This window comes from Ictidomys tridecemlineatus, unplaced genomic scaffold (genome assembly GCF_052094955.1).
Source record: "Ictidomys tridecemlineatus isolate mIctTri1 unplaced genomic scaffold, mIctTri1.hap1 Scaffold_974, whole genome shotgun sequence".
NCBI lineage: Eukaryota > Metazoa > Chordata > Mammalia > Rodentia > Sciuridae > Ictidomys > Ictidomys tridecemlineatus.
In genome coordinates, this window is record NW_027526184.1 from 1 (window position 1) to 144,179 (window position 144,179).

The 144,179-nt window shown below is 36.0% G+C and overlaps 1 protein-coding gene, 2 long non-coding RNA genes and 1 pseudogene across 3 annotated transcripts; all 4 read left to right on the forward strand.

Moving 5' to 3' along the window:
* The first annotated feature begins 5,648 nt into the window (after window positions 1–5,648).
* On the forward strand, window positions 5,649–19,250 carry LOC144374963 (contactin-1-like). Its single transcript, XM_078037682.1, has 4 exons — window positions 5,649–5,786; window positions 15,042–15,112; window positions 16,543–16,776; window positions 19,150–19,250. Exons 1-3 carry the CDS (start codon window positions 5,660–5,662, stop codon window positions 16,678–16,680), a joined length of 336 nt encoding a protein of 111 aa, XP_077893808.1. The 5' UTR covers window positions 5,649–5,659; the 3' UTR covers window positions 16,681–16,776; window positions 19,150–19,250.
* An 8,514-nt stretch (window positions 19,251–27,764) lies between these two features.
* Window positions 27,765–65,301, forward strand: LOC144374966 (uncharacterized). The gene is made up of 3 exons (XR_013434189.1): window positions 27,765–27,869; window positions 28,658–28,814; window positions 64,606–65,301. It is a non-coding gene; the product is annotated as an uncharacterized LOC144374966 (long non-coding RNA).
* A 460-nt stretch (window positions 65,302–65,761) lies between these two features.
* LOC144374965 (chondroitin sulfate synthase 1 pseudogene) lies at window positions 65,762–68,375 on the forward strand (annotated as a pseudogene).
* A 25,376-nt stretch (window positions 68,376–93,751) lies between these two features.
* LOC144374964 (uncharacterized) lies at window positions 93,752–97,030 on the forward strand. Its single transcript, XR_013434188.1, has 2 exons — window positions 93,752–93,933; window positions 95,979–97,030. It is a non-coding gene; the product is annotated as an uncharacterized LOC144374964 (long non-coding RNA).
* Window positions 97,031–144,179: the final 47,149 nt, after the last annotated feature.

Sequence of the window (144,179 nt, forward strand, 5' to 3'; positions counted from 1 at the left end):
TGAAGGAATTGGTGACATTTTGCTAATAAAACCCACTCACATCACAAGTACTTTTCCCTGTGTCAATTTCTTCTACCTCACTAAAGGACGCGCTGTGCATCCCTGTGTGGTCTCCAGGAGTGTGCTCTCTCGTATCATTGGGTGAGACCTGATTTTTAATGTGTCAGGAAGGCAGGGAGCTGGCTGACATTGAGGTGGTGTTTGACATGAGCCCTAGTGTCGATAGTTACATAACAGAGAAATTGACAGATGCAGCAAATCAGGACTGTCCCTCACATTCAACACTTAACACAAGACCTCTGCCCTCCTTCAAGAACCCAGGTGTAGGGGGGTAGAACTCTATTCTAAAACAGTCATGGGCCACCTGACATTTCAGTCAACGAGGGGTCACACTGAGAATGGTGGTCCATAAGATCATACCACACGGTGACATCACAACCGTCTTAGGTTGTGTAAGCACACACCAGGATGACTGCACAACAAAATCACCTACAAGACATTTGTCAGAATGTGTCTCTGGCATTCAGTGATGCATGACTGTACCCAAATAAAATTTTAAAAATCTACTTAAAAACTCAGTCGACACCCCCCAATATCCACCTAGATTTTTTCCCCTAGAGAAACTTGTATTTTCCTTCCAACCATCACAATGTATCTGTAATTTCAATGTTTTTCAAATCATATCACTACACAGCTTTTTCTATGTCCCTACAAGGCTTTCATTACCATTTTAATACCAGTTCTCTTCCTTGCTCATTTTTCATTCCCGTGAATATTTCAGTGCTGATAGAATTTTTCTTTTCTTTTTTTTTTTATTTTATAAGTGATACATCATCTGATTCTTGTAGCAAGATTCAAGCAATCCAGAGTGTACAGACTCTGCTACACTCCCTCCCCCCAGTCCTGCCCCCTACTGTCCCTACTCAGGGGACATCCCCACACATTCTTTGTGCTTCTGTCCATGCACATTACGTACATACTCAACCAAAGACATTTGGGGAAACAGTTACATGATTGGAACCATTCTACACAAATAATAGTGTATGATATTTTATGTAGATATTTTATATAATACAGGTCAATGAACTCTGATTTTGCTTATAATTGATTATTTTAAGTCAAGACGTTGTATTCCAAAATTTATTTCATCTTATGCTGAAATAAATTCAAGGACAGTATATTTTACCTTATGTTGCCAAAATAATTTAGAAAAAAACAAACAACCTATGGATGCCTTGTTCCCCAAATATATATTGAATATAATCTAAAAATTAAATGAAGAAATACTGGTAGGTTTTGGTTTTAGCTGCAAATTAAAGGGCAACTTTTCATGTTTGTCCTTGACATTTTCTTCTGTTGATATAGTTCTCTTATCCTTCACTTATTTTTTTTTCAATTGAACTGTTTTACCTTTCATTATTTATTTATAGCAGCACTTTCTGTTTACCAGCATTTCATGTTTTCAATAAATTGCAAATAGTTCCTACCAATCAGTCGTTTGTCTTTGAACTTTACTTATCATCTATTTTTACTATACATACTTTTAAATTCTCTTGTGGCTAAGTCTGACCATCTTTCCCTTATGATATCTATGATTAGTGCTGACGGTGGGTTTATATGCAAGCTTCCATCTCACACACACATAGTCTTTTTCATTTCTGGGGCAGATGTCACTCCTTCATCACTCTGTTTGGCTGTTCTCTCCCGGCAGTGATGCGGGGTCTGAAGTCCCTCCATTAGCATCTCTGTTGTCCCACAAGCCTTCACTTCAGAAGGAGAATGGGAAACCAAATGGTTGGTTCTGCTCAGAAGTCAGCAGAAACCAGACTATAAATGGCCACATCATTACTTTCCACCAACCAGAACTCACCCACATCTTCCCATCCAGATAAAGGGAGGAGCAAGCGTGCCTAGGAGAAACAGAATAATTTGGTGACCCCTTGCCTGTCTCTGTCAGAGCATCCAGCTTTATTTCTTGCTTGGGAAGTTCTTCCTCATCTTCAAAGGGCAAAAATGTGGCTCTTATCTTCCCGGCAACTATGTTTACAGATGGTTTCCCCGTCTTTAAACTGTTTGGTGTTTATTCCTGAGAATATAGTAGGGGTCTCAGTGGAAAACCACTTATCCCAAAACCGTGTCCTGCTATTTTTACATACCTTTAAATTAACAGAATTTATATATAAATAATATATAAGTTATATATTATATATATATATATATATATATATATATATATATTATATATATATATATATATATATATATAAATTATTCTGTTTATAGACTCTCTTTTGTTGGGCTGTGCAAGTTCATTTTATTTATTTTTTTAATTAAGTTTGTATTTGTTTTAATTATTTATACATGACAGTAGAATGCACTTATATTTGTTGAGATATCATACATAGATGGGATAGAATTTCTCATTTTTCTGAGTATACATATTGTAGAATCATATTGGTCATATAATATTCTTGGTTCATATTTTTTTTCTTTTCAATGCTCAGAACATGCTATCTTAGATGTTTTCTATCAGGCTGAGAAAGCACTTTCCTATTAGTTTTCTGAAAGATGTTTTAAAAATCCCTTTATGTTTATATATATATTTATTTCTGAATTTTCATTCCTTTTTGTAAAACTGGATTTTTTTTTTCTGGTACAATTCCATAAATATAGAACTTCTTAGAACACATATTTCAGGTTACTGGAGTCAAAGACCTTCAGCATTTTTTCCATTAGAAACAGTCTTTTTTGTTGTTGTTTTATATTTAAGTGGTGTTTTTGTTCAATATAAATTCTGAGTTATTTTATTTTCTTTGAGAACTTTAAGAATATTGTTCCATTGTCTTTGACCTGCACTGTTTTTTAATGAAATTAGCTGTTGATTAGCTTCTTTCTCTATACTTAATATGTCCATTTTCTGTGAATTCTGTCCATATTTCTCTACAAATTTTCTTTTTAGCTTGGCAAGATGTATCCTGAATGGGGTTTGCTGGCTTCTTGTGTCCTTGGATTGACATTTCAACTTTGGAAAATTATCAGCCACTACCTCTTGAAGAGAAGAAAGGACAGGGGCTGGGGTGGTAGCTTGAAATGTTTCCTTTCTTTCACTTGGTTCATGGTTGTCCCTCTGGAGCTTTAGGCTGGATTGCTGGTCATTGCTCTGACATCTGTGATGATGACCTCCTTTCCTCCGTGCTCTACCAAAGATGAGATTTATTCCATTGTATTTCTTCACAAACTCAACTCTAAGTGCCTTTGTAGACTATCTGTTTTACTTACTTTAGTGTACAAATGAAGATTTCTAGTGACTATACCCTCAGTAGAAATAAAAAATATACTTTTGGCAAACATCTGTAAATAAAAATCATGGATTTTTAAAGTTATGCTAGTGTTCAATAAAAATTAAAGTATAGGATGAAATAAGTTTATAAAGGTAATTATTTTGAATATCCAATAAACATTTTTCAAGTTATCAGCTCTTACCAGTTCAAAGATTAAATTTTAATTTAGAATAATGATATTAGGAAAAAAGAGAAGGAAAATGTGGATTTTGAAAACAATCTACTATAACTATTACTCTCAGTTTTTTTTTTTAAGAGAATGAACACTTTGGTATCATTTCCAGATTTCTACAAGATGCTCAGGTCATACTTGGAATACTATGTTACAGTCTATGCTGAGTGGGAAGTTGTTTCCAGGTAGTTTCAAATATTTGGGTTTTAGATTGAGATGAAGGATCCTAACATTTCCAATTGAATCCTTAAGGAAATATCAGGACTCACTCAGGCAACTTTCAAAAGTCTAGAATATAGGGGATTATGTTGGCTGGAGTTTTGGCTGGGCTGCGCCCCCTCCAAAGGCCCCAGGGAACAATTTATTCCCTGTCTCTTTGGTTTCTGATGGCTCCAAGTGTTTCTTGCCATATGACTGCATCACTTCAATACTTATGGTCATACTGCCTTCAGCTCTTTAAGAGTTTTTCCTCTGTGTCTCTTATAAGGACACTCATCATTAAATTGGGACCCATTCAAATAACCCAGAATGATCTCATCCAATACCTTTTACTTAATTACAGCCTTAACTTAAACTGAAAAGGGTTTGCCAAGACCTTCTTTCCAGTAAGGTAGCATGCACAGGTTCAGGTAATTGAGATTTAGACAGGGACTTATCTTTTTTTTTTTTTTTTTGTCAGGGATATGATGTAAACCACTGTAGCCTCATAGTGTCTTTTTCCATAGGGGGCTCAAGACGACTGAAATGCATCCAGTGAGGATGAAGGACTGCCCAACCCAGGGTCATAACAACTCATTCTATTTCCCCTTTACTCCATGAAGGGCCCTTTGCAATCCAGAATTTCACTTTTCCTCTTCTAATTACCTAAAAAGAAAGTACCTAAGTATATCAAATAAAACAAACAGATTCTGATGTTATGCAAGGGAAGAGTGGAATAGATAGGAAATAAAGAAGCAGAACAAAAACAAGAGGGACAGCCACATTTTTAATCAGAATATCAAAAATTTATGTCAAGTCTATGGGCTGGGGTTGTGGCTCAGTGGTAGAGCACTCGCCTAGCACGTGTGAGGCACTGGCAATCCTCAGCACCACATTAAAAATAAATAAATAAAAGAAAGTTATTAAAAAATTCTTTAAAAAATCATGTCAAGTCTATAGAACAAATGTATAATGAAATAAGAGAATAAATAGCAAAACTTGCAGCAGAGTGAGAAATGAAACAGTCTGAGCTATAGAAGAATTTTTCTAAAAGTAAAACTGAACACCAAGATGCTTTGCATTTATTATGGTAATGGGTACAACATCTTAAGAAGCTGCATATTCATAGTTTGCATTGCAGGCTGAAAATTCCCTAAATATTAACATAATGAGTCACAAGACAAGCCAAAAGAAAAAAATTTCCAAAGAGGTAGTGTATATGCATTTGTATGCATATGTATGTGTAAGTTAATTATAAAAATCCTGTAGAAATATTTTCAGAGAGCTTAAAGTAAGGCATGAACCTATCTTGATTGTATATCTTATCATATTTCAATTAAATAAGCAAGCTAAGGTCTTATCCTACTCATAATTTATAATTGCCTATTAGTATTTAGTAACATGAATTCTGAGTACTTTACTAGTATAATATTTATTATCACTGCCCCAGATGATCTAAGTACACAACTGTAACACCAACAAAAAAAAGGTCATAATCATTATCCTTTTTTACCCTATTAATAAATCTTTTGCTATGTGTAGACTACACCTGTGGCAGCGCATAAACTTTTTGTGCTAGTTTTACCTTTGCCTCTGGAAATCTTTCTAGGTTTCACCTCAAGAACACTGCTTCTTGTTCCTCAAGCTATAGTTCCTGGACCAGCAGCATCAGCATGACCTGAGCCTTCCTGAGAAATACAGAATTCGGTGCCCTACCTCAAACTTCTTATGTTGCATGTCTTTTTCTAGTGCATTATTTATAATAACTTCTTCTCTTACTTGAACTTCACATTCCTAGTTATCATTTTTATTTTAATTCCACATAATATGTACATTCTCTTCAAGAAAATGAAATGAAAATGAAGAGTGATACAAATAACAATTTAGGCAACTAATAATCTCCATTCAATATTTATTTTATTTAGATCCCCCAATTATTGAAGGAAATATGGAGGCAGCAAGAGCAGTGGACCTAATCCCATGGATGGAGTATGAATTTCGAGTGATAGCTACTAACACGTTGGGTATAGGAGAGCCCAGTTTACCATCGAACAGGATTAAAACAGATGGCGCAGGTATGTACAAGAAACTAAATTCCAAAATGTTTATAAATGTGATCTCAGTCTAATAAGTAGAGGAAAGTATTTGGAAATAAATAATGCTCTAAGGTAAGAGATTCATCAAAACATGTATGTGTGTATGTATTTCACACATGTGTGTATTCTATATCAAGGTGGCCGGCCAAAACTCAAAAACAGGAAATATTAAGTTTTGAATATTGTTGCATAATTAATTTAGGAAAGAAGTAAATGGAAACCACTGCACAGTCTACCAGACACTATGTAAATGAAGTTGGCATTTAGAAGATAGACTGTAATGTACATTCTGAATTTTAACCAGGCAGATTCTGGATTAAACAGGTTCCAGGATTTAATTTAGAATTTAATATAGAAGGTTAGTGATTTTTTTTTCACTTCTGAGGCATTTATAATTGAATGTCCTTGCAGATGGAGGGTGTGGGCAGAGAGAGAGCAGGGCATGGAGAGAATTTACTGAGGACTTCTCAGATCAGTGCCACATGGGGAGTCATAGCATCCCCAAGACATAGCCAGGATGTGTTCTTTTAACATTAGGTATAACTCAAGTTCTCTTTTATCATAGTTCAACTTTGGCTGTTCTTCAAATTCAGGTTGGCATTTTTATGCTAATTACCAACTCCATTTAAGTAGCTTTTACTGAAAGAAGCACTCTTTTCCCCTTTCCCCCTGAATTAATTAATTAAATAACTTATTTCTTTCTTCAAATTTGTTATACATGACAGCAGAATGCATTTCAATTCATAGTACACATATTGAGCACAATTTTTCATTGTCTCTGGTTGTACACAAAGCAGAGTAACACCATTCTTGTTTTCATACATGTATTTAGGGTAATGATGTTCATCCCATTCCACCATCTTTCTTACCTGCATGCCCCCTCCCTTCTCCCCACACCCTGAATTTCTAAGCAAACTGTAATTTTGATTCTAATGATAGCTCTTCATTTATCATTCCTGTATATCAAAAGGATTTTGTTTTTGTAAGCTCTCTGAGTTCCTTTATTTTTATTTTGACTATACTCTGCTAAACTTCAGCACTTTATTTTGGGAAAAAGTTGGGGTTTTTGAGGGGGAGTGGGTACCACGGATCAACTAGAAGACACTTGACCACTGAGCCACATCCCCAGTCCAATTTTGTATTTTATTTAGAGACAGGATCTCACTGAGTTGCTTAGCGCCTTGCTTTTGCTGAGGCTGGTTTTGAACTCAAGAGCCTCCTGCCTCAGTTTCCCGAGTCTCTGGGATTACAGGCGTGCTGTTGGGGAAAAGATTTTAAGCAGATAACAGACTAGAATATAATCATATAATCCTGCTGTGTTCTCTTAATACCACTTATCCATGTTTCTGGCTATCTCAGTTACATGGTATAATTTCTGAACTTCTATTTCTAATGTCTTTAGTTTTTAAAACAAACTGATTCCCAGAGATAACCATCAATAAGCTGTCTTTCACAGTTTTATATAATTTCATCAAATTTATCTGATGAAAACGATGACCCTTAAGTGAAGAAAATAGGATTAAGATATATGGTCTGTGGGGAGTATTTTCACCTAAATTTCATTTAACCTCATGATAATATTTCCATATAGGAGAACAGTCCTTATGATTGTTAATAAGCAGTAGACTCGGGGACACTGGGTAGTTTGCCTAAGTTAATACACCTACTTCAAATTCAGATCTGTCTGATTCCACTGATATATTGAGCTTTTCTGATAAAAGCAATATCTCAAGCAGGATCCTAAAAATTTATTTGCTTATGTGAAGCTGTATTAGAATTGCATTAGAAGTTTGAATTTATTTAATCCTTAACTAAGATGTTAGAGATGTCCTAAGTATTATTTTTATTTGTTTTAGTGTGTTCACCTAGGAAACAAAAAGTGTTCCCTCTTCTCTACCTCATAGAAATCTCTTAGGATATAGAAGTCATCTAAGCCAAAGCTGTCTGAAGCACAGTTGTACAGAGCCAGCACCCCTGTGTTTATTTTTATTATTATTATTCCCTAGAGTCACCTATGTTTGCAATGGAGGCTACTGTTTGGCAGGCTGAACACAGTTGTTCTTTCTTGAAAAATACAAAGAAAGGAAAATGGGGCATGACTGAACCAGTGGTTTTGACCACATAATTTTACACTGAGAGATCATGCACTTGATCTGATTTAACAAGCATTTTCATTTTCAAAATAAAGTTGGAGAAAAATACAGAATGATTAAATTGGTCTAAGCAAGCATTTCAGTTACAACACTGTAACATACCTACCTCAAATACAAACCTTTTTAAACAAAAATCTCATTGAATTTTATTAATTTTCTGCAATCTCTTGATTAATGTCATATAAACCAAGTCTTATCTGCACACTGTTTCTTGAAGTAAAAATGGTTCACAGACAGGAGGATGCTTTCCTTTGGCACTGAGAATAGAAGTAGACCTCCCTCTTTTTACAAATTTTATTAAAAACAATAACTTTAATATTTTTATCAGAGAAGGATTTGTTACATAAGTTCATCATCTGGACATGATTGCCATAGGATTTGTCTTAGGCTTATTTTTAAATTCCCAAGTAGAAGTAATGAAATTAAATATTTTTAAGAGCAACAATAAAAATACCAATGTCTCAGATTCAATTTAATTGTTTCATATCTGGGTCTATGAATATAGTTTGTATTTAATATAATGCCTAGAAGTCCCTTGCTTAATACTAGTGGTATGTACCTCTGAAGAATTTTCTACTTCAATGTTTTCTTCTTCTTAAATTCTAGGGGAAAAAATGTTTCAAAGTAATATCAAACCCCAAATTGTGGCAACCAACTTATTTTTGGCATCATCTCTTACTTTATTTTTACTCAAATGGTATTTTATTAAGGATTTAACTTTCTGTCTAGTGTGCTTAGAAAATAAATTATTTTAAATGACATCATAGGCAGAAGAGCAAACACAACTATGAAATGATAAAGGTCTTAATCTCAGAACAAGGTGAAGCCCTGTAGTCACAGGGGATGATTCATTTACATTGTGAAAAACTAAATCCTGTAACCTATAACACATTTATTAATCTATCATCAGAAAATGCTTTAGGAATTTTGATTAGTCAACTTTTAGGTTGCCACCATTCACATATGGGACATAGGTTATCAGATATAATGCTTCACTCTCTGCTTAAATATATATATATTTTTTTGTTCTTTTGTTTTTTTAATATGCTGATTGAACTCAGGGGCACTCAACCACTGAGCCACATCCCCAGCCTTATTTTGTATTTTATTTAGAGACAGGGTCTCACTAAGTTGCTTAGTGCCTCACTTTTTTGCTGAGGCTGGCTTTGAACTCAGGATCTTCCTGCCTCAGCCTTCTCAGCTGCTGGGATTACAGACTTACACCATCCTACCCAGTCTCTGCTTATATTGCTTCTCTTAATTTTCATGACAGCTTTACAAAATTATGATTATTCCTGGTCTGACATGAGGAAGATTGTACCCAGCTAATGGGAGGCAGAGTTGGAATTCGAATCCAATTCTTCCAAATTCTAAATGTTTTGCTCCTAAATTCTATCTGAAGACAGTGCACAGTACTGAAGTTCCAAGCCATTGATCCTCTATGGAATCATAGCATCATCATTTGGAAGCTCTAGGATCTGGAACACATTACTTAATCTCTTGGAGCCACACAGTCTCATCTTTATATGGGAATCAATTGTCTTATGGGATTACTTTTATGATTTAAAAACACAGGATAGCAGCATTGTGGTACATAATATTTGCTCAATACATATTTACTATGCTATTAATGTTAATTTTAAAATTTAATATGCTTATAAAAATATGGTCTCCTGTCTACTTTGTAATTGATCATCTCACTTGGTAACATATTTCCATTTTTAAAAGCATAACAGATCATATTATTTCATAGAATTTTTTATCATCTTAAAAGAATGATTTTATGTATTCACAAAATAAAATTCAACAGAATTTCTCTTTTTTGTTTTTCCTTTCATCTACTTTATTAAAAATGAATATACATAAAATTGGACATTTACATTTTTCATTCTTACAGAAAAGTAAAAAGACTTTCTAAATGAGAGATATTTGTCTTGTCATGTGCAATTATAACGACTCTAAGAGATGCCAGCATATGTTATGTGGGATAAAGGCTAGTTTCCATTTGATGGAAAAGTTGATCTGTGCCTCATTATGCTAACTGAAGAGAGGTGACATTATCCAATGCTGCACATGCCCTGTTCTGTCCAATTACTTAATGTCAAGATCTCAGAGAACAGTTGAGTGTATTCTTTGGATTCAGACAAGTGTATTATAAAATGGATGCTCCCAAATGAAGAATTAGAAGGCATGTTTGTAATTCATTTTAGCCCTTTTAATTTTGACTGTAAGAAAGAGATAATAAAAACATCCTTTGAAATAATGAGTCATTGTAAGATATATTCCCACAGCTAATAGCTCTGCAGGTGCAGTTGGTGAATTGATAGCCTCAAATGGTGCAATCAGGTTTATTTTGACAGCTTTGTGTTTATTTGCCAGTTCAAGCCAGTTTGAAGAGGAAAAGAGGAAAAATAACAAAACCAGAATAAACACTTTCATGTTATGTATTAAGTCTGAATTTCATGTCCAACAAAGCTAGTATTTCTTTCATTTAGATTTTTCCATTTCTTTTTTTCTTTCTGTTGTTTTTTTCTTCTTTTCCTTATTTAATAAAAGACAGGAATGCCACTAAGAACATATTTTATAGCTAGTAAGAAACTACTATGTGAGAGTAAGTTGTCATTAATAATTAAGTAGATAAATCATTTTAAAAGAATCAAAGAATATAGATTGATTTTTAAGCCATCAGGAGACCCAAATTAAAGTTGGCAGCTTCTCTACTTGTGAGTAGTATAACCTGGACAATTAGCTTCTTTGGGATTCATTTGCCTTTTTTGTACTTTAAAGTGTTGTGTGAGTGTCCAATTAGGTGAGATAAGTAAAAATAATTCAAAAGTTGTAGATAAGTCTGTTGTTAAACACGGATCATTTTATTCATTCAGCACTTTTATAAATTTTGGACAATTAACACAATGAATTAAAACTAGTAGTGTGCACTTAACCTCTACCATCATAAAGAACATCTTCGGGACTTGAAGCAAATTGTATTTATATTGTTATCTTTAGTGCTTAACACAGCATATTGTCCATAGTTACTCAAAATTATTTGTATAAGAAAAAATGGAGAAATAAGGAGGATAAGCTGGCAGTACTAACTACCAGTCATTAATAGCAGATGGTGAAAGGAAGGTGTGATCAAAGCAACAGTGGGATTTACATATTATGATTTAGAAGTATCTACTACCAAATATATTTTGTTTTGTTTGAAAACAAGCTTAACATCTGTATTAGATGATTTTGGTTTTCATACACACAGAAAGGTAAACTAGAAAGTAACAAATATTTTACTTTATTTAAAGAAATAATCCATTACTGGTTTGGATTTTACTTATGAATTTTATTCTGCATATAATTATTTCAATTTATAGCATTCTTTTTTGCCTATCTAACCACTATCTACAACTGACTTTTCTTATAGGATCATTGCATTGAGCAATTAATATACTTACTCTACTCTCCTGTTATAATTTCCTATTTGAAAACAAAGCCTATAATAACAAACAAACCTCCGATCTCTGCCTGATAAGATGCTGAAACATTAATATTTTTGAGAGCTGTCTTGAAATTTCTTTATTTTTATCTATAATGAAAGAATATCAATTTAATATAGTAGGTGCATTAGAACTGCTAGCAATCTGCTCCACCATCAATGTAGGATCTCACGAGTTACAAAGAACTACTTCTATTTGAATATCCAAATATTCTACAATTTGTTTCATTTTATTTTTCACTAGATATGGAAGAGGGGTGGGAGGAAAAAAGAGGGGGCAGGGGATTAGCAAAGATGGTGGAATGTGAAGGACATCATTATACAAAGTACATGTATGAAGACTTGAATTGGATGTCAACATACTTTATATACAGAGATATGAAAAATTGTGGTGTATATGTGTATTAAGAATTGTAATGCAAAAAAACAAACAAAGTACATGTATAAAGGCATAAATTGGTGTGAACATACCTTATATAGAGAGATACAAAAAATTGTGCTCTATATAGGTAATAAGAATTGTAATGCATTCCACTGCTGTTGTGTATTAAAAAAATAAAGTCAATAAAAGATTTAAAAATGTAAAAAACATAGAAAAAAGAGTTTTTCAGAATTATATATTTAAGTGCTTAAACATAAAGACATAAAAATAGAATAAAACTAGGTGTTAAATTGTAATCTCTTAGAATAATACTTATGGAACCATTTAAAATCTCTTACTAAGATATTTGTTTTAAATCATATTGGACTTTTGATGCAACTTAAGCTGAAAATTTACATTCATGTTTAAATTTTTTGTCTAAAAGTGACTTTTCAAGTCAAGGAAATAATTAGCAACAAATAAGTAGTTAATATATTCTGAGTCAAGATCCAATCTTTATATATTCTATTTTCATAATTTTGGTTTTGTTACAAGCCAGTTTCAACACTGTTACATAAAACATCAAAGCCCAAAATGATATTTATATACAAATTGTTTAAGTGATGTTTATATACAAATTGTTTTATATTGAAATATAAAAGGGAGATTGGCAGTATTAGCTTCTTTTCATAGGAAAGATAATCATGGCAATAACTTGATTTTCTTTTTTAAGTTTTCTAAACCTGTGACTGTAATACAGAGGCACTCTTATAAAAAACCTCAAGGGAATCGCAGTTAGACTGAAATGATGGCAAAAGAATGTGTTAAAATATCCCACTGTTTTTACCTTTCATAGTAAAATTATAAATATTGCTTATTCATTATTAATATTTTAGCATTTTTAAAAATATTAGCTTAAATTCGTTTTAATGATTTATTATTTAAAGAATGTCAATTTGTTTTCTGTTCAGTGTGCTGAAGCCTGGAGCTAAACAGACTTCCTTGTGCTTATGGTGATTTACTTGCCTAAAAAAGTCACCATGTGGCCAGGTCCTCCTGTGTTACCAGGGCCAACAGGAGGAAAACAAAACCAAACAGCATCTAACTGCTCTGTTCTCAGATTCAAGTTAGATGAGTAGGCTATGTGCTAACTGCATCTGTGAAAAATTCCCCAAATCTGCTAAGGCTACTGGTGAATATTTAAGGCAACATGGGGGAAATTAAGTCAATAATCTAAGTAAGATATCAAAACAAAGCTACTTTTTATTACTTTTACTTCTGTGCTTTTCTTCATTGTCTTGTTTTCAGCAACATGAGCCCAACAGGCAATATTTGAGGAGCAAATCAATTCTGAATTATTTGTTTGAAGCATGTTAAAAAGCACTTAAACATAAAGTGGCAATGTAAACACACTCTATCTTTCGCTCTGTTCTTATCATAAGGTTAAAAATGATTATAATGAAATGCATTAATTACATTATAAATTATAATGTAACATCCTAACTAATATACTTGTCCCAAGGAAGGCAGTGTTTGATTCAACGAATTGTGGTATAGTTTATTATTTTAGAGGTATTTTTGCAATTATTTGCAAAAAAAACCTTTACTCATTGATTATTAGACAATAACCTTTTTTGTTTTTCTATAGCATGTGGAATTTTAACTTCAGAACATGAGTTATGGAGTTAGAAGTGTTTCCAGAGTTATTTTAATATCCTAGTCTTCAATATGTGTTTTAAAGAGCTACAAACAACTTCACTTTTAACAACCCTGTGCACTGAATTTTACCTTCTGACATTCACTGTGGTAACAGTTGAATAATGAATTGAAATCACTCAGGTTTTTTTCATGAGAAAAGGAAATCATCATATAGTTTTATAAATATAAGGGAAAGCATGCATTTTGTTTCTGTGCAATAAATCTACATATTTCTTCTAAGAACTTACATAGCTAACATGATGTTTTGAGGCTTGTCTTTTTTAATCATAATTATTTGTTAGGTTCTGTACTTCAGTAAATGTTACCTTGCTAAGACGATTCTGAGGAAGATATGACCATGTCACCTTGGGAAGGGAATTGAGAAGAAATGACAGTTCATCTCTTGGAAGGGTTAACCAATTTGGGAATAATATCTCCCACTGAGCCAACACATTTGCATGGGGAATGTACACAGCTTATGGAAACCCAGACCTCTTCCTAGGCAGCCAGTAGCTGGGGCATGCTCAAAACAGACAAAGCATCATTCATCTGCACATCTCCAGTTAGAGGCCATGTCTACACTTCTAACAAGATACAGTGTCTACCCTGAAGGGATTTCAAGGAATGAGAAAATCAAAAAAAAAAAAAAAAAAAAAAAAGGAACCCATTGGACTTGGCAGTTAAGATCAATTTTGTGAAATAGGGATTTTAGGAATATGAAGAAGTGGAAACAGATTGAGGGTTGTTAAAAAGTGATTATGTAATGAATACAAAAGACAGTCATGTGTTCGTTCTTTCACACACTTCAGTGACAGGAAAGGGTGTGATGGGTTGGGGATTAAGAGGGAAGCAGCATTACAAGAAAGTTCTTAAGAGAGGAGAGACTGCACAGTGAGAAAACTCTCCAGCAGAGATTGAGACTGAAAGATGATGTAAGAGGTTCCAGAACAGAAGGATTGGAGTCACTGATGGGGCAAGCTTCCAAAAGAGACTTAGGAATTGGAAATGAGAGCATAAGAGATAATATTAGATTTATTGCATTTTTCTTATATCCACATATTTGGGGAAACATTATCCAATGTTAATATAAATGTATGGAATCTTAATATTTATTTTGTAGAATGAAGTATAAAACTGGCAAAACAGTAAGTTGTGGGAAATTTGTAGGGTTTCAAGTGAGAGCTCTAAAATATTTTCCAATAGAATATATATATTCTTAAAAAGTCATTTTAAATGGAAGGACACATCACACAAAAGATGGATGAGGCCAGTTTGCTTCATTCTCCTTTGCTGAAGGAAACCAGCACATTTCCTATGGCACAGAGTCAATTTTTATCTTGGCAGTAAAACAGATTATTACAGCTACTGTGAGCCATTGTTATTATAATTGAGTGGGATCATGCAGGCAGCTTGTTTTTCCTAGTGAAAGAAAAAAATCATGTTTTCTGAGGTAAATAAGAACACTATCATCAGAAAAAAAAATTACATAGTCTCTGTTTTTGTTGTTTCATATGTTTGTTTGTTTGTTTCAGCACCAAATGTGGCTCCTTCAGATGTGGGAGGTGGAGGTGGAAGCAACAGAGAGCTGACAATAACATGGGCAGTAAGTATTGATTGAATTGAACATATTATAGGGTACTTCTATACTGAACTGCAAACACATTTTATTTTCTGAAATAAATTCAAAACAAAGCAGAATTCTCAATCCACAAACAAGAGTGAATTACTTCTTTTTCTTTCTCTGGCTTGCAAAGGCTAAGGTGGGCAGATCCTATGCAAAAAAAAGGGTCCTGAACACCAAGGGATGCAGTAGCCTAGATTATTAAATATTCAACTCTCTGATTCCAGAAATATTTTAAATTCATTGTGGTCTGGTAACCCAGTTATAATTTATAACTTTTTCTCTGGACAATCTGAACTCCAAAGATTCAATTTGCAGACGTTCTATCCAAACCCATTTTTTAAATTGGAGATTGTTTCTTACTAGTGTAATCCATCATGATAGATGAGTCTTAGAAGTCATCCAGGGGACTGTTACTGAGTAATCCAAACAGTTTATTACATTTTCTTTATCCAAAGGAGAACTTCTATATCAGATATAGTATTTGTTGATTTTTGAGGTGGGAGGGAAATTGGGAGGGTGTGGGGAAAACTGTGATAGCACAGAATTACCTGAAGTAGGCATCTGGCACTTATCCAGGTAACACTCCATAAATTCATTTATACGGTCCAGATTTTTAATGTTTAAGTACTGCAGATATTTGAGGAACACAATTTAGGCTCCAAAGGATTTGAGGACCACAAGAAAAAAGACAGGTTTTAGTCTTTACATGAATTAGACTGATTTATTAAGTAAGAGCATATTCAGGTGACTTTATTCTGTCCTCTGTAGTCACATATTATGTTTGGCACTTAAATAGATTTTTAAGCAAGATTTTAAAAAAAGAAACAATGAAAGAAAGGAAAAGAAAAAAAGAAAGAAAAAGAAAAAACCCTGCCTTTTGCTTGTCTGAGTCTCCAATTATTTATTCCCGAGTTTTACTGTCAATGTAATGTCTCAAAATAAAAATATAAAAATCAGGACATTGTACTCTTTTCCATATGGCATGGTTTTTGTAAACCCTGTGGATATCTGCTTCCCAATAAAATGAGCTTTGTGAAAAAATTTCGAATTAGAAATTCTCCTAAAATTCAAAATCAAGTTTCTAAGGATAGGGCCTGAGAATCAGTGTTCTTGAAGGCTCAAGAAAGCTTGGGAGGAATTTATTTGCATCTCAGGCAGAGAAATTGAAAATGGGAAGGTCCAAGGCAGGAGCCCCTGGGATGTTTGAGAAATAGCAAGGATGCCTCTTGGTCAATGAGGTCATCACATGTTGAGCATGATTTTTCTCTGGCATGTTCCCCCAGTACTAACTTATGAGCAAATACATTTTAAGGGAAAGCATGCTTCTATGTGAATATTTATTCTCACAGGATTTTTCTCACTGCTAACTTTATCACTAAAACCTATTTAATATTTTAACCTCTATTTAGCCTTTATCAAGAGAATACCACTATGGTAACAATTTTGGTTACATAGTGGCATTTAAACCATTTGACGGAGAAGAATGGAAAAAATCACAGTTACTAATCCAGACACTGGCCGATATGTCCATAAAGATGAAACCATGAGCCCTTCCACTGCGTTTCAAGTCAAAGTGAAAGCCTTCAACAACAAAGGAGATGGACCCTACAGCCTCATAGCAGTCATTAATTCAGCACAAGACGGTAAGACAGAGGCCTTGCCAATGTGGTGAGGCAGATGGAATCTAATTCTTTAGCATTCAGTTTGTTTTCTGTCAGGTCTTACTTATGAAGATCCTTCTATAGTACTACACCTTTCACAAATTTTGAGCCAAAATAAAATGCCAGTCTCTCCACGTAAATGACAAGAGTGTTACTCATGCTTTTGTTCATCCTTTAGATCAAGTCCAATGTAGTTGACTAGACTTCTGTTCCTTGCCTCTTAATTATAACGTGGTTGTCAAAATTCTCCAAAACTGGATTGGAACTTATCTTTGTGCATACTACTACATAAGACTCTAGAACATATGTATTGCTTATAAAATTGCTCAAAATTATATCACAAAATTTGTGTGACTGCAGCATTCAAGTAAGTTTTCTTTTTAATTATAATAGCATGCTGAAATTTTATTAGTGGGTATCTAAACATGATTATATAAAAGAGGAATCAGAAAATCAGTTGAAATTTTTTTCTTTTAAAGGAAAATTTTTGTCCTATAGGCCATTTAGGGAAAAAATATTGATACTGGCTCTCTGTTTTTCTAGAAACTAAATTAATCGTGCTTATAGAGGACTTTTATGGTAAATGACATACAGTTTTTAACATAGTTACCTTATTTCCTATGATTTCCTATTTAAGCTGCTAAGATTTTTAAATTTATATTCCTGTTAAAAAGTGATAAAATGTCCACATTATGTCTTCTTACTCATATGCACTGTGTAAATAATTAATGACTAATGAAGCAAATAGAGATTTTATTGACTTCTGATCTAACACATTTACCCTTAGACAATTTCCCCTTGCAAACACTCAAGTGGAAGATTTTGAAAACTAGAACTGTGTGAGGTATTCTTCTACTCTCTTAGAGGAAAAAAGGCTCCATCTAATGGTTTATCCAATTTGCATTATTGTTACTTCAAAATAAACAGAAATGTCCCTTAGAATTCAACTGAACTTCTCTAATATGATCCTCAGTCATAGACTCATTAGCTTTCATATTTGTTAAAAAATGTAATATATATTCAAATAATCTTACCAATTCTGTTATTCCATTGTATATGTAGTATCTCATAACATCATGTTGCATACTCTAAATATATATAATATGTATTCAAGAATGCACATGTGAAAGGCAGCCATATGAGTCATTTAGCTCAGCTAAATACCTTGAAAGAATAAAAAGCAGAAATAATTTGTTTATAATCAAGCCATGGAAAAGTCCTGATGACAAATCTTACATTCTCTATTCCTGTACTTATTCAGTAGAAATGTGATAACTTGACTCAGTTTTAATAACTTGAAAAACATGACTACATCTCCTGGAGAAAATGAAAGTTAAAAGTATTTTACAAGTTATCTTCTCATCCAATATCATTTTTTACTGCTGTATTTGATGCTAAAGTAAGCTTCTAGGCAAAAGGCCATGCTTGTCATCTATGGAGTCATGGCCATTTGTGTTTAATTATATTTCTTTCCTAAATATTTCATGAGTCTCATAAAACTTGCATGTGCTGAAACTTGCATAAGTTGTTAATCTTCTACTTCTAGGAAATCAATCACAGTGCTACGTGTTTACCTTGATTTGGAAAGGCAACAGTGTTCATATGCAGAACATTTTTTAACATTAAATAGGATTATGCCTTTTTAATGAAAGACAATAAAAATTGATCACCCCTGCTTAAATGTTTCCCTGGTTTCTTTGTGTAAATTTCATAATGGATGTAAATTACTTTTTGTCCCTGAACAGAGGCTTTTTGATACATATTTGACTTGATGCCCAGTTGTAAGATTAGACATATAAAAGCTTTCCTGAGCCCAAGAAACAGTGGATGTCACAACTTGTTTCAAAGGATCATACATTCTTTTTTTTTTAACTCTTAGCTTGAACATAAAAGAAGAAAGTTTTATTAATTATATTGCTATGTATTGTTAATTATGAATAACAAGTAGGAGAAAACTCATTATAATGAATAATTTGTATAGTAAATACTGAAGTTCTTTTGGTAAGGTAGAATAGATAAATATAGTTTTAATTTACATAAGGAGGCCTTCTTAAAAATATCAGTTGGGTGAAATAAAAACAAATTAATGTATTTCTTGTTCAAAGGTATCCTGGAAATCCACAAAGCTTTCTATAATTTGTAAAAGTACATGAATAATTGTATGTCTACATTATCATTCATGTGTAAGAAAATGTGTGTACATAGTAATAATAAACATAATAAAAATAAAGGAAGATATAGTAAAACTAATTTATTTTTCAAATGTGATAGTTCTAATTCATTCATATAGCAAACAGTTTTATTCAAATCTCTTTATGTAAGTATCTAAAATGTAATGTTCTCATCAAATTTCAGCTCCCAGTGAAGCCCCCACAGAAGTAGGTGTAAAAGTCTTATCATCTTCTGAGATCTCAGTACATTGGAAGCATGTATTAGAAAAAATAGTGGAAAGTTATCAGGTGAGCTCAATTTTTGTCAAACATTGCATTTATTCATAAACATATGAGCATACATTTAAATAATTGCATGTTATAATGTCCTGGGTCCCACTAATTGGTAGAGCAACTAACATTATATTTTGGGTATTTAGTGTTTTGGGCGCTTATAAGCTAATTGTCAAGAGTAAACTAGTTAATATCCTGAGATGATTATTACACATTATCTATATGTATTAAATTACCACACTGTACCACATAAAGATGTACAAATATTAAAATATTATGTATCAATAAAAAGTAAAAGAAAAGAATAAGACAGTGTTCCTAACTGGCTAATACAGAAGGGATATAGAGACCTATGTGCTAGCAAACCACTGGCTGAAACAAAACCTAAAGTAATAACACTCATGGTTAGCCAAGGTATTTTAAAACAAACATTCTCATAAAATGCTGGTGAATATCAAGTTTTTTTGGAAAGCATTTTAGTAATTTATATCAGCCTCCTCAACATGGTCATCTTATTTCACTTAAGCAGTTCCACGTCTAAAAGTTTCTTTAAAAGATACCATTATAAATTTACCAGATATGTGTCTTACAATGTTATCTATGATGGCAGGGAATTGCCAACAATCAAAATGTCCCAAAGAAATTAATGAAGCCAGGCTTAGAGAACTGGTAGGAATTAGCCAGGTAGGAAGGGGAAGGTTTGTCTTCATAAGGGAGTGAAAACTGGAAATGGGAAACTAGAAAGGTAGTTGGGGTCTTCAACACAAAGCTAAAACAATTCAGGCTCGGTTACGTAGGATAAGTGAACAAAAGGATTGGCATCAACTGCCTTCACAGATGAGTGAATAAATACTAGATTCCAAAAAGATTCGACATGTTTCCTCTGTTGTTCTTAACAAGCAGTGGCAGGGCAGTGTCTAGAACTCAGATTTTCTGACTTAAGGTTAGGGCTTGATGCCATACCACAGATCTCCTTTTGTTTTGCCCAGTGAGTAGAAAGGACTGCTATTCTGGAGGTGCTCACCAGCTAGCTTATCCTCTCAATTCTTGTGCTTTGCTTTTCCATCTGTGAATAGACTATCAGATCCATAAGGGCAGGCTTTTATATATTCTATTCTCAGTACTGAGAATAATGCTGTGCACATATCAGACACTAAATAGATGTTCATTGAGTACTGATAGGAATAATGAGGTATGATTGAATACAATGTTAACCTTTGGCTCTCTGAAGATCATGTTTCTGTAATGCAGACACATAAGCAACCCAAGCCTTTAAGCAGAAACACCCAGACTAATAGGAATTGCTTTTCTGTTGTTGTTGTTGTTTTATTTTGACACCGTGGTTCATGATTTGGCTAGATTTCAAAGCACCTTCAGGTAATTTTTGCAAGGGTTCAACTGAAATTATAATAAAGATAGCAGATAAGAGGGGACTAGGAATGAAAGGAGCAGACAGACTGGGAATACACAGTTCTCATGATTTACTAACTCGACAATTATACATAGTACAAAAGGAGAGAGAGAGTGAGGTAGAGGGAAAAAGAAAGAGAGAGAGGTTGAGAGGGAAAGAGAGAGAGAGAGAAATTTTGTAGATGTCACAAATCCTCATAATAAGTAAATCCAAGATATCACTGGGAGAAGGCATCAATGATTGGTGCTTAAAACATCCGATTTTATACCGCAGGATTTTTTCATTCTTTATATTATTCATTTTTAACAAATGAAAAATTTAATGAGAATGAAATTTAATATATAATCCATCTCATTGAGATAAAGTGTTAAATATATATTTTACTTTATTAAAGGATACCCTATAGAATTATATACTATCGTTCCCTATTCCAGTAATTCTATATTGACTATGTTATTATTTTCAACATAGAGAATACAAAAGAAATATAAAGTAAGTAACCATATATTGATACCAATAATTCAGACAATAATCAGAATATAAGCTTTGATTGGGAAGTAACCCTGGATTAAAGATTCTCAAATAATAGAAAATCAGATTTTATGAAATGGGAATTTCAAAAAAAAAAAAAAGTGTGTGCCGTGGGGAATTTGGTTTCATAGACTTCTGACATTTTGCAGAACCACATCAAGTAGAAAGTTATGAGCTTTGTTGCTGACCAGTGATAAACCCAACCTGATCTTTTATTAAATTGGGAGCCCTCTCACCACAAAGCCATGAAAAGCTAATTTTGGCTTTACTATAAATTACTGCAAATTCTGAACCTGCTTGGAATGCCTGCCCGTGCCTTGAACTCACCCATGCCTGGCTCTCTGACCAGATAGCATCCCTCTCTGAAACTTTAGTGACACCTCATAAATATTGGCCTTCCCTGGCCAGACAACGACCCTCTCTGAGGCTCTAATGGGCTTCATAAATTCTGATGTTGGGGCCAGCAAAAAATGTAAACTACCATTAGTGTGATGCTTGTCAGAGTCCTGTTATCTGTAACCCCCCTTTTGTGTAACTTTCTGGGCTATAAAGCTGGGCTGCAGGAAAGGTGGGGCTGCTGTCTTGTTCCTGCTGTTTTGGGAGGAAAAGGCAGTCCGGCCGGTCGAAATAATAAGCTTGCTTTAATTTGATTTTAATTGGAGTCAGTGGTCTTTTCTTGCGTCCTGGTCTAACACCAGACACAGGCTTACATTACAGCTCTGTTACTTAGGAATTTAGTGGGAGATTTATTTGAACTTCCTTAGTTTCCTCACCTATAAATTTGAGAGAGTCACCACTGCCTCATAAGATTGTTGCTTGGAGGAAATGAATAATCCACATTTAAGAGTTTTCCTGTTCTTTGCCATTGGGTATTCTGAAAATGACTATGGCAATGATGAGATGATTGGGATGATATTGAAAAAGACAGCACCTGTTAAGTCCTTGTATACTGAACCTCAGCTCATTGTATTGAATCTACACAACCTTAGGGGACAGCCGCTTTTGTTTTCTCCATTTTAAAGATGAGGGTCTCGAGTCTTCCAAACATTTATAATAATTGTTTTGAATCTCCAGAGAATAGAAGATTTAAAAAGCTAGAAGTAAATTGTTCAATTATTGTTTCTATTCAGTCTTTCTTGAAATCCTTTTAAGCCTTTCACACAGAACCTCAAATATCAAAGATAAGCACAGATCTTAAAAGAGAAAAATCAGTATCATTTATTTCTCCCATGAGAAATGTCCCATGAATATATGGGGGGAAATTTTTACTGACTATAATATGGCTATTATTTCTATTTTAAAAATAGGAAAGAAGCCAGTAGTTTAGAAAGGTAGATGATCAGGAAAATCAATACCCCCACTGCACTTTCTATGAAAACCTATGATGGATCTAAGTTACAAATATGCATATGCAAAAAGCAACATGTTAAAATACCAAATAAATCATAATGTTGAGAAAGTTGAGTCCTGGTGATCAACCGCATCTCAAGGCTGAGATTTCAATGAGCACTGCAGGCAATTGGATCCAAAATTAGTCTTTTCTTTGTAGTTTTAAAGTTTGTCTCAGTAGAAATTGAAAGGTCACACATGTTTTTTTGGGGGAGGGGCAGTCAGGTTAAAAAGTTCCCCATTTCCAATTTAATTACCCAGTGAGTTTTTCTATAGAATAGGTGAGCTAGAAAACCACAAAAATTCCTTCTCAAAGTCATTTCAGTAACTTTGGTCTCCTTCCCAGAAATCCACAAAAGCCTTAATTTACTCACTCAGCAGGTAAAATATTCACTTAATTAATTTAATGAAAATAAGCAAAAATAGGCTATCAGAAATAATGAATGCAAAAACTCTTGGTTGCTGAATTGGAGATTAATGCAGATAATTGATTGTGCAATCATCATAAAAGATTAACGGTCCCAAATATTCTTCTAAAGTGTTCTTACTGGTTAAGTTGTTATGAGTGAACAAAAAATGATGTTTAGGAAGTGCTTCATGTTCTTATTTTGGAGAAGGCGTCTGTCTTAGTCTGTATCTCCCCTGAGCAAAACTTCACAAAGGTGTAGAAGAAGGGGACTTTTTATTATTGTTATTTATTTATTTTACATAAGATGCAACCGGAGCAGACAGGAGGGAAAGGAAAAGAAAACAGGACAGGAGAGAACTTAAAAACAAAGGAGCTTTATCTTGTTGGCAGCCACTGTGGACAGCATTGAGATCTTTAAGAAACTTCACAAATGTGGCTCAGGACTGCCCTGCCTGAGATGAAAGGGGAAGCACTGAGGCACCCTTTTCCCCTGGGTTAAGGTGGAGCCATAGGCATTGTCTCCTCTTTCTTTGGGGCCTACTGAGCTTCACCCTGAGGTGCAGGTTGACCCTAGGCAGGGAGTGTGATGTTGGGAGCTCTGAGGAGATGAAGTGTTGTCCTGTGTTTGTGGAAAGCTGCTTGAAACCTGCTCAGCTCTGTTTTATCTCTGTACCAGTGGCTGAAATGAAAGGGAACTTTGAGTAGTTCCCAAGTGGTATGCAAATAGATTTTGAAAGATTTATATCATTGCCATTCATAGTCATAAACTGTGCTAATACTTGATCTGGGACCTGGATAATTTAAAGTCATCATATCTCTTTAGAGATTTAGTCCTTTTTTGTTACTCTTATTTTTCCACTTAAATACCATCTGTAGATTGTTTTTTTTAGTAAAAAGATACCAATTCTTATATTAAGTAGAGGAATATTCACATGTCAGCGATTACTTTTGGATAGATAAAATTTTCAATTTAAAGGAGGGTACTTGGAAATTGATATGAAAGTTTACAGAATTAGCAAATAATAAAATGATACAAAGCTAGTTTTTGGAAATGCTAAATATCTTCAAGCACTCCATAACTGGTAGCATGTATTATTTTATTCTGATCCTCTTTGAAGTAAATGAGGTTAAAGGGCTGCTTTTCTTACAAATTTCTCATTTTTTTCTGGGAAGGGATATAATTGTTGCTTTTTTGAGTGAGCACAAAATGATGTTTAGGAAGTGCTTCATGTTCTTATTTTGGAGAAGGCATCTGTCTTAGTCTGTATCTCCCCTAAGTAAAGCTTCACAAAGGTGTAGGAGAACTTCACAAAGGTGTAGAAGGGATATAATTGTTGCTTTTGTAACATGATTGTCACTATTTTGTGACACTATTGTAGCTCATAAATGTATTATAATTATTCATTATTAAAAATGGGAGTTAGTTTTTTTCTGAGGCATTTTTTTTTCGCTTCTTAATACTTTTATGAAGAGTACATTTTCTTGAAACAAAATTAAACACTGATCTATCAATGATTTTAATAATTATATATGAACTTAAGCACTTTTATTCCTTGCTTAACATTTAAATAAGAAATATGAAGGAGAACACATTTCTTTGGTTCTCTACTGCATGATCAGCATTTAGTACATTATCTGGTACAAACTGGGAATCTAATGAATATTTGTTCAATGAATGAGTAAGTACCACAGGTAAAACAAAGTATTACATACACTTTTTAGATCTCAATTTTAGCATATAATGTGTTCAAAAATAATACACCTCCCATCACTAAGCTTATAATCTATACGAGCAGAGAGACAAGTAATGAGGCAATTCTATAATGGTTTAATATGCTATTATGAGTGAGCACTAGACACTGAGTATGGTGGGGCTTTTAACAACATGTAGATAAGTGTTAAATGCCATGCATTAAATAGAAATAAATATACAACTCAGAAAGAATCACATGTTTTCTCTCATATGTGAAATCTAGAAAAAAATAGACAAGAATATAGAAGGGAGGCTTAATGATGAGGGGGGAATTGGGGGAGATGAGAGGGGTGGTGGAGGGTGGGGAGGGGTGGTGGAGGGTGGGTAGTGGTGGGATAGCAATAATCAAAATATGTTTTATGCATGTATGAATATAACACCCAATGTATGTAATACATTAAAATGTATTAATAAATATTTAAAAAATTAAATACAACTTTTGTTACTCCAGCAAATGAAAATGAAATTTAAGGTCAACTATCAAAAAAGTGTAGACCTGCTTTGTTTATTTACTTCCTTGCTTTTCTAATAATGATAATGTAACCTCCCATTAATTCATATAGAGTCTCTTTTGGTCTCCCTACTGATTAGCCAAGAGCATTACATTTGTTCTATTTTATGGTTCAGGTTGTAGACCCCTCCCACTCCCTGCCAAACAAATTTTCACACAAATTATTGTTGTTTCTTCACCACAATGAAAAACTCAGCATGAAGATCAAGATGCAAGAGACCAAACTTATCATCTACTTGGAAATTCATTCCAATTTCATAGTCAGCATCTAGTTCAGACAGAAATCATAATGCCATGTTTTACACATATCCATCCACTTCTATTTATTTTAGAATTATTTGAAAACATAAGTCATAAGTATGTTCATATATACTTAAGAGGCTGATTATGCAAACAAATCATTCTGTGTCAGGTCTTTCATTTGTAAAGGTTGAGTGTACATGTGAAAATGCTATGTAACTCTCATATTTGGAAACTAGGAAATAAGGAAGTACTACTTGGCACACAAAGTGATTCTTTCTGCTCCCAAGTTACAAGGGAATAGCTAAGTCACTGCTTCAATTGGCCATGAGTTTCAGTGGAGACTGTTATTACACAGCTTCTTGCCAGAGTCAGAGGAATAAAGGAATTGGTCATTCAGGATAAGTTACAAAGAATACATTAAGAAAGGTTTTTATTTTTCCTTTTGTTGTGCCAAATGTATCATGAAATTTGAATAAGATGACTCATTTTAGTATAAAACATGGAAACTGCCTTCATTATAGTCATCTGGTTCAAAAGCTTCTCCTCTTTAAACTGGGTTCTTCTAAAGGAAAGATGTTTTAAAATGTGGTATGCATCTCAGTCAATAAGCACATTTATAAAAATCCAGGAATCACGGAGGCCTCCATTGTAGTTGCTGTAAGATGGGGTAAATTCGACCATCAGATGTTTGTTGATAAGACAGTGTGTGTGGATGATGCTAATGCAGTGCCTGACATTTCCTTAGAACCTAAATGTTCATTTTATTTCTTTTCTGCTTAGTAAGGAATAGGCCTTATGTATTGTCTGTCTTAACCACTCACTTAGATCAAGGCCTTTTGCTTCTGATCAGATGAGTGTTCTTAGAGCCTGAGAAACCCAGGCCTCCACCAGAAGACTCTTGTCCTATCTAGAAGACCAGGAAGTTTCTGCCAGCTAACAGCTGCTTTCCAAACCTCTGTGTACCTTTCTCAATCTGAGAATTTCCTTCTGGTCTGATGATGAAAATGTCAAGGAGTGTCTGTTACAGTCATTAGAAAAATATACTATTGTATCAGAAAAGTTTAGCATTAGTAAACAAAATAAAAACATTGCAGAGGAATAAATAAACAGTAATCTTATTCAGAAATGTGCTTGTTCTACTTATCAAACTATGGAGGATCTTACAGACCACAGGAAGAAGTTTGGGTTCTATGTGTTGTATGAATACATTGCAAGATTTTAAGGCAGAGAGTAATTAAAAAATATCATTCTGGTTTTGGGGTATAAAATGATTAGTGTTAAGAGAAAACAGAAAAGCCAATCAGAAGGCCATATCAATAGTTGAGGAGGATTGTGGTTGGCTAGCATGGAGTGGTAACGAGGACAGAAGTGGTACGTTCTCTGTAGGTAGAGTTGACTTCTTCCTGTAAATTTGCGTTGCCGTGGGTGAGATAGCTGGTCTGAATAAATTTTTGCCTTACAAATTGGGAATTTGGTTGTGTCATTCAAAAAAAAAAAAAAGAATAGGAATGACTTACAAGAGTCAGGTTTGGAGGTACACAACAAGTGTTCCATCTTGGTTACATTACACTCAAGAAGTCTTCCAGATGTTCAAGTAGAGATAGGCATTTGGGCACATCTGTCTAGAAGTCCAAGAGAGAAAAGAGGGCTATAATTAGAATTGTATTTAAAACCATTGACTTGATTTTGGTACTTTGGAAAGATTTAGACACAGAGGAGAGAAGGATGTGCAGGATCAAGTTGTAAGTAATGACATCATTTAGAAGTTGAACAGAAGACCTCGATCTAGGTCATGAAAATTAATGAGAAAGAATTCTGACCAAGGTAGAAAGAATATCAAGGTAAGATACCATGCATTTAAGAAAAAAACAAGAGATTCAAGAAAAAGAAAAGTGGTACAGCTCTGTGAACTATTCCAAGGATGTTAAGTTTGAAAAGAATAGGACAGCGACATTAGATTTGGCCTACTTGAGGTGATTGGTGACCTTGAAAATTGCAGTTGCAAAAAAGTGGTGGAGAAAGAAACTCAAGTGGAGTGTGAGAGAAAAGAATACAACATAGTTATATTCTCTACCTTACACTAAAAGAAATCATGGCTATCAAGTGCTTAGCCTAGTGTCTTTCCGGCACTATAGGAAGCACTTTTCCAAATTGGGTGGTGGTGGTGTTGTCATCATTGCTATCATCAGTAGTATACTTCCTGATGCAATGAGATTGCAGACCTGAGTTTGGATATGGTGACCACTGATTACCTATTGCTGCTTTCCACAGCTCCTAGCCAGCCACCAAGAATCATCAGTTCAGTAAGGTCCGGTTCACGCTACATAATTACCTGGGATCATGTTGTTGCTCTATCAAATGAATCTACAGTGACGGGATATAAGGTATACAAGAGTACTAAAATGTTCCTCATACAGGTTTCATTCTTACAGATGTTTATTGATGTGTGTAATTTTTTCCATTTCAGTGAATTCCATTCAGCTTTCTTATTTTACCTGTATAGCAACATTAGATGGCATAGTCTGAAATTTTTTGAAATGAGAAAACATCTTCAAGGAATTTTAGGGAAATGCTATGTTAAGTGATCAAGATACATAAAATAACTGTTTTTTAAAGAATATAATTGTTAGAGTAATTATAGCTTAATGAGGAAAGACATAATGAATTCAGTTTTGTTTGACAATGTTTATCTTAGTGTTGCTAAACACACAGCAAAGTAAAAGAGAAAAGATTTTTACTATGTATTCTCTATATCACATGCTATCATATATTTCACATTCATCAGATACTAAATTTTAGGAATAGTATGAAAAAAGGTTAAAGTAAGAGAGAGTATGTTTAGACTATTTCAATATATTGAAAGAACTTTCATTTTATGTTTTTTCCCTTAAAAAGACATATAATTCCGATCTCTTTGTTTTCTATTATATCAAAAAATAAAATTCAGATTCTGATGGCAAACCTATTGTATAATCTTCCCCCAGAAGCAGAAATCAAGTTCTGTGAATGAAAATAACATTAAATTTTTCCAGGTGTGAAAGTGCTAATGTATTTTGTTTGTTCGTTTGTTTTTAATAAATGCAAGGGTAAGTACTTTCATTCTGATTTTAGTATTAGGGCATTTGCTAATTAGTTTGAATTTATTAATAGGAATGTCTTTGGACTTTATCAGGTACTCTATAGACCTGATGGACAGCATGATGGCAAGCTGTATTCAACTCATAAACACTCCATAGAGGTTCCCATCCCCAGAGATGGAGAGTATGTTGTAGAGGTTCGAGCACACAGTGATGGGGGAGATGGAGTGGTGTCTCAAGTCAAAATTTCAGGTAAGCCAGTCATTTCAGTTAAATACTTATAAGTTTCTATGCCATATGGCTTCCCAAGAGTAAAGGTAGAACTGATATTCATACCACTATCAACATTTCCCTAAGTAGTTTTGAATTATCAAAGAAACCTGAAACTTGATATTTTTTCCTTATGTGTCACAAAAGTAAAGTTACAACATACCATGAGTTTGTTGATTATTATCTAGGTGTCAAAGCATAGTTAAAAACTTTCAGTTATAGAATGAACAAATTCTGGGGATCTAACGTATACCACAGATGGTTATAGATGTGTTAATTTGATTGTGATAATTACTATATACTAGGTATGTGAATGCAATCATGTTTTCCTTTTTCTTTTTCTTTTTAGTTGTAGATGGACACAATACTTTTTTTTTTACTTATTTTTTTTATGTGGTGCTGAGGATGGAACCCAGTGCCTCACTCATGCTCCGTGAACACTCTACCACTGTGCCACAACCCCAGCCACTACAATTATATTTCGTACCTTACATAGATTCTATTCGTGATTTCAAACCAAATATTTTAAAATATAAAAGTATTTTTAAAATATAAGATATTAAAATGGTTAATTCTAGACCATAATTTAATAAGATCCAAACTTCTCTCATATCAAAAGGAAATCTAAAGAATGATTTTTAATTCTCTGCACAACTCCTTTTTCTTGTCTGCCCGTGTTGATATAATAAAACAGATCCTGTACCTTGATCTCTGTTTCCTTTTGTGTTAGCCTATTTTTTTTCTGCAAACTCTTTTTCTCACATCATTGATTAATTTTGAATATATATTTGAGACAGAGGGTTTTTTCTCTTTTTTGATTGCACTCTTATGATTTGTTTAATAGTTGAGACTTTTTTTTATCTTCATGGTTTCATTGAGCTGAATTAAAACTAATGTTAATTTGAGAATTTTATGAGAGAATATAAAATACTACATAATGCTAAATCAGGCAGGAATAACTGGGTTATAAGAGTAGTGATGAATAGCTAAATTAATGATATGTTACATATTAAACCAATAACACATCCTTAATACAATATCAGACAATTTAATAATTTAAGTACTATCTTCCTATTAGCTACATTTTCATGCAATTTACCATAACACATGCATACTTTTTTCAAATCAAAAATTTATTGAATAGTGAATTTAAATTTTTCATTTTAATTTTAAACATTAGTATTTTGCCTTTTTCGAATATTTAGAAATTCGAAAAATCTAAAAGTAACAGAAAATATTCATTTATATTCAAAGTACCCTGTAATAATTATAGTTAATGTTTAATTGAATTTATTTCTAGTTACTCTATGTACATATATAATTTTATGTTTTAACTTTATTAAATGCCATATCCACCTTTCATTGATTGTTACACAAATATTCTGTTTCTCATTCAAGATTTTGAAAATTTTATTTAAAATTACACATAATATTCTTTTAAGCACTTCTACTCCGTTCAGTTTTTCCAATCATAAGTGATCAGTTTTTGAGAGTATGTTTGTAAACTGATTTTTCCACAGGTTAAATTTAAATAATGAAACTAAAATTTTACTTCATTTTGCAGTTCTTTGAAAACATTTATCTGTTTATCTTCCTATGTCATTTAATGTGTTTGTTCTCACTTAATACTCTAACATTATTGTCTTTCTCTTCAGTCATTACAAATTTGATAAAAGAAAATGGTATCATTTTGTTTTTAAAGCTTTTTCTATATTATGAACTATGATAACCAACACCTTCATTTGTTTTTTAATCTGGCATTCATTCCTCAGTTTAAACTGAATGTAGTTTCTGGGATTTGGACTCACAGTCTGTAACTGGTAATGCTATAGTCAAGCCAGCAATGTCAACATGCTTATAAAAGTGATATGTTGGTAATTGCTCAATAACAGACTTTCTGGGGATGGTGGAAATCCCTTTGTTTACATCTGTGGTGTAAATATTCTCACCATGTCCGATTGCAAGCTTCCCACATGATTTTACTTAGTACCCACTAAGTGTAAAGTACTACCCTCTGCAGATGTGAGGGGCATAACTTCAAGAGCACTGGTGACATTGAAGAGTAGTAAAATAATCAGGAGGTGATGGATTTTGAATATTTGCTACCTTTGTTTTAAGTTTTTTAATAAGTTTATTTAATTTGACTTTTAATAATGGTGTTTTTAACAAATGCTCATAAAGTTCCTGAAAACAGTTGGCTCTCAAAAGGTGGTATGGGCCAATTTCAGTAAGCCATAGAAGTAATTGGACATTCCAGTGTAAATAGCCTATGTATAGAAGATACATTGTATGCTTGTTTAGAAACATAATTGGTGTCTTCCTCTCCCTCCCTACCTTCTTCCCTTCCTTCCGCTCCCCTCCCTTCTCTCCTCTCCCCTTGACATCCCTCTCTCTGTTTCCTAACTAATGGACAATTCTTACTTGCAAAACTTCTATTATTTATCTTAGTCCAACCATAAGTGCACAAAGAAACTGTAGAATTAACATTATGAAATGTCAGATATTTAGGGAATAGTAACATTTTAGTATTTTGTTGTTTGAGTTTGGATTTATTTGCAAATTGCTTAATTTATTTGTAATGAAAAAAAAGCATGTAGCTGGAAATGTTAAACCTTCCTGCAAATTTGAAGAATTTTAATACTTTAATATTTTATTGCAGTTTTGTGTACAAAATATGTAGCCAAGAATTTTAATATACTGCTAGATTTAATGTTTGTAACCATTTTGCTATTAATTCATTCATTCAACAAATATACAATTAGATACAGTACAGTGGGCTCAGTTCACATACTTAAAACCTGCTAAGGTCTTTACATTTCTACATTCCTCTCCGGTCATACTGCATTTCCAATCTTAGTCTCCTGCAGTTGACTGTATGCACACTCAGAGAGGTCTTTTCAAACATACTCAAATCATGTGAGTCTCCTCTTAGAAAGAGGTCCCATAGAGTAATGTCTAAGTTCCTTCTCATGGCCCTTAGGCCCTGTGTGACCTGGCCAAACTCATCTCCATTAAGTGATTTCTCCCTTCTCCACTGACCTCCATATCTACGGGACACAGAGGTGTCACTCCTGGTTGAGGCATTGTACTTGCTCCACCTACTGCCTGAAGATCTTTGCATTTTGGCAACCCAGGCTCTTTCTTACCATTTGTTTCTGCTCTGAGATTATCACCACCAGTTTATGCTGTGCCCCCTCACTCTGAGTAACTGTTAGTTACATATCACAACACTGTCTTATTTTCTTCATAATATTTATAACCATTTAAAAGTGTTCAGTGCGTAGTAAAATCAAACAGTTGTTCATTGTCTGTCTCCAGTCTTTCCTGAATCTAAGCCCTATGAGAGCAAGCTCTTATCTGCTTTGTTCGACTTGGGGATCTCTAGCACCTAGGGAACTATTTGGCATGTAACAGCATTTAGTAAATGAATGCTGAATCATTTATGAATTCCACATAGAGAAAAATATAGTTACAAGAATAATTTGGGCAACTTAAGGTTATGATTAGATCTTCAGAAAAATTGATATATTTCCCCATTAGGTACAGGCATTATATGTCAGGTGCTGATCTACAAATTTGAGTCTTTGAATAGCCTTTGATCTACAAATTTGAATCTTGGAAATTTTACTAGGCATAGTAATCTGTAATTCTACTTCTTTCTGCCCTTAATACTACTTGCTGTCTTACATGATTCCTTATGGAATATTTACAGTGCACATCAAGACAAATGTAACACCTCAAATGTTTCAGCACAAAAAAAAATCTCTAAGAAATTATGAATTGTCTTCTTATAACCTTTAGTTGTTTCTAATCATTAGGAGCTAAATTAAGAGAATGTACAGATAGCTATAGTGTTTTGAGTATTAATTTAGGTAAGCTAATTTGGTTTAATTCATATTTGCTATAAAACTTAGGCTATTAGATAACAAGGATCTTTGTTCATAAATATCCACAGAGAATCATACATTTGTCATATATGTGTAAGCGTGCCTATTCTAAGCCCTTATTTTTTTTTTATTTAGTTTCAAACAGGCAATAGATACCTCAGCCAAACCAAGGAGGACTTTTAAGGACATTTCAGAGGCTGGACTTCTTCCTAAGGACAGAAATAGTTAGTCATATGATACCTTTGACATAGGATTAAAATGATCCGATTTTCTCACTTGCAAAAATCATATTGGTGATTGTGGAAAATATATACAGCCAGGCAGTTAGAAGTAAGGAGAGGAATTGCAGGGCTTATTGCCATAAGATGATTAAAAGATATTGATGTTTTACACCAGAAAGATGGGGTGATTGAAGTCTAGGGTGGATACTAAAAGAACAGGCCCTCTTTTCCATTTGACTTAAAGTTACTGTGTATTTATTTTGTGGACCTTATGTCTTCTAATAAATCTGTAATTTATCCTGATGTTACCACAGATGATGTAATGTAAACATTTAATCTACTATTTTTTTAACTCCAAGCTATTAAGTTAAACTCTATAACAATAGCCACTGACTTAATCACTGTGATTAAAAACATGTTTTGTCTTTCGTTTGTCCTTTACTCTCCAGTCGAAGAAAGAGGGGTAAAAAAATCATTTTATGATTAGAACTTTTGGACATTTAACTCCTTAATTCCCATGTGCCCTTCTCTGGTGCCTTAATAGTGCACTATAAAAGTGACAAGGTGACAGATTGAATGTTCATAGTTAATTCACATGTTATTAAATGAAAGTGCAATATTGACATCATCATCCTTGCGATGTCTTTTATAGGCATTTTCAAACCTAAAGTTCTGAGCTTCTAGTCTTACACTATAAGCTCTAAATGGAAGGAAAGGGAAGGTAATACATATGGTGGTTTTAAGCTTACTTTATCCTGCTTTCCTTATGACAGGATACTATATATGATTCAGTGATCCCTACATCAGCAACTTTGTAAAAGTCTTCTATCTTTCAGGAGAAGTAGATTTCTATGAATAAAGTGACCATGTGAATATTGTGAATGCATATTATTTGACAGTAATACTGCAGTTGAATGCCATTTTTATAAATCCATCATCATAATTTAATAAATTTACATTTTCAATAAAGGAAATTAGATATTATTAAGGAATGCTACCTCTGCAACCATTTTGATATAGCCAAATATTTGGTTTTCTTTTATATTTTGTGCATGCTCATGTTGAGATTTCAAGTGGATAAATCTAGTCTACATAGATCTAGGTTCACAAATAGCTTAATTTATGTCACTTCTAAATATGAATCACCTTTATTTTCAGTGAATTGTGACATCTCAAAGCCTTTCCCCAACACCTGTACAGAATTCCTAGTTTTGTGGCAAGAAAGAAAAATGAAGGAAAGTTTTTATATAATGTAATATCTTGTGAATTAGACTTCAAGAAGAAATGCACAGCCCTGATGATTAGTAACCTCACCCTGTGAATGACCCAGCCTTGCTCCAGTAGTGGATGGTTAGCTCACAGCTCAGGGAGCACCCAGAGTCTCACTTGTCTTTCAGAAGCTTTGAGCACTAGTTTGAGAAGCATATGCTAGGAAGCAGACATATTGTGAATGGTGGGAAAAATTTCTGTGCATCTCTGGAAACAGAGTTGTGAGGAGCCTAGTGATGATAGTCCAAGCAAAACATGAAATCAGCTTCGACTAGTGTGCTAATAGTAGAAGATGGAAGAAGCAGTATTATTCAAGACTATTTGAAAGAAGACCCAGAAGTATTTTTTGATGATTTGATGAGAGAAGTTTGGGGATTTGGTATGACTAAACATTTAGATTGACCAGAAGAATCATATACCAACATGACCAACAGATTCATGAAACAGAACCATTTACTGACAATAGGAAAATTAAAGAGAACTTCAGAATAATAGGATATAATAGAAGATCAAGGAAAACCAAGATTCATAACTTCTAGTTAAAAAATAAAGAGCAAAACAGAGTCTGCATACAATCACAACAATTTTGGTGGTCAGTCATAAATTCTCAATTCAAAATTATTTGAGAAAATAGATACAATTAGTCCTGATATGATCAGGGTCTCAAAAATATAATCATGAAACAGGTTTTCTTCTCTCTCCACTTGAGAGGCCCCAGTATTGGCCTTATTCAAAAGCTTCCATTTATGCAAAATGCTGAAGAAGCATTAGGGATTATCCCTCACATATAGATATTATAATTAATACCATGAACAAGAGGCTCCATCTCTTTTGGAAGTCAATATTTAAATTATGGATCTTTTCCAAAAGCCACTCCAAAAGCACTCTCCCATGATATTCAGAACCAAGTCATAAGTCTATCCCTAAATTAATAGAATGAAATTTCTATGATTGCCCCAAATGATCAATATTTATTGTTGATCTGAGGATGACAAAACCTTTCTGGAGAAAGAATATCTCAACAACAACAAAAAAATGAACAGTGGATAAACAAGAGAGCAGAAAGGAAAAAGATTTCTGCTTAATATTAAAAGTGAGGAAAAAGAGGGAATTAGGTCAGAGATAAACTTTGTAAAAACTCAGAGGAAGAGGGTTGGAAAGTTATGGATATGCTAGGACATTATCTTCAAAAGGCAGGGTTATTTTTAGTTGAAGCAATAAGGTATGGCCAAGAAGTGTAGGTGCTGAGATTAAAATAAGAATTTATAATACTGAGCAAGTTATCCAAGATTATGTCAACACTTAAGTTGAAAGAACTCTAATCCAAACAAAGTAAGTAAACACAAGTTTATCATTTACAAATATACATTTGGATCTATTCAAATATTCACATAGGCAAGGGGAGAGACATATTTAAGGAACAGTTTCAGTCATTACTACTATAAGAAAATTATGAAAGTTTTTTTGTTGTTTTCTATTTTGGATTAGATATTTTACAATGCTGAAATCTTTGAGACAATACTTTCCCTCTAAAAGCTGCATTTTGGGGTGTGCACTGAAATCAGAAAGATACACTGTGAATGTGTAGTCTGGAAGAAATATTACTAAAGAAACTAAAATTGCTCCCTAGCATGAGCAGTGACTCATATGATCACTGCTTTAGAAAACCAGATTGGAAATTAGAAGAATGTACCATTTTAAAACAGTATAATTGCATCAAAAAAGTTACAGGAAATGAGCCTAAAGGAGATATCTTGATTCATAAATAAGTTTTGTTTCTGTAAATCTTGAGTATCAGAAAAATTCCAGGTTCACTAAATAGTAATTTGGTTGTCTCACTTTGTATAATACCAAACTATGAGAAATTTGGCCATAAAGTTTTCAAAATGATTATGGATAATAATTTGCTTCAAATATTGGTAATGAGAAAATGGATAATCTTATATAATGATATATCTTAGGTATCTAATTATAATTATTAACAAGCTCACATTTGTATTTGTAAAAGTTAATATGTTAATGGCACAAAATAATATTAATATATCTCTTTTTTATACTTAGAAGGATTAGAAACAGCCTATATTCCTAAAGATGTAATATCAGGATAGTTATTTCTCCCCTCAAATCATCATTTTATTACTTTGTATTCTGTATTGATACAGCATCAATAAATATGTGAGGTAAAGCAATTAAATGGTCTGTAATCAATGTATGCAAAAACTATAAAAATACTATTTCAAAATTCATTTTCCTCGGAAACTTTATAGCCATCTTAGGAAAATATAAGGATAATTGCCTATGTTGAGAAGGGGAGTTGGGTTTTAAATTTTCTCTCCTGAGATTTGACATGAATTGATTATAACATAATGTGAAAAATGTTTATAAAAGAAAATGAATTTATCATTGTTAAAAAATAAGAGCCTGGAAATTTCTCACAAATGTAACTAAAAACTTTAATGCTATCATAAGAGGAGCATAAAACACTTAAACTGAAAAGTAATATGCCAACAAATCTAAATGGTCCATTCGATATTACATTAGGGACCAGCTTTGATGATTTATGAAGGAATTTTCAGGGCTCAAAGTACTTCCCATATTCTGGTAAGGAGAGAAGGTGGGCCTCTAGGTGGGCCATGCACAGTATGGAAGCAGTTCAGTGAAGCAGATGGCATTCCAGAGTTAGATTTTATAGAGCCAGACCAAAAGTAAATAAATAATTTGGAGCATATTTCAAGAGTATGAATTTTCCAGCCAGTTGTCTTGCTTCTACCATCAGACCCTGCACACTTGACTCTTACCAAAAGCCAAGCACCACAGAGAAGCAAGACCATTCCCAGGTGTATAGATTACAGAGGAGTGGCTCCACAAGACACTAAGCCCAGAGATACTTCAGAATCCAGCTATGCCTGCTCGTGGCAAATTCTTAGAATACTGTTATAGATGTAGGTGATTCCTCCAATAATGCCCTGGCCTCCCAATTCATTGACCTTCTCTTTCCTGAGGATCTTATCCTCTCCCCTTTCTCAACGACCCACTTATAATCACAATCTCAACAGGACCACATCCAGAATGTGAATTAGAGTTTGAGTAGTCCCTGAAATTGGAATGAGGAAAACAATTACATTGTAAAGTTCAATAATTTCTAGTAGAACTTTAACATTCCTTCAAATATAAAATCACTTTCACCAAGAGTAACTGAAGATAGTCTCATAACTTATTTCAACTGTTGATGTAGCAATTCAAAATATTATTAGACCTAGTTCTAGGTCTCATTATTTAAATATGCCAATAAACATGTTATTATAATGTGCTAGAAAACATATATTTGGCTTTCTAATCTTTGTATAAGTGCATTTCAATATAATTGGTTTTCTTTTAGCTCTATATTGTATTTTATTCATATAAAAGCAATATTTCCAATATTCTCAGTTTCACAAACTACTAAATAGGTTAAGTAGTTTGACACACCAAATAGGTTAAGAACGCCTACAAATCTTAATATTATTTTTTTTTTTTTTTTTTTTTTTTTTTTTTTTTTTTTTTTTTTTTTTTTTTAGAAAGTGAGAGAGGAGGACAGAGAGAGAGAGAGAGAGAGAGAGAGAGAATTTTAACATTTATTTATTTTTTTTCTTAGTTCTCGGCGGACACAACATCTTTGTTGGTATGTGGTGCTGCTGAGGATCGAACCCGGGCCGCACGCATGCTAGGCGAGCGCGCTACCGCTTGAGCCACATCCCAGCCCCAAATCTTAATATTATTACTAACTCCAAATTAAAAAAAAAAAAAAAAACTTACTTAAGCATTTTATTTTATGATGTTTAACTCTTCCCAGCTTGTTCCTCATATTTTATCTCAACTATAACCATTTTTCTACGTTTCCCCCAATCAGACTTTCTGTTGTTCCTCTTGCTTATGCTTCTGTCCTTCAGCCCTCTCATCACCTAAGTGGTCTCAGCTCAGACACCACATTTGCCTTGCCCAGTTTTCTTGATGCTCCTTCCATAGCCAAGTCCTCCCTGCTTCCTTCAGGACATTCTCCTCTCCAGCCGCAGAAGGCCTGTTTGGCATCTCAAAGCCTCAATTTACCTGCCCATTTCCTCTTGTTGAGGTTTTCTGTGAACCTTCTACAAGCTCTTGGGCCCTCCTATTCATTCATTGAAGACTTTAGTACCCATTCATGGTTATACTCTCCAGACTACTTCTTGAAACATTTTGATGATTTCAATATAGATGTATATGATCTTTCCATTTTTTATGTCTTCACAGGTTCTTGAAATATTCCTCTTATTTTACTGTCCTGCTCTTGTTTCTACCCCTCCCCCTTATCATTACTGTCTTCATCATCTCACACATTCTAGCGTTGACTTCCTCTTCCTATCTTTCTTCTCATTCCTAATACTAGAACTTCTAAAATTTTTGACCCAGCAGTCACCACAGCCATGACTTTACTTTTCTCTATCCTCTATCTTCTTCATGTCCACATCTGTCCACATCTAGCATATATCCAGACACATCCACCTCTGCTCTATCATGCCCAGCCCTCACATTTTGCCTCCAGCACTGTTGTACCAGCCATCTAACGGTTCTCTTCCCTTTCTTCCTAACACCCTACCATTCATTCTCAACAGAATGACCACAGTTAGCATTTATCCAGCTAATGATTGCTCTCTCCACTCAAACATTTAAATTTAGCCACCCGCCCAAACACCAAACACCATTCTCTTGACACTTGGTATTGGTTTAGATTGAGAACATCAATACAAAAATTACAGTTAAATAATCCTCCTCTGCGGGCAGTTCAGATGTTACTGACTGTTACTGACTTTGATATTTGGTATTGCTTTAACATGAGGAAACACTAAAAAAAGAGAATAAACAAAACCAAAAAGTAGTCACACAAAATCTACTGTCATGTTACAGTGTTCTAAAATTGTTGAAGATTTATTTTGCTGTACCACACAATATGCTTTTAAAGAGCCATGATTGAAATGTCTCTCTAGTAGGGCTAAACCCAGAGAAAGGAGCACCATGATTCAGGATAATAAATAGCTAATATTAGAATAATATATTATTTATTATTATATGAGGAGACATGAAATCCCTTTACATCCTCTATTTAATCCCTTTAAACAGAGGATGAGTTCTTCAAGAAAGGATTGCAGAAGACCTCTTATATCCAGACTCTAAAACAGGTCATCTCTTCCACATGTATCCCATGTAAGCACCCACAATACGAAAGTACTGTGAATAGTCCATTTTCCTCTACAGGCATCTGAGATATTACTTACTGGAGTGTTTTGAATAGGAGGCTTTTTCATCATACACATTCTTTTAGTTAGCTTTTTGTCACTATGACCAAAAGACCTGACAAAAACTTAGAGTAGAAAAAGCTTATTTTGACTCACAGTTTCAGAGGGTCAGTACATAGTTCTGGACTCCATAGTTCTTGGCCTAAAGTGATGCAGAACATCATGGTGGAAGGGCATGGAGCAGGAAAGCAGCTCAGGACATGGCAAACAGGAAGCAGAGAGAGAAATAAGGGTAGAGGTGGGGAGGAGAGCTGTGCTCATCATGGACAAATATAAACCTCAAAGGCACATGCACAGTGACCTACTTCCCCGGCCACACCCTACCTGCCTAAAATACCACCTTGTTAGTCGATGTCAATGGATTAATCTACTGATTTGGTCATACATCATCATCTGATCTTTTGCCTCTGAAAATTTTTGCATTGTTCCACACATGAGCTTTTATGGAATACCTCATGTCTAAACCCTAACACATATAATCTCTAAATAGGTTACCAATATTAATCTTCAATTCAGTACCGTTATCTAAAAGAACTCTGGGGAAAGCACACTCTGATAACTTCCTAATTTATTGCATTTTAAATAGATTGTTGGCAAACATTATAGATTGTTATTCTGGATACCTTCCCTACTTGATTATCCCTCAAACAGTGTCTGTTCTCTGGCATTATTTGAAATATTTCCTCTTATTATACTGTCCTGCTCTTGGTTCTGCCCCACCCCTTATCTTTACTGTCTTCATCATCTCAAACATTCTGTCTGAGGCATTATTTGTTTTTACATTTTGGATGATGACCTTGATTACTGATCTCTTTCTATGTATGCATAATCTGGCCAAAGCTGAACCAAATCTGCAATATGCCTTTATCTAAATATATGCAGCATTGTGTATTTTAATTAAAAATCAATAAATATATATAGAACGCTTTTTAAAGTTACCTGGGATGCCTGAGGCACTTAATAAATATTAGCAATATTAGTAGTAACATTTGCTGATATTATTGCTCTTTTGGTTTTATTTTTTCTTTTGTGTTACTTTTCCTAACTTTATTTTTCACTCTCTCAATATTTATTTTTTTCTTTTTTCAAGCTCTCTTAGTTTCTGTAAACTCTTGCAAAGCCTTTTTAAAATGAGCCAGCATATATCTTAAGTAAATATTTATTTTATTCTCCAAAGAACCTCACATAGCATTTTGATTCAGTATTTGTTTTTTTCCATTTCATTACCAAAAACAAAAACAACAACAAAAATAAACCTCTTCACATAAATACTATTGCCTTACAATGTATGAAAAACTTAGATCATAAATGTTTTAGGAGCATATATTGATCCTCAAGAGCTATAAGACATGTGGATCCGATTTCTAGTATATGCTTTATGATTAACTGTAAGCTAAAAAGAATTCTTAAACTATTAAAATTCTAAGAAATGAGGACCTAAGCTACTTAGCAAGACCTTGTCTCACAATAAAAAAATAAAAATGGATATGGGTTGTGGCTCAGTGTTAAAGTGCCCCTGGGTTCAATCCCCAGTAAAATATTTTTTTTAAAAAAAGAATATATTCCAAAATATGAGAACAAGTAAAATATAAAAATGAAATGCCTAAAATAAAGGGAAACAAGAAGAAAATTGGGCACAATTAAAAACCACTTATGTATTTAGTGAAACAACTTTCATAGCAAATGGAAAACTAGAACATGTGATTCTAAGATTACAGAGATTATAATCTAAGGAGAAATCTCAACCATAAATTAAACCAACTTAATAGAGGAAGATTAGATGCAGAAGAAGTGATGCCACTCTATTTGAAAGGTATAGTCATCATAGTTCTCACATTTGTTCAAGTCCCAAATATTTTGGTGACATTATCTATTTGAGATTTTCTGAGAAAACCTTAGTTTATATAAATGATATAACATTTTTTTCTTTTTATACAGCCCCTACAAATAGCTGCTTTATGTTATCACCGAGTATATTTTTCTGACAATAAAATAGAATTAGTCCTTTGGAAGATTGCTCATTTCTCTGCACTCTAGTGATTTTGAGAAGATTGTTAATTACTTTGCTCTGTGAACTGGTAATTTTGACACTGGAACATACTGTTTTGCAGTTCCCTTAAGCCATATCTTATTTTTTTTTGCTTTTTTTTCCCCCTAGGATTGAAAGCTGCCTTTATCAAAAAGTTTTAACTGATCTTTAACAAATTTAAAATAACTAAAATGTATTTAAGTATCATTACAGAAAAGGCAATATATTCATTCATTTATTATACTTTCATAGAACATTGAGCTCAGTTAAAGAAATAATAATAATAATTTGACTTAGAATATTTTTACTCTGATTTTTTAAATCCCTTTTCTTTCATTTATTTGAATGAATATAATTTGTCAATAAGGCAAGAACTTTACTAACTAGTCCTCTATTTTATTTTTATTTTTTGGTATTAGGGATTAAACACAGGGGCACTTAACCACTGAGTCACATCCCCGGGCCCCCGTTGTTTAAAATATTCTATTAAGAGACAGGGTCTTGCTAAGTTACTTAGGGCCCTACTAAGTTGCTGAAGCTCACTTTGAACTCACAAGCACCCTGGCTCAGCTTCCTAAGACACTGATTTTTAAAATAATATTTTACAAATCAGATAAAGGAAATATAAAATGAAGAATATTTTGTAGAATATCTGAATTTTGTAGCCAGAATCCCTTTTCTTGGAAAATTTGATGGGAAAATCCAAATTAGTGTGGATTTTAAATTATTATGAGACTATTTGTAACTATGTAGTGTTTGAACTTCTTTGATTGACTGTCTTGGAATAAGATATATCCTACTAAAATTTGAATTTAATTGAGTAATAAATTTTGATAGGAGTTAGAGTATTGTTATCAGGAGAAAAAGCACACATATCACAGGCAATAATAAACTCTATACTATAATTATTTCTTAAGACTTTTGTTTTTAAGTATTTTTGTGTAAATTAAGAATTGTCAGTGCCTGATAGCTTAAATAATACATTTTTTTTCCTGTAGCATAGACTGTATGTGCCAAGGTTAGCTATGCAACAGATAAAAAAATCACAATGAGAATATGATCAAAGTTTCTGCTTTAGTAGAGAAAGGAATGGCTATTCTTTCTATACTTTAAACTTGAGCAAATTTCCTTTTTTTAATAACTGACTTCTTGGCAAGAGCCAAAACACTCATCTCAATGTACAGCAGTTATTTTATGTATCCTCAGCAGTTACTAATAAACATTGTAATGCTCACATGTGAATAATGTGTTTCACTCAGAATCCTCCCTTTATATTACATTCTCAATTGTCACATCATATTTAAAATACTAGTTCTTTAGTTATTAGATGTACTTAAATAGTCTTATATGGTTTGGAAATTGTCAAATTATAGAATACATTTTTGCAAACTTAATGGATTCTAATAGATATGTATTGATTTAAATTGCTGTGTCTATAATTTTATATATTTTCTATACAGATATACTGTGCAGTCACTGCACAATATGTCATTTATGGCTTATTCTCATACCTTTTCAATTAGTCAAAATAAAACACTGCAAATTCAAAACCAAAAAGTAGGGTTATTATAAGTAGTGAACATTTCTGTTGTGTTTCCTTTCCAAGGTTAATAACTTCTCTGACACTTGAGCAATTGTGGGTTTTTTTAATGTATTCTAAAGGAATATGTTTTTTAATTCTGTAAAATTTATGGTTAAGAAGATGATGATATAAAATATTTTCTTATATTTTAAGACATCTATATGTTTTTATTGTTTTAGAGTGTTTTATAAATCAGTGAATGTAAATTAATTTACCAGGATGACTTAACTATAACTTTATATTAAATATGATTAATATAAATAAATAGCTTAGAATAAGAGTTCACTTCTTTTTGAATATCAAGGATTACTTTTGATTAACTTTTCTCTTTTGAGCAATGCATTTGCTCATGATATTATTTTTCTCTTTTCACAATTAGAAGGGCATTTGTAAAACACATTCATGTATTCTGCCCCATCTCATCTGTTTAGCTAATGTATCTCCTCCCCTAGGAAGCTCCTTATTGCAACCACTTGCAGCTGTTCCTCCTTTTCCTTTCCATCCATCTTGTTTGGCATCCTAAGTGCAATAGTTCTCACCACATGCTACTACTATTGTGGTTTATTGTCATTCACCTGTGATCTCTGGAGGAGAGATGGTTCATTCCTGCAGCCAGTACTGAGAAGCACTAATAGGCTCATTAAATTGAAATACATAAGTGAATGTCTGGCAGTTAAATTTCTTTCTCTTCTGTTTAAATTTAGAGAATTTGCCTATAAGAAAAAAATTTATCAGATCCACAGATTTTTGTCACATTCACATGATAACTGACATTACTACTTAAAACACACAACATCTTTATCTACAAGTTGGATCCTGTCAGTGTACTTTGCTCGGGCGGTGATTTGTATGTCTTCCCTCTTTGCTTCCCACCTAGGGGCATTATGGTGCAGGAATTACTCTTATTTGAAAGAAGGGTGTGCTTCACTTCAGTAGGTTTCTAGCTTTCAACAACCTTGGAAAGGTTAAGCTATAGTAGCCTAACCCTGATTCCCCCTGGCTTGCCTTACATGATGCTGTAAATCCCTCTTGTTACCTTTTAGGTGCCCTTCACTGTGGATCTGATAGATACCTTTTCCTTCCTCAGTGTGGAATTCTTTTGAATTTGGTCTGTTGACACTGCAGATGAATGTCACTCAGATTTTTGACAAGGGCAGATATATCTACTTACAATAACAGGAAGAGCTATCAGCTATTAAATATTTTAAATAGTAATGTGCTCTGTATCTTTAATTGGTACAATAATACAATTAGATAATTGTTTTCTCACCATTTTGTTAATGAAGTGATTGAAATTCAAAGTTTAAGTAATTTGTATATGGTTGGTAAAGTGAGGATCCAGAATTCAAGTGATATAGTTTTAACATCAAAACATGTACTCAATCTCTACACTATGCCCAGATATAAAAATTCCACATGGCCAATTAACAAGAACCTGATTCTGAGACATGACATGGCTCAAGAGAAAAAAACAAAGACATTTAGAAATACCCAGGCCATTCTATAAGTAACTACCCTGTTGCAAAATAAGTAGTGAAGCCAGATAGGCAGAAGTGAGATCTATAGCACCCCAACTCCAAACCAAAGTTTGTTAATTATAGGGGAAAGAACATGTAATTGCTTTGTCCATTATATAAACATTAGGAATCCACAATATCTTTGGAAAAATTAAGTAAACTCAGATTACTTTCTTTTAATTATCTAGAGTCCATCTGCATAAGAGGAAAATTCTTCTGAGTCAGTTAAAGCTAATATAGTCAATTAAAATGCTAACTAAATATATTCCTGTAAAGTAATAGATTATGATTGCTGGACCAAGATCATATCTCTTACACAGTGGGAACATAATCAATACATAAAATAAGAAAGATGCTGAGTAGTGCTTAACATCTCACAACTGCATGGGCGGAAATTTCACAAGAGAAAAAAAATATATTGTTGAGGGTCTCAATTCTCAAGTTGAGAAACTTGCTGGTGTGCAGCAAATTTTTCCAAGTAAATTCTACTTTTTTTGTCTATATTGTAAAACTGACCTATAATTAGCTAGCAAAGACATTTCTCAAATATGGAATATATAAAAGACTGTTTTACCATATTTCAGAATTGTGCTCTACAGTGTATGTTGGACTAACTACTTGATGTGGGTCTACCAATAAGTAGGAATTTAATAGGGAAACTAATTTCATTCACTTCATTTTCTCAGGAGAATGCTCTTTCCAGCATGCATAAAAAAAGAAAATACATGGTAGAGCTACAGCAGAGGGGGGGGGAATCTAAAGTATGGTTTAGTGATAGAATGAAGATAGTTTTGACTATCAATCAGTTCATTCAACAAAAATGTACTGAGCACCAAATTTGCATTATATAGCACTTAGTGCTTGGAAATTTGAAGATGAATAAGAACATAGTCTCTATTGTCTATTTAAGGAGCCCCAAAGTTACAAGAGAATAAGGCAGGTGAAGAAATAATTGCAGCATGGTGCATTAAGTTTTGTAGAAGCCGGCAGAGAAGTTAGCTATGCACAATTATTTCAAGGAATGACACTTTGAGTGAATCTTAAAAGATCCCCAAGACTTTTTCAGGCACTAAAGCCATTCAAGGAAACAAATTTAAGGAAAAAAGTTGACTCTGGGAAAACATGAAAATAATGTCTCATTTACTGAATCTGGAATGCAAGATTAAAATACAAAGGTAGGGTAGATTTGATGACAGCACAGGTAATAGTCAGACTGCAAAAAGGGAGCAGATTAAATTTGTTAGCTTTGGAGTTTTGGGGCTTTTTTTTCTTTTGTTTTGATTAGGTCCTGGGTTTCTAAGACAGAGGTAATAGAGTGGAACTAAGAGATTCTAGAGCTGCTTTGGAATAAATCAATTGCACTTTGTGTACAAGTTTGCATATTGCAAGTGAAAGGGGGAAAAAGGGTTTTGAAATTGATTTTTTCTAATTTATATAATTAAGTGCATGGTGATGTCATGGACTAAGCTAGGTAATGCAAAGGATGGGAAAATTTTATAAGAATAGTGACAGAAAGAGAGTGTGTATGTGTGTGTGTGTGTGTAGGAAGACAGAAAAAAAAAGTCCTAAGACAAACTCTAAATGAAAAACCCAACCTGAGAAAACTATGTAAGGTGAACAAGAGTTAGAACAGCCCAGATAACATAAACTCTATCAAAAATGATTCTTTGCTCTCAAACTTCTAATTTCCATAACATTTATCTTGGCCCCTAGAAGCTTCCATTATCAATTACTTCAAAATACTTAGTATATCATCATTTTTCAGCATTTACAAATCCCTTTATATAAAATATAGTTTCAAGAGATACAAATACAATGGGATACAAGTGGAAGAGAGAAAATGCAATAATGGCTCTAAAACCTGAAGTAATGAGTGACTGAGAGAAGAGTGGCAGTACTGTTAGAAATGCTGGTATTGACAAGGGTCTCAATTCTCATCCTCTGTGTGGGAATTGACTTGCTCAACAAAAACAAAATGATTTCTTAAAAAATTTCCCAGAGTTTCTGGTGGTTGGAAAGAAGTAACTACTCTGTTGATTTTGTAAACTCTTTGCAGAGTGATGAAAGTTAAACTTTTATATATATATTCATTTTTTTGAACTCAAAAAGAATTTGAACACCACTTTATATTTCAGGTCCCAATACCATAAAACTATGAATAAGAAGTAGTCTTTTGGGAAAAGCAATTCTCAAGAGTATATATATATATATATATATATTTTTTTTAAAAAGAAGGAAATTTTGTGCAGATACAACCTGAAGAGATTACAATTATTTTATACTATCTGCATGAGAAAATGAATAAGCACTGCTCTTAGACATTCTTTGGAATAGTCAGTGTTCAGTTTTGCCAGTAACTCCTTACACATTTCTGATCCTTTTCAGAACATCTTAGAAATTGTTTCTCCTGTAGTGCAAAGAGAACCCTACATTGTTGTGATCCATTTAAGATACCAGGGATTCATAGATTTAGACAATTTCTTATAAAAACTTCGTATGTGGGGGTGGAGACAGAGAGGCACTGATCTTTTTGATAGCTTAATCCTGCAGTGAGGCTCCAGTATAACAAATAAGTTCAGGATCATAGTAAGAAAGAAAGTCATGTGTACCAAGATACTATGTTAAACAGGTGAGTCATTCATTTGTCATAGCCCCAAATCAAAAGATAAATCAAGAGAAATCAAATGGGACTTTTTGCTCTAGTTTAAGACCTGGGAAAGTTTCCAAGGTAGTCATGTCTCTTAATCACCATTTGGAACCAGTGGGAGAATAGGATTCTTGGCTTCTGTAGCAATAGAAGTTTTTAAATACCTGCAATAATCTCCAACTTGCAAATCATTACTTTGAGGTGGGATCACTGCATTATCTAACAATATTAGGAGATGTTCAGGAAGCAGCCATGGGATAGACCAAAAAGGGCAGTAGGTTAGACTGTGGTTTGAGTGGAGTACCCATTTTTGCCTTCTGCCAGGTGGACATAGGTGAGCCTCTATAAATAAAAATAAGGATACATAATTGTGCATTTTACTAGTTAAATAACATGTTCAAAGTGTCCTGAACAGAGTAGAACTTACTAAGTGATAAAAATTAAAGGAGCACATTGAACCAGTATTTAATAATGCCATGTTATGGGTCAGACTGTCCAGAAAACTTAAGTGAAATACAGTTAAAGAAATCTCCTTTTTTCATTCTACTATCACCATTCCCAGTATATTTAAATTTTGGAGGTTTCCTCATTGTCAGGTGGAGATTCTATTTTACAAAGAAAAACAGAGGTACAGTATAAATTTTTGATATAACCTGTATCTATATTTAGATAAAACCAGATATGTGAGATCAGAATCACTTCCAAGTAAGACAACCACTTGGATAGTGGCTGCTAAATAAGGAGCCACATGAATCTGAATACTGCTTCCACTTGGAACAGTTTTTCTGTGTATTCCACAGCTCTCACCTTCCTCAAGGAGCTACTATTCTTTTAGGCCACATACATACTTTTTCCTAGAATTGAGGAAGAATTCTCTCACAAATATGGATAAGGTATTAGGTGTTCAAGTATGTATCTCCAAAACATATTGCATCTTTCCTATAATTTTAGGAATTTCATACAATGCTAGACTGTCTATGAATGAGTAGTCATGACATCCAGCTTCATGATAGTGTGACCCCAAAGTTTCCATTGTCTCATCTAGAAGTAAATTTTATGCCCCACTGTGGGCTTGAACATGGGAATTAAAATCACCAAAATATCATCTAGTCAAATTTGTATAAAAGAACTGAGAGGAATTCTGTGGGCTATGTGAGAAGACATATCTGTTCCCTTTAGTTTGAATTTCTTTAGTTTAGATACGCTTACATCAATTCTTGAATCTTCTTTCTGACTTTACTTTTCCCTGTGCCTCAATACTAATTAGATGAAGGCAAGGTAGAGGCTGCAGAAGAATAATTTATTAGTTTTAAAAATAAACATGGAAAAATCAAATGAGCATCTGAAGTTTCCAGGCTCTCTAACTTCAATAGAATTTAAGAGAAAGTAATCCTGTTGGTAATTTGATATATTCCATAAAGTTCAGGCTACCTATTGTGGAGAATGTTCTTTCAAACAGCTATTTTCATACCTATATGCAAAGATTATCTAATAAACTTGCTCTGGTTGTTATAAAGAAATTGAATACATTGCTATAGATTTCGTGTAAGTTGAAAATGAAACAAATCCATAAAACCCATATGTATGCTGTGTAAGAATTCTGTAGAACAGGATGCAGAGACCGGGTCTCTTTTGTCTCACTCCATGCTTACATTTTATCACTAAATACTCACTAAATAATAATTTGTAAATGGACAATTATTTTCAACTTCATAATTAACAGATGGTCTTTACTGTGCATTTCTCATATTTTTCAAATTTAATTCTTATAACATCCTACTGTATAAGTATACCCTCCCCATTTTAAAGGTAAGGAAATGGAAATCAGAGAGGTGGGTAAGTGCCTCTGAGGGGTCACACCCTCAAGTGAGTGGTTATGATATTCAAATTGCATTCTGTCTCACCCCAAAGTTCATGCCCTTATGAAAATGCCACCTTGCATTTCCAAAGAAGTATATAAGCCAATTTTAAAAGTTTTCATAATTATTTTCTTACCTCTCCCCCCCCCAAAAAAATCAAAAGTTGGGTTTTGAAGCATGTGCTTATTGGCAAGGAGGTAGTTATAAGTTGCTTTTATGTTTCCCAGCAAATAATTGGTAGTCATCTATTGCTAATGCTCACTCTATTATCAAAGAGGAAATGTATCCTAGCAATCTGGCATTCTCTGACAGGAAAAGGGCCAGAATCAACAGTGAGGAACAAACAGAACTGCCAGGACCAGCTGCCAGCCAACCATGAACCTCTGCCAAAAATAGAAAAAAAGATCTATTTTGCTTGGCATAGCGGTTCATAATTGCCAAACAAGTAGAAGCAGCAAAATTAGTGGGTTTGACTTGATTGAAACAACCCACCACTGGTACTTATATGACCAAGCTTTTAATGAATATTTATAAACTAATATCAACTTTGATTATCATAAATAAGGAGAACTATGACAAGTGTGTTTGCAGATTTCATGGCTCAATACTCTACATTCTAAACTACATTATGGTTTGCTTAGACTCAGGCTCCTGCCTTAGTAGGAACCTTAAGACTAACACACTGATCCCTATATTTTATAGAAGGAAAGTCCACATGTTTGAGACATAAAATAGCCAAAGATCATGACAGGGTCAGAACCATGATTTGAGCCCAAATAATTATTTTTACGAGTTATATAACCAATTATTTGATAGAACTAGAAGCAGGCCTTAGGCTGCCTTTTTTCTGTGCAGCTTAATATTAATAATGCCGTCTCAAAGAGGCATAAGAAGATAAAATCAACAAAATCAAAATAAGCAGGGTGATAAACAGATACTGTACTTAAATATATATCTGAAGGCAAAATAAAGACAAGAAAAACATCAAATATACAAAAAATCCTGCTCTACCTAAAACTACAAATTAATTTTATTTTCTGATTTCTTTTTGGTTTCTGTTCTAGAAATTCTTAAAACCAACTAGGGTAAATATCTATTACTTCATTTTGTTAAAATCAGAAAGTTAGTACTCATAATAATTGATTCAAAATTGAAAATGGTATGGATGTGTTCCTCAAAAGAATTGTTTAAAGCAAATCTAACTAATTTCCTAAAAAAGTCACCTTTAATTTTTAACTATTTTATTTTAGTCATATATAATTAGTAAATAATAGTAATGCATATTTATGGAATGCAATGGGATGTTTTGATTTATGAACACATTATGGAAAGATTTAGTCAAACTAATTAACATAACCACCACTCCACCAACTTGATGTGTGTGTGTGGGGGGGGAGAGGGGATGAGAATGTTAAAAACATTTCCTCAAAAATTCTTTAATTCTTAATAAGCATAGAACATGTATAAAAAAGCAATTTTGGTAATGATCTAAAAGAAATTTTAACAATAGTCTTCCTGAACTACAGGAATTTTACCATCAATTCTTTCCCAGTTTTCAGGCAAGAAAATTTTCTACTTTGTGAGTAAGTCTTATATTTCAGGTCTACTGTATGCTTGTGCTGTTGGTAGAGATTAGCCAAGATGAATAATGGCATATGCACCTGGGAAGAAAATACTGCAGGAGAAAATGTATAAAAACAAAGAAACAAAGATAAGAGAAATTCTTTTAAAAATCTGTCAAATAATAATAAGTCTAAGATTGTATTGTCCCAGATATTTTGTGAAATCCCTGTGATTAAGGTACATTTTTAAATATTTGTTTTTGTCTCAATGGCTTCAAATTTATCAAGTGTTAAATTCTGTAAGAATATTGGGCTGCATGAATTTTTAAAAATTGCCTTTGTCAGAAGACTGCATCATCTCATAGGCTTCATGGTCTCAAATTTAGACACAGTTCTGCCTCCTTTAATATTTGTTTCTATTCTTTTCTACCACAAAAAAATTAAGTAATTATATTATATACCTAATTAATTTCCTTACCTAATCCCTACTGTGACCCAGTAGAGAACAGATAAAATTTAATAATTTTCTGAAGGGTACATCTGGTGAATGACCCAGAAATTCCCAACTTGTTGAGCTAAATTTCAAAACAGAGCTCTTAAGCATCTTTTAGCTGTTTGGTTTTTTTTCAGAATAAATTTTTTGAGTGATTGAGTTTGTAAAGTGAAAAACTCCTCTGAAAATAAATAAGGTCATAAATGCTGACAGTTTCTAATGCTGCACCAGTCCTGGGTGAATCTCGGTGGTTTCTCATGAAATGACTCTAGTTTATTTGAAATGCTGAAGTTTTCTGTAGCTAAATAAATCACTCACTGTTATCTTGATTAGCCTCAAGCAGTTGAAAAGTAGGTGAATGTTGACAAGGCCAGTTAGAGAGCCTGTGAATAACTCAAGTGTGTAATTCCCTGCAACATACTTTTATGTTTTACCACAACTTTGTCACAAAACACACTTTCCAAATTTGTGGACAGGTCCTTTCTCTTGTGACATGCTCTTTGACAGAAGGGTTACTGATCAACAACTTTGGAACACTGATTATCCCATGTAGCTTTCAGTGACTTGAAAGCAAATGAAAGAGAAAGAAAGAAAGAAACAAACAAACAAAAAAAAAAAAACAGAGACAGACCTCAACAGATCAGCAATGCTTTATTAAGCAACAGAAGGGCACATTTTAGAGAGGAAAATAGCAACTGATTATAACAGGCAGTTGAGTTTTATAAGATTCAGTGTAACCGAATCATAGCAGAATGTGTCCATTGAGTAGTCAGGATGAACTGTTGTAGATACAGGAAATTGTGAAAGTCCATGGCCCATAGTTTTCCTTTTTTCCCTGGGAGTTGTTCTCCTTTTCTCCCTGGTGGTTGCTGTTTCCCATATTCTTCATTACAGACTCTGAAAGGGGATACTGAATAGGTGTATCAATATCATGTCTGGCTGCTTCCTGCTGAAAAGGGGCAAAGTATGGAGACCTCCACTTTCAGAGTTCTGAGGGAGAAGACAGAGGTCCCAGGGTTGAGGCTGAAAAGGACCATATATGGAAGGAGCCTAGAGGTCATTGTAGGTGAATTCCCCTTTCTGTGGTTTCAGAGAATCACAATGTAAACACAGGAGGACAGTGGCTTTAACATGTTCCTGGGAGGCATTTTGAGCTAAAGAAGCTGTTAAGAATAAAGGAACATTAAGAATACAGGGAAGAAAGTTTATTATGAAAAAGGTGAATATTAAGGGGTATATAAGGGAGCATAATCAGGAAGTCTGTCATTTTTGATCCCCCAATGAGGACTACCAGGAATCAGCTACTTCAGTACCGAGTCAACAACCTGTTGAAACTCTTTAATAACCTGGTCTGATAACTTTTCATAGTAATGAATTTATGATCTTAATCCTGCTGTTCCTATGCCAGTCACAGCAGATAACTCTAGCCCTGTGAGTAAAGGAATAAACTGGAGGGATTTCTTGAGCCTGGTGTGCGCCCTTATTAAGATAGGTAAACTTTGGTTGTTAGGTAAAATGCAAATTGAGGAGTAAGGATGACCAAGGTACAGAGGCCAGTCGAATTTTTGGTAGGTAGGGCTGTGGGGCTGACACAAGTATACATCTTAGGTTCAATTAAAATAATAATAGTCTTTTATTTTAAATACCCAGGTATGGCTATACTTTGGTGATAACTATTTAGGTATTTAAGACCAAGCTGGTCAAATTGACCTTATTCCTATCTGTTGTTAAGAGCCAGCTGAGATCACTCTTTGGAACTTGTGAGCAAACTCTAAGTTCCACTAAAGTGCCATCTGCCTGGGTAGGTCAGAGTCTCTTTGACCATGTGGCTTCCCTTAGAAGCATCAGGGATAACACCTCCTCCAATGACCCTCCCCTTTGCAGCATGTGCATCAGTCAGCTTTCTCTTCTACAGGGTCTTATTACTCTCCCTGATCAGGAGATTATGTGGCCATGAGCTAAAAAACCCTAGAGAATTTCCCTTTTTCCCTGGAGTCAAGCTGATCTCAGAGGGCAAGAGCCAAGTATTGGCTATTTTCTCTCTTGGCCATTTTATTCCTTAATTTTAGTCTCTGAGTTTGGGTCCTGAATATACAGCAAGCCAGTTTCACCAGTCTTACAGTAAGAGTACTGAGTTTTACCTTTAATGTCTGTAACTTTACAGTTATTTACCCATTCTATTTAATTGGGATAAGTATTAGTGCTAGAAGTTAGCCTTACATCTGTCTGTCCTATACATGATGGCCTATTATCTCAAAATAGTTCAGGTTGTTATATTACCAGTTGTTCTTTTGTAAGGGACTAACAGATACTGGTTAAAGTTTAGAAGGAAAATACAAAATGAAATTAACAAGAGTAAAACATATTAGTGTGTATAATAGCTATGAACTAAGAAACACAATTTTTGTTGTGGGAGGGTGGATACCAGGGATTGAACTCAGAGACACTCAACCACTGAGCCACATCACCAGCCATATTTTGTATTTTATTTAGAGACAGGGTCTCATTGAGTTGCTTAGTCCTTTGTCATTGCTAAAGCTGGCTTTGAACTCACGATTTTCCTGCCTCAACTTCCCAACCACTGGGATTGCAGGCATGCATCACCATGCCTGCCAAGAAACAGAATTTTTATAATCCCAAAAATTTACTTTAAACTCTGGTTTGAAAAGAACCAAATTGGCAAAATGTTCTTCTACACCTTATATTTTAATGACTAGTATGCTTGGAAGATATAAATACATTTAGGAAAATTCAGAATCTATAGTGCAATGTAATACTCTAAAATAACAATTGTTGTTTAATCAGAGTTGTACAAACTGTAATTTTATTAAGACAAGTTTTTCTAAATAAAACTTAACAGACATGAGACATTATCTTGATAGATAAAATCAGATTAATGTTTTAAGAAATCCTTGTTACTTCAACCTATAAAGGATTAAACTTTGATTTATATCACTAGTACATTAATAGTTGACCTTAGGAAAAAGCCTTCCTTATGAAATTCCTGAATTTTTCCAATTATTCCTCTTAATAAGATTACATACTTTATGTTATTTACAATACATTAATTGAAACACAGCTGAAAAGTTTTGGACTCTTTTCATATAAAATTGCACCTGTTAGAATTTTAACTCTTAGCAATCTTGCTTTAGTGAAGAACAAGAAACAAATAAATCTTAAACTCTTTTTTTCATGTAGCAATTTATAAAACACATCTAATGTTTAAATATATTACCTTATAGAATTTGAAAAATCAAAAGTACTTGATTTTATATTTAGCAGTTAATGCTTTTTAGCATAAATTAATCAGATATCTCCTCTAATATACTTATGAACAATCACATTGATATTGATGTTAAATATAATTTACTCATTTTTAACTGTAAAAACCAAGATATCAGACAAGTGTTGTTAAGAGTATTATCTATCTCTTTCCTGTTGAAGAAAAATCCTAGAAACAATGGATATTGCATTCTAGATATTTTGTAGAAACCAATACTCTGTTAATTTTCTGACCATCTAGAAAACCTATGAGTTAGTAATTTTAAAGACATATTTTTTTCTCATCTGTTTATCTAATTTAAATTAAATTTTTAACTCTCATGAACTGAAAGGTATTTGGATCCATTTCTCTTTTAAATTTTAATTTATGAGCACTCATTTATCTATATGCCAATTTTGATACCATGTACATGATATATGGACATAATCAGATATGTAGACACAACACAATACACAGGTGTGCACACAAACGTAAATCAGCCAGGAAACAATCTTGTAGCTGCAGGTAGATCTCTACAGGTAGAAGGCAATATTACAGATGTTTATTAAAGCCTCTATTAAAATTAACCTGCTATAAATTAAAATGTACTTCATTAGACTTTTACATTATGATTAATCACAGAAACCTATGAAATTGAAAATGCTTGGTGTAAAGTCTAACAGCCCTGATTGATACTTAGATCAGGTGGCCACTTTTCCTCAGGGACCACCAGATTTATTTCCAACATCACCATGTCCATGTCCTTTTTTAGGATGTTGTAAAAGGAGATTCTCCAATGTATTTGAGAGCTTACCCTTGAAATTTTGGCCTCTAAACAAACACAGTGTAAAAACCTCTGTAATTAGATTAAAAAAGACTGATCAGAAAATATTTTAAATTAGGTATACAGGATTAAATGTGAATTCACCATAAAACCATGAACTAAAAAAAATAGAATTTTTTAAAACAGGAGTTCTAAAAAAGTGGCAGTAATTAGTAAAGCAACAAACTGAACATCTTTATCAGATCAGAGTGCACTTTTGGTTCAAACTAGAGTCAGTTCAGATGTTGAAAGAGTGAGAGCTCTGAAATGCTTAGGTAAAAAATTTCAAGGTACAGAAGACTTGTATCTTCTATCTTCCCTTCTTGTGCTGTAGTGTTTAGGGAGGAACTTGTTAAGAAAGCAGTGTGGTACACTGCTAAGAGATACATAGCCAGACATTTAGGTCCCATAAGCAGCTTGGATTTAAAGGTGGCATTTTTCCCCCTTTGATCTCAACCAGTTCTCTGAAAGCCTTGTAAATCTTGCAGGCTCTGCAGGCTCTGTAATCCATGGAGAGATAGAGATCTGGCAGCAGCTAAGAAGTAAAGGAAGCTGCTGTTTTGAGCAAGGCCTCATCCATAGGGCATTTTAACCATTTTTCATTTCCCCAACTGGCTACATTTGGATAAAGAAAATTCAGCAGTTTCTGCCTTTCCTTCCATGACCTCTGGCTGGGGCTTCACTCAAAATGGAGAATACTAACTTCTTGGTTTCAAGGGAGGATTTTTGTCATCTCGTTGTGCCCTTAACATTTCTTACATATTCTCTTTGTCCTTTGGGGTCCTCATACTCATAGGACCATGATATCATATTATGCTCCTCAATTGAAGTGGGAGGCAAGCCTATTAGTGTTCTGGGTGATATCTCCACTAGAGAAAATAAATAATTTGGATTATTGAACTAGGACAGATAAGGGGTAGTTTTAATGTGATTAAGTGAGACAGATTTTCTGGTCTTTTTCCTGCCGGAAAAGGGGAGTACAGAATCAAATGTGTCTTGTGAGAGTCTAGAGAAGGTAGTCTAATTTTAAATCATGAGTCCTTGTTTAAGAGGCAAACAGTATGGACAGAAATGGGGTTGAAGCATTTGAAGAAGGCGAGATTGCCTGACTCATGCTTTGAGGATTAGTGGGTCACCACTTTCCCAGAGACCTCAGATCAGACCGAGATTTCATCTCAGAATCCCAAATTCATTGGGTAAGAGTGCCCTCCAGCATCAGGCCAAGTCAGTCAGAAACAGAGACAGATAGTGGTTGATATTTGGCACCCCTGGGGGCTATAGGGGTCAAACTCAGTACATGATAGCTTCATGCAGCACTGGGGAGTGGCCCCAGCCAGCTGACTTCAGTTGTCTCAAGCTGTTCTCTGCCCCAGGCACCAAATTTCTCCCACAGAAAAGAAACTGAAGCAATGCTGGACCAGCATTCCCAACACCTGGGTGAAGGGGGATCCAACCCATCCCTTATCAACATTATTTTGGGCCTGTATTTCCTCTATAGTAAGGTAGTTTGCCAAGGAAGTGACATATCTTGTCCACAGGAGGCCAGGCAGGGTTGCAGGTAAATTGCTTCTTGGAAAAGAAATCATGTGGGAGTCAGCACAGTGGGCCCATTTGATAAAATTATTATATATAAAATTTAGCATTTTTAATGTCACAGATGTTTTCTTGAGCTGCAGTTAAGAAGAGGAATGGGGATCAGGATCTGATCTAGGGGGCTTATGGAGCAGAGGTCTAAATTAAGGTAGGAATTGGAGAGGAGAGGATTAGAAGAAGATGCCTCCAACACAAATAACGGACACTATACAGGTCCTTGCTCTGTCCATGTGGCAATGATGAAGGAATGCCTAATGCCATTTGATTTTTGTAAAATCCCTTTCTTTTGGCATTATCTCTGTGTTTAGTAGAGATCCTTTTATCTGTGTCAATTAGAGCTTTCATAGTGAAGTTAGGAATTTTATGTGCCATATTACATATTTTCAGACTAATATGAGGGATAAATATTGGGGCTAGATAATCATACTGGCAAATAGAGAAACACAGATAAAGCCTGCTTATGTAGGAGGTTAGGAAGATTTGTAGGTTTCAAATTGACGCAGAAAAAAAAAAAAACGCTTGTGACTCTGACAGTCTCTTTTGGTGGTAATCAGGCACTCCTCTCTATGAAACTTTCCTTTATAGCCTCCCGCTTTACTTTTGGTGAGGGTTCATCTGCTATTTCAGGGCAGTAAATGAAGAAGAGGGCTGGGGATCAGGATCTGATCTAAAGGGCTTATGGAGCAGGGACACAGTGAGAATTGGTTGGCATAATGAGGGCCTTGAGTGAAGGTCAAAGAAAGCTTGGAGGTAAGCCTCAGGCCATTTGCCATTTCATTCAAGGAAATTGTTTAAGTTTTGGAGGATTTTGGAGTCAAAGTTCCCAAATTCAGGCCACTGATGCAGGTTGTCTGATTTATATTGTGGCCAGATCTAAGTACTAAGCCTAATAAGGCATCAAATTTTAAGGTTCTTAAAATTATTTTTGAGACAACCTAAGGGAGAGTCCAGTACATGGAAGCTCCCATGTGGGAGAGGTCTGTTTGGGGTGGTGATTGAGATCAAAGTGTCCTTTGATGTCTCCTGTCACTAGACAGAATTTCACCAGAGAATGAGAGGGCATCCCTTCTAGAATCTGAGTAGTGAGGGACCTCCAGGGTCCAGAAAGGTGGAGGGTCTTGGACAGGGTGCTTCTGCAGGAGACTGAAAGGGATCTTACCTCTCCGAAGAATGAGGAGGTTGGTGTGTTGCATACAAAAGCAAAATGGCAAACAGCGGCCTCTAATCCAGAGGTCTAAATTAAGGTAGGGATTGGAGAGAAGAAGATTAGAAGGAGGATGCCTCCAACACCAATAACGAATGCTATACAGGTCCTTGCTCTGTCCATGTGGCAATGAGGCAGCAAAACCCTAGCCCAAGAATGGAATTGGTTTGGGGACATATATCTGCTGCCATTGAGCTTTAGTGGACTTGGAGTTGCAAAGGGGATCCTTCTATCAGAAGGAAGGAGAGAAATAGAAATCAGATGAGAAGATAGAAAAGATGGTGGAGGTTCATTAATGGGGAGGTGTAGATAGCCTCAAACCCCTTCCCAGTTTTCGGCACTAAATGAAAGCAAATAAAAGAGAAAGAAAAGAAATGGAGATAAATTTCAACAGATCAGCAATGCTTTATCAAGCAGCAGAAGGGCACATTTTCGAGAAGAAATTGGCAACTGGTTACAATAGGGGTCTGAGTTTTATAGGGTTCAGTGAGACTGAGTCATAGCAGAATGGGTGAGTTGGGCAGTTGGGGGGCGGGGGGGGGATAGTTGTAGAAAAGGGAAATTGTGAAAGTCCAGAGCCCATTGTCCTCCTTTTCTCCCTGGGGGTTGTTGTTTTTCATATCCTTCAATTCTCATTGTGCATTTACACTTTGGGTTGAAGTATATTCTCTTTTTTTTTTTTTTTTTTGCCCCAGAAACCCTCTTTTACTCCCAAATCTATTCACTTGGGAATGTGCTAGTCCTCCTGAGATAAGAACCAAGTTGTCAATTTACTAAGTGGCATTGCCTCCTTTACCACAGTGATTGGTTGAGCAATGGGAACATGTTCAAGGCTGGTCCAATCATAGCCACTAACTAAGCCACAGTTATTAGCCTGAGGGCAGAGGTGATTCAAAGTTGCAAATCATTTTTTCCTTTAGAGTTTTCTCACTCTGGTAGGATCTAAAGAAAAATACTATTTATTTGTTTTTGAGAATCTATAATTGTGAGTTAGGATCTCATCTCTATTTGGAATACATGTCTATTTTCCTGGAGAATGTTGAGCAATATGCGAAGGAAGAAAAGAGGAAAGCTACATGTATTCAGTTCCCTGACTCTAGTTATCCCTAAAGTCAGAGTATCACTTCTTTCTTTGGTTGGATTTCTGTTACTTAAAAAACAAATATCTCTGACTACCATGCCACAGAGAAGGTAACACTATATCCAGACTATTACAGAAAAGTTCAATATGCCCAGTTTATGCTGCTGTTTTGCTCTGGTTTCTATCCAACTACTCTTCCAAAAATAAAATGTTCAGGTCCAGAGCAAGAAATAATCATATTCAGATGTACTGTGAATAGCTAGCACTTACTTAGAGTTTTCTTCTTTATTATTCGCATTATTTTTATTTTTAGTTATACATGATAGTAGAAAGTATTTTGACAGAATACACATACATAAAGTATAACTTATTCTATTTGGTTCCCACTCTTGTGGTCATACATGATGTGGAGTTATGTACATATATGTGGTCATATATACAAATACAAGGCTAGGAACATTATGACCAATTAATTCTACTGTCTTTCTTATTCCCCTTACTTCTCCTTTCCCTTTATTACCTTTTGTCTAGTCCAGTCTATTTTTATTATTCCCTTCCCTCACTTGGAGTTTTCTACTATCCATGTATTTGCTGAAGTGCTTTACAGAAAGATTCTGCTTTAAGACTGTGATAAGCAGAGCCCCCTGTGTTCCAGGGGGTAGTTGGGGATGGGGAAAAGTATAGCTGCAAGCTTAAACACAGAGAAGGCAAAAACCTGGCAGTGCCCTGTCCTCAGACCCATCTTTCAATAAAGCATCCCTTCTGCACCCATTTCAGTAATGGGCTTCCACATACTGTGATTACTTATGAAGAAAAAGTTTATGTTGTATATACATAAGCCTTTGGTAGATATGTTCTCAATTCTCACAATATAGCCATAGAGACATATGATTATTCCTATTCTATGGTCGAAGGAACTAAGGTTTACAAAGATTACAGAACATACTCAACATCGTCCAGTCAGCAAAAGGCAAAAATCGGGGGTTGCACTTCCCTTCCCCTGGCCTCAGAGCCCTCTACTTGTACTGCCACGTGAAGCTGCTCCCGGCGTAACCTCATACCTGCTACTAAGACCAGGGAAGTCTCTGCTTGCTTATTGATCCTCATGGGTGCCAGCCTGTTCTGTTAAAACTTAACCAAGACCAAGCTCAAGCCTGTTCTCTGACAAATTACCTACTCACATGGGAGGGAGAAGGACCTTATGTAAGATATGAGTTCCTGCTAACAGAATTCTAAGGAGGATCTAAGGAAGGTATCAGTCAGTTCTGGATTAATTTTGGCTTCTGAGGTGGAAGTAGAAGAAGTAGAAGAAGTCATGAGGGGAGGGCAGGTTAGCAGTTGGGTATCCCCACTAACAAATGGGAAGAGTAGAGCATCACTGGGCCATCATTGTAACTGTACACTATCCACTCAAGGAGGAATTCATTATGGCCTTTTATAGCTGCTATGTCATCTTTGAAGTGTCTGCTGTCAACTTGGCAGGGAGCATGACCTGTGGCTTTGTTCTTTTCCTCTCTGAGCTAATTTTACTCTTTCAGTCCCAAAGTTTGCTCTTTCTCCTTTCTAAGCTTGCTGCTGTCCCAGCAGGGGTTTTGTTGAACTCAACAACTAGCAATGGCAAACATCTACCAATGTGTACCTAAGAGACCTGACTGTACTGAGCAAACTCCTCAGAACAGGGGTCAGCCATCTTATCAGAATTCTTTCTTCTCTGAGCCCATGGAGATTGTAAGACCTTGGAAGGGTCAAAAGCGGCCTTGCAAGGCAAGCTGGGCGAGCCCAGGACTTAGGAAAATGAATGCCTTCTGATGGTGTGGGTGATGGCTATCATCTCTCTGATAGGAAAAAAAAATACTATTTCTTGAGAAAAATCTTTCATAGAAAGGGGTAACCCTCCTCCTTACACCCTGTCTTTATAAGTTAGAGGATCATGATATAAAAAAAGAAAGAGAGACAAAGACAGAGAAATATTAGAAGTTTGATGGAGGTCATACTGGTATCCCTTAAAGGCCTTCTTCCTCAGACCCCATTGCCCTGCCTTCTTGCTGTTTTCCCTTCTGCCTTGTGCTTAGTTATCAGAGGAGGTCCTGTCTTGCTAAGGAAACATGATTCAATTATGTGGCATCATGGTTTGAATAATTTCTATATACTGGACTTGAAATTCATTAACACAGCTGCATTAATTTGGAGTCAGATAGTCCCTTTCCTGAAGTTGTCCATAAACTAAAAATATAACAATTTTAAACTCTAAACAAACAAACAAATAAAAATGATACTCCAAAAAGAAAAATCTAAATATGATGTCATAATCAATAGCCAAGCAGTAGCAACTTGGATTAGATCATGTTTATGAAATTTAAGCCTCAGAGAGGAGATATAATTAAAAACTGAAAAGAGCAGTTCTCTACTTACCATAAGGACAACTTAACTTTTAAATGAAGTATTGTTCAACTGAAATTTCTGCTCTCAATCTGTATTCCTCTCTAGCAAAAAAAAAAAAAAAAAAAAAAAAAAACCCTTCCTGAAGGAAGGTAAAAAAAAAAAAAAAGAAAAAGAAAGAAAAAAAAGCATGAAAATCTAATGAAATAGTACTCTAAATTAGTTTTAAATTTCTTCTTCTAGGGAAAAAAGTGATCCACATGACTGATGATTTGTTCATATTTAACTTTGAACAAATACATGAAAATCAAAATATATGTTTAATACATACCATATATGTACTAGAATTATTCTTGATAGCAGTAATATATACTTTGTGAGATATATAATCAAAATATATTGAAAATCCCTCAGGAATATATAGACCCCCACATTTATAATGACTTTAAATAGTAATTCAATCAAGTCTCCAGTTTCTGCTGGAATGGAGAAGAGAATTGAAGATGAAGACCACAATTACATAAGCACGAGCCATTAGAGAAATTAAATATAACACACATAAACATGAAGAGTTTATTTAAATAAATCAAATATCCTGATGTTGAAACCACAAATTATGAAATTGTGTTTGGTTTTCATACTAACACGAAAATTTCAAAATTGCATCCATAATTGACTACACTTCTTTCTGTAGCCATAGTTTTTGTACAGTGCCAAGCCACATATTCAAGCAAGCACATAAACGGGTACCCATGGCTGATGTAATTTGTGGTCACAGGATAGAGCATTGTAGAAACCCTGCACTCATCCTTGGACAAAGGTCTTCAGGGGTCTTAATATGGGTCAAACTTTGAAAACTGAATGTTTAACTATGCAATTGAGGTCTGTTATTGGTCATTTTATCAGAATAACATGATGTGTGCATTGTAGCCTATTTTTAAAATCATATACAAAAGTAGATTTTAAAAAAGGTCTACAAGAATGCAAAAAAACTCTCTGAAACAGCTTAGGAGGTATCCCTGTTTTCCCATATGGCATTTATTTTCCTTTTTGTGACATTATCTTGACACATCAAGAGCAGGGTGTAGTGTCCTTATGCATTTCCAAAAGTATTCCTTTTCTAAAGTTACCTGCAGGATAGTGACAGAGAGGTAGAAAGAACACGGTGTTTGGAGCTAAGCAAATCTGAGGTCTAAACCTGTCTCTGGCCTCTAGTGGTGGTTGGCCTGAATCTGAGTTACAAAATCTGTAGTATGACGATAATAAAATGAATAGACTGTTATGTTAAAGTGTGTATATGCATGGTGTGTGTGTGTGTGTGTGTGTGTGTGTGTGTGAGAAAGAGAGAGAGAGAGAGAGAGAGAGAGAGAGAGAGAGAGAGAGAGAGAGAGGGAGGGAGGGAGGGAGGGAGGGAGAGAAGAGCAAACAGGGAGTCTATTTTGTTGCTGTGGAACTATAACAGAGGCTGACATAGTAAGGATTAGTGTTTTCATTGTTATTGATAGTGTTACACAGCATCTGCAATATTGCAGCTGCTGGAGGGCCATTTATCTTGCTCTTAAAAATAAACAAGGAGAGAAATGAATTACAGTAGATGGGGTAGAGAGAGAAGATGGGAGGGGAGGGGAGGGGGGATAGTAGGGGATAGGAAAGGTAGCAGAATACAACAATTACTAATTGGGCATTATGTAAAATTGTGGATGTGTAACCGACGTGATTCTGCAATCTGCATTTGGGGTAAAATTGGGAGTTCATAACCCACTTCAATCTAATGTATGAAATATGATAGATATGATATGTCAAGAGCTTTGTAATGTTGTGAACAACCAATAAAAAAAAATTTGTCCTCACTTTTTGATCCTCACTGCCCTCCTTATTTCCCAATATCACTTTATCTGTATCTAAAAATACTTTCTATTATATTTTCCAAGCAGCCAGCAGGACAGTGGTGGAATGCAAGCATGCAGAAAGGATTCTCTTCCTCTTTAGAGGGACCACAGATGTGATCATAATGCCTAGATATTCAGGAGAAATGCTCTAAGTCTTGGATGTAAGAGAGATATTTTAAAGAATGGGCTGATTTAGGCCATTTTTAATCTTAGATATTAAGTTTTCAAATTTAGAAAGTAAACTTCCAAAAATTGAAAAAGAAATTATCATCTTTGCAAACTGTTGACTATAGTTTTTAGCCCTTCCCTTTTTCCAGTAAGTTAGTTCCTAAAATGTGTGGAGAATGGAAACAAAAAGTAAACCTTCTCTGTCAGGAGTTCTAGAGACAAAAGCACATAGGCCAAGAACTTACTTACAACAGAAGTTGTCCTTCTAGGTGGCACCCAAATTGCAATATCAATTCATATGTGTTCAGAGCATATTAAATCATTTTCATTTTTATTTCAGAGAATAATACATCAGGGCAATTATTCTTTAGCTAAAAAACATAAAGAAAATTAATGTTATTAGAAATGCTTTTCTTAAGTCTTTATGTGAGTACCTAAATGTGTTAAAATTATTGAAATATGGAATTATGCAAGATTTATCCAGTACACCTCTGATATTATTATCCCAGGTAACATTGTTAGGTTTGTTTGTTATTTTTGTTGTTGCTATTGTCGTTTTGTTTTTGCAAAGCCCAGGGCTTTGTGCATGCTAGACAATTGCGCTACCATTGAGCCACATCCCCAGTCCCATTTCTTATATATACTTCTTGACCTTTTGCCTTCTGGTAGGAATTTGGGACTGCTGTATCATAGAGACAGGATAATCATTTTTGATCTTATTATTTTCTATGACTACTTTAAACCTATAAAAACAGTTCATGTGGTCTCTAAATCCTTGATCAAATCTCTCTTTCTCTATTTCCTTCCTTCCTTCCTTCCTTCCTTCCTTCCTTCCTTCCTTCCTTCCTTCCTTCTTTCTATCTTTCTTTCTTTTCAATCACCAATAAACAAAACATTTGGTTTTCAGGGCAACACAATCATACCTTCCCCAAGCAGACTAAATGAACAATAATGACCAATCAATGAAATGACATATATGCTTTTCATTTTCTTTTGTAGGTAAGTCCACCCTGTCTTCAAGTTTTCTTGGCTTACTGCTGCCTGCCCTTGTCATCCTTGTCTACTTGGAATTCTGAGTGTGATGTGAAAGCTGCTGTTCCCAACCCAGCTCAGAGGACACCCTTCATCCTGGGATAAAGACAGTTCCCACCAATTTCTGCGGCTTCATCCTAAGCCAAATAAATTACACTTCAACAAACTATCCAGCTGATTTACAACACACTATGACTGAGGCATTCAGGAACCCCTTCATCCAAAAGAATAAACTTTTAAATGGATATAAAATGACTTTTAACTCGTTCCAATATGCCTTATAAACCACTTAACCTGATTCTGTGACAGTTGCATGATTTATTCCAATGGGACAAATTACAGTGTTCAATTCAATATCATAGGCTGTAGAGTGAAAGTAAAATCACCATACACAGGTGCTTTAAATTTAATAACAAGTTGTGAAATATAATAGAGGTTAAAATGTTGATTGTATGTGGTAAATGTAAGAGTAATACAGTCTCTTGTATGATCCCATCTGTTTTGGGTCCTGCTTATTTTTGAATGGCCCCTATCATTCATGAAATTTTGATTTTTTTCCTGAAAAAAAAAAAAAGAGAACATGACAGAAACATTTCAGCATAAATTCATTACCAAATCACTTTACTGAATGAGCTGAAAGATTTTGAATATTGAAAACCAAATTCTAGAGGGGCCACGGTTCGCAGCCGCCGGAACCGCTTCATAACGCGCTGTGCGTGACGTGAGGGGCTTCTGTTGCAATGGCGAGTTAAGCCAGAGGATGTGCAGCTGCGACGGCGGCGTCGGCCACGAAGAGGACGGGGGCGGGCGCAGCACAATCCCAGCAGAGCCAGCCGGAGGACGAGAGCTGGGCGGAACAGGGGCTCTGGCCCGCCTGCCACTGCTGGGCGGGCGTGCGGAACAAAGCGCCGGCGCGGGGCCTGCGGGCGGCTCGGGGACCGCGATGGGCGCGGCGGGCCCGCGGGGGCCGCGATGGGCGCGGCGGGCCCGCGGCGGCCGCGGCGCTGCCCGGGCCGGGCCTCGCGGCGCTAGGACGGGCTGGCCTCCGCAGGCGGGGGCGGCGGGCTGAGGGCGCGGGGAGCCTTGGCGGCGGCAGCGGCCCTGCGGGCGGAGTGGCGCCGGAATGGCCGCGCGCGGCCGGCGCGCCTGGCTCAGCGTGCTGCTCGGGCTCGTGCTGGGCTTCGTGCTGGCCTCGCGGCTTGTCCTGCCCCGTGCTTCGGAGCTGAAGCGAGCGGGTCCGCGGCGCCGCACCAGCCTCGAGGGCTGCCGGCCCGGGCAAGCGGCGGCGGCGGCAGCAGCGTCCCAGGCCGGTGGAGTGCGCGGCAATGCGCGGGGGGCCCAGCTGTGGCTGCCCGGCTCTGCCCCGGATGGTGGCCCGCGCGACAGGAACTTTCTCTTCGTGGGAGTTATGACTGCCCAGAAAGGCCTGCAGACCCGCGCTGTGGCTGCCTACAGAACATGGTCCAAGACAATTCCTGGGAAAGTGGAGTTCTTCTCTAGTGAGGGTTCAGACACATCTATACCAATTCCAATAGTGCCACTACGGGGCGTGGATGACTCCTACCCACCCCAGAAGAAGTCTTTTATGATGCTCAAGTACATGCATGACCACTACTTGGACAAGTATGAATGGTTTATGAGAGCTGATGATGATGTTTACATCAAAGGAGATCGTCTGGAGAGTTTCCTGAGGAGTTTGAATAGCAGTGAGCCCCTGTTTCTCGGGCAGACAGGACTGGGCACCACAGAAGAAATGGGGAAACTGGCCCTTGAGCCTGGTGAAAACTTCTGCATGGGGGGGCCTGGTGTGATCATGAGCTGGGAGGTGCTTCGGAGAATGGTACCACACATTGGCAAGTGTCTCCGGGAAATGTACACTACGCACGAGGATGTGGAAGTAGGAAGATGTGTCCGGAGGTTTGCAGGCGTACAGTGTGTTTGGTCTTATGAGATGCAGCAACTTTTTTATGAGAATTATGAACAGAACAAGAAGGGGTACATCAGAGATCTCCACAACAGTAAGATTCACCGAGCTATCACGTTACACCCGAACAAAAACCCACCCTACCAGTACAGACTACACAGTTACATGCTCAGTCGCAAAATTGCTGAGCTGTGTCATCGCACAATACAACTCCACCGAGAAATTGTCCTGATGAGCAAATACAGTAATACAGAGATTCACAAGGAGGACCTCCAGTTGGGAATACCCCCTTCCTTCATGCGGTTTCAGGCCCGCCAACGAGAAGAGATTCTGGAATGGGAGTTTCTGACTGGGAAGTATTTTTATTCAGCTGCCGATGGTCAGCCCCCCGGAGAGGAATGGACTCAGCCCAGAGGGAAGCCTTGGATGACATCGTCATGCAGGTGATGGAAATGATCAATGCCAATGCCAAAACCCCGGGGCGCATCATCGACTTCAAGGAGATCCAGTATGGTTACCGCCGTGTGAACCCCATGTACGGGGCAGAATACATTCTGGACCTGCTGCTTCTGTACAAGAAGCACAAAGGTAAGAAGATGACAGTTCCCATGAGGAGGCACGCATACCTATAGCAGACTTTCAGCAAGATCCAGTTTGTGGAGCATGAGGAACTAGATGCACAGGAGCTGGCCAATAGAATCAATCAGGACTCTGGATCCCTATCCTTCCTCTCCAATTCCCTGAAGAAGCTTGTTCCCTTCCAGCTCCCTGGGTCCAAGAACGAACGCAAAGAGCCCAAAGATAAAAAGATAAATATACTGATCCCTTTGTCTGGACGATTTGACATGTTTGTAAGATTTATGGGAAACTTTGAGAAGACATGTCTCATCCCAAATCAGAACGTCAAACTTGTTGTCCTGCTTTTCAACTCTGATTCCAACCCTGATAAGGCCAAACAAGTTGAACTGATGAGAGATTATCGCATTAAGTACCCTAAAGCTGTCATGCAGATTTTGCCTGTGTCTGGAGAGTTTTCAAGAGCTCTGGCCCTCGAAGTGGGATCTTCACAGTTTAATAATGAATCTTTGCTCTTCTTCTGTGATGTTGACCTTGTGTTTACTGCCGAATTCCTGCAACGGTGTCGAGCAAATACAGTTTTGGGCCAACAAATATATTTCCCAATCATCTTTAGCCAGTATGATCCAAAGATTGTTTATAGTGGGAAAGTTCCCAGTGACAACCATTTTGCCTTTACTCAAAAAACTGGCTTCTGGAGAAACTATGGGTTTGGCATTACTTGTATTTATAAGGGAGATCTTGTCCGAGTGGGTGGCTTCGATGTTTCCATCCAAGGCTGGGGGCTGGAGGATGTGGACCTCTTCAACAAGGTTGTCCAGGCAGGTTTGAAGATGTTCAGAAGCCAGGAGGTAGAAGTGGTACACATCCACCACCCTGTCTTCTGTGACCCTAATCTGGATCCCAAACAATACAAAATGTGCTTGGGGTCCAAGGCATCAACATATGGGTCCACGCAGCAGTTAGCTGAAATGTGGCTGGAGAAAAACGATCCAAGTTACAGTAAAAGCAATAATAATGGCTCTGCACGGACAGCCTAATGTCCAGCTCTGCTGGAAGGGACATTTTTAATTACCTAATTTATTTTTCAAAAATTTTTGTATGATCAGTTTTTGAAGTCCATACAAGGTTATATTTTCCAAGTGGTTTTCTTACATAGGACTCCTTTAAGATTGAGCTTTTTGAACAAAAATGTGATCAATGTTTGCCTTTGAATACACCTTCTTGCTGAACATTATGTAGCAGACTTGCTTAATTCTGACTTGAAATATCCCTGATGAACAAAACCTTTTATGTTTTTTTTTTTTATATTTCCTTTCCTGGCCCCTTCTCTGTAGTCCTATGGCAGAAAACATGAACATTCCTATGAAGTATTATTATAACAAACAAAAAAAAACCACTGTAACTATGGTAAATTTTCTATTGTGACTGTTAACCTTGCACAGATTCTACCTTTTATCTTTTTTTTTACACGTTTTTTTTAAAGCCATCTCAAGTTTCAGTTGTAAATAAGTAAATGTGATAATATCTGTATCATCAGCATCAGCATCTTCAGCCAAGCTTTCCAAAGTTGATTATTTCCCCCACACTGTACTCCACTCATCAAGGTCAAGTAGCTTTGACAAGCCACAGGAGTGAGGACAGCACAGCCAGAGCTGGGGTGGTTCCTGGGATGCCATGGCCTGAGCAGGCCTGGCACCACATTGTGAGAAGTGTTTGGCATTTTCTCTCTTGCTGACCCTTCTCTTTAGAGGGTGAAGTATTAATATTTAGAATGATGAAGAAGAATTACTGTAATAATTCTAATGTATGCAAACTAAACAAACAAAAACACCCTAATGAAAACATGGGGGGATGTGTATTTGGTTTCATTCACTTCGTCCTGTCTGTTGTGGAGATGGTTACTTCATTCTTTAATTACTGTTTGTTTTATCCTTGACATCTGAATACCTTTAATTTATTTAATATCCATTATTTAGAGTTCTGCCATTTCTTGAGTACCTGTTAGTATTAGTATTTATGTGTACCAGGAGTGTGGTTAGTATGTTTTATTTGCAGTAAACCGATCTCCAAAGATTTCCTTTTGAAGAGATTTTACCCCTTTCTTAATTTTCACATTCCTGTTTTACTAAATATTAAGTGTTCTTGGACAATTTTGGTGCTCATGTGTTTTGGGGACAAAAGTGAAATGACTTTGTCATTACACCAGAATGTTTGTTTTTAGCTCACAGATCAAATGTGCCTTAATATTTTTTCATTTAGATTTCAAACAGTTGATAGGCTTGCCATTTTAATACACATCATTGGAGATCTGCTTATTTGTAAAAAGCCTATTGCTCATTTGGAAAAATAAACCAGTGAACAATATTTTTCTATTGTACTTTTGAAAACCATTTTGTTTCATTATTCCTGTTTTAGCTGAAGAATTGTTTTACATTTGGAGAGTAAAAAAACTTAAACACAGAAAAAAAAGAAAACCAAATTCTAGAACTTACTATCAGTATTCTTATTTTTGAAGTAATTTTATAACTATTTCATTTTCAGAATCAGTAATGCTTTTCAGTTAGTTTTCTAATGGTAAACATACCATATGAAGATTTTTTTTTTACTTTTGTATTCTACTCTGAAATTATTTTATGCTCTTCTTATCATCAGTATCAAACCTCAAAAACACACAGCTCTTATCTGAAGTATCATCATATTGCTGTATTTATTCATATGTGAAATGATGGATTTTGAGAAGTAGTGTGCTTCCATTTTTTTATTAAGATGTGAGTCTTTATATAGTAGAGATAAATGACAGTTAAGTGAATATCTGAATTACCTAATAATATTCTAATATCTTTGTTTTTGTGCTTCATTCCTAAGTATAATCTTTCTTTATTGAAGGTGTGAAATCAACAAATCATCTGTAGGTTGAAGAAGCTACAGTATTCTTTTAAAAACAAATAAAATAAAACTTAATTTTAAGCTCATTTGCCACTTCAATGCCATATTGACAAATGGCTAAAAATACCAAATTGACATGTTAATGGTACTTTGAAGATTATGCAAAACTGGAAGGCCACAGGGAGACAGAAGATGTGTCTCCCAAGTGTTGGTACTTAGGGTTTTTATAAGTTGTGAAAAGAAGGGTGCACATTTCTTCATTCTCCATGGTGTGCATGGAAATATATCTGAGTGTGGATGTGAGAGCTCGGGAAATAAAGGATTAGCTGGCTCATGAAATAGTGCAATGTTTGATGCTTCAGGATGTATGATCCTATTTTATTAGCACAACCTTGCTAGCTAATTAGAGATAGAGTTTTTCTTTTTAGAAAGGATACCTTATAGGTTCATAAAAAGATATTTACAGGAAGCAAAATAAATCTATTACTACTTTACCCCCTATCTTTAATTTGTATAATTTTTGTACTATATATCTATGTATAAATGTTTAGAATCTTCATTATGAAAATATCAATAAATATTTCATTAATTTACATTTACCTCTTTGTTATAAAATGAAAATTTTTAAAACCAATGAAATGGATGACTGCCCAGTGAAAGTATGTCAACAGTCTTAAGATCATTGCCAGGTTTCATAAAATATTTAATTATTTGGAAAAAGAAACAAAATGACTTCATACTTTAAGGAAACGAATACTCTGTAAGCCTTCTGTATAAATGTTGGTGTTTCATTGTTACACTACGGGGTTTTCCTTTTGCAATGTGACCCATGTTGGGCATTTTTATATAATCAACAGCAACGACATCTTTTGCCAAATGCATGCTTGCCTTTTTATTTTTTAATGTAAGGTAATAAAGAGCAAAACTGGCTAGATTTTTGCATGAAATGGTTCTGAAAGGTAAGAAGAAAGCAGACTTTGGAGGTTGTTTAGTTTTAGACAGATAAAGTAGACTAAAATATCTCATATACTGATAACTCAAGCTTTTCATTTCCTCATACAATTGTACGAATTTGATTGGGACCATCAGTTTTAAACTGTTGTTGAACTAACTAATGTATCATATGCTTTAAGACGCAAGATTCTTAATTAAACTTTATATAGATATAGAAACATCTGTGGTTTCTTTGTATTTCAGGAAAGGTGGTAGTAGTTTTATTTGATACTGATAAAATATTGAATTGATTTTTTTGGTTATTTTTTATCATTTTTCAATGGAGTAGTATAGGACTGTGCTTTGTCCTTTTTATGAATGAAAACAAATTATAAAGAAATAAATGTCTTACTGTTACCCAAAACATAATAACTGTCCTTTCAAATTACCAAGAGTTTAAATTCAGATTTAGAAGGTTTTCATTCTAAGTGCAATAGCATGGAATAAACATTACTTGGTGAAGCAACAATTCAATGTTGATACGGTTCACTGTTAAAAAAAAAAAAAGTATACACACACAGACAAAACCACAGTCAGCTTCATCGTTACAGTGAAATAAGATCACCTGGTAAGTCAGTTCAACTCTTGGAGGTGCCCATGAATGTCACTCAGGCAGCAGCAGAAAATAAGAGACTGGTAAGTCTTGAATGAGCTGAGACACTAGGAGGAATTTGCATGAAAGCATAAACCCAGAGGCAAGGAGTCTAAAACAGGTAAAGTCTTCCTCTGAGTTCTGAGCAGACTGGACCCAGAATTAGGAATCTCAGGGCTTCCTGAGCTCTGCCTTTTTCATTTTCCCAAGTTTCCCTATTGTGATTTCTCTTTGCCACCCTGACCTCCCTTCCTGATTCATGAAGCTTGCTTCACCGTGGATCCAGGTTTTCCCTTTTAAGCCCTTTGTTTAAGTTCCATTGCTTGACCCTAAGTATTAGGTTACTTCCTAATTCTAATATTTTGCTTCTGGTATTTGACCTTCACCTGACCTCAGCTCAAATTTTTCCCGGCTTTGGGAGATCAAAGCTTTCATTGAGAGTACCTTCCATGTAAGTATTTCTCAAAACTAGTTGCCCATCAGAACTTTCAAATTCTCAAGAAATTGAAAAAACAAAATGGACTCTGTTGCTTCAGTCTGAAATTTCCATATCAGAATCATGGGAGTGAGGTACAAAAAGCTATTTTGGGAGGCAATGTTCAGGACTGTTTGATAGGAGGTCAGGTTTGAGAATCAGATTTTTCATGATTACTATAACTTTGATATTTTTAACTAAAGAACATAGTTCAACATAATATATACATAATTTAACACACCTGAAGAAAAAAATCCATATTAACTTACCTAAAATGCTGATTTGCTTATGACTTGATCTTATCTTTACTTCTACATTATAAATATCAAAATGCTATATGTTTTCCATAACGAAAATATCCCTTAATTTGTTTATACCTGAAACACAGGCAACAAACTGAAATATTTCTCAGATTTCTTTTCTCAAGGAATGTGGATTTTCCTTACATTTTTTTCTTTCTCTTTATTTCCTCAATGATACTTGGATAATTAATTAAAATTTAATAATTTCCTGCGCCTATAATCCTCGGGAGTGTCTTAAAAACAAAAATAATGACAAAAGGTGCCCTATCCCCAACTTCAGAATTTGTTTTTCTCTGAATAGAAACATGGTGATTTTTAATAAGTTGACTTCATAAATTAGTTTATGGCAAGCCAAAATTACATTTCTACATTGTTTATCATATTTTAAAACAGATTCCTCATTTTGGTTACTAAGAATACATTTGATATTTGGGGTAATGTATACCAGTACTTGCAATACCATTACTGATTTGGATTTAGAATTCAGTGTGGCTGATTGTAAGGCAGAACTTTGAAGTAAAGGAACTTGGTCTTCTTCTGTCATATTTGCTCATTCAGACTCATTTGCTTTCCAGGATGCTGCCTTGAAATATTTCTCCTTTCCTCATTTTGAAACCTGTATGTGTGTCATACTCATTAATATGGATAAGATTGAAATGCTGCTCCAAGCACATTTTCAGAAAGCATTTATGTTGATAATGTGCAACAGTGTGGATGAATCTGAAATGTATTATGCCATAAAAGAAGTCAGATGCAATGCTATGTGATTCCATTGATGTGACATCCTGAAAAGGACAGAACTCTGGGGACAGGACAGTGGTTGCCAGGGTTGGATGTGAGAAAAGTATCTGCATATATGCAGCATGATAGTTGATAAAACTTGTGGTGGTGGTGACTCATACCTAAGCATTTGTCAAAAGAATGCACGGATAAGGTGAGCTCACAAAACAAGGCCAAGAAAAGTCAATCTCATCTCTATCTTGCTCACTTTCTCTCTGTGATTCACGGGATTGGCTAGACCTATTATATTATTCTGACTACCATTTATTACCTTACGAATATGAACAAGAAATGTAACATTTTGAGGTTGTTTCCTCTTCCACAAACTAGGGATATCACTTTTTATCCATTCAGGATTCTTTCAATTACATAAGTAATTACATAATAGACATAAGTAGTAAACAATAAGTTTAAGGGGAAATTAGGGAGTTTATTGGCTCAAATAATGGGATCTCCAAGATGGAATGGACATAGGGCTTATATAATATTCTTAGGGAATGACTTTTCAACCCACAGATTTTGCTTCTCTGACAGACTATCTCTTGTGACAGGAGTTATCCTAGTTGATGATCCAAAAGTAATAGATATGCATTCTTACTGATTTAGCACATATACCAAATCTTATCGAAGATTCATTTTATCTTCAAGAGTTTGGTATGTTTTATTTAGCCATCCTGGGTTTCCTGTCCACACTTGTGTAGTTGGAAGGTGGCAGGCATTGTGTTAGAAATCCCCACAAGGACCACATGGAGTAAAGAAGGGATAGTTTCCCCCAAAGAAAGGTGCCTTTTGGCACTGACACCCTCCTATTTCTAAACTTTAAATAAACACCATGCCTGGAGATGAGGGGTGAGGGGAAACCACTGTCAAGCAATCCATCCACACCATTGTCATTCTTTCTAAAAAAAAATTGTCTAAGAAAGAATGACATGAATATCAAGTACAAGTTTTCAAGGGACTTCAGAATTTCATTGGAAAATCTTACAAACGTAGATAATCACTCCAATTAACACTGAATATGTTTCAATGTTGAAAACACACATAACATTTTAAGCTACCTGAATTAGCATTTAAGGACAAACAACCACAAAATATAAGTGGCATATTACAATAGACATTAATGACTCACATAGCTGGGCAGTAGTAAATAGATATGTTATTTTGCTACCTGAGCTTGGCTGCCTTATATTTAGAAATTGATGACTGTCAGCTGTTGGAGGCTGCCTTTAGATGGGGTCTTCAGGGCAACTTGGCTTAATTTAGTTTTCTTCCAACCTCCATAAGACTAATCCTGGAATGTTCCCATGGCAAAGACAGAAGTGCAAGAAAGCATGTGGAAACATGTATGCACTCTTTCAAGTCTTTGCTTGCCTCATGTCTGCTAACATTCTGTTGACCAAATTGAATAATATTATAAACACTGGTCCAAGGGCAAAGCAGAATACCCATATACACTGGTGAGCACTTTAAATATACAAACAAAGAATATAGATATATAGGAAAGGTCAAAAATATTGAAGCCAAGTCATTCAAACTATCACAAGTGCTTACCAAATTTCATTGGCTCTCAGAAAATATCAGTTTTCGATTAAAAAAGAAAAAAAATACTCCTAATTAAATTATAACACAATGATTGATTATCATGTAGGATATATATATATATATACATATATATATATATATATATATATATAGAGAGAGAGAGAGAGAGAGAGAAACAATTTCTACTTCAAAGACTCTTTATTATTTATTATTCTTACACATAGACAAAAGTGAAACTATCAATAAAATAATTCTATAAGATAACCCTAAAATTGTCCACATTCAGAATATGACTCTTCTAAATCATTTTAAAACTCTGAATAGTTGGTGCTTATATTTTGATACAAAATATCATTCTTTGGTACTAATGTGTTATTCATGATTTCTCAAAAGGATATTCTAACCTTTTTCTAAGTGACTGATGCCCATTATGCCTGTACTCTCTCAATATTACCAGGCACCAAAAGAAAGTTATTGTGGCCATTAAAAAAATATATGTCCACAAATTTCTCCACTTAATAGTTGGAACCTAATTCTATTCCCCCGAAGTATGTGCTGGATTAAATAACTCTCTCCTACTGAATAGAATAAAACAAGAGTGACATTGGATTACTTTGGAAATGGGGACATGAAAAGCCAAACATTTCCGTCTATCTTGCTTTCTATCATGTTCCTGGGAGAAGAAAGCATTCAGGTAGCCCTGTGGAGATGCCTACATTGCCCAGAACTGAGGCATCCTGCCAGCAACCTAGTGAATGAATCATCTTGCAAGCATATCCCCAAGCCACACCCAAGATTTCAAATGACTATACTCTGGCTAGAAGCTTAACAGCAATCTAATGAAAGGCCTTGAATCAGAACCACAAAATCAAACTGACCAAAGATGCATGACTCTCAGAATCTGTGTGAGATAATAGATATTTTTTGTTGTAAGCCACTATGTCTTGAAGTGATTTGTACTCAGTAACAGACAACTATACAATTAGTATACAGTGAAACTCTTACAGGATTTGTTAACAAGAACTTTAGGCAAATGAAGTCATCTAATCAGTTCAGTAAGAATAACAAATATATCCCTAGATGTCCAGCTAACTTATTTTGATGAATTTCTGTACATTAGAACTTTTTGTCTCCATGCTAAATCAAAAGATACTTTAAAAGCAGTTAAAGTCAACATGTGTTATCTTCCACATACTTCCAAATCAACTGGAATAATGACAATATAAACAGCTATGAACAAGGCCACATATGTGCAGGCAGTAACAACTATGTCATAGTTGTCTCCTTGCTGAGAGTGATTGAAAGACACCATTAATTATAAAATGCATTCTATTTTCCAAGATGTTAAAATGTAAAAAAAAAATGTATACTAGAAATATGATTTTTAACAGCTCCTATGGATGCTTGCAGCATCTAAGAGTAAATTTAGAGTAAAGGAGGTGAGGGTTATATTTAGATTAGGATGTTGAATGGTGTTTGGTTCACTGCGGAGGCAGGACTCCAGCTCAGCTGACTGGGATCCCAGTGGTTAACTGAGAGGAGCAAGGCTGCCAAGGGAAATGGTTTCTGCCTTTACATCTACTGTAAATGTAGCTGCTCAAAGCGTTCCATCTGGCTCACTGTTTCACCACTTCTTTTCATCTTTTCAGAGCAGTACAAGGCCTTGCGTGTAATAAAGAACCAAGTACATATATATCGAATGGATTGCTGAATGAAAAATAAAGCTTTTAGTTGTTTAGTGTTTTAGCACCTTTTCTAGAAATGTTTTTGTATTACTAGATTACTAATGTGCCTATTCCACATATTCTAATATTAGAAGAGCTCTTGAATAAAAGAAAAATATCAGTTCTACATAATGGAGTGTTTATAGGTCTGAGTTTGTAAAACCATTTGGGAAAAGGAATAGGTTCAATGAATAGTGGTCACTGAAGGGGAAGACGTTTATTTACACTTGTACCTTCAGAAAACAGCCAGTACCTCCTTCTCCTAACATTGTTTCCATAATCCTTTCTTTAAATGTTGCATGTTAGGAGCACATAATAAAAAAATACCATATAATTTGTGGTACCTATATATTATGCACAACATATCTTTTGTTTAATGACATATGTATTTATTTACATGTTGTATTGTGTAATTATCCCTTTAATTTCACCTTTGTTATGGTTTAGTTGTGAGGTGTCCCCCACAATCTCCTATATGAAACAATACAGAAAGATTTAAAGGTAAAAAGATTGGGTTATGAGCTTTAACCCAATCAGTGAATTAATTCCCTGATAGAGATTGACTGAGCAGTAACTGAAGGCATGCAGGGTGTGGCTGAGGGAGATGGGTCCCTAGGGGTGTTCTTTTGGGGTATATATTTTGTTCTTGAGGTGTAGAGCTCTCTCAGCTTCCTGATGTAATGTCCTGAGCCACTTTACTCCCTCACAGTGTCCTGCCTCACTTGGGCCTGAGGAATGGAGCCAGCTGTCTGTGGACTGAGACCTCAGAAACCCTGAGCCCCCAAATAAACTTCCTCCCCTAAAATTGTTCTTGTCAGGTCTTTTGGTTACAGCAGTGAAAAGCTCAGTAAAACAGACTTCAATATCATAGATTCCATATTTGTCCCCTAAATTCATCTTATTAATTTTATTTATGACCAAAAATTTGTATCATATGTGGTTTTTATTTACATAAATTGCACATTTTATTCCACATGTCTTATTCTATTTCCTAGCTCTCTCAATTAACTCCCCCCTAATCCACTCAATGTTGTTCTATAAAGACCTGGTTTATTCTTCTGGCTAATTTCATTCCTTTATTCCCATTCTGTTTTTAAATCTCTCCACCAGAGACTATTCCAAGCAAACATCTATTTAAATAATTTTTATGCCCCTCTGTGAGACTATTTCTGAGGTACATTTAGTAACAAAATTACTACTTTACAGTATGCATGTATATTTATTTTTGTTTAGCAAGGTACTTTTCTTGGTGTAGGAATGAACAAAATAAATCCATTCCAATTCGTAAAAGGTGATACCAATTTTCAGTTTGTCCAGCATTTGAAAGTCTTTATTTCCTCATCAAATCTTAATATATAGATTGAAAGTTTGGTCAATAGTCTGTACGAAATGTTTAAATTTACATTTTCTGATTTACTAAGTATCTCTTTGTGTGATACACTATTTGTATTTTTCTCTTCTATGAGTTGACTATTTATAACTAAACATTTTGACATTCCCTTAAAGATATGCATATTTTCTGAAAAAGCAGTTTCAATCCTAGAGAGATATGATAGAAAATTGTATGTATATGTGCACTAGGTATAAAAGTATTCAAGTCAGCATGATTTATAATTGTTCAAATTTAGAATCAACACAAGTTCCAACAATTAGTAGCTTAGCTAATTATACTGTGGCATTGTATTACTCAGCATTCTCAAGAGAAACTGAACCAAGGATTTATGATGAAGAATTATCTTATGTGATAATGGAGGTGGAGAAGTCTCAAGATATGCTATCTACAAACTGGAAGCCCAGGAAAGCAGGTGGTGTGGTTACAGTCCAAGACTAAAGGAGCAAAACCATGAGTGCTGATGTCAGAGGAGAGAAAGAGATAATGTCTCAGCTGAAATAGAGAAAATGAATTTACCCTTCTTCTACCTTCTTCTATTCAGTCCCTTGATTGATTGGATAATTCCATCTACACTAGTAAAAACAGATCTTCTATATTCAATGTATGAATTCAAATATTAATTCAAAAATACTCTCATAGACACACCCAGGAATAATGTTCTATGAGTTATCTGGGCATCTCTTAGCCTAGTCAAATTGAAACATAAACTATCAAAGGTATATTTAATATAATAGAGTATTATGCAGTGATGAATAAGAAAATTGTACTACTAAATCTAAGTATAAATCATATTCATAAGATCAATGAGGAAGCAAGATTCAAAAGCCTATATGTTGTAAGTCTTTTTTTTAAGTTCATGAATAAGAGAAACTGATATATTTTGCTAGAAGTCAGAATCTTTGGGAAGATGGGTGCCTGGCAGGGAGCATGAGGATATTTCTATACACAGTAATAAAACTATATAAGAATCCATTAAGATGAAAACTTTAAACTTATATACTTTTCTATATTTATATTATGCTCCAATAAAAATTTAAAATTTTAGTAGCTCGATCTGTGCATAACCTTACATTTCCAATTCTATCCTAAAATAAAATTGCTAGTTTTCTCTCACAATAAACTTATTTTTTTCACTCTTGGTCAACAAGAAATACAGGTAATTAAAGAACAAATTATAATCAAGTGTGATAAATCTATAATAGGGAAATTTGAGATGATATAGGAGTAAAGCAGGCTTTACAATAGCTGTCTGGGAATCCAGAGAAGATTCTCAGAGGAAATAGTGTTTAAGGGGATACCTTGGGGAAAAAACTGGGTGTCACTTGGGGAACAATAAGGAAAAAGAAGGAGCCCAGCAAATGTGAAGGGACAGAAGTAAGAGAAACTGAAGTTGTTTTGTGCTGCTGTAACAGAATACCACAGACTGAGCAAATGGTAAGTTGAAGATTATTTGGTTCATGGTCTCGGAGGCTGGGAAGTCCAAGATAGATGGGCCACATCTTGTAGGGGCCTTCTTGCTACATCATGACATGGAGAGAGATTTCATGTGGTGAGAGAGAGATGGGAGAATGGTGGCCAAGCACCCCCCTTTATAACTAACTCCCTCCCACCATAATCAACTTATTCACTCATGAATGTTTCCATTGGCTTTTTCATTGCTGGGACCAAAATACACAACTAGAACAATTTTAGGGCAGTTTATTTGGCACTCATGGTTTGGGAGCTCTTAGTCCATAGACAGCTAGCTTCATTGCTCTGGAATCAAAGTGAGGCAGAAGATCATGGTAAGAGGGGTATAGTGGAGGAATGCAGCTCAGGAGCTGGCCAATAGGAAGCAGAAAAGAAAACTCCACTCATCAGGTACAAAATAGAAATCCTAAAAGTGCACCCTCGTGACCTATTTCCCCCAGCCACAGCCTACTTATACCACTTAGCACCCAATTAATCCACATAAGTGGATTAATGCACTGACTAGGTTAAAACTCTCATAACCCGATTATTTCACCTCTAAACTTTCTTGCGTTGTTTCACACATGAGCTTTTGTGGGACACTTCATATCTAAACCATAACAATGAGTGTGGACCCCCCATGACCTAGTCACCTCTTCAAGACACTCCGTCACAGTACCATCCAAATGTAATTAAATTTCAGCATTAGTTTTAAAGGAAACTTTCAAACCATAGTACTCAGTGAGGTTTAGAATTTGTGAGAAGGGCAGTATGGCTTGCATGTGACAATAGAGGTTTGGCAATAGCCATTTAGGAATCCAGAGAAAATTCTCAAAGGAAATGGTATTTAAGGGGATAGCTGACAGAAAAAAAAATTGAGTGTCACTCAGGGAACAGTAAGGAAAAAGAAGGTGCCCAGCAAATGGAAAGGCACTGGGAAGGGACAGAAACAAGAGGAAGCTGAAGTCTGCTGTAAACAAAAGTGGATCGTGAGGACCTCGTAATCCCTATTAAGAAAAGTATAATTTATTTTACAAGAACTAGGCCACGTTGGAGGCAGACAGTGATATAATAAGGATGGGCTTTCAGGACTAATTCAGACAAGAGCTTGGAGAAGGGCTTGGAAATGGGTATTGCTGAAGCAAGGAACAGTAGTCTGGGAGCAGTCACTGTGTTCCAGGGAAGAATCCTTTAGGTGGCTTGAAATTCTCTTATGGTTAAGTAAAACAAATTCCATAGACTTTAGAGATATTGCTCCAAAACTCCTGGATTGATTGGACACAGTGGAAAATTAAAAAAAAAATTGAACACCATTTATTGGTTTGTGCCTTGGCTCTTTTTCATAGAAATTAACCAGTACTCAAAACTGACTTCAGGACAAATTTTTGAAACTCCATAAGTATTTGCAGTGAATTTTCATAATTGTATCATTTCAATTATGCTTGTACTATTCATAGCCATGGCTAGGAAAAACAATGCAATGCCAGGAGGGCAGCTTAATGCGCATTAGTCTATAGAAGGAAAGGAAACAGAAGGGAAAGTACAAAATATCTTCCTAAGACTTAGAGAACTTGCTGAGGTAAGCAGAAACAATTCAGGTTGCTCAAAAGTTTCTCCAATGATTTTATAAATGAGATTTCTATTCCTTTTAGAGAACATGGTCACATAGACATTTTAAAAGGGAACAAGTTATATTCCCCTCCTCACTTACCCTGCAGTGCTGGAAACATTGGCTAACTGCTTAAATATTTGCCATTTACAATTATTGGAGAGACAACTGCTGGTATCCAGTGGTTTGAGTATTACCAAAGGGACCATGTGTCTGATACATTTTAATTATCTATATTATTATCTCCATTAGCTTAAAACAGTGTCCCTTAATCTTTTAGAATATGTAGCTAAAACAAAACCAATCAACCAAACAACAAGCTATCCATGCTGATTAAATTATTGTTAAAATGTTATTTAAAGATATTAGATATAAAATAAGTCAAAAACATCTCATTCTTGTGATGCATACATTTTAAAATAAAATAAATCTACAAGGCTAGTAATATTCAAATTAATAATTGATTTAATATGATCATTGAGTTTGTTTGGCTAAAATTAATTTGTTGCTCACAGTCCTATACTAGAAAACTGAACTCTTGTACCACATTCCTCTCTCCTAATTATCACACAATCTTTGGGCAGGCAGTGCTGACATTTGGGTGTCACTTAGTGCAAACTCATCATTCACCCTCAAGTTTACATGCACTTATTTCTTGTAATGTACAACAGAACTTGGCCCCAATGGAATTATAAACATAAACTCTGGGACTAAAATTCCAGAAAAAGCTTTCAATGTTTTTAAAGATATTATCCAAAGATAATCACCAAATGATCAATTGCTTTAAATTCTTCTTGAATTAAAAATACTAATTGGTGGGAAGAAGTTTCTTAGGCCAGAATTAGCTTGAGGAGCACTGAATTGATTTGATAGGCAAAAGTCAAGAGTATACATTATTTGTAAAGAATAGCACACAATTTTTGACACCTAATTCAAAATAATTTGAGTGGAGAAGGGAAGGGCCTTGAAGAAAAGGAAAGACAATCTTCTTTCTGAATGAGTTAAGGAGTTTGGAAGTGGTCAGAACTTTAACCATTTGTAATAATTATATGAATCTTTCAGAAGGTACTAGAAAGTTCTAGAAGGCTCTAGGCAACATAGTCCAATGAGGTTATCATCAGAATAAGAGCATGATGTAAAAGGATTTGAGGGAGAATGTAAAACATTCTTTGAATGTTAAAAAAATTGTTCATAACATTAATACATATTATAGAGGAGTGTCATTATTTTCTTCAGTTCAGCTGTGTTCACCTAGAGTTGTCATTCTCAGAAAAGAAAAGAGGCAGATTTTGAAAATGACATCAGTACTCAAAGGACTATTTACACTACTAACTCATGCAAACAAGCTTTTAGAAAAGATTTATGGACTGAAATTTTTGGCCAATGAGACACTATCATCGGTTCTCTATATTCATCACTTTCTTTCATATGAACAAAAATGTCTGTTATTTTTAAATTATCTCATTCTAGATTGACAGATTATTTACTTTAGAAAAAGTCTCATCTGGCATGAAATATAGTATTTTAACCAATTAAGTTTGGGGAGTGTTTTATGACTTGAAAATTTTGGGGAAACATAACAACTCTTTGAAAAAGTAATTTACTAAGTACATTAAACCATCAATTTGAATTTCAGATCTAGAGATACTGAGCTAGATATGTGATCCCTGTGAGTCTCACTTTTATCTACCATAATAGCAGGGAGTTGGCATCAATAATCATTGGCTCAACCCTCTGTATCATCAAATCATGCAGGAAGCAAAATTTCCTCTAATCTGCATCTTTAAGTATTGCACTACTAACATTAAACAACAATAAAAATGAATTATTTATAATTTTATTATTCACTTTGATCTCTGTTGTATCATATAAAAGGTATTTTCAGCTCACTCTGTATATGTGCATAGTCCTAGGAGCCTGTTAGCTAAGTCTTAACTGATAATCTATTTCTGTGCTTCATCTGCAGAAAGGAAGAAAAATATACTGTATTTTATAATACTTTCTTAAAATATTTATTAGAGTGTTGTGGAGATTCCTCAGAAAACTGGAAATGGAACCACCATTTGATCCAGCAATTCCTCTTCTCAGTTTATATCCAAAGGATTTAAAATCAGCATACTGTAGTGACACAACCACATCAATGTTTATAGCAGCTCAATTCACAATAGCTAAACTATGGAACCAACCTAAGTGTCCCTCAATATATGGATGGATAAAGGAAATGTGGCATATATACTCAATGGAATATTGCTCAGCTTTAATGAAGAGTGAAATTATGACATTCACCAGTAAATGAATGGAATTGGAGAATATCTTGCTAATGGAAAAAAGCCAATCCCACAAAACCAAAGGCCAAATGTTTTCTCTAGTATGTGGATGCTAATTCACAATAAGGTGGGAGGCACTAGGGAAGAATATCATTACCTTAGATTAGATAGACAGAAGTGATGGAATGGGAGGGGAGGGGATGTGGGGATAGAAAAGATAATAGAATGGAACAGACATTATTCCTTTATGTATATATGTGACTACATGACCAATATGATTCTGCAACATGTACACTCAGAAAAATGAGAAATTACATGCCATCTATGTATGATATATCAAAGTGCATAAATGCATGCTACTATCATGTATAACTAAAACAAATATTAATATTAATAAAAAATAAATTATGCAGCTCAAAAATGTTTTTAGAGCATTATAATTACACATAGTATTTATGTTCATTTTGACAAAAATGATACATGCAAGGAATTTGATTTTTAGAATACGTTTTTATAATCTCAATTTCTGGAAAGAATAAATCATTTTAGCATTTCTTTCTACTACACTCAGGAACAGAACCTACCGCTAGGAATTTACAATGAATTTATTTTTCTGTTTCACACAATTACTCATCATCCAGAGAAATACTGCCTCCAGACCGATATATAACTATATGAAATCTCAAAATTTTAATGATCTTTCCAGGTTCCTGAAATGTTTTCTCACTGAGAATCTTGTTTATTATATTTTCCTTCTTCTCCCTGCCCCCTTTTCCTCCATAGTTGATTTTGTTGACTCCTGATTGACATAACAGCTTTCCCTAGTAATGACTCTTCAAGGCAAAAAAAAAAAAAAAAAACAACAACCTAGATTTCTTTTCTTTCCATGGCATCCTCTGTTCTCTGGCACTCAGGAAAGCTCAAATTGGGTGGCCATTCTAAAGATACATAAAATGCCATGAGGGTGGGCGAGCCCCAAATCAAAGAGCTGTCTCAGACTTCCATCCCCAAAATAACCACAGGAAGCTCTTCCATCTCCAGCTTGTCTCATGTTTCCCCACCTTCTGCCACTGGGTGCTCCTGTGACATGGGTCCCTGAGCAGTAGCCTCTTTTATGCTCATTCTTCAGAACCTGATAAGGAAAAATGTCCTCAACCATGTCTGACATTGCCTTTATACACCCGAGTCTTCTGATGACACTCTGAAAGAACCCAGCTTTCCAGAAAGTTCTTATCAGATTTCTATAATTTCAAATGTTATTTAAATATGCAGTCTATGAAATAAACCGCACCACAGAAAATATGATAATTACTATTTAGGAAAAAAAATGAAAGATGGGTATTTGGACTCTTCTGGCTTTGAAAAAAATAAACCAGTAAAACAGGGGAAGGTAGAGAGGAGAGTAATGGAAAGCACCTGCTTCTTGTGAGCTGAAGGGCACCTGGCCACATGTGAAAGTCATGATGCAGACCTCTTTAAGGCCATTAAACTCTATTTTTTCAGTAACTATTTAAGGGATGATGATTAAAATCTTGGTTGTCAGTCAACTTGACTGAATTGAGAAAATTTATAACCAAATTTCTGAGAGTGTCTGTAAGGGTGTTTCCAGAGAAGACTGGCATGTGAGTAAATGAACTGAGTGTGGAAGACCCTATCTGAACATGGACCACACTTATTCTGAGATTCCGGATTCCTAGATTGAGCACATACTGGTTTCCACAGCTCCCCACTCCAATGATGACCATTGAGGGACAATCAACTTCTGATCATGTGAGTCAATCCATATATATATATATGTTCATTCATTCTACTGATTCTGCCCTCTGGAAAACTCTAATACAAAGGGTCTACCAGATTTGACTTGGCTTAGGGTTCTTGTTACTGTCTCTGGGAAGTTGATTCAAAAGGTTTATAACAGATGTGAGTCTAAATATGGATTTACTTGTAATTTCTTAGTAGGTTTCTGCTTATCTTCTCTCACAATAAATGTCACCATAGAATTAAACAATTGTAGATCACATAAAATAAAACAATTCATTAAGTAATTTCTATTGTAGAATTTCTTAGGTGGCAAGTTGCTTTTATATCCCCTTTGATTACTGTATGAGTTTCCTGCGGCTACTGTTAACAAATGACCACAAGTTTGATGGCTTAACGTAGCAGAGCTTGTATTTCCTTACATTTCTGGAGTCCAGAGATCATAAATTGGTATCACTGACCCAACTTCAAAGTGTGGTCAGAGTGGTACTCCCTTGAGGCTTTAGGGGAGAATCAATCCCTGGTCTCTTCTAGATCTGATTGCTGACTTCTTTAGCTTGTCTTGATGATCACATAGCCTTTTACTCTTCCATATATAGTCAAGTCTCCTACCTTCCTCTTAAAAAGATACTTGTCAATGCATTAGGGCCAGCTCTGATAATCCAGGATAATATAGTCCCATCTCAATGTCCTAATACACTTGAAAAGTCTTTGCTGTATATATTAACATTTAAAGGTTCCAAGGATTAGGACCAATTTCTTTGGGGGCCATTATTGAGCCTTCTACAACAAGCCTGACTTCTGACTTATGTTTTACTTCTTGGAGTGATGATATCAATAAATAAATTCTCATAAGCAATTCAATTCCTTGACTGTTAATAAGTTTATGTCAATATTCTGAAAAACAAGGCATTTAAAATATGTACTATAAATTACCTGATAAACTTAAAACAGTTTCCTAGAGGTGTGGTTTTTGGAAACAGGCTTATTAACATCATTTTTTCACACCTGAATCAATATATTTGCCATATGTATTACCACCCCTGTAATTAGCATCAAAGAATATCAAGTGATGAGTATATGAAATTCCTGCTCCCATTTTCTTTTCTAGTTGTCCTGCATTTAGGTGAAAGAAATTACAAAACTTCACCCTTAATTTAATATCTATGAAATAGACATAATGTAATATGTATTTATTATATAAACATTAAATGTCCATATTCTAAGTCTGAAAATTTCCTAGATACTATTCTGAAATCCCATTCATCTCTCCTATACCACCCAAAATTTATCTCTTTCTAGTACCAGTATGCAAAACTTGTGTCTTTGCTCCTGTATGGAAACGTCAATATTTTTTTTATCTGCTACTCCACAAGTTGGTTTTAAATCCCTCTTAGACACATAAATGTTTTCATTGAGATTAGTAACTCCCTTTTCCACAGGGATGATACTCCCAAGGTTCAGTTTGGAGCAACCCCAAACACTCAAATCTGGCTCCAGCTGTGCCTTCCTTCCACTGCCTCTCTTCTTTCTTGCACCCATCCTTAGATATCTCCCTAACACACTCCCCAGAGGGAAACACATCCTACAAACTCTTTTGAAATTCTCAAGAGACAAAAATGAAATTCCTTGACTGAGAAGTCTCCATTTTTTGTCTATTTCCTTTCCATCTGACATGCACACTCTCTCTAAAGCTTTATCTTGTATTTTTCTTTGAGTGTTTTTTCTCCTGAAACAGTCCACTGACTCCATTTCTAAGGCACATGCTTAGTCAGGTGGTGATGACTCTCCAACATCCCTTTTCACACTTTCCTGGGCAAATCACCTCTCTTTGCTTCCCATGAGTCATGTGGGTTAGGTTCAGCTAAACCCACCCTCATTAAAGTAGGATCTGGTTGACTGAAACTAGTTCTATCCTGTTGGTTCTAGAGATTGCCCAGGGGTGCTATATGAATTTAGATATATTTGACTACAGCCAGCATAAAACTCATGAAATCAAACTTTTCATCATTATCTCATCAAAAAGTCCAGATGCGTGGTGTCAAGGTGTCTCAGCTGGTGGATGATTTCAAAAACATAGGCTTTCCTACATTTAAAATATAAGTCCCTTGAATCTTCCAGTTTGAAGAACTATGACAAAAATAAATAAATAAGCCAACATGTAGAACAAATAATATTGCATGTGCTTCACACTTTCAGCACTACCAGAAGACAACTAAATTGTGAAGTCTTCAAACTGATTGTAAATTGAGTAAAAGAAATCCAAATTACCACAGAGCTGCTGAAAACTTCTTGCTGCTGCAATTCTGGGGTGAGAAGAGTAAAGCAAAAGATGTTTAGAGAGGCCATAACTAACAGGAGATGAGAGCAAAGGCCTTAGATGAAGCAAGAACAAAATTACCCCCATGGAGAGAAAGTCAGCATTAAATGCCAAAATAACCAACATGTCAGAACTTGGTCATTCACAGCACTGGCTACAAGAGAGTCCGGAAAGGTACAAAACTAGAATGGCAGCACTGTTTCTATGGTAAAGTCAGGGTAGTCAGAAAACCTTGGCAGTCCAGGTTGCTGAGGTTAGACATGAGAGAAAAGTTAAAGATCTCACAGAGACAAGCAAAAAAGATACACTTTGTCCTCCACATAAAAGAAACAGAAAACAGAACTGATGGGCACTGTCCTGATGGGTAAAGGTGCTCCCAAATCAGAAACCTTGTTCATGAAATAAAGAGAAATAGGGAAAAGCAAGCCACACTCACTTAAAACCTCTGTGAATAATTCAAAATACATATCAAAGCAATTCCACTGTGAAAGTTTCACCCCACCAAGGGTACCCTGGAATCAGTAGGTATTCTGCTAATATGCTGAATTATATTGATTGATTTTCAAATGTTAAATCAGCTTTCTACTCCTGGGATCATCTATTTTTTATATATTCCTCATTTGATTGATTCATATTTTGAGGGGGAGTTTTAAGTCAATGATCATGAAGAATAGAATAATATATATCATTTTTTTCTCTTTTAATATCTTTACCTGATTTTAGCGTCATGGTAATCCTAACCTCATAAAATGATTTAGGAAATATTTTCTCCTGTTTTATTTTCTAAAAGAATTTGTGTGGGATTGTGTTCCCCTGATTTTGCTTATTAATTCTGGAAAAATGGGGAAAAGAATATCCTCCCCTCCAAAAAATGTAATTAGTTTGAGTCCTTTCTTCTTTTCCACATGAGGATTTAAATTGATGAATATTTCTCTAACTATGTTCTAATTGCATCACAATGTGTAGTTTCACTATTATTCAGGTTAAATTTTTATAACTTGTAATATCTCTTTTGAACCATGTAGATGTATATTGTTCAATTTCCAAATATTTTAGGTTGTCAACTGTATCTTTTAGCTGGTTTTAACTTAATACTCTGGTGGCCTCTATATAATTTTAATTTTCTTTAATTTGAAATTTATTTGATTGTGTGGACAATGGCCCAACTTGGTAATTGTCCATGTGCACTTGAAGTTCATGTGCAGCTGCAGTTTGAGTGAAGATGTGGTATGAATGTCAAAAGTCAAGTTGGTTTATAATCTTCTGGCCTCTTTTATCAACTTTCTGTCATTTATGATTTACCAACAGGGGAGTTGAAATATCTAATAATACTTATGATTTTGCCTATTTTTCTTTTGCTTCTATCAATTTTTATTTTCTGTATTTTGCAGCTCTGTTATTGGGTGCATACAAGATTAGTACTCTTACATGTTCTTGATGAATTGATCCTTTTATTATTATAAACTGTGTCTCAGTATCTCTGGAAATATTTCTTCTCATAAAGTTTACTTTGTCTCTTACTAATATAACCACTCCAGGTTAAAACTGTTGTTCACATTTTAGTGTATCTTGTTGCATCCTTTATTTTTGACCATTTTGTCTTTATATTTAAAGTACATTTCCTGTTCACAGTGTATAGTTTTTTATAGTTTTCCCCAGTCTGTTATTAGCCTCTACCACTACTTTTTTCATTTTCCTGCTTTTGATTATAGAAACCTTCATACAAGTCAAAGAATTAAAGATGTTCTTGCAATTCATAAGAATGAGTAACAGGATTATATGATCTTCATCTCCTTTGAAGGCCTGGCCACAAGCAAAAAAGAACTTCTTAACAAGGATGAAAGATTTTTTGTTACTCAGAAGACATATTACATTCGACCTATAATGCTACAGGAGGCAGAAGTTCCCTCAGATTTTTAATTTAGATTTTCCAATTGGCTTCCCAAGATGGAATAAGCTTCATTTGCAGATTTAAATGGTACAGCAATGTATTTCTTGCCTAGTAAAATTCTTAAGATCAAAAGAGGAGGCCTATTTTATAGTTTTTGTTCTGCAAAGTCTTGAAGAACTTGGGCTCATTCAAGGTCACCAATCTGTTACTCCCAAGGTGTGGGTCTTGTCTGTCTTCAAGGTCCAGGAGAGTTCCAGGCAGTGAAATGCAGGAAAGGGCAAAGAAGCAGAGGCAAAGGGCATTTTCTGACTGTTTTTATTGAAAATTTCTGAAATTAACCAGATGAAGTCTGAGCCCCAAGGCAATCTGTGAAATGTAGTCTTTTTTTCTGTAGGGAGCCATATATTCTCAAAATAAGGCTGAGATAAGAGTACTCTGAATTATTATTATTATTATTACCTTTGACTTACTTTATCCAAACCCAAAGTTGGCTTGCAAACATGCTTTCTTTGACTTGCATTATGTAACTTTTTAACTATTTGTCAATTAATTGCATGTAAAGTATGAGATTTATGGCTTTTCTTGAAAAATCAGACAGATATACTAACAATGGGATATGTGTCTACAAGGAAATAGCTGGAATTAAGAACCGTTCCCTCTGTAAAGGAGGCTTGCACTCTGCAGATGGCTGACCCACTGGCAAGTTTCCTGGCCTCAGAGACATTTGTTGATATTGAGAGTATTTGACACCACTTCCCCAAGGGCAAAGGCTGTCTAGTTACCTTTTTGCTTAACTGTAGAAGGTCACTATGGACATTCTTGAGTTACTGTAAGCAGCTTTGAACACTGAGACTTGCTGTAACTTGGTTTTTATAACATACCATAAATTAATTTCCCTTTCACTAAAAGATACTTGGGCTGCCTCCAATTTTCATTCCATCCAATTTTATATGTACCTTTAAATATATCTTTATACTATATATTTTATACATCCTACTACATGCACACATACTCACTGTGTTTACCTCAAATGGTGTTTCATAGAATACAGCTAGATAAGCCTTGTAAAGCACTTAGAGAGTCTATGATATATATATATATATATATATATATATATATATATATATGTGTGTGTGTGTGTGTGTGTGTGTGTGTTAAATGAAGGAAAATCTGAAAGATCAGTTCTCAGATTTTAAAAAGTATGGCATTACCAAATATCTATAGGTGATTATGATTATTATATGATTAAAACATATTTACAAATTCCAAGCTAAGTATTTTTTCATCTTTTAACATGAAAGATGTTAAAACCCCCAGACGGAATGGGGGTTTGGCTGATAGTTGGTGGTGCTTTATAATCAGTGTTGGACAGAAAGAATTTTTACAGGGGATAATCTTATCTGAGCACCTGAAAACTTGGTCATGATGTCAATATTGTCCTCACCACAGTTAAGAAGATAACACAGCTGGTAACATACATGTTGGATTTAATTATATTAAAACATCCTGATTATTTTATGAATGGATATTTACTGAAAAAGAATAGGGTGTTCAAAAAGTCATCAAAGCAGGCACAGTGCATACATTGTACATTAGTGAAGTAATATATTGAAGAGGGGACTATAAGCACACAAATTGCAGAATGGATGTCAGTAGCTTGAAAGAAAATAACTGAAGCTAAAATTACTTGATTAACCCCCTCATTTGTGACCTAGAGAACTTAAGAACAGTGAGTCAAAACTGGTTAAAGACATAACACCGAGTCAAAGCAATTCACAAAATGTGGAGGATTTAGGCATAACTTGGCCAATTTATTTTACTATTTTTTTTAATTTGCAAGAGTGATACTGTGACCAAAATATATTTCTATGTGCATGTAAGGAGCTCTTTTGCTAAATATTAAAGTGGGTGGGAAGAAAGCATTATCTGGGTAACTGATAACATTTTCTAAGTGATGTACAGTAATGGTGTCTCTTGCATGTATAGCATCTTAGATAAAAATCTAAAAATGGACAATTTCCTAGCATCCCAATATTTTTATATTCTGACTGAGATCAGAATCCAAGGAGAGGGCTTATGTATCCTTGCTTTAATCAGATGCCAATCTTTATCCTGGAAGAAAGAAGAGACACTTGATTAGGAGTTCTGATAGGATTTAATTCAATAAAGATGGGATAGATTTCGTAATAAATATTAAAATCCTATTACAAAAAAGAAAGGGACATTGGGCTGGGGTTGTGGCTTAGTGGTAGAGTGCTTGCCTAGCATGTGTGAGGCACTGGGTTCCATTCTCAGCACCACATAGAAACAAATAAAATAAAAAAATTCATCAACAATTAATACAAAATATTTTTAAAAAAGAAAGGGACATGGATTTCTGTGCAATCAATACAATTGGATAAAAAGAGAGATATCAATTTTGATAATAAGAAAACTGTTAAATAAGGAACAGAAGTAATTTAAATAAAGAAACATGAGAATATGAATTTCTCAACATCTTCAGCAACATGTGATAATGATCATATTCTCTCTCTATTTGATGAAGGATAAAAGATATTTCACAGTTGTCTAAATTTGCATTTTTCTTCTTACTAGATAAAGTAAGCATCCTTTACTTTTTTTTTTTTGCTATTTGTATTTCCTCTCTTATAGATAACCTACTATGAAATTTGCCGATTTTTCTACTGTTTTGTCATTTTCTTATATACATGATAGAATATCTGATTATTATTGTTTGTTACATGTTGTTACATATGCTATCTCAGTCTTTGATTTTACTTTGGACTTTTATTTACATGATACTGTTTCATGCAGGTAATTGATAATCTAATGTTATGAATCATCCAAATCTCTCAGCTCATGAAGGAAAGGCAGTTAATATGTTGAAAATAACCAGTATAAGGGGGTTCTATGCAGCTCCACAATGGAGGCAGACCCTCCAGAAAAATGAATTAAAAAAAAATAATGATAGCTAAGAGCCTAGAGATCTCACCTTAGGTGCCAACAGAGGTCAGGCTCCCCCTGGGTCTCTGAACCTTCCTCACCTTTCTCCATTACAACCTTTTGTAAATAACGATTCATAAATGACAACCTCCAGTGGGTCCCTCTTGATCCTCAGGGATCCCGTATTTCTGGACAACATGGAATCCTTTCAAGCATCCAGTATTAGGCTAACAGTCCACATGTACTCCCAAATACTTTTGTCCAACACTAACTTGATCCTATTTTTTCCATGAGATATTTGGAAAGAGGGGAGCATGGGCATATGGAAACGAGATTTTTCTATTTGGGTTAATCTTCTATCTCAGCAATAAAGGCATAACCGTGTAAACACAGTATTTATCCAATTACTACTTATTAAATATTTTAAAATGCATGCAGAGGTGGAAATTTTATATATCCAATTTTTCAACTTACAAAATAAGACAAATAATCATCAACCAAATATTTTAACTTGATTTTTAAATATATATGTATATGTATATACATATATATTTATATACATATATATTAATATATATGTATGGTTTCAGGTTTTTTGTAATTTACAGTTGGTTAATGTATTTTAATCTATAGCAAACATTAGGACAAAGAACATAACTCCAGAAATATAATTAGAAGGCCATATTTTCATTCATAAAACAAAGATTAAACTGTATCTTTAGTCTTTAGGCTTCATGTTAGGGATGTGTTTGTGAGCACATAAATAAAAACTCCAAATATCAGGACTTCCCCCTGCAATTAAAGTCTCTCTTATTTGTGTATTTAAGCACTGATGGCCCTGGCTACAAAGTCACACAGCCTGTCTACTAATCCCTGCCAAGAAGCAAGAGAGGTGGGGTGTTGGCCTGGGTGGGTCAGAGTTCCAGCGGCCCTGCTGCTGCCTGGAGCCAGTGCCTAGGGAGTAAAGGCTCCCTGACCTATCAGACCTGTCATCTGCAGCAGCCAGGCCTTGGCACAGCAGGGAGGCCTGCTGCAGAAGCCCATGCCATGCATCACTGCGGCTGGGTCCACAACCTCAACTTCCCACTACTCAACCTCCATTGAGAAAATGGAAGTGGGGCAGACATGAATGAATGGTGGGAATATAGAATTGACCAATAGCATTAGATCATTTCCAAACCTGATTGGCCAAAGTCTGGACCAATAGCATTGGTACATTTTTCAAACCCTAATTAGCATAACTTTGAGCCAATCACAGTAACCCAAGGGCTATATAAGACCCCTTGCCAGACACATTGCTCAGAAGATTGAAGACAGCAGAAGAACGCATCGGAAGAGGAGAAGGCAGCGGCAGAGGAGAAGGCAGCGGCGGCGGAGAAGGCAGCGGCGGCGGAGAAGGCAGCGGCGGCGGAGAAGGCAGCGGCGGCGGAGAAGGCAGCGGCGGCGGAGAAGGCGGCGGCGGCGGAGAAGGCGGCGGCGGCGGAGAAGGCGGCGGCGGCGGAGAAGGCGGCGGCGGCGGAGAAGGCGGCGGCGGCGGAGAAGGCGGCGGCGGCGGAGAAGGCGGCGGCGGCGGAGGCTGTGGTGGCGGCGGCGGCTGCGGCGGCGGCGGCTGCGGCGGCGGCGGCGGCGGCGGCGGCGGCGGCGGCGGCGGCGGCGGCGGCGGCGGCGGCGGCGGCGGCGGCTGCGGTGGCAGAGGAGAAGGCAGTGGTGGTGGCGGCGGCGGCGGCAGAGGAGAAGGCGGCGGGAGAGGAGAAAGCAGTGGCAGCGCTGGCAGAGAAGACGAGGGCGGCGGCGGCGGGCGGCGGCAGAGGAGAAGACGATTCTTCGTGTTTGTGGGAGAAGACCTTTAAAAGAAAAACACGTCAAGGGTGAGTTGCTCGGGTGTGCTGCTCTGCACAAAATACCTTATTTTATTTATTTATTTTTATGCGGTGCTGAAGATGGAACCCAGGGCCTAGCACGTGCCAGGTGAGGGCTCTACAGCTGAGCCACAACCCAAGCACCCCCCCACCCCAAGTCTTGAACGTTCTTACAGTGAGTTTTTCCTCTTTGTAGTTGTTCTTGTTATTGACAAATCTAAACGATGTTTTTGTCTTGTGAAAATTGTTTTTCCCAAAATCCAGTATATCCATCGTTGAGGTATCTGAAATTAGGCTTCAGGATCCTAATGTAAGATAATATTGGGTAGCTAGTACTAAGTTCAGGAGGAACCAGGAAAAAATATGAAGGGAAGACAAAAAGAACCCCTGAAAAATGTAACCTGTCAGGTCTTGATTTACATGTGCTTGTACACAAAACACCATATGATTAAAATTTAATCCAAATATTTTAAATCTAGTTTTATCAGGATTTTTCCTCACAAGTTAAAGTATATCTTATTTGGCTTTGAACTTAGTCGCTGAATAATTAATGCAATAACTAATTTTGCTAGAAATAATTTAATATTTTCCTCCTTGTTTCATCTATTCATTTCATCATTTTCCGTGTCTTTTCCATTTTCCTTTACCTCATATTTAGTTTATTACTCTGAGAACATGAAGGAATTTTTTTCAAATACTTTATTGAATTATCACATAAGGTTCTCATGAATGGGATATGCCATTCTGACCAAGATTTGATAGTTTCAAAGATAAAATTAACCTGTGGCACTTGAGAAAGGTAGATGTCTATGCAGTTTCTTACTTTCCAGAATCTTGGCCTCTATTGGATAAGATTTAAGTTACTCAGCATTAAAAGAGAATAAAATTATGGCATTTGCATGTGAATGGATGGAGTTGGACAATATCATGCTAAATGAAATAAGTCAATCTCTAAAACCCAAAGGCAGAATATTCTGATAAGTGGATGCTGATCCATAGCGGAGAGGGGTTAGACATGGAAAAAAATGGAGAAATGTATTGTTTTTAACTTTAAAATACAATAATCATTTGTTGGCATTCATTCAATTTCTTTTATATATACAGTAACTTATTTTTGTAGTAGGCATTTTGGTAGATTTTGTCTTTCAAGAAATTATTCTATTTAATCTAGGTTTTCAAATTTCTGATTACATAATTATTCATAATATTACTTTATTATCCTTCTAACACTCAAGAGAATATTTAGGAATGGCCTCTTTTTCATTTCCAATATTAGTAATTTATGATTCCTCTCCCCCCCCTCTCCTTTTAGCTACCTTGATTAGATTGTTACCAATTTTATCTTTTCAAAAGACCATTTTTTTTTTATCAATTTTCTCTTTCGGTATCCTGATCTCAATTTCATTGAGTTCTGCTCTAATTTTAATTATTTCTTTTTTTTTCCTTTTATTTAAGATTTAGTCTGCTTTCCTTTTTCTGGTTTCCTAAGTGAGAAGCTTAGGTTATTGATTTCAGATCTTCTTTAATATACACATTCAACATTACCAATTTTCCTGCTGTTTTTAATGTTCCCCACAAATTTTTATAACTTGTAATTTGATTTTTGATTATTTTGAAATGCTTTTAAATTTCTCTTGATTTCATATTTGTCTCATGTCACTTTAGAAATCTCTCTTTTTTTTTTTTACCCTTCCAGTATTCAGGGCTTTTCACTATCTTCCTATTGCCAGTTTCTAGTTTATTCATTGTGATCTGAGATTAGGCATTGTAATTTCTACTTGTATGTTAAGGTGTATTTTATGGTCCAGAATGTGGTTTGATTTGGTTGGTGTTTCATGTGAGCTGGAGAGAAAAATGTATCATTGTATATATGTGAATTAAATACAGCTAATTAGTATTAGCACAATGGAGTCAGACTAATTAAAAATAAGAAAAATTATTTTTGCATTTTTCTTTCACTTTGTCTAATACTCATCATGTCTATATGTAGATATGTTTTCTGAGCTGTGATATTTTCTTTTCCTCTGAGGCATTCCTTTTAATTCTTCTTGCAGGGAAAGGTATACTGTCAAAGAGTACCTCAATTTTTGTTGATAAAGTCTTGATCTCTGCTTCACATTTGAAGGATAATTTTACTGAATACAGAATTTTAAGTGGGTGGTTTTTATATTTCAATGCTTTAAATATGTTGCTGCGTTTTTTTATTTGTAAGGTTTCTTAGCAATGTCTGATAAATTCCATGCTTGCTCCTAAGAGCTAAGGTGTTTGTTATTTTTTAATAGAACTTCTTTCAATTTATTTTTCTTTATATTTGGTTATCCACAGTTTGAATATGGTATGCTTAAGGTATTGATATTTTTTACATTTATACTGATCGATGTTTTATGAGATTTCTATAAAGATCTGATGAACATGGTAAAGAAAATTAAGATTTATAAGTTAGATATAAAGCTATCAAATAGATATGTTCCATGATGGAACATGGACAATATGTAATTTGAAATGTTCCAATTACTACGTGTAAAATGCTGGAAATCATAGTAACTATGAGTGGTAATGGCTATATTAATTAATTTGACCATGGTGATCAATACATGATATATACATGATATGTGCACATATGTGTATACATACAATCGTTTTGCATACTTGAATATATATAGATTTATGTGCTGATTAAACATTTTAAAGTAAATAAATAATAACTATCAACAAATTTAATTTTAATAATGTAATTTGACTCAAATATAAAAATTATTATTTCAGTACATAATCGGTGTTTGATGAGTAACTATATCCCTTCTTTTATATTCTTTGGTACCTGTGGTTTATTTTGCATGTATGGTCCATCTTAACTCATACTAACTAGTCACACTTCAAGCATTCAATTATCATATGTGGCCAGAAGTAACTATATTGAACTGTACAGATCTATGAATTTTTATGTATTAAGAGTTTATAATTGTCATTTTGAAATATTTGTATTAATTGTCATTTTGAAATATTTGTATTAACTGGTATTTTCTTGCTATATTCCCATGTTAAGTCAGGTTTGTGGGTGTTTACCAGAAAAATCTCAGATATAAAGTGTCATTTTCATACATCATATGAGTGGTACATATAGCTTCTTTGGTGTAACAGTATTGTTTTTTAAATCGTAATCCATTATTTAATATTTTGAAGAAAGTCACTGTACACAGTGGGAAGGTTTTGTTTAACTACAGATATGAAACTAATTTGGATTTCTTTCTTGCAACACTTTAGATGTTTCACTGTACTCTTCATTTGCTGGCATATAATTTTAGAGGAAAGAAGAAATAAGTTGAAATAATTCATCTAGTTTTTTTTAGTTATGCTGAGGGTCAAACCCAGGGCCTCAGATATATTAGGCATGTATTCTATACCCCAGTGAGCTATAATTCTTAATTATACTCCAGTCCCTATAATTCTTAACTTTGTTGTCCATATGTGCAGTATTTTTTCCATTAGACTTTTTTCAAGATTTTCTCCTTGTCTTTTGTTTTCTGTAGTTTGAGGTGGATATATGTAGGTGAAAAGTTTTTGATATTGTATCTGGCTGCTGGAGTTTAATCTCTGCTTAGATATAAGAGAGAGAGAGGGAGAATTTTTGAGATCTGATTTAGTCAGCAGTTTTTCAGCTATGACCAAAGGATCTTACAAGAACAATTAGTGGATTTGGGGGCTCACTGTCTCAAAGTACTCAGTCCAGGGGCAGCTGGCTCCATTCCTCAGGTCTTGAGGTGAGGCAGGACATCATAGCAGAAGAGTGGCAGAGTGAAGTAGCTCACATGATGAAAGCAGAGAGGAATGTCAGTAGCGATATACAAAATAATATCCCAGACATGTCCCAGGGACCTACCTCCTCCATTCATTCCCTACCTGTCTTCAGTCACCACCCAGTTAATCCCATCAATGGAATTAATCCATGGATTGGGTTAAGGCTCTCATATCCCAATCATTTCCTTCTTGCATTGTCTCACACATGAGCTTTTGGAGGACACCTCACATCCAAACCATAACAATTTCTGAGTTCACATCTCCATGCTCTGTTTTTGCATTTCTGTTCTCTGCGTTTTATACTAGAGGCTTTGATGTATCTGAATCTGGTTCTGCTACTTGCTTCTTCTCTTCACACTGTAATTTATTTCTTGTCTTTATCCTTATACATTTTTTTCATTGAATGATGTAGATTTAAAGTAGGTACTTAGTGTGAACATTGTTGCTAGTCTTTCTCAGGCTTGGAATTTATTGAAGTTTTGTTCGCTGTCCATGCAAGGAGTTTAAGTTACTTCTTGGTTATTACCTTTGTATCCTGTCTTGATTTTGACCTCTTTTGAATATTCTTGTTCAGGGAGTCTGGATCTTTCAATCACTTAAGTTGTAGCCCACTATATTAGAGCTCTGTTTCTGTGATGGTAATGAGTGTGTCCATATCCATGAAATCTGACCTTCACACTATTTTTTCTTCTGTAAAGTGCAATAGTAATGTCAAAGGGGCTGAATGGAGAGAGTGCTCCTCTTCTACCTGAGATTTTGTGGCAAGGACAGTTTTTCCATTTTCTGTTCTGTTCTAACCAACCCCCTGCCATTCCAGTCCCTGAAGAGTAGACTGTTAGGGAGAACACTCTAGGGTAATTTCACAAGGATTTTTTTCAAAATATTTTCCTGTTAGAGCCATGAAGGGATCTTCTTGGATATTTACCATGAGAACCTCATAGAAAACATAGAGGTACAACCCCAAACCTTCAGGCTGCAGCTCCCAGGAGTTAGTCATCTCCTGATAGTTCACACTAAGCCTCTAGCAGTTTCTCAAAAGTTGCTACTGAAATCTCTCCACCAGGTTATGGCTATAGTGACCTCTGCTTCAGATCTTGGGCAACAAAGTCTCCGTTGGGACTCTCTGAATCCCTGGCTTTTTCAGATTTGGGGGAGGCAGTTTGCCCTGGAAATTTGTTTTTCTGATGTGTGTAAGAAAAATTATTGGAGTTTATTTGTTAGTTGTAATCTGATTTTCCTCATTGTAAGATAGGGATGACAAAACACAGGATCTTTGTATATAGGAACTGACATCTTTAGATTCATTAAAAAACAAGAAACAAACAAACAAAAAAACACTTATCTCCACTACTGAAATTTACTTTGGTGGAAGCATGCAGGGAGGACAGGTTTTTGTTTTTGTTTTTTAATCAAAAATCAAAAACTAATATTTAAGAGGAAGAGATTATTTTCCTTACTCTAATATAATGAGATAGGGAAATTGACAGAATAAGGTTGAATTTTCTCTTATGGAATTTTAATTAAATTCAGGAAGGTACATTCTTCAGATTTTGTAGGTACAAGACAGAATGTGAGTAGAAATTCATTTGACCTAAATTCTTTATATTTAATATAAAATTATGCATCTCTGTGTGTATGATCATTCTTAAGTCAAATGTTCATTACAATTATTTACTACAGTTTAAAATTTTCTAATGATCATTTCACTTTCCAAGTTTGTAATTTCAAATTCAGGGAATATACATCATTTAGAAATATACTTTATAAAAGTATTCATCAAAATTAATCATAAGTAAATATATTCAAACCCTCACTGTTAAATTCCCTCATTTTTTTCCAAATCAAACAAAAACAAAGAAATTACCTTTGGGCAAAAACTGAAAATGGAAAATTTTAACCAAAGGGGAATTATTTAAAAATTCTCAAGTGTCCTCAAATCAAAGCTTATAGTGGAAACTCTTTCACAAATTTAATTATATTGGTCATCCTCCCCAATGTTTATAATGGGTTAGGATACCTAAACTGGATGCAAAAGCAAAGTAAAAAATCTCAGGCCTAAAACCACATAAAGGCTCTTAATATTTAGGATAATTTCTATTCCCCTTAAGGCATATGTTGTGAAATATGGACATCTTCTGCAAGTAACTGGCACAGCTATGTCCCCAAATCCTGGTAGAATTATATAGAAGTTTCCAGAATTAAAGAATTTCTCCTCTCTTCAATAACTAAAAGAATAAAATCTCGATTTTTCGTAAAAATTGGATGTGATAAATATTATGGGGTGCTTTAGTTTTGGAAATTGGATACTCTTGGGCCCATGCCCATGTATGTAGTAAAGTATATAAATTCAGATTAGTTATTAGCCCAAAGAAGAAATGGATGTGAAGTGGGGGAGTATGTCCTTCACTCAACTGTCACCATTCTTGAACCTTCTTGGTTCCAATTCAGATGGATGCTTGAGTGCAGGAATCAGTTTTCAAGCTGCAAGTACATTTGGTTTGCAAAAGAAAGGTTATTGGATTAGTAATCCATAGCCATTTGTCATGCAGCTATTATCTGCCAAACACCAACCTGGTTTTCTTCCCAAAGAGGATACACATTATCCTTCTTCTCTAAATGCTATTATTAACTGGTGGAGTCTTTTAGACTGCTCTTCACTCATTGGGTATCTGTTCTAGTTGGGAGCAGAGATATCTGGGAAAAGAAAATGAGAGGGCTATAAAAAGGGAAATGGCCAATTCCAGGGGATAGAGGGCTCATTCTTCTTCCAGGGTCCCTTTCAAGGGAAGAAGCTGTTCAACCTAACTAGGTAGGCCTGCCTGGGGTTAACTCAGTCACTCAACATAGATTGAAGACAATCATGTGATCACACCAGAACCCTCTTAGGGGTTGCCAGGGCACTATATCCACCCTGAGTCAATTTTAACAAACTCAAGATTGCAATGGCTTTCTGAAGTTTTGAATATATAATATATAATCCTTCCTTTATTTCCTCATTGTTCAATGTTAACACCCTCCAATGGTTAGCACATTTTGAGATTTAGAAAATGTTCTGAAAATTAAATGTGGCCATAAAATGGAAACAGGAAAAGCTACTATGGCCAACTCAAAATATTTGACAGTCAAGAAAAGCATTAGAAAAGCTGAAAATCAATCCTGATTATTTCTGTCAACTAATATAATTTGCCTAAGGTCATTGCAAATTATATGATGTTATCAAAATCTTTGGGCAGTTCTACTACCTGCAATGAACAATACAGTACACTCCTATAATTCATTCACTCCTGTAAAAACAATTTTGTTCTTAAATTAGCTTCTTCACAATACTCTCCTATTTTTTCTCTTTAAAATCAACACTTTCCAAATCATCTCTTCCACTCTGGGCCTTTAAATACCAGAGATGTGCTAATCATTCTCAAGTTTACATGGGAGTATCTCACCTCTACCTCAGTGTTCCATACCCACCTTCTTACTGAGTACTTCTCTGGCTTTCAAATAGGCATCCAAATCTAGCAAGTTTCAAACTTCATTCTTGAGTCCAACACAAGCCAGCAGTCCTTGAAGTCCAAACCCACAGAATCACATCTCATCTCTCCTCATAACAAAACTCTTCAAATAAGCACCACCTCTGCCATCTCTCATCTGGACTTTGGCAGTAGTCTCCTGCTTGATTCTATCTCCTCCACACAGACTGCAGATGCTTTTTGGTTCATGGGTTTATAAAAGAAAGCGAGATGGGAGGTGATGGATATCTTGTTCAGGTTATGCTGAGCCTGACAATTGTCCCATCATTCAGAGCAGAGAGCAACTATCCCATGCCTCAGAGGCCCTCATCTGCTACCTCCAGATTTGCTTTTCCTAAATGAAGAAGGGAGACAGGAGATATCAAAATGACTCTCTTTATTAGCGTTAGTATGTGCTTTGCTAATGGTGACCTCTGTGGGATCACGTTTTCATTTCTTAATTTCCACTTGGCCCTCTTCCCCCATGTGGAAAATGAATTTATTGATACTCCCTTCATGTTGAGGTTGATATGAAGATTAAATGAGATTTCAACTCAGGTTGACTGTATGGTCATTTGTATTCGTGGGATTCTTTTATTTAGGTAAATTCCTTGTAGGTTTGCTGCCTCAAGCATCACGTATAAGTGAGATAGTTTAATTCCCAAGAATAACTTATCACCTCATCTCCAGGTGCTTGTCATTCATCTTTTGTCATGGTTTGGATGTGAGGTGTCCCCCAGCTCACATGTGGAACAATGCAAGAAGGTTCAGAAATGATTGGGTGGTAAGAGTCTTAATCAATGCTTTTATCCCCTGCTAGGGATTACCTGAGTGATAACTGAACTGGTAGGGTATGTCTACAGGAGGTGGAATTAGGGCAAGGATTTAGTGTCTATTTATATCTGGAAAGTGGAGTCTGTCTCTTTGCTTTCTGATCACCATGATGTGAGCTGTTTCCCTCTGCCACACTCTTCCATCATGATGTTCAGCTTCACTTTGCCTCCTGGGAAATAGAGCCAGCCTTCTATGAACTAAGACCTTTAAAACCATGAGCTTCTGAATAAGCTTTTCCTCTTCTATAATCGTGTTGGTCAGGTCCTTTAATCACAGCAGCAAAAAAAGCTGAATAAAACATTTTTTCTATTCCGTTGAAATGCTATCTCCACCATGTAAGTGTGACTTAATGACCAAAGTATTGAAAAGACAGTGAAGAAAAGGATATTATTTGTTTCTTAAGGAAGAAGGGACATTATCTCAGAAGAGATGTCAGACTTGAGAATGGAACACATTGGCCTTGCTGTTTCTAGGTTAGGTTACTGCATCTCCTTTGGGTGATATTTCCCAGAATCCATCCAGGGCTATACAGAGCTCAGATTTTTATCTCCTTACATTTCCAAAAATACTTAGACAGAAGACCATCTGGGAAGTTTTATTTTCTTACTTTGGTATCTTCATAAAGACTCAAAGTTGGCTTCCAGCTGAACCAAAGCTGCAGGCATCCATCAATGCCTGGGACCAGAGATTTTTTTCAGAAACAGGAGTTCCCACCAAGTCTCAGGATGAGGGACAAGACACCTGGAAGGTCTAAAAGCAGCAGGAACTTCTCCTCCATTTCTGTTCAGAGATTTCTGCATGGAAGTATTCCAATCATGCATTGTTTTATTGCTTCTCTACCAACTTTCTGTTCTCCAGCTTAATTCATGTGTAAATCACAAGTAAAAGTTGTGTATATTTAAGGCAGGTGACATGATGTTTTGACTTGAGCATAAGTGGGAATGCTGGGTCGTATAATAGGCCTGTTTTTAATTTCTTGAGGAACCTCCATACTGCTTCCCATTATGATTGTACCAATTTACATTTCCACCAACAGGAAGCAAGTGTGAAACTGGTGAAAACAGCTTCCTCATTCTTCTCAAACAGAATACTATAAAGAGGTAGAGAAGGAGGTAAGAATAAAGTCCACACAGACATCTAGCACCATGGTGAAACTCCAGCTGCCTTGCCAGGACACAGTTCCCTCAAAATTTATTTTTTCCCCAAAATTGTATTTTTCCTTTTAAGCAAAGAGAATTATTTTGAGAATTCATGTTTTAACAAAAGAACGTTGTGGATGAAAGCAAGTCAGGGAAACCTGATAATTGGGAGGCACCACCATTGAATAAGAACATGAGGTTCCTGAGTGCTCCCTGTGGAAGCAGCCCCATCCAGCCAGCCTTTTGGACCAGGAAAACAAAGCAGAATGACCAGGCCTAGCCAGGCACAGCACCCTCCACCAGCCATGAGCCAGCCTCGGTGTAGTGCTAGACCTGGATACTTCGTTTAGGGACCATCTGAGGAGCTACTGGGCAGCTTAGCAGGCCCATGCCCTCAACTCCAAATTTTCAGAGGGTAGCAGCAGTCAAGGCCACTGCTACTTTCTTTCCTATCCTGAAGAGGATTTTCTTCTCCTCCTGTCTTTCTTTTTCTTAATGTTTTAAAATTTAGTTTGTGAAAGCATTATTATTACTAATTATCCCATAGTAATTGGACATATGTTGGTGTTATCCAAAGGAGTTAGAGCAGTAGAGTTCAATCAACATGTACAGGGTCAAAGACCTCCACTCTTTGCCTTGGTGTAGGGACTCTTGTAGATGAAACTGTCCTCACAGTACTGGTGGTGATTAAAAAGTCCTCAAAGGATTGGGACAAATTAAAGTGGCCTTACTAGATTAGCATAGATTAACATGTCCTTATTGGATTTGTAAAGATTAATGTGTCTTTATAGGATTGGTTTAGATTAATGTGGCCTCACAGGATTCATATTGATTAAACTGTCCTCACAGGCTTATATATATAAATGATCTTTCTACATTGGTATTGATTAAGCTGTCTTCACAGGGATAAGACTGCATCACTTCTTGCAGTAGCCTTTTGTTTGAAGTGGAATGAGCCCTGTCTGTGTGAAGGGTTGATTCCTAGCCCCTCACAATTCTTACTTTGAAGTCCTAACCGAGTAGCTCATAATATGCCCGTATTTGGAGACAGGGTTTTTTTTTTAGTGATTATTAAATTTCATTATTCAGATGCAAGCAGTGTCCTTAGAGCTGAGAAAACTGGGCACAGATTCCCAGAGGTACCAATATAAGGACATAGGGAGGGAGGCCATCTGCAAGCTCAGAGAGAAGCCTCAGAGGGTACCAGCCCTGACCACACTGGTTGTCAGACTCTGGAAAGCCCTGTGTTGGGGCTACCTACCCCACATGTAGGTGGCTATCCTGCCTGTGTACTGGGAGATCTTTCCATATAATGTGGAGCAAAGTGCAGTGGCAGCTTGACCTTTCTGACCACCTGTCTCTGACTCTCCATAATCCCTCCCCCAGTTTTGTCCCTGAATTTTCCTCACCTCTTCTTCTACCCTCAGCACCTCTTCCTGGCTTTCCAATCAATCCTGAGGACAGCCCCTCTTGGCAACTTCCCTGAAGATGGATAACCCAAAGTGTCATCTGGGAGCTCTGAGTAGCTCTAGTCCTGTCCCATTCTGGTTAGAGTAATGTAACTCCATCTCATCTTCCACACTCTAAGATTACTCAAAGTGATTTCTCCCCAACTCTGCCTAGAATTTTGCATCATATATGATTATATGGGCTGTCAGCAGCCTCTTGCATTACAGCCTGAGTCCCTAGGCTCTGCTCCCTGAGGTGATTATTTGTGCACATGCTGAGTACCTCTGACTTTGGTCAGCTAAAGTGCAAGAGGATGACACTCCACCCCCAATACTGAATTTCCTGAATTTCCATTTCCACTTAGTGAGAATTCAGTTCCACCAATCTGATCTGTTTGACCTTAGATCTTTAAAGCATATCTCAAGGCCTTTTTGAATTTCAAAATTCTAGAGTGACACAAGTACATTTAAATGCCTTTCAGATTTTTTTTAGAAATGTATCCCCTTTAAAGTAGTAGTAAATCTATGAATATGCTTAAATTCTCAGACAGAAGTCTATGTAAATTTTTTCATTAAGCTGAATTTCTGAGAATGAGTCATTGTGATATTTTGTTTTGTCAACCACTTATTTATGAATGTGCAAAATCTGTGCACTCTCAGGAGCTGAGTGGCAGTGATGGAGAAGCACAAACCTCATCTCGGTGTAAGGGTCAAATATTTTGTCAGAGGAAATGACAATTTTTAGAGAATTTGTCTTTTTAGGGTCTTGGGCAGAGTTAGCCCAGCATGCTTTGGTTTCCTGGATAGTGTCTATTCCATGTGGCCATTGAGCTTGTGAATTGTGGCTGGGGAGACTTGGAAATAGACTTTAGGTTTTAATTATTTAGAATGAAAATAATTTCATGTGGCTGATGGCTATTTCATAGGCCTCTGGGGAGTTGAAGAGATTTGGACATCATGGATGCCTGCTTTCCTAAGAGAAGTCCCTGAGGGCCACCCAGGCCCTCATGGGGCAGGGATGCAGAATGGAGACAGATGACTTAGGAGCTGAGAGAAACATGGAAGACAGGACAGGACAGTATATTGTGCTGTGTGTTACCAACCCAAAGCCATCCTCACTGTAGAGGTTGCTCTGTGGGAAAAAGACCAGTCTGTCTGAAGTGGAGGTAGAATAGATGCAGGGGAATGGAGTGCTGGGTGCCCAGGATCTGTGGTCTCAAGGACATGTCAGATCCTCAGCCACTAACAATAGGCCCTTACATGCTAAGGACATTGCCGGTAAGTGGTGTGAGGCCAGAGGCCTCTCAAGAGCAGTGATGGGCACCTTGGTTCCTTGAAAGTATAGCCATCAGGACACCCACCAGCCTCAGAGCTTGGGAGTAAGACCTGAAGAAGCCCCTGGAACGCCTTGCCCCCAGGAAGAATGTCATTCCTCTGATTATCCTGCATCGCTGCTCAGCACTGACAGCAAATTCTCTTCTCAATGTCAATTCCATTAGTGTGCCTGGCACAGCTCCTTGGGGAAGCAACCAGAGGTCAAAAAATAGGTGAACTGGCAGAAGAAATCCCAGGGTAATGTCTGGTGTCCACAGTCATAGAAATAAAGCACAATGGATTCTTCCTCTTATTTCACTTGTAAGAGAAAATGAATGAGGTGGAGGGAAAGGAGGAGGCAGGGGAAGAAGACAAGGAAGAGAAGGAAAGAAAAGTAAAAAGTCATAGGATGGAAGGAACAGAAGAGAAGGAGGAGGAACAGTAAGAGAAAGTGAAAGAAGATAAAAAAAGGAGGAGTGAAGGAGGAGGAGGAGGAGGAGAATTATTCCACATTGTGGACTATAGCAAATCAGAGAGACCCACTCTTTGCAAAGCACAACCATTGCATTAGAATATGGGGTCCCTGAGTACTCCCTGTGAAAGGAGCCCCACCCAGCCTGCCCTTTGGACCAGGAAAAAAAAATGCTTGGAGAGGAGGTTTCATAGGCAGGCCTGGCTAAGCACAGCAACCTTGCCAGCTATGAGCTAGCCAGGGTGTGGGCAGTCCTGTCTCCTTTGCTTAGGGACCATCTGTGTAGCTGCTGACAGTGTAGAAGACAGTTAACTCTGACTTAGTTTTCAGAGGGTGGCAGCAGTCAAGTCCACTGCTGCTATCTGAGATTCTCTTTCCTATTTTGGGGAGGATTGTTTCCCCTTAAGTCTGTTTTTCCTCCCCAGATCTTTAGTTGCAGATGAACACAATACATTTATTTTGTTTAACATTTTTTTAAATGATGTTGATGATCGAACCCAGTGCCTCATGCATGCTAGGCAAGCGCTTTACCACTGAGCCACTACCCCATCCCAAGTTTGTCTTTTTCTTAACATCCTAAGTGAGTTTTTTTTATTTAACTTATAAAAGTAATTTTATTCCTAATTATCACATAGTAATTGAACATATGTTGGTATTATCCTGAGAAGTTAGAGCAGAACAGTTCAACCACGTACAGGGGAAGTGTCCTCCCCATATTGTCTTGATGAAAGGACTCCTGTAAATGGGATTATCCTCCCAGGACTGGTGTTGAGTAAAAAGTCCTCACAGGATTATAGATTCAATTATAGATTAAAGTTGCCTTACCAGATTTGTATTGATTAAAGTGGCCTTACTGGTTTGGTATAGATTAAATTTGCCTTATTGGATTGGTATTGATTAAAATCTCACAGTATTGGCATAATTCAAAATGGCCTTACCATTTTGATATAGATTAAGCAACTTTTAGCCTAGGTGATACATGCCCGTAATCCCAGTGCCTCTAGAGGCTGAGGCAAGAGGATTGCAAGTTCACAGCCAAGAAAAAAAGAAAGAAAAAAGTCACTGCGGTCAAACCAAATGAAAAATACAGATGTAGCTATGGAAAATGTATGATGATGACAAGTGACTTATTGTTTTGATATAAGCCATGTTTTCATAGATGCTACTTCAAATAAAGTAATGATCATAGTTAAGTAGATGTTGATCAAGGAAATTGGGCTGCTTGTTGAGAGCCGCAGAGTTATGGATGGAATGTCCTACTCCCATTTTATTGTAGAATAAGAGCTGAGATATGAAAATACAAGCAAATTCCTTTCTTCAATGAACTTTTGTGTCTCTATCTAATCTTACACTCTTGCCAAGTTGCTACTGTTGTGTCTCCTTTTTCATTCATAAAGGAGACTAGCCTATTAATGTAAAAGTTGTTTTTGAATAAAAAATCATGTTTCTTTATGTAATGTGCAATGTGGATAAGAATGCCAAAGCTGAACCTCCTGCTATTTCCTTTTATCAGTGTTGGAAACAGTGGTTGTTTAATTCATTAAATTCTAAAGTTGCTTTAAAAATCAGGAAATACTACTTAAAGAGAAAGCCATAATGGAAACACAAGTCAGCCTCATAATAGCTGAACTGTCGTTCCTAAGTACGTGATCATCACCTGCCCATCATTGTTTTCTTTTCTTTCTTTCACTACTGGGTGTTGAACCCGAAGTTCTCTACCACTGAGCTGCATCCCCAGACCATTTTATAGTTTATTCAGGGTTTCCATAGTTGCCCAGGCTGACCTCAAACTTGTGATCCTGCTGCCTCAGCCTCCTGAACAGTTGGGTGTGCACCACTGTGCCTTGCCACATCACCTAACTTAAGCTTTCAAAGTTTCTTTAGTTTCCTGTGTCAAATTTAACATGTTGGTAGTCTTACATTTTTCTTAACCTTTTTAATTTGGGGGGTAATTTCATATTTATCAAGAGGTTATGAAGACAGTTGAGATATGATATGTCAAGAGCTTTGTAAGGTTTTGAACAACTAATAAAAAAATAAAAATAAAAATGCTGCCCATCTTTTCACATAAAAAAAGACAGTTCAGGGTTCCTGTGTACTTTCTACCCATTTTCCTCCAATGTTAATATTATATATAAATATGATGTTTGTCAAGATTAGGCTTAATATCATTACATCACTATAAGTCAAATGGGAATTTATTTAGATTTCCCAACCTTTGCCTCTAATGTTCTCTCTCTTTTTGAGGATCCATTTAAAGATACCACACAGTAGTTAGTTGATGTCTCTTTACTGTCCTTTCATATATATATGGGTTTGTAGTCTTGTTTCTTAGGACTTTAATGGTTTTGCAGAATACTTGTTAATCTCATTTTTTAAGAAGCAAACAGAATCACTACAAGTTTAAAGTTATAGCATCCAACTGGGTATTGAACATTCTGAAACATTCTCTAAATGGCAGTTATAAATTATTTCAGACAGAAACACTCCACGTCCAAACTTAATGGATATAGCAAGTCAAATATTAGATGAGTAATAAAATGATGGGATGCAATTTAGAAGATTGGAGTTCCATCACTAAAAGCAAGGCAATCTGAGATAAAATAAGATTTATTCTTTATTAAATGAAAATGTCACAAGTTAACTAATTTAAAGATATAAGAACTAATGGAAAAATACTAAGATCTGTAAGAACCTCTAGTGAAATTTATCATAAACAATACTTAGTCTATTAAAGAAGATTTTGTTTTTAATTTTATAGATCCAAATTCTTTTTCACAAGAGAAATGTGTTTTTTACATTTGTTTTTGTTTTTTGTTTTTTTTTTTTTTTGGTGGGTTAATTATTTTCTCAGCTATGTTCATTTATCTTCAGGAATGTTTAATTCTCTTCACAAATATACATATAATAGAAGGCAGTTTTCTATTTAAAGTTGTAGAACCCAAGAAATTCTACTCATAAAGAGAAAAAAAGCTGTCTCCTGAAACATAAGTATTTGACAATTGTTAAAGTCTATTCTTAGAAAATAATAAAATAGTATTTTAGAATGCTAATAAAAAGAATTTGCATGTGGAGAGCGTCCTGACCCACACATAGTATGTTAGATGGGAGCTCTGGCCAATGGTCTCCTTCATTCGTGGGATGTCTTTAATAAACCTATTAGGATAGCCAGCGTTTTATTACTATTACCTCTTAAACTATAGTCTCCAAAGCTATGGCATTTTTCATAAAATTAAACACCTGACAACCGCAGATGGGCAACATTTTTATTAACATGAAAACCAGTCATTGATTAAGAAATACTCTGTTGGTGATAATGTGGCATTTTTCCCTAAGCAAAAGCACCATCGATTTTCTTAATGTGACCAAGGACTAAATAAAATATAGTCCTGGGTCAGAATCATTCAATAGGCCATGTTTGTTCACATATGATTAAGAGCAAGGATCAATTCAATTTAACATTAATTAAGAAACCAGAGTAACACTTCCCCACATTTTAATAATAAATAAGTTTCTATTTCACATTACTTTAATCTCATTCTTTGATGGGTATATCTAAAGTTTTCATTTGTATGTTCAAATTGATAAAAAAGCTAGAAAATCATGTCTTCAAATATAGTGTATTTTAGGTCCTTAAATTACTTGCTTTCAATTCAACAGAGCCTAGGTCTGATGACTTTGATTTCCCCCTTGTACAAATTTCCTGTTAAGGATGACTATTTTCTTTATGCTATTCCTTGTTCATCCTTAGATATGGGTTTATATTTAGCCAATTAATACCCTGAGTATTCAAGAATTTTAACTAAATACCCACTATTGTATCCTAGAATTCGGTGGGACATGGATAGAACAGGATTTAAAATTACTGGATCTACTCATTGAAGTTGGAAAAGTACTGAGGTAGTCAATAACCTATAGAGGTCACTGATTAGGAAATCTGATGCAAGGGTTTCAGGAATCTCTAATCACAATCCAATTGGTGGTGGGGAATTGCATGAAGTAATATATTGTAGCAAAAAGTTCCAGTTCAATCCCAGGAAATTTTGTGGACAGGGAGCTATCCTTATACTGAAGATTAGTTTAGCAGACAATTTTGTCTATAAAGTCTGTACTTGAACTTAAAGACCTTAGTTATTATTAGTATATTGGGTTATAGTTGTTATCCTGAAAGTGACAACAAAGTACTAAGGCAGAAGTAGTTCAGACATAAGACCTGATGTCCTTAGGAAACAAATGACAAGAAGTTAGGGGTTGACCCCCCAAAAAACCAAAGACTGAATGTTTTCTCTGATATATGGATGCTAACACAAAATAAGGGAGGGTGGTCAGGGAAGCACAGAAGTTCATTGGATTAGACATAGGGGAGTGAAGGAAAGGGAAAGGAGATGGAAATAGGAAAGACAGTTGAATAAACCAGACATAAATTTCTTAGGTTCATATATGAATACACCACCAGTGTAACTCCACATCATGTGCAACCACAAGTATGGGAAGTTATACTCTATGTATGTATAAAATGTCAAAATGCACTCTACTGTCACGTAGAATTAAAAAGAACAGATTATTTAAAAAAGGAGTTAGGGATTGAGAAGAAGGTAAGAATCCATTTTTCACATTTCACATGTATGCTTAGGACCTCTGAGAGACAGACATCAAGGTGGGGTTTAAAGTTCAAGGATTTTATGAGAAGAAATGTGTGAGAGAAAAATGGGGAGAGAGATGCACAAGTCTGGAATCTGACCCCTGACAGAAGGGGAATGGGAGTGAAGGTTGGTGAGAAGCCCCTTGGGCTGCTGTGCAACCTAGTAAAGGTTCTGCAAAGCTGTTTGGGAATTCCTGAGCCAGTGCCATTCACAAAAAGCCTCCCACTTCTCATAAGATGGGACCTGCTCAGGTATGCTCACAGTGTTCAGTCACTGGTTTGTAGTAGACTTGAGAAGCATGAATTTGGTGTCCATGTGGTAATGGATTTCAGAGCAAAATCAGTGAGACTCTCAGCCTTTTAATCTCTCTTTAGTTGGAAAACTAGTAAATACAATGACCACCTCTATGTATTTCATGAAGAATGATTTGATGTATAGCCCCAAACCATAAAACATTGGCTGTGATCTAAATTAGCTTTAGACACTTGTGATGGAATTGATTCTATAAGCGGGAATCAAGTGATACTGGGAAAAGGCGATTGATATAGATGAACCAGTTTTTAAGTTTGGATGCTACTTAGGGGTATCAAGAATTTCTGAGTTTTGATTTTCTATATGTATATAGACAGTTCACAGGTTAAATGGGTTTTCTATTTTGAAATGTATCATCAGTGTTATTTAAGATATACAAGATCTCCCTTCTTGTTTATTTTCTTCCCATTTTCAATCCAAAGTTTATGTTCTGTATAGTATTTTACGTATGATTACTTTTTTTCTTGTATCTCTTTATAAGATAGTTTCTCTAGATTTGCATTTTTCTATGAAAGCAGACTCAGACTTTTTAAAGTACACAGTGAGAGTAAAATACTCCTATTCTATACAGTGGACTCTTATCAGAAATTTTTCATGATAACTGTGTAACTTAACTGTGCCTATTAATTCTCACATATCATTCTGATGGCTATTACAATAAAATATTTAAGTTAAATATTAATAAAGAAAATCAGTGTTGAGAGAGGTTTTAATATGATTTATTTTAAAGGATATTGACTTTCTTCACCTTGTCACCTTGTATCATATTATATGGGAAGAATATTGAGAAAATGTTGTTTACCAAAATGAAGAAGCAGTCATATTGGCATAATAATACCCAGAACTGGCTTGAATAATAATGATAGCAAATGGCTTCTCTTGGCTTTTGGTTTACAGATTCCAATGTTGCAGTGTGAACTCATAAACTATATGGGATGAAGCTTTGTGAGAACCTGGGATTAGGAAAATATGTCATTTTGCCTTATGGTCCCCACTGACATCCATGACATCCATATTGCTAAATTTATCTTCTTAATATATTTTCTTGTTTAAAACGTTGTTTCTGCTCTTTTTAAATCTGCATAGCTTATTTTCTTCTCTCTCTCTCTCTTTTATTTAAATATATAATTGGATTCAATAAAGCAGTAATGAAGTCTAAAAGCTACCTACTTTGTCCTCAGAATGCTTAATTTCAGGTTTTGTTGATGAACTAGCTGCATCTTGGCAGACAGAAAAGACAGATTGGTTAAAAAGGCATGAAAACCAGTTTTTGTAAGCTTAGTTGATACAGGCTCCTTACATAATGTTGTTCTCAGGCTGCCTTTATTTTTCACATCTTTTCCTGTGTACTCTGTCTTTTGACATTCTTCTGTCCTCTAAGTCTGGGTAATAACGATTTTCTACCCACACATTTTTTTTTTCCTTTTACCACAAAAGAGCTCCAAAGATTTATTTTACTTCTAGTCAACTTAGAGAAACAGACAAAGGAGATATATAATGATACAGAAATATATTTTAGAATTTTCCTAAATGCAACAGACACTCAATGAAGATGTTTTAATTTATGTTGTGGAAGCTTGAATCCTGGCATATCACTCTGTACTTTAGTTTGAATGGTACAGAATTTCTAACAAATATAGCTATTGAAATATGAATATTGGAAAAGAAGGCAATTTTAACTGTCTATTGCTTGTATTTTTGCCTGGATGCTATTTATCTCATTTGTGATGCAATTAACTCTCATAGTTTTTCTATTTTAAGATATTATTTAAGAATAATTTTTTAGTTATCTGATTATGGACAGTGTTCATAAGAGACCCCGATGACAGCATCCTGGCCTGGTTTTGTTCAGTTCTCTACAGACATAAATGTGACCAGTTCATTTTTGTTGTTGCTAGAAGGAAATTAGTGGTTGCCTGGCAACCGGTTGCCCATCAGTTTCCTAAAGCAGGAGAAGTTGCCAGGTAAGTCATCTGATATTTTGTTTCAGAAAAGATTGGTCTTATCAAAACATAGTCTTGACTTGAAAAAAATTATGGTAGACGACAAAGAAAATAAGGACATGACCTGATCTTTTCTCTTATTCTTCTATCAAAATATGGGCATACTTTATTTATTATTAAATGGCCGTACTTGGATCCACATGAGCGTTCTGTATCCCCAGCTATCTCATTCAATCTCCTGACTTCACACATACCTTCTACATTAACAGAATTAAGATATGAAATGATGAATTCTCCCCTAGGACTCAATTCCAGCTATTAAACATTTTAAGTATCGTCCCTGGAAACGACTATGCCATAGTGTTCAATTTTAGTTTTTATCCGAGTAATTGGTATAAGGACAGATGAAGTATGAAATAATAGAAATAATATGAGTCTATGAATAAGAAAACTGTTGTGTTATAACTTCATGACAAATTAGCTCAGTGTCATTGATATGGTCTATCATGTCCATATCTGGATCAAGAAGGATTGAGTTATGTGATTTATAGAGTCATGGTCAGTTCAAATACCTTAAATGATTTTAGGTGACAGTCTCCATCTTTCAAGTTAAGTTGCTTCAAAACTTACAAAATATGGGCTATTTGGGTAAAATAAAGCTCAAATTGCAGTGTGAGTGGGCAACATAAGAAGCAACAAAATAGACACCTTGATAGCAGAGGTGGCATAAAACTTTGACAGAAAACTTCTGTAGGCAGTAGAATAAAGAGAAAAAAAATGTGAGTGTTAGTTGTTGTAGACTGTTTTTATTGGGACAATATGTCAATCTGATGTGATTTTATAGTTGGACTTATTAAGGACTACTTATGAAATCACAAACTTGGTGGATAATAATTTAATCAAGTAATAGTATTGTAAGTGACTTTCTTCCAGAAGTGTGAATGGTGTATTTAATGATGTCTACATCCTGTCAAGAAACCTAGAAACAGAATAGAATATCTTTTCATTGTAAATGTTTGTTGGATAATATCTCTTGATTAATTGACTTAAACTAATAAAGCTACATTTAAAAAGACAGGAGGCTGTAAATTAGCGAAATGATGAGCTAGAGAGCTTCAAATCCTTGTTTTCCCCATGTAAGCCTAATATAACAGGCTGAATTAGCTCAGTGACAGTCAAAAGCCTAGAGTAACCAAGTATAGGTCCAATAAGAAAAGGTCTCAAAATGGAAGGGAATTTCATGGCAGATTAACTTACTTTGTTCCACCTATTCCCTAGTTTAGCCTGGTCTTGGTCTGGAGGAGGGAGAAAACTGGTTCCTAGATCCTTGACTAGAACAAGAGGAAGTAGAGCAGATATTATCTGCAAAGTTTCAGCATGCCTGGGAACGGCCTGGAGGACTGGTAGTTTTGTTGTTGCTAGAAGGAAATTAGCAGTGTTTGACAAATTCAGATCTCAAGTGGGGAAAAGCAGCAGACACTTTTGAAAGCTGCAGTGATACTACAGACCTGCAGACTCTCTGAGACCAAAGATTACAGGTAGAGACACACACCAAACCATCTAAGGCACTAACGAGAAGCTGGGATTATGCTCTTTGGGAAATTAAGACATTCAAGAGTAGTGATGTGTGTAGGGAGTTGAGAAACTACATGTGGGTCCAGACAAGAATGCATACTCAGGGAAAAAACAACAACAACAACTGTGGAGACACTATTCCCTCATCTGGGACTGATCTCTAAGCTCCTAGCAAGTTTAGTGAAGGGTGTCTCTGGTACAGTATAAATCTGCAAACCAAAGAGATGTGACTTTTTCTTCCAAATGTCCTGTTTTCAAGAATAACATCAAGAAGAACAGATTTATGTACAAATCACAAAGTACATAAAATATCATAAAAATAATGGCTCATTCAAAGAAAAACAAAAATAAGTTGGCAGAAACTGTCCCTAAGTGATATTGGACTTACTATGCAAAGAATTTAAAATAGCAGTATTAAATAAACTCAAAGACATAAAAGAAAACATGAATAAAGGACTAATAACCAGGGGCTGGGGTTGTAGCTCATTGGTAGAGTGCTTGCCTGGCATGTCTGAGGCACTGGGTTCAATCCTCAGCACTGCATAAAAATAAAATAAAGGTATAAAAACATAAAACATAAGGGAGTAAAAACCAGGAAAGTGATATATAAATAAAATTAGAATATTAACAAAGAGAAGGAAAGTATACAAAGGAAATTACTGAAAAATACTGTTTGTCGATTGAAAATTTTACTAGAGGAGTTCAATAGCAGATTTGAGCAGGGAAAAGAAAGGATCCACAGCTCAGGGAGAAAACAATTGACATGCTTGAGTCTGATGTGACATCATCAAAGTCAACCAATGTGCACAGTGTAAGAGTCACAGAATGAGCAGACAGGAAGAAGAGAGCAGAGACATGATGGCTAAAACCCACATCTATGATGAACTACATGGAGGCCTAAGTTCAAGAAGCTCAAAGAACTCTGGGATGAATTCTAAGAGACCCATATTGAGTCACATTATAAACTTTGCAAAAAGCAAAAACAGGTTACTTCTCTCTTGTTGCTTTTAATATTCTATCAAGTGTGAAGAATCCTCAATAAGATCAAAAGTGGTTTTCTCATCAGAAAACTTCCAAGCCAGAAAGCAGAGGGAGGTAAAAGAAAAACGCCATTTATTATGTGTGTCGGTGTGTGTGTGTGTGTGTGTGTGTGTGTCCTTTAGAAATGAAGCCAAAATTAATACATTTCAGGATAAATAAGTGCTGATGTGGGGGAGTCCATCACCATTGGATGTGTTGTATGCAAAAATGCTAGAGAGTTCTTCATTTGATAAGATCTTTTTGTTACTGATTAAAACTTATTATTCATCTATCTCTTCAGAATTTTTATTTCTCCATGCCTCAGTCTTGGTAGGTTGTACATTTTTAGGGATTTACTTTTTCTAAGTTGTCCAATTTATTGGTATATAGTTTTTTATAGTCTCTTAGGACCCTTTGTATTTCTGTGGTATCTTTTATAATAATATTTCTTGTTTTGTTTCTGATTTAATATATTTGAGTCTTTTCCCTTAAGATTTGCCTATTTTATTTATCTCCAAAATCTCAGCTCTTAATTTGGTTGAATCATTTCAGATTGAATGAAAGAATGCTAGATAGTAACTTGAATTTACATGAAGTAAATATACAGGACAATATGACAAGTGCTATTATAATTTTGGTTTATAATAACACTTTCTTTCTAACAGAACTTATAAGGGAAATACATAAAATAATTATAAATCTATTCTAGTGAGCACACAATATGTGAGATGTAATTTCTGACATCACTAATATAAAGAGAAGCAGATGCAGCGTTATAGGAATGGGATTTTTGTATTCAATCAAACCTGAGTTGGTATCAAATAAATTACATTGTTTAAACTTTGAGATATTGTATTATAATCCCCTTGGTAACCACTGAGAAAATAACTATATAGAGTATACGTAAAAGGAATTGAAAGAGGAATCAACACTTGTCATGATTCCACCTCCATAAGGAAATTAGAATAATAAAATCCATAAGACAAAAGATAGGATGGTGATTATGAAGGCTTGAGGGAACAGAGCTATGAGGGCAGAGCTTCATTTTGAGATGATGAAAATGTTCTGGAGTTGTCCAGAGGTGATTGTTGCATACTAATGTGAATGTACTTCATGCCATGATTTTTTGTACTTAACCACAATTAAAACAGGGAGGGGAGAAGAAACAAAAGACAAGAAATGATGAGGGACCTAATTTAAGAGAATTATTTCTTGAACATTCATTATGAGTGCCACTGGGCTGACTACTTTACATATAAATACCTCATTAACTCAATTCAATAACTCCATCTGAGTAAACTAATAACTAAATCAAGACTCAAGAAGTTTAATATTTTGCTTAAAGTTAATGCAGGATAGTGAAAAGGGTGAAATTTATATCTATCGTTTTCGAGTAAGAACATATTCCCTTTGTATTTCATAGGAAAAAAAAAAGAAATTAAAGATACTCTTCAGGAATTTTATGATGAAAGATGAGATTTATATATGTTATTGGAATATGTACAGAAATAAAGTTATAGCATGTCTTTAGAAATTCTATTTGTATACGGAATCATATATTCCAGTTTAATGTTCTATAAATAAGAGAAAATAACTTATTAATTTTATTAATAACTTATTAACTTATTAATTTTTTATTTATTTTACGCAAGGCAATGCTAATTCACTATTTGGTTTTAGGGAGTCCATTTCTTACTGAGGCAGAGGATCTCACACAGTCACTCAAATATATCCTCTCTTCTTCCTGTGTGCACAGCTAGACTATCTGCCTAGCTTCTCTTTTCAACAAGGAGTTAGTACGTAATCAAGTTTCTGACTGATGGATTGTAAAATGTACTGAATATTTGCCTGACCTCGAAAGTTTTTCAAGCAATCCTCTCCATTTCTTTATCCCTTTAGTTTTTAAGAATAGACATGATAACCAATGTGATCTTGCAAGTCACAAAAATGGCAGCAGGATAAGGATTTTCTATTTGTTCATTTACCTTATATTTTCAACGACTGATAAATACATTTTTGTTGTGTTTCAGTCTGTATAAACTTGTGGTCTTTTCTGAATAGAAGTCAGGCTATTATAACTAACAGTAATTATAATAATACCAGTAATAATTGGTAGTATTCTATTTGTTATTAGATTATATTCTGTGTTCTGTTTATACTCATAATTTTTTTAAAAAGGTTAGGACATCAGCAAGGTAGCAGAATAAAAGTTTTTAACAATTATGTCCCTATGGAAACTTCCATTTGAATAGCTATCAATGCATAAATGCTACAAATGTATAAATGCATTTGTGAGAGCTAAGGAATCAAAGTGAGAGATTAAAGCACCTGAATGAAGCCCAGAAATAAGAAAAGATGTATTGAAAAGAATGAAAGTTTCACATTAGCTGCATTATCCCTTCCCTGATCCTATGCAACACAGCACAGTGAGATACAACTTCTACATGGAATAAGAGAATGAAGTGAGCACCGAAATTTCTTTGCCATGAAACTAAGGACCAAGTTGGTCTGAATGACTTTTGAGACCAGTCTTTGAGGCCCCAAGTTCCAGATTGACACCTATGTACTAAAGATCTAGAACAGCTCCTGTGAACTTAGGCCTCCATGGGCCTGCTATAGTGCTAGGCTAGGCCCAAGGACCCAATTATTAGGCAAACCTTAGAAAACCAACACATGAGACCCACTTCAGAGCCAGGCAGCCCCTATGAACTCAGGCTTTCATATGATACCAGACTTTAACATGGATACTAGACAGTGACACTCAGTACTGGGGCCAACATCATTGCAACTGCCAGAGTTTGGTCCATTATGTTTTTGCTAAGCTATTCCATGAAGATGTGTTGTGCTTGGAGGTATTGGTGTCTGAAGTTCAGTTATGGCAGTGGTGGCAAAGGCAACTGAGGAGTCTGTAGGTGGCAATGTCAAGCCAGGCATCCAGAGAGTTGCATTCTCATCCTCTGGCAGTGGCAGGAGTCTGGTACCAGTGCAGTGATGGTGGCTGCACATCACTTGTGGCCCTGTGGGGACTCCAGAGGCTTCAGTGTGAAGCTCTGTTAACGGTGATGGTTACAGCTTGGGACAGTAGGCCTCAGAGTCAGAGGGTGACTGGAGGCTGTGATGACCTCTGCAGTGGCTCCTCCAGGCAACTGGTATTGCTCCTTGTAGGGCCTGCCTGCCCACAAAGCAGGGCGCAGGAGCCGATGGTACCCAGCTACCTGCTGAGGACCTTATGCTGCCCATTCCAGCAATGCCTGGCATTGGCCTTGAGTCCACCAGGCTGCTCACCTAATATTTGAGTTCACCCTGCGACTCCCTGAGTTGCAGCCTCTGAGGGATGAGTAGGGGTGCTGCCAGCTGGGGCAACCTTTGGAGAAAGCACCCACCCTCCCCAGGTACATCTCCTCTGTGCTGGGTAGCAGAGTGCAGAGGTGGGAGGTGGGGGGACCTAGAAAATCCTCACCCTCCAAGTGCATCCCTGGGGTGCGACAAGGGTATAGGGCACTGTGGCAGTGGGAGTCTAAGGGCAACGAGTTCTCTGTCTTGGTCTTCTGCCACTCCCAGCCACAGAAATGCACTTTTGGGGTGAAGATGTCCTAGGACCTCTGCTTTCTGCACCCACAGTCCACTCAGGAAGTGGCTGGGGATGGTGAGGTTCTCTCCCAAGACCGCCCCAACCTAGCAGACAACCTAGTTTCTCAGTAGAGAGGCTATACCAGGCGATGGGGTGAGCAGCCACACAGTGGCCTCATGGTTGAGACATGGCAGCTGTGGGAAGCATATGGTCCTGGGCATCTGCCTGGGTACGACTGCCTCCCGCATTCTTCTTCCTGAGAAGGCCAGATGACCAGGCACAAGACCAGGACCTGGAGTTTCCACCAGAGATGACATCCCAGCTACTGGTTACCTTATCACTCTGACACCCACTATCCCATGCCCTTGCTGCCATGCCAGCCTGGAACTCTTCGCTGCAGCCAACCAGAGTCCCCACATGGCCACTGGATGCCACTTTCACTGTCCTGCAGCTGGACCCCAATTAATTCTGCAGGATGAAGATGCTCCCTGCTGGACACTGCCTGTTGTTGCTGCCCCTGCTTCTGAACTCTTATGGTGCCACCACCATTGTGCAGCACTCAAACTTCCAAACTCCAGAAGGACTCCAACAATGCCCACCAAGGCCCCAATGTCATTGTACTTTACACCACACCTGCTGCATGACCCCTATACAGAGGATGGACCCTTGATGCATCTGCATGTTGCTCCTGCACCTGCCAGAGTCTGCAGCTCCACCCTGCTGCCACCAGACTTTAACATGGATACTAGACAGTGACACTCAGTACTGGGGCCAACTTCATTTCAACTGCCAGAGTTTGGTCCATTATGTTTTTGCCAACAAGTCTCTCTGCATAAAATAAAAATGAAAGGCAAAATAACAAGTGCTGATGTAGAAGCTCTTGCAAGTTCTAGAAGGTCTTGCTAAGCTATTCGATGAAGATGTGTTGTGCTTGAAGGTATTGGTGTCTGAAGTTCAGTTATGACAGTGGTGGCAAAGGCAACTGAGGAGTCTGTAGGTGGCAACGTCAAGCCAGGCCTCCAGAGAGTTGCATTCTCATCCTCTGGCAGTGGCAGGAGTCTGGTCCCAGTGCAGTGGTGGTGGCTGCGACATCACTGGTGGCCCTGTGGGGACTCCAGTGGTTTTAGTGTGGAGCTCTGTTAGCGGTGATGGTGACAGCTTGGGACAGCAGGCCTCAGAGTCAGAGGGTGACTGGAGGCTGTGATGGCCTCTGCAGTGGCTCCTCCAGGCACTGGAGGTATTGCTCCTTGTAGGGCCTGCCTGCCCACTAAGCTGAGCGCAGAAGCCGGTGGTACCCAGTCACCTGCTGAGGACCTTATGCTGCCCATTCCAGCAATGCCTGGCATTGGCCTTGAGTCCACCAGGCTGCTCACCTAATCCTTGAGTTCACCCTGCCCCTCACTGAGTTGCACCCTCTGAGGGATGAGTAGGCCTGCTGCCACCTGGGGCAGCCTTGGGAGAAGACACCCATCCTCCCCAGCTACATCTCCCCTGGGCTGTGGTAGCAGAGTGCAGAGGTGGGAGGTAGGGGGGCCTAAAAATCCTCACCCTCCAAGTGCATCCCTGGGGTGGGACAAGGGTGGAGTGCACAGTTGTCAGTGGGAGTCTAAGGGCTACAAGTTCTCTGCCTTGGTCTTCTGCCACTCCCAGCCAAAGAAATGCACTTTGGGGGTTAAGATGTCCTAGGATCTCTGCTTTCTGCACCCACAGTCCACTCAGAAAGTGGCTGGGGATGGTGAGGATCTCTCCCAAGACCACACCAACCTAGCAGACAGCCTAGTTCCTCAGAGAGAGGCTATATCAGGTGATGGGGTGAGCAAACACGCAGTGGGCTCATGGCTAGAGCGAGACATGGAAGCTTTGGGAAGCATAAGGTCCTGGGCAGCTGCCTGGGTACCATCGCCTCCCGCATGCTTCTTCCTGAGTAGGCCAGTCGACCAGGAGCAAGACCAGGGCCTGGAGCCTCCACCACAGAGGACATCCCAGCTACTGGTTAACTTATCACTCTGACACCCACTATCTCATGCCCTTGCTTCCATGCCAGCCTGGAGCTCTTCGCTGCAGCCAACCAGACTCCCCACATGGCCACTGGATGCCACTTTCACTGCCCTGCAGCTGGACCCCAGTTACTTCTGTAGGATTAAGATGCTCACTGCTGGACTCTGCCTGCTGTTGCTGCCCCTGCTTCTGAACTCTAATGGTGCCACCACCTTTTTGTGGCACTCAAACTTCCAAACTCCAGATGGACTCCAACACTGCCCACCAAGGCCCCAATGTCATTGCACTTTACCTCACACCTGGTGCCTGACCCCTATACTGAGGCTGGACCCCTGATGCAGCGGTATGTTGGTCCCACCCCTTCCAGAGTCTGGAGCTCCACCCTGCTGCCACCAGACTTTAACATGGATACTAGACAGTGATGGTCAGTACTGGGGCAAACTTCATTGCAACTGCATCCAGACCCTTGTCACTATAACAGATGGAAACACTCATGGCTTGATGCATCTGTTGTTATAACCACTGTTTCTGGATTCTTCCACTGTCACCGCCACCATGAGTAGGATGCAAGGAACTCCCAAATCACAGCTGCATGCTGACACCCTCACAGTCACCCCAACCCCACGCCAATACTCAACTCCTGACTTTGATGCCTGATGCCCTATGCCCAAAACAGCTGGATGCTGCTCTTTTTCCTAAAGTGTTTGTTGAATCCCTACTCATGACAGGCACTGTTCTTATTGCTTGGAGGAAGCAGGCACCAGAACGCAGCTGCAGCCTCACGTGGTAACAATTTTCCAGGATGATTAGAATACCTTGAAAATGGGCTTGCTTACTGTTATAAGGATTCATGATAGTTTTTCTCAAAAGACAAAAGAGAAAAAAACTAACAAATTAACACCACAAAATTGTTTTCAGGAAATTCTATGTGTGTATTAGTGTCTGCCATATTTGTTTATTAATTATGTTGATGAAACAATGGTTTAGGTCACTGCTTTGAATCTGCACAGTGACTGAAATGCTGGCCTTCTATACCCATATTTAGGTGGGACTAGGAGCCAGGAGGGACTTGCTGTGTCTGAATGGCAAAGCCACCTGGAGCACTGATCTAGCCAAGGCCCAAGAAGGTCTGCCCAGGTTGTGCAGTTCACAGCCCTTGATATAGGACACCTGCACAGCTCTGGGGGATGTCAGAAGTGCAGTCAGGATCCCTGCATCAAAGATGTTAATGGTCAAGTTTTCGGAATTGAAACACAGCAACCCAAACTAAGCACAAACACCTAAGGTCCATGATGGGAAAAACAATTATTTTCCTACTGGTCTCCTATGAAAGGTATTTGTTCGCAGTAAAAGAAAAATGTGTGATGAGAAAATATCATTAGCAAAACCCCCAAATAAATAATTTTTTCCCAAATCTCATGTATCAAGCCAAAGACAAATAAGAAGTAGTAAATTTTTCTGTGTGATGATTGTGCTTGAGAGCTCACTGTGAATGCCTATTGAGCTTCAGAAAGGTTTCACCTCACAAATTGGAAAATAAGTGGTACCCCACAAGTGTACACAATCAAATAAAATTTCAGTTTGTCTCCTGGGAATATTGAGATACAAAATGCTAAGGAAATCAAGGATAATATTTTAGAATAGGGTAGAAAATTTGATGTTCTCCAAACTACCAAAATGATCACTTGTGTCCAGACAATTTCAGAAACCCTGAAAAATTATACTTTCTGATTGTAGATGTTCACTGTCTCTTCCACCATGTAGTAAATGATAAGGAGGAAAAAAAAAGGAAAAAGAAAAAGAAAAAACTCACTGTTTTCCAGGAAAGGACCACAATTGGTGATGTATTAGATTAGCTTTACCAATATAATTGCTAAATTGAACCACACCAAATGTTGCTGGTAATTCAACCAATAACCTGCACTGCAATAAGAGAAACTAAAGCAAAAACAATGCATAGATTGTCCAAAAGAGTATCTATCTCTTCTTTCCCTGCTTTTATAAGGCAAAAACTACATCCAAAACTACATCCGCTCATTCCAAGTTATCAGGAAGTCATTTTATGAGCTAATACCTTCATACTTGTAGAATCTTGCACTAAAAGAAGAACCAGACTTCTCAAGGCCTCTTTCCCAAAGATTCCTTTCTTTTCAGGTCCCCATTAAGTCTTCTGGTACATATGCTGCTCAAAATATTCTACATTTTAAAAATAAAAACTTCACAAGAAAACTCTTAAGGTTTCTTTTGGATATAAAGGTATTTATTTTACAAGGTAGAAAGAAGAAAAAAAGGAGACACAACCATGCACTGCAAAAAAATATCATCTAGTGGAGAAGAGGGATATATATTTTGCAATAGAAACCAAGTGTCTCATTCATTCAATCAGTAGACAACTCATGATAGGCACTGAAGTTTGCCACTAGGATGCTCTTCCTCTCCTGGGCAGAGCTTAATGGTTCATAAGTTTTCAGTAAATGCATCTTGGCTGAAATAGTAGCATGCATATTTTACATTCACAGGGATGCCACTGATCTTTAGTGCTTTCCTGAAACTGAGGTAAGGATTTTTCTTGCCAAATTCCCATTTTATAGGTGTCATGCTGAGAAAGTTAGGTGATTCATTTAATGGTTGCACCTTCTATTTTCAATCTAGAAATATAATGTTTAATTCCATAATTTCAGACATTTAAAAGCCCTGGTTCACTATTAGGCATCACTATCTCCTCTGGTACTGGAGGGGAGGCCACACCTGAAACCTGAGCTTTCAGCACCCACACAAGCTCCAGTGATGATCAGGGAAGGAGGAACTGTGACAAGTGAGGATTCCTACTCTTGTCAAGTTTCCTGTTCTTTCTATCATACTTGACATGATGGGAGTAGCAATAGGGAGCATGCTGCCTGCCCAGCTCTGACAAAGGCACTGACAGTATGAAACACTCTGTAGAGACTTTTCATGGATCCAGAGCCTATGGAGGGGAAAAAGCTGACATGAAAGAATAATAAGTGAAGGCTCAAAATACCAACCAAGTGATTAAGTTGATTACCTTCAATTAACATAAAATGAGAAAGTAATTTGAATGGATTAATACAGAGCTCTGGAAGTATTTTGCCATTAATTTTTTTATTTGTAAAAAGAAATGTTGAAAATTTATTCTAATATTTTCATTGCTGAATAAGGTGTATTAAAAATAATAATTGAATATAAATATTGCAGCCATTAATTAAAGATATATTTCCTTTCTTTTGCCTATTGTGCTTAATATCCACTATTGAATTTTGATCCTGAAGGTTTCAGGATCTGTTTAGCTTTCATTGCTTCAGTAAAGGAGATGAAATGAATGGCCTTGGTGTGTACTGCCACCTTCTGGACATTCAGGGAAACAATGCCTTGTAGCTTTGAAGAATCTTTTTTTTTTTTTTTTTCAAAGGATGATCATTTTAACAGACTTCATTAAACATGAACCCAGTCCTTTTTCTGGGGCAGGCGCTGGGATTTCCCACATGTCATTGAGTGACAGTTCTTCACTTGGCCATGAGTCAGCAACACAATGAATCAGCAACACAATGAGTCTATGTAAGGGGCAGTTAAATGACCCCTGGGTTTGGGGTCAGATGATAGAAACCAGATTTCCTACTTTGCTCCATCCTGAATATATACCACTGAGATTCATGATTGTGGATGTTGATTATTGGCTAGCTAGTAACTAGCTAAATGGTACCATACTCAATAATTTAACCATCATTAATCATATGGATTCAATAGTAGAGTTTCAACACAGAAAACAACACCTACTAGTAGTATGAGATCAATTAGCAAAATCACATTACTACTGGGAAGTTAACCCTACATCTCTCAATCTTTGATGGAGAAATTAGAGAAAAATTACCTAATCATAAGAGTTTGAATTGAATATGGTACTTACTATATGCACATAAAACTGCATGCAGGTTGAATATTCCTAACAATTCTGAAATCTGAAACTGAAAATGTTTGTTTGGTCAATATGATACCACAACTGGAAAATGAAACTTTTTTATGCCCCCAATTAAAAAAAATATTGTTTAAAATTACATTCAGGTTATGTGTACAATGTGCAAATATCTTAGGTCCATTCCAAAGAAATTTCACCATACCCCAAATCCAAACACTCCTAGTTCCAAATATTTTGAGTAATTTGCATAAAGAATGTTCAATCTTCACTACCAAATTATTACTCATCAGAAGTATTGGCCTACATGAGTCAGAATCTAGAATGTACTGATCATAATACTCTAAAATTATTCAGAGTCAAATGGGCAGGAAAATAGATTTACTCAAAGCCAGCTTTGAAGAAAGATAAAAGAAAACTTTTGTTTTGAATTTACATCTTCAGAAAATTCAAGGGCCAAGAAAGCTTTCATAAGAGGAGAAGGTGTTAAAGTGAGACAAGAGGGAGAGAAATATATATATGAAGGTTTAGCTAGTCCATGTTAGAGAATATGTCAGTGGGGCCTGGCCAGGGCAGGGGTAGTTTCTGTTCTCTACATGAGGAATTTCAGAAGGTGTGACAGTTTGGAGCTTTAATTTCTCTTAATTTTAAATGCATTCCCGTAATTTTGAAGGGAGTCAGTTTCAGATTCTCCTGTTTAGTACAGCCTTTAGTGTTGAGACAATTGGGGCTCCATCTTATCTGGCTGTCTGTCCATCATTGGATCAGTGTGCACAACCTGAACATAAGGAGTCAGATTCTTATTCCTAAAGGAGGCAAGTTCTGAATTATTTAATAGCTCCAGCTAGGGGAAGGGCTTTACTGTTAGTTTGTGTAATTGCTCCTTCCATGCCTTCACAGATGTTTATTTTGGTGGGGTTTGACAGGTTGCTTCACGTCTCTGTAGTAACTCAATATCAGTAAAGAACAAATCATGTTTATCAATGTAGGAGGTTAGAAAGATTTGCAGGTCTATGAGATCAGTATTAGATTAACTCAGGACAAACTCAAAACTGTAGTGTTTTGTGATCATTATTATTAGGAACCCCCACACCACAACCCTTCTTTTATAGCCTTCATCTTTACTTAATTTTGGTAGGGCTGACATGAGTGTACCTCTTAATTTACATTGAAAAACACAACATTGCTTTCCTTTTAAATGTCTGTGTAAGACTGTGCTTGGACTGTACTCTCCTGGCAGGTGTTTAAAACCAAGTTGGTCCAAAGCAACCTTGTTCCTATCTACTATTAAGAGTCAGCTGAGATTCCACAGAGATAACTTTTGGGAATCCATGTGAAGCCTCTTGGCCCCTTTAGTTTTCCTCTAACAGTGGTGCCATCTGCCAGGATTGGTCAAAATCTTGCTGATCATACGTGGCTTCTGTTAGGATTTGAGTTCTTCTTTTCATATGTGTATCCCTTTAATTTTTTTATTCTGTCTAATTTATCCAGCCAGTGTTTCAAGAACTATGTTAAATAGAAGTTGTGAAAGAGGGCATCCTGTCTTGTTCCAGTTTTTAGAGGGAATGCCTTCAATTTTTTTCCACTCAGAATGATGTTGGCCTGGGCTTAGAATACATAGCCTTTATGTTGTTGAGATATGTTCCTGTTATCCCTAATTTTTATACTGTTTTGAACATGAAGGGGAGCTGTGTTTTGCCAAATGCTTTTTCTGTGTCTATTGAGATGATCACATGATTCTTATCTTTAAGTCTGTTGATGTGAAGAATTACATTTATTGATTTCCTTACATTGAACCAACCTTGCATCCCTGGGACAAATCCGACTTGATTATGGTGCATGATCTTTTGATATGCTTTTGTATTCAATTTGCCCTAATTTTATTGACAATTTTTGCATCTGTGTTCATTAGAGATATTGATCTGAAGTTTTCTTTTTTTGATTGTCTTTGCCTGGTTTTGGAATCAGAGTGATACTGGCCTCATAGAATGAATTTGTAAGTACTCCCTTTTTTGTTTGTTTGTTTGTTTTCCAAAATAAGTTGAAGAGTATTGGAATTTGTTCTTCTTTAAAGGTTTTGCAGAACTTGGCTGTTTATCCATCCAGTCCTGGACTTTTCTTGGTTTGTAGACTTCTGATGGCATTCTCTTTTCATCACTTGAAATTTATCAGTTTAAATTGTGTATATCATCCTGGTTCAATTTGGGCAAATTATATGACTCTAGAAATTTGTCAATGCCTTCTATATTTTCTATTTTATTGGAGTACAAGTTTTCAAAATAATTTCTAATTATCTTCTGTATTTTTGTAGTGTCTGTTGTGATATTTCCTTTTTTATCACATATTTAAGTTTTCTCTCTCCTTCTCTTTGTTACCATGGCTAAGGGTTTGTCAATTTTATTTATTTGTTCAAAAAACCAACTGTTTGTTCTATCAATTTTTTTCAATTGTTTCAATTTCTTTGATTTCAGCTCTGATTTAAATTATTTTCTGTCTTCTAACACTTTTTGTATTAATTTGTCCTTCCTTTTCTAGGGCTTTGAAATGTAGCGTCAAGTCATTTATCTGTTGACTTTTTTTCTTTTAAGGAATGAACTCCATGCATTCAACTTTCCTCTTAAAACTGCTTTCATAGTGTCCCAGAGATTTTGATATGTTGTATCTGTGTTCTCATTCACCTCTAAAAGTGAATGACATCTCCTCCTTGATGTCTTCTGCAACCCATTGTTTATTCAGTAGCATATTATTTAGCCCCCAGATGTTGGAGTGGATTTGATTTCTTATTTTATCATTAATATTTAATTTTATTCCATTACGATATGAAAGAATGCAGGGTAGTATCTCTAGGTTTTTATATTTGCTAAGAGTTGATTTGTGGTATAGTATAGGGTTTATTTTAGAGAAGGATCCATGTGCTGGAAGAAAGTATATTCTCTCATTGAAGGATGAAATATTCTATATATGTCAATTGAGTCTGTTATTGATTGTATTATTGAGTTCTATAGTTTCTTTGTTAAACTTTTGTTTGGAAGATCTATTTAGTGATGAAATAGGTGTGTTAAAGTCTCCCCAAATTATTGTATTGTGGTTTATTTGTCTCTTGAACTTAAGAAGTGTTTGTTTGATGATCATAGTCGTTTCATTGTTTTGGGCATATATATTTATATTTTTAAGTCTTGTTGGTGTATGGTTCCCTTGAGTAGTATGTAGTGTCCTTCTTTAATCTTTTTAATTGACTTTAGCTTGATATCTACTTTATTTGATATGAGGATGGAAACCCCTGCTTGATTCTACAGTTTCCATGTGAGTGGTATAATTTTTCCCATTACCTTCAGTCTGTGAATGTCTTTTTCTATGAGTCTCTTGAAGGAAGAATATTATTGGGTATTTTTTTTATCCAATATGCTATTCTATATCTTTTGAATGGTGAGTTTATGCCATTAGCATTTAGGGTTATTATTGAGACATGATTTGTATTCCCAGGCATTTTTATTTATTTTTGGTATTTAATATGACTTGGTTTCTCCTCTGATTAGATTTTTCTTTAGTGTAATCCCTCCCTCTGCTGATTTTCATCATTGTTTTTATTTCCTCATCTTGGAATATTTTGCTGAGCATGTTCTTTTGTGCAAGCTTTCTAGTTGTGAATTCTTTTAACTTTTGTGTGTCATGGAAGGTTTTGTTTCATCATCAAATCTAAAGCTTAGTTTTGCTGGATATAGGGTTCTTGGTTGGCTTCCATTTTCTTTCAGAGCTTGGTATATGTTGTTCCATGATCTCCTGGCTTTGAGGGTCTGGGATGAAAAATCTGAGATACAAATTGGTCTCCCCTGATATGTGATCTGATTTCTCTCTCTTGTGACTTTTAAGATTCTATCTTTATTCTATATGCTCGGCATTTTCATTTTAATGTGGCTTGGTGTATATCTGTTGTAATTTTGTACATTTGGTGTCCTGTAAGTCTCTTGCATTTGGTTTTCCAATTTGTTCTTCATGCTTGGGAAATTTTCTGATATTATCTCATTGAAGAGATTGTGCATTTATTTGGATTGAAACTCTGTGCCTTCTTCTATCCCAATAACTCTTATATTTGGTCTTTTGATGTTGTCTCATTATTCTTGGATGTTCTGTTCTTGGTTTCTTACTGTCTTCACCCTGTGATGAACTTTATTTTCCAGATTGTATACTTTGTATTCATTATCTGACATTCTTTCTTCCAAGTGATGTAGTCTGTTGATTATGCTTTCCATTGAGTTTTTTATTTGATTTCTTGTATCCTTTATTCTAAGGATTTCTGACTGTTTTTTTTTTCAGAGTCTCTCTCTCTTAAAGTAATCTTTTGCTACTTGTATTTTTTTTCTTATCTCTTTATTGGAGTGATAAATTTTGTCTATAATTGCTCATTCAGTTCATTTTTTAATTCACAGATCATCTTAATTATGAACTTTCTAAACTCTTCCTCTGATATTTTAGCATCTTTGCTGTCCATGGATTCTGTTATTATAGTATTCTGGTTTGTTTGGGGCATTTTCCTCTCTTGGGAGGAAATGGACATATTGATAGACTCCTCCACTTTGAACTGCTTACACAACTTGCCTGGACTATGTATCACTTGTATGCATTGTGCTCTATTTGTTGATACAGCCAATTGTGGTAGTGCTGAAATATCTTAGCTGATGTGTCACCAGTGTTACTGTTTTTCCTAAGGAGCCATCAATTGACTTGATGTCCTGGCATTTCTGTATCCTCCTCCCTTCTACTAGTGATGGTCTAATTTTGGGGGCCAACTGAGGTGAGGCAAAGAACCTCACCCCCCCACCGGCACCAAGGCCAAATTTGGGGGCCAACAGAGGTGAGGCAAAGAACCTCACCCCCCCACTGGTGCATAGGCCTATTCCACAGGTATGGCTATATACTGGACCGGTAGTCAGTGACAGGTATTGATTCGATTGCAGTGGTATCAACCTAAGCCAGGACGCTGATGCATAGAGGTCAGTTTTCCAATGACGGGTAAGAACCATATGTTGAATTGGACATACCTAACAGGCACGGTCCTTAGCCACATTGCCTGTTGCTTAATTAAACAGAAGGGGACAGATGCTAGGAGCCACAGAAAAAGTATTATAATACATGGCACCTTTGTTTTAGGTGACTGCCAGCTAGCCATTGAGATGATATGATTATGTTAAGATTTACATTCATTTGAAAATTGGACTCCTGCTGTTCACCTTGGCCTGTTACGGGACTCATGTTACGGGACTCCCGGAGAGTTCCCATTGGTTGGGGAAGGATGGTAGGAGGGTATTTCCGGGGAAGGTGGGGGGGGGGCCGGTTCCGGTAGACGAGACACGTGTGTGGACGGGCTCACTAGCAGGACGCACACGGGTCACTGGCAGCCTTTTTTAAATAAAACTTTGTTTCTTCTCCAACGGCTTGTGATTCTGTGCCCAGCCGAGTTGCGGCATTGCAGGCCAGCACTCGTGAGCAGCGGCAGCACAAGCACCGAGGCGCCCAGCAGGAAGGTGGCGAGGCTGAGGCACGCCTCAGAGCCTGGCGGAGCCCGCGCCGCGCAGTCGCACAGCCTGCGGCATTTTGTTTTTTCGTGTTGTCTATGTGTCTTCCTTTCTTGCAGTGTGGATCTGAGATATTACACTTTATTCCCTATATTCTTGTAGTACCCATGCATATTGCCTGTACCTAACCTTGATTTTGGGCTTCCAGACCCTGCTGGTGTCCCTCAAAGTATGCTACTGCATCTAAAAGTGGTGGTGGCAATAGCTGATGTAAGTTGAGATAATAGTTAAGGTGCCCCAAGATGAAAGTAATGTCTTACACAGATGGCACTGAAGGTGAGAACCCCACAATCCCTTTGAGATGCCTGCTCAAAGATGTAGCTGCTTCTAGGCCCTGTCCATTGACAAAAAGGTAGGGACTACTATGTGGGGAAGGGTATTTTTCAGTTGTGGTGTCATAGTGACCAAAAAAACATTCTCAGATTTTCAAGCATTTTCAGATATCAGATTTGGGGGCTAAATATGCTCAAACTGCATAAAGTTTGATGTATATATAGTAAGTCATATATTCAATTAAGTCCTCTTTTGTCTACTTTCTCCATCAAAGATTGAGAGAGGTAGAGTTAACTTTCCAGTTGCAATGTGATTTTGATAATTCTTCTCATAACTAGTAGGTATTATTTTATATGTTGGGACTCTATTATTCAATCCATGTGATTCATGGTAGACAAATTATTAAGTATGGTTTCATTTATCAATATCAAATAATATTTCAACAGGCCCCAGGTTCATCTTATACTCTCGTTTATCAGATGGGTATAATATCAAATAACGACTTTTTAAAACATTTCGTTCCTCCTACAACTTGCAAAGATTTATTTTAAACATTATTTTGAGCATGATTTCAAATTTGCACAGATTTTTTTTTATTTTGTAGCATTAATTGGAACTCCTTTTACATTTCTTGCTTTTGTCAAAAGTCAACCATCTTATTTTTTCCTTTTCCAACACTCTTCTATTATTTTTTTAATTTTTCTCTTCTTAAATATTCTTTATTTGCTCTTATTCTAGTGATTATAATTTATACAATAGATAGAATTCTAAATATCTTGTATTTGTATTTAATATTTGTATGTATATCTTCTCAAGTATATTAAGACTAAAAGTATACCATTATGTTGGAATAACTTTCAGTTTACAGCTAGCAGCTAGCAGCTAGCAGCTATGAGCAGCTCAGAGTGCTTAAAGAATCTACACTCATTCAGGCCTGATAGGAATGCCTGCAAGATGGGATGCTTTTTTGCTCTAGCGATACGTTAGTGAAACCACATCTTTAGCACTTATTTTTAGAGTTGCCAAGCTGCCAGACCAGGAAACCAATAGCTAGGAGCTTCGGGTATGAAACTCTTAACTTAGAAACCCACTCCCTTAGGGACAAAGACCCTTCCTGATGACAGCAATATTTAGAGCATCCTCATAGTGTGGTTACATTAGGCATAAGATATAGTAACTCTGAATGTTAATGGCTTAAACTCTCCAATAAAGCGACATAGGCTGATATCATGGATTAAAAAAACAAATCCAACAATATGCTGCATCCAGGAGACACATCTGATTGGAAAAGACATACACAGGCTGAAGGTGAAAGAATGGGAAAAAATATACCACGCACACGGTCCTCATAAGCAAGCAGGGGTGGCCATCCTCATATCGAATGAAATCGACTTCAAGACTAAGTTAATCAAAAGGGATGAAGAAGGACATTATATACTGTTGAAAGGAACCATTCACCAACAAGACATAACAATTATCAATATTTTTGCACCAAATAATGGTGCTGCGACATTCATAAAACAAATTCTCCTCAAGTTCAAGAATCAAATAGACCACAACACAATAATTATGGGTGACTTCAACACACCTCTCTCACCATTGGACAGATCCTCCAAGCAAAAGTTGAATAAGGAAACTATAGAACTCAATACCACAATCAATAATCTAGACTTAACTGACATATATAGAATATATCAACCATCATCAAATGGATATACTTTTTTTCTCAGCAGCACATGGATCCTTCTCAAAAATAGACCATATATTATACAGGGCAACCCTCAGTAAATATAAAGGGGTGTAGATAATACCATGCATTTTATCTGATCATAATGGAATGAAACTGGAAATCAATGATAAAAGAAGGAAGGAAAAATCCTACATCACATGGAAAATGAACAATATGTTACTGAATGATCAATGGGTTACAGAAGACATAAAGGAGGAAATCAAAAAATTCTTAGAGATAAATGAAAATACAGACACAACATATTGGAATCTATGGGACACAATGAAAGCAGTTTTAAGAGGAAAATTCATCGCCTGGTGGTCATTCCTCAAAAAAAGAAAAAAACCAACAAATAAATGAGCTCACACTTCATCTCAAAGCCCTAGAAAAGGAAGAGCAAAACAACAGCAAATGTTGCAGAAGGCAAGAAATAATTAAAAGCAGAGCGGAAATTAATGAAATTGAAACAAAAGAAACTATTGAAAAAATTAACAAAACTAAAAGTTGGTTCTTTGAAAAAATAAATAAGATCGACAGACCTTTAGCCATGCTAACAAAGAGAAGAAGAGAGAGAACTCAAATTACTAACATACCGGATGAAAAAGGCAATATCACAACAGATGTTACAGAAATACAGAAGACAATTAGGAATTATTTTGAAAACCTATATTCCAATAAAATAGAAGATAGTGAAGACATTGATAAATTTCTTAAGTCATATGACTTGCCCAGACAGAGTCAGGAGGATACACACAATTTGAACAGACCAATATCAATGGATGAAATTGAAGAAGCCATCAAAAGACTACCAACCAAGAAAAGCCCAGGACCGGATGGGTATACAGCGGAGTTTTACAAAACCTTTAAAGAAGAATTAATACCAATACTTTTCAAGTTATTTCAGGAAATAGAAAAAGAGGGAGCTCTTCCAAATTTATTCTATGAGGCCAACATCACCCTGATTCCAAAACCAGACAAAGACACCTCAAAGAAAGAAAACTACAGACCAATATCTCTAATGAACCTAGATGCAAAAATCCTCAATAAAATTCTGGCGAATCGAATACAAAAACACATCAAAAAAATTGTGCACCATGATCAAGTAGGATTCATCCCTGGTATGCAAGGCTGGTTCAATATACGGAAATCAATAAATGTTATTCACCACATCAATAGACTTAAAGATAAGAACCATATGATCATCTCAATAGACGCAGAGAAAGCATTCGACAAAGTACAGCATCCCTTTATGTTCAAAACACTTGAAAAACTAGGGATAACAGGAAGGTACCTTGACATTGTAAAAGCTATCTATGCTAAGCCTCAGGCTAGCATCATTCTGAATGGACAAAAGTTGAAGGCATTCCCTCTAAAATCTGGAACAAGACAGGGATGCCCTCTATCACCACTTCTATTCAATATAGTTCTCAAAACACTGGCCAGAGCAATTAGACAGATGAAAGAAATTAAAGGCATAAAAATAGGAAAAGAAGAACTTAAATTATTACTATTTGCAGATGACATGATTCTATACTTAGAAGACCCAAAAGGGTCTACAAAGAAACTACTAGAACTAATAAATGAATTCAGCAAAGTGGCAGGATATAAAATCAATACGCATAAATCAAAGGCATTTCTGTATATCAGCGACAAAACTTCTGAAACGGAAATGAGGAAAACACTCCATTCACAATATCCTCCAAAAAAATAAAATACTTGGGAATCAACCTAACAAAAGAGGTGAAAGATTCATACAATGAAAACTACAGAACTCTAAAAAGAGAAGTAGAAGAAGATCTTAGAAGATGGAAAAATATACCCTGTTCATGAATAGGCAGAACTAACGTTATCAAAATGGCGATACTACCAAAAGTTCTCTATAGGTTTAATGCAATGCCAATCAAAATCCCAATGGCATTTCTTGTAGAAATAGATAAAGCAATCATGAAATTCATATGGAAAAATAAAAGACCCAGAATAGCAAAAGCAATTTTAAGCAGGAAGTGTGAATCAGGCGGTATAGCGATACCAGATTTCAAACTATATTACAGAGCAATAGTGACAAAAACAGCATGGTACTGGTACCAAAACAGGCGAGTGGACCAATGGTATAGAATAGAGGACACAGAGACTAATCCACAAAGTTACAACTATCTTATATTTGATAAAGGGGCTAAAAGCATGCAATGGAGGAAGGATAGCATCTTCAACAAATGGTGTTGGGAAAACTGGAAATCCATATGCAAAAAAATGAAACTGAATCCCTTCCTCTTGCCATGCACAAAAGTTAACTCTAAATGGATCAAGGAACTTGATATCAAATCAGAGACTCTGCGTCTGATAAAAGTTGGCTCCGATCTACATATTGTGGGGTCGGGCTCCAAATTTCTTAATAGGACACCCATAGCACAAGAGTTAATAACAAGAATCAACAAATGGGACTTACTTAAACTAAAAAGTTTTTTCTCAGCAAGAGAAACAATAAGAGAGGTAAATAGGGAGCCTACATCCTGGGAACAAATTTTTACTCCTCACACTTCAGATAGAGCCCTAATATCCAGAGTATACAAAGAACTCAAAAAATTAGACAATAAGATAACAAATAACCCAATCAACAAATGGGCCAAGGATCTGAACAGACACTTCTCAGAGGAGGACATACAATCAATCAACAAGTACATGAAAAAATGCTCACCATCTCTAGCAGTCAGAGAAATGCAAATAAAAACCACCCTAAGATACCATCTCACTCCAGTAAGATTGGCAGCCACTATGAAGTCAAACAACAACAAGTGCTGGCGAGGATGTGGAGAAAAGGGTACTCTTGTACATTGCTGGTGGGACTGCAAATTGGTTCGACCAATTTGGAAAGCAGTTTGGAGATTCCTGGGAAATCTGGGAATGGAACCACCATTTGACCCTGCTATTGCCCTTCTCGGACTATTCCTTGAAGACCTTAAAAGAGCATGCTACAGGGATGCTGCCATATCGATGTTCATAGCAGCACAATTCACAATAGCTAGACTGTGGAACCAACCCAGATGCCCTTCAATAGATGAATGGATAAAAAAAATGTGGCATCTATACACAATGGAGTACTATGTAGCAATAAAAAATGACAAAATCATAGAATTTGCAGGGAAATGGATGGCACTAGAGCAGATTATGCTTAGTGAAGCTAGTCAATCCCTAAAAAACAAATACCAAATGTCTTCTTTGATATAATGAGAGCAACTATGAACAGAGCAAGGAGGAAGAGCAGGAAGAAAAGACTAACATTAACTAGAGTCATGAGATAGGAGGGAAAGGAAGAGTAAAGGGAAATTGCATGGAAATGAAGGGAGACCCTCATTGCTATACAAAATTACATATAAGAGGTTGTGAGGGGAATGGGAAAATAAACAAGGAGAGTAATGAATTACAGTAGATGGGGTAGAGAGAGAAGATGAGAGGGGAGGGGAGGGGGGATAGTAGGGGATAGGAAAGGTAGCAGAATACAACAATTACTATTTTGGCATTATGTAAAATTGTGGATGTGTAACCTATGTGATTCTGCAATCTGCATTTGGGGTAAAATTGGGAGTTCATAACCCACTTCAATCTAATGTATGAAATATGATATGTCAAGAGCTTTGTAATGTTGTGAACAACCAATAAAAAAATAAAAAATTCAAAAAAAAAAGATGATTGGCTTATGGATACTATCTTGCTTATATATATGATTTATGGGCACACCCCACTCAAACCCTATAAAAATTGCATGTATTCTAAAAATAAACTGAGCTACTGGACAATGACTTGAGGTGGGTATCCAGCCAGTTCTCTCACCAGTTCCTGGAGTCTTTGTGTTGATTTTGTGTGTCTATCCCCCATGACTGAGGTAGCCGAGTAACTAATTGACCACATCAGTGACCAGAACCACAGCACCATTAACTATTTTAAACTGATATACCATGTCTTATAGGCAGCTTTTGATAGTTTACATACTGTTTGTTCTAGTGAAATTCATGGAAAATTGGAAATTTAGCATAAGGACATTAGCCAAACGTCAGAATAATTATGTGCTCATAGATATATACATGTTCTTGACCTAATGTATGTTAATTTTCTCTTCTTTCCAGCCCTCATTTCAGGTTGTCTTTTTTTTTTTTTTGATAGCTATGTTGTTCACAATTCCTTTCATTTAGGGAGGGTGGGTGCCACCTTCTATTGAGGAGTGAAAGGAGAAGTGATGGAACCTTCACGTTTTCATCACATTTTACAGTGTGCAGATGTTTTCACATTTCATTAGCCAGGCTTCACAAAAGTTCTAGATATTGTCGGAAGCCACCCTGAACAGGAGCTATGCACACATCTTTTGAGTCTTGAGTAAAGAGGTACTGAACTGGCATTGCACCCACTGTGATGCATGTGGACTTACCTTAGTGGGCCAGGTGAGGTGTAGCTCTGGGATTGGGTGTCACTCTGTGGGGCTGAGTTACACCCACCTGTTTGTTGTAATATTACCCTTTCCTTTTTTTTTGATGGAACATTCCATCAAATATACCTGCCCCCCCATTGATAAATTGAGCTTCAAAAAGTGCTCTCGCCCTCTCTCCCATCTCCCTCCCCTGATTTTCTCGCCTGCCTTGTGGGAGCTTACATCTGAAGTGGAAAAGCCTTTTTGCACCACCCATGAAAAACGTACTTTTTGTGTGTGTTTGCATGATTATTTCATGCTAACCCAAATTCACCTGAGTGACCCTGGTTTAGTAGCCCGTGTTGGATGAGGGCTACACAGTTGGCTCCTGAACAGGACACCTCAACATGAATTTGGAGGGTTTGGCTTTGGTTAAGTGCACTTAAAATTTCAGAGTAGTGGGTTGGTTTGTAAAAAAAGAGGTTGCAGCTAAAAAGTAAGGGGACAATAATCAGTAACATGGGGAATCCTTCCTCTTTGGAAGAGGCACTCCATTTTACAATCCTGTAAACCATAATGAGAGGTAGAGAGAAAGAAATTAGAAGAGCCCAGCTCACAACGTGTTTGGGTTTGCATTTATGTGAAAAAAAAAAAGAGGCCAAGACAAGGACTTGTTCCAGGTAATTTATAGGCAGTTGATGTTAGAAACCTGTATTAGAAAATGAGATAGAAAAGGAGTAAAGGCCAATTCCCAGGGTCTGTGGAAGTTGACTCTGCAGGCAACCATCTAGATTCCTACTCTGACCACATGAAGGAAAGCATTCCATAATTTCCTGTCTGAAAAACATTGTGCTTTGACATTTCTGCTCGACCCTATTTCTGCTGGTTATGAGTTCTCAAGGGGTGTTGTTACCCTTGAAATTCCTCAACACATTTGCCTGCAAGCTGGGGACCTTACCACATAAAAACAGGACTAAGAGCAGAAACATGGAGAGAGGTGTGGTGCAGGGTGGAGAAGGGATGCTGTTGGAATGAGCTCAGCTCACATAGAACTGCCCACACAGCTTCAACCAAAAGTGGATGTGCACAGAGATGTGACAGCACAACAGCACCTACTTCAGCCCACCCCTCACAAGATGCAGATCCACATATGTTCACTTTAAGTCCACTTGGACAGCTTGAGGGAGAGGCCACTTGTAGTTTCTAGAAAACACAACATGGAGAAGTGTAGAGGTTCAGTGGAACTAGCTGGATCCCATTGTTGATCATGATCATATTTATCTACATGTGTCTTCCGCCATCCTTTCTAGAACTTCCTCATACTTGGCCATTGCTTCAGCTGTACTCTAAGCTGCTTTCTGGTATACTTATCCACACCTTCACTCTGGAGGCCTCAGAGACTTGATTGCAGAGAGACACTGAGTTACTTCTGTGAATTCTCTGCCTATTATACGGCAGTAACCCCAGCCTTCAGGATTACAGGGATGACCAATATTATAACTCCTTTCTCTGCTGCTGTGACACCACTGTGGAAATCCCAAAGTGACTAAGTGGCAGACACTGTTAGATTTCATAGAAAATTGCCTGTATGCCCATGTCTACCTAATCTTCAGGATTCAGGACCTCTAATACATCAGGTCCTAAAGGTGCAGAGACCTAAAGCATAAATTCTGCAAATGAGTTTATGGAAATGATGCTGCGAGAGGCTGGTATTGCTTGGTTCATGGACCTGGGTATTCCAACTTTGGGGAACTGTTCCTGTAGGTTTAATGGAGGTTTCTGCAAACTTATATAAAGTGTCAGCAGATACTTTGGGCTTTGTAGGTGACAATGGTCTTTGTTTCAATGACTTTGCTCTCAAAGGGCAAAAACAGTCACAGCCAATATAAAAGCATCACTCCATGAGGACCTATATCCCAGTGCAGTCGTCCTCAAAGACAACAGGATAATCATTCAGTTTTTGCATGTCATCATTTTACCACCAAGTTTCTAGCTGACCCAGTCTCCTGGAAGGGCATTACCATACTGAAAGCTCAACATCAGCACCTGCTGCTGCCAGCTCAAGCAATAGAAGTGGCCCTCAGTAGATCTACCTTGCCACCAATCTCAGGCATTGTAGGATCCACTGACAAATTCCAGCCTTCCTATCCCCTTGACAATTCTCTTGTAAAGCCATTGAACATACAGTCACCAAAAGACGTTTCAAAAATCAGTATTATGCTTTTCAAATGTATGTAAATGCAATAGACTCTAATAAACTTGAGATCTAAGGTGCATGAGCATGACTTTAAAGTCAGAGAAAGTAGTACATGTACTTCATCTTTAATATCTCTCCAAATTACCAACTTTCCCCCCTTCTCCCTCCCTCCAAAACATATTGAGGAACCTTCCATAGCAGCAGTCTTCTTGCAGTCTTAAATGGTATCCCAAGGGAAATAACTAGAAAATAAATATCAACTGACATTTCATTTATTTCTGCATAATGTATTGGTTCCCTTCCATTATACATTAGTTCTGACATCCAAGGAAATAAAAGTAAATTACATATGTATACATACATGTTCTTAAGTAAATGTCTATAAACTAAAATTTAATTTTTCAGCTTATGAAAAATTAACCCACATTTTGTTAATGTTCCTTCAATTAAAAGGTAACAAGATGATAATTCTATTGTGTGTTTGTTGCCACAATAAAAATACATTAAAAGGTAGTTATAGTGCAAAGAATAAATAAGATATGGTCCCCTTTAATGATTAATAATTTTAAAAGAAGATATTGATAATTTGGGCTGTTTTATAAACTGGCAGGTGTACATTGTATATAAATATGGATATGCATTCTTTTCTGTTTAATGAAATGTGTAATATAGAGAACTGTATTATATAGATAGAGGAAAAATTATACCAAAAATAAAAAAAAATTAATTGACCTTGATATCTACATAATAACCTGGTAAAACAATGTTATAAGATGCATTAGTCTTTTTTTTATAATAAGTAATTACAATAACAATAGTTTGAGTATGTATTTCTATTAAACTTCAGAGATCCTTGTGTTGAGCAAGGATCAAACATTTACAATGTCATCCCTTTTATCTGATGAGATACTTTAATTGTAACAGAACAAATAGTTCATTCTAACAAAGAGCTTCCATTCAAAATAGAATTGTGCCCTATCAAAGGCTGATGAAATGGTTGAGTCAAGGTGAGATCCAAACAGAAATCTGATAAACCACTGACCCTTGACTATCAAAGATGCCTAGGTCAATAATGCATGAGTATTAACCATAAATAGTGTAAAAATTCAATGACACCACGGAATTTCAGTTAAAATGAATTAAGTAATAAATTGTATGACTTTTTGAGTGATAGCTCTTTCAAGTTTCTATTTTTTTTCTCTCAATTTGTGTAAAACAGTACAAGAAAAAGAAATAAAAGTGTAGCCAGAGCTTTAAAGATTGGCTGGGGTTTGATGCTAACATTGGAACTGAACGGAAATACCTAACAGAAAAAATGTATCTGGAAACAAAATTTGATACTAAAATTTGTGAAAGGAATTCTCCTTAAATGGTAAAAGAAATATCTTGTGATTACATGTGTAATACTAAATTATAATTGTTGTTATTGTGAAATTAAAGTTTCCTTGTATAGTTTAAAAAAAAAATTTGTGTATGTATACGTGTGCATAAATATTAATACAGATCCATGAAAGACAAAAAAAAAAAGATGCATTAGTCAAATTTTATAAAAGTAAATAATATTATTTAAATAAAATATAAACATCAACAGCCATGTCCCTAGATTGACATTGCAGCAGTATGTCAAGGTATTCAGTGGTAACTAAATGATGTTCCAAAACACCACAGTAGCAGGGGTCTACATCTGGCAATTTCTTAGATCCCATCATTCCTATATTTTCTTCTGAAAAGGGGAGCCAGACACATTGTGATATCCTGAATTGGATTCCAGAACAATAAAATAATATTTGTAAAAAAAATATGGTTGTAAGCAACTGTGCAGTTTGATCAACAAGGATGTTTCAAGGTTCATTTCTGATCTTTGGTGAAGCTTGGAATATAAAAAGTTAACATTAAAGAAATCTGGGCAAAGGTCACATGTGGAAATTTTCACACTATCTTTGCAGCTTTTCTGTAAATATAAAATTATTTAAATATTAAAAGCTTATTTAAAATGTAATAGAGACTTAAGAATGTGCCTGTGCACAAAAAAAAAAAAAACCACAAACAAATAACCCACAAACCTGAGCAGCAGTGATGTTCTGATAACAAGAGAGGGGAACATACATGGATCATTTCAAAAGCCTGGCCATGGCAAAAAGAGGATGCAGTGACTGGGAAGGTGCATGCGGGGTCTTCTGTGCTGGTCACATTCTAATTCTTGACCTGGACTGATGGCTGCACATGTGCCTTATTTTGATACCAACTCAATGAACTGTACTTTTCTCTTTTACAAAGTTTTAAAGACACATTCATAGTACTGGTAAATAGTTCTCTACTACAAGTAAAGAATTAAGGGAGAAAACTGAAATAAATTCAGTGTGCAAATGTTGGGGAGATCTTGCGTAGATCTCCAAGTTATTAAACCATAAGCATAACATTTTCAGAGCTGAAAGAACATTGGAAAAGGTCACAATATGCCCTGACAAGTTCTTCATGGAGGCACCTCTGCAGGTGCTCCTGTAGTGGGAGGGGCAGGACCTGACATCTGTGTCTTAGCAAAGCTCTCAGGAGATTCTGATGCAGCCAGATTATATACCACTGAGACATGCAAGGAGATGAAGTGAATATTCAGAGGCAGAATGTTCCAGAAATGGCACAAGAGCCTCATCCCCAGACCCTGGCCCTCAATTCCACCTGCAGCCCAAGGGTTCCAGTTAAGATCCCTAAACCTTTACAATTCCACTATAGAATATCTGTAAGTTCCATCACCCTCAGTTACCTTATCCAAGACATGATTTTTTATCATCATGGATTTTTTTTTACTCCACAAGAAGCACTGATTTTCCAGAATAATTCAAGGTTCATACTTCTAATACAACATTTACACATTTTATTTATTTAATGGCAGAACATATAGATTCATAGACTATTAAAACTGGAGGGCTACTAACCTGCCTACTCATTTTGTGCATAGAGAACCTGATGCCAGAGATAATGGAAAGTTGTTATGAGTTTCTAGAGATAAGTTTTTCTTTTTCAGGTCAATAAATTAGCCTGAATTTTTCCTAATACTTACATTCTGGTGAGATAAATTAATACAATATGAAATAGCATTAGATTTTGGTTTTTGTTCTTTGACGCATGATTCATTTTGTTGGTTTTTGATTTTCTGTTGAAAATAATTGTTCCTGATCAACAGTGAGATGGAACTGAACAAAAGACAAAAAATTATTAGATACTTAAAGTAAATTAGGATGCTTTTTAAATGTGAAAATAATTAGCAGTAAATAAAAGTGAAATTTAAGAATTTCTTTTAAGGTATAACATTCTTAGGTAGGCAATTATGAGAAAGATAAATATCAGAATATTTAAAGCCACATGATTCCTCCATAAGCCCCAAGGTGAGAGATCCATATCCTGCATTAACAAGAATTCTTCACTAGAACATCTGAAATTAAGCAGAAAATATAACTTTATTCCTGGCATCTGTGAAATTTTGGTCAATTTATTTGCTTTCCTTAAAAAAACCTATGGACTAACAATATTTTCAAAATTATTTCTTCACATACAATAGCTATCAGTCATTGAATGCAGTCATGTTACTTGATACTATGCTAAGCAACTTGCATATGATCTCTTATTTAATCCATAAAATGATCCAAAAAGGTATAGATATCATATTCATTTAAGAGGAGAGGAAGTACACTTAATGGGCTCAGTCAAGTTTACAGTCACAGCCCAAGGGACTTGCTGAATCTCATTGCAGAAAAAGGAAAATCCTTATGACACTGGACACCAACTTACATTACATAGCCAGGACAGTCATTGCCATTTGTTATATTGAGTGTTGGACAGAAGTTTCTTCCCCAAAACTCATTATGCTGCAAATCCTATGTAACACAAAAAGCAAGTCATGATGGTTTTAAATTTCAAAAACTTTTCGAAAAATTGTCACAATTGAATCCTCAAGTTTAGTCTTTATAGTAACTTTTGATTTGTTCTTTTTAGATATACATGACAGTAGAGTGCATTTTGGCATATTATACATACACAGAGTACAGCTTATTCTAATTAGGAGCCTGTTCTTATGGTTGTACATGTTCATAGTTACCTTGGTAATATATTCAAATACAAAGCTAGGAAAGTTATGTTCAATTAATTCTATTGTCCTTTCTATTACCATCTTCTGTCTCTCCTCTTCATTTCCATTTGTGTATTCCAATCGACTTCTATTCTTCACCCCTATTGTCCCTAATAGTGGCTTGCTATCTGCATATTGAACAGAACATTTGGCCTCTGCTTTTCTGGGGTTAGTTTATTAAACTTACTATGATATTTAAAGACAAACCAAGTTTCATTTTGCAGTCTGTCACAACAAAGTGACTGAAGTTGTTAATCAAGAAGTCCAGGGTTGGGATGTTGTTTCCAATTAGCCAAGAAGGAAGAATTCTTGCTAGATAACCTCATAGCCCCTCCATCATGCTCTCTCTGTGTAATCCTACAACCTTATAATTATAATGATACATTGTTGTTCATTAAATACTGAAGACTTGTTGTAATGACATTTCCTGTTCTTTTCATTAAAACCACTTATAATGATAGGT

Excerpts from the sequence above, each read along its gene's own strand:
- LOC144374963 (XM_078037682.1), top strand. The coding sequence starts at position 5,660 with ATGGAGGCAGCAAGAGCAGTGGACCTAATCCCATGGATGGAGTATGAA. Across the intron at positions 5,787-15,041 it reads GATTAAAACAGATGGCGCAG|CACCAAATGTGGCTCCTTCA; the intron begins GTATGTACAAGA and ends TGTTTGTTTCAG. Across the intron at positions 15,113-16,542 it reads AGCTGACAATAACATGGGCA|CCTTTATCAAGAGAATACCA; the intron begins GTAAGTATTGAT and ends ACCTCTATTTAG.